This window comes from Brachypodium distachyon, chromosome 1, assembly GCF_000005505.3.
Source record: "Brachypodium distachyon strain Bd21 chromosome 1, Brachypodium_distachyon_v3.0, whole genome shotgun sequence".
Taxonomy (NCBI): domain Eukaryota; kingdom Viridiplantae; phylum Streptophyta; class Magnoliopsida; order Poales; family Poaceae; genus Brachypodium; species Brachypodium distachyon.
In genome coordinates, this window is record NC_016131.3 from 26,252,177 (window position 1) to 26,394,071 (window position 141,895).

Genomic DNA, 141,895 nt, shown 5'->3' on the forward strand with positions numbered 1-141,895 from the left:
CCTTTTGGCACTGTGAAATAACCCCGTTCCTAACACGTCGGGTCCGGTCCGGAAGCTGACGTGGAGAAACGGGTCTAGCCGTTCAACTTGCTATATGACATATGGGTCCCACCAGAAATACCATCAAACAACCTAATGTGTCCGATTTGGATTTTGTGAGACAACATGTACCAAAAACTATGGTTCTATGACACAATTAGTTATAACTTCGGCCGGTAAAACCCTAACCCTAAATAGCATGGTTTTGTGAAAATTACTCAAATTGTAACATGCTGAAGAAAAAAAGCCATGATTCTCTTCAAACCATTGATCAAAAGAAGATGATGTTATGGGTAGCATTGAGAGGAGGTGAATTTGGTTGCATTGGCGAAGAGCTCAATTTGATCCGGCAACAATGGCAGGTTCGGGAGGACGGGGATGTACAGGGCGTTCATGTTCAGCAGCCCGACAATCCTGGTGACCTTGCCGGAGGTGTGCAAGCGGGTGCTCATGGACGAGGTCACCTTCACCAACGGCTGGCCGAAAGCCACCGTGACGCTCATCGGCGCCAAGTCCTTCCTCAACATGCCCGACGACGATCACCGGCGGCTACGCAAGCTCACGGCGGCGCCCATCAACGGCTTCGACGCGCTCTCCGCCTACCTCACCTTCATCGACAGCACCGTCGTCTCCACTCTCCGCCGCTGGTCGTCGGAGACGACGGCTAGCAGGCCAATCGAGTTCCTGACGGAGCTGAGGAGGATGACGTTCCGGATCATCATACAAATCTTCATGAGCGGCGCCGGGGAGCGCACCATGGATGCCCTGGAGCAGAGCTACACGGACCTCAACCACGGGGTGCGCGCCATGGCCATCGACCTCCCCGGGTTCGCGTACCGGCGGGCGCTCAGGGCGAGGAGGAAGCTGGTGGCCCTGCTGCAGGGCGTGCTCGACGAGCGGCGGGCGGCCAAGAAGGGCGCCGGCGTCGGAGCCGGAGTGGACATGATGGACCGGCTGATCGAGGTTGAGGACGAACAGGGGAGGCGGCTGGAGGACGAGGACATCATTGACTTGCTCGTCACTTACCTCAACGCCGGCCACGAGTCCTCCGCCCACATCACCATGTGGGCCACCATGTTCCTGCAGGACAACCCTGACATCCTGGCCAGGGCCAAGGTCTGCCATAAATAAGAGCTCTTCACAAGTAGCAGCAGTAGATATCTAGGAATGTTTTAGTAAGTACTTCAGGTTCTAAACAAAATTGCGACACTTAACATGGGACGGAGAGAATAGTACATCTGTCTCTTATGTTTGTCTTCAATTCGATCTCTTACTTCTTCTTCGTTCAGGCGGAGCAGGAGGATATCACGAGGAACATACCGCCGACGCAGAAGGGGCTCACCCTCAAAGATTTCAGGAAGATGGACTACCTCTCACAGGTAACAGATTTTTTAAAATTAAACAAGAACATGTTTCATGATATCGTTGATCGAACAAGAGCAAAGAAATTGCTTGACTTGCTATACCTCAAGGAAACAGACATGTTTCTGCCACTGACTGACTGAACTAGTATCATTCATAGCTTAACTGTTTGATCATGTCCTGGCATGAATCATTATATCTGAAACAAAAACCAGGTGGTCGACGAGACGCTGCGGTTCGTCAACATCTCCTTCGTGTCGTTCCGTCAGGCGACTCGGGACGTCTTTGTCAACGGTGGGCTCTTTTTCTACTTCTCTTAGAGCAAGATCATCGTCACGTCCTGTTTCCGCTTGGACTTCGATCGATCAGATTGTGAACTGAATCTTAACAGTTCTGCAACTCAACAGGTTATCTGGTACCCAAGGGCTGGAAGCTTCAGCTGTGGTACAGGAGTGTGCACATGGACCCTCAAGTGTACCCTGACCCCAAGAAGTTCAACCCTTCAAGATGGGAGGTCAGAAGAATCACTTCTTCATAACAATGGGTTTTTCATTTCTGAATTTATGTAACTCTAGATCTTTGAATTCAAACTAAGAGAAGAAGTTCTGCATTGTCAAACAGGGCCCGCCACCGAGAGCAGGGACGTTTCTTCCATTTGGGCTTGGCTCAAGGATCTGTGCCGGGAACGATCTCGCCAAGCTGGAGATCTCTGTTTTCCTCCACCATTTCCTACTTGGCTACAGGTAAGTAGCTTTCCACCATTGCTGCTCCATGCAACTCCAAATGAACTATGTGCATTTTTTTCCCTAAAACATTTGTTCAAATTTGTGTATCAATGCAGGCTGGAAAGGGAAAATCCAAACTGCCGGGTGCGGTACCTGCCTCACCCTCGGCCGGTGGACAACTGCTTGGCCAAGATCATCAGTCTCCCTCCAGTGATGGATACTGAAATTAAGAACCCTAGAATTTTGTGTGCAAACCAAACAGAGAAATAAAAATAAATAAATAAATAAGGCATCCCGGATGTTGAGACGATCAAGCTGTGTTCATTATTTTTCTTGTTTTCTTATGTCTGTCCCAGCTAGGAGCAAATTTTGGCTGGTCTCCTGGTGTGCTGAAAATGATGTTTTAGAACAAAAGAAAAACAAGTTTTGTCGATGCGGCGAGACTAATTTTAAACCAAAACTTCACCTCATAGATTTTGGCTCTCGGACACGTTTATTAGTTTCAAAATGAAGAATGCAATTATTATTTAATTAAAACATATATTATACCCGAAAAGTTAGAACCAATCCATGGGAGAAAGAAATCCATGTCAGCAATACCGACACCTGGCCATCAGGGCGATAAGCAAGTGACACGCGCACACTCGTCAATTTATATATCCGTACGTACACCCTGCGATATCTCCAACTCGGTGTGTGAACATGATTCAGCAAATTAAGCTAACATGATTATTCATCATCATTTGATCCAGACACTAATACAACGTCTACCTCCGGTGACGGTTAGCCCTGGCCAACCATCGCCACGAAAGGTTGTCCGACGGGCCCAATGCCTCCAGCAGGCAGTAGCGGCTACCGATAAATCTCACTGATGGGTTCACCTCCAATGGCGGTTTCGGGCTTTCGAAAAGAACATCAACCACAAAGAGGGTGCCCGGTGACGGCCTGCGTTTACCGATCCGCCACTCCACGGTGCGGGCTCCGGTGGCCGGCTATAAGTGCCGGCCGCCAGTGATATATCAGCGGCGGCTTGCATGCCAGGAGCCGCCAAAACAGAAATATAAAAGAGTAGGGCGCAAATTTGAAAAGAACAAGTACGCGCTAAAACACATAACATAACTCGATTGATCGATGGAACTACTCTACCGCTGCCGCATGATGACCATACTGCAAAGTTAAAGCAAGCTGGATCGATCGATCAAGTTCAGATTAATCAGATCGATCAGACGGTGTACGTAGTTGTGGTTGATGGCTGGTTGTCGATGTCGAGCCCCTTCCAGCGTATGAAGCTGCGCGATCTCCTGGTCGTTGGTCCCGATGGGCCGGATACCGAAATGGGCCGAGTAGATGTCGGTGCTTTTCGCGGCCCAGAAGAGCCCGGTGGCAAGTGCCCAGGTACCTGGTGCGATTGATCAGATCGATCCCCCCGTGGCGAAGATCTCCTTGATATTAAAACTAATACATCAGATCAGATTATTCAAGGGCCGGATTACATCTGAAGTACACACGTAAAATTTGCCTCTTCTCATTGCCAATTTATTTTTTGCCTCTTTTCCGGACCAACAAATTACAGATGATTAACAAGATACAATCAAAACATCAGATAGAGTATAATCAGAATTAGCTAGGCCCCCACATAATTTGTTTTACATGTCTATAGTTCACAACTGCTGGTCCTTGTACAATGCTCATTGCACAAATGGTATAAGGAAATACTCTGCATAGAATAGCTGCATGCAAAAGTGTAATTCGTCAGAAATACTAGTCTAATTACTTAACTGGAGTGACTGAAGGCACATATGTACCAACAAAATTACCTTCCAAATGAACATGTAAAATGCTGTGACACGCGCCTGGTTTTCAACGTCGAATTGCCGTGCTCTCTGCCTGAGTGTCAAAGCAAGCAAGCCGTGACCGAACACCTGGGTTATCAACGCATTGCAAATTTGTAACATTAGATCAACGATTTATTAACATATAAATTGATGTTTTGTTTAGAGGAATTTTGAGAAATGAGAATGGATCGCTCACAATGATGATCTTTTGAAATAGGTTTGTGGATGATGCTCCTATCATAATGGCAGCCCCATAGGCTGTCAGGAGTGTGTTTATGCAGAGCTGGTACACCTAGAGCAGAACATTTTAAGATAAAATTGCCCACCATTTGAGAGTCATATATTTCTGTTTGAAACATTTTGCAGTAGAATGTAGAAAATTTGCCTTTCTTTAATGGATGAGGAGAAATGTTCTTACTCTCTGTGGGCCCAATCTCACACTCAAGGATTGGATGCCAAAATCTCTGTCTCCATCAACATCCGGAATATCCTGAAAGCTCAGAACATAAATAAAAAGAGCTTTGAGGATGCAAAACAAAATTTTATTGGATGCTTACTTACCTTGAATAGAGCTATGACTACAGCGAAGCAACACATGAACAATGTTGCAAAGACCAGTGACTTTGTTGGTGCCAAGGGCCTCTTCAGAACATGTTGCTATCAAATGAACCATCAAACACTAACCAAGGGGAGAGAAATCAGTAAGCATTTGCAGTGTCAGGATGTGAGCTGTGCTTAGTACCTGCATGTGTGCAAAGAAAGCCAACTGAACCAAGATAGCCCTCACAAACAAGATGCATGATGCAGCAAGGAGAGCACGCCGTTTCCACCGGAGTAGTGGAGCCTGAAAAGGATCAAATATTAAATGAAAATGTTCATAACTGACACTAGATTTTATCATCGAATTTACTTTCCAATGTACAGCATGGTAAGAGCTGCGGTTACTTCAATGGAGTATGCACTTCCAAGAAGGAAGCTGACAAGCAAAGCACACATCAATGGCGCTGATCCAGAGCGTGTCCCAATGCTAAAGCTCTGAAAACATTAAAAAAATGCAAGGAATTTAGTCATGAAAACTGTTTATGACGACTTGTTATTTTGTTTTTGTGTTTAACCCAATATACCATGATCAAGGATGAGAGTACTATTACAACTCCAGTTGCAACTGAAAACTCCCCGGATGCCAATGGAAGGCCTGGCTTATTGATCTCCAGGACAAGAGTATAAATTAGTCAACAGTCCCACATTATTACGGATTAAGAACTCGACAAACTGCGGAGAAAAAAAAACTACCTTATCAATCTGAATGTCAAATAGCTGATTCAGCCCTACTACATAAATGTTCATACATAAAGCAGCAGCCAAAGCCTGCACACAGAAGGATATTTTCCATATTTTTCTTTAGACTTAGTAGTGTAAAACTGCCACACTGAAAATTGACATTTATATTGTTATAGCACAGGTTTAATCGAATATTACAAATTTAGAGTACCTCGAGATATCCCCGTAATACCGTCATAGTAAAATCATCAAGGCTCCTCATTGGCAGGAGAGACACTGAACTTATGCCTATTATCTGACAATTCAAGGTCCACATAAAAAATATGCATCAGGCAGTGTGCATTCAGAATCTCATATGTCTATTTCAATCAAAGATATGCTAGAGCTCACAGTGCCGAAAATGGTGTGCGGCCTGCAGAACTCATAGAAAGCGCGCAATTTCTTCGTAACCTCTTCGCCAATTTCCTCAAACAGCCGGTTGGCGTTGGAACCATGCTGATCACGAGAAATCGCCCCGCATCCAACTTGGAGTCCCGGATGATCATCTCTGCGTTGCCCCCATGTGTTTCTTGTAGTGCTAGTAGCTTGTGAAGTGGCGCTGAATTTGTTCATCGTGGTAGTAGCACTGTTGTTTCATGAGCAAATACGTACCCCAGGTGGTATGTTTCATGAGCAAATTAACGGACAGGCAACAGATGAAACTATTAAGATGCTGAGATAAACAGGACATGAAAGATACACTTGCCTTTGGCATTGGCCTGCAAAAGCTTCCACTGAATATCGTCGACCTGTAAATTGCAGAATGGAAGAGACAATAGTTTATCATATTCAGTCATCTAACAATTTGGAGAAAAACTAATAAATCCGGTGACTTATGCAGAGTGCGAAATAATTAAGTGCACATAATCCATCATTTTTAATCAGCAGGGACTTCATTACACACTGTCAATATCTCTCTCTGGAGAAACGTCTATGTAAATAATTCAGATATATAATATACCCATGTATGTTCGTATACGGCCGTCTACGGAACACGAATTTACTACAGCGCGTATGTATATACGTACGTACCTGCCCAGCTGGACGATCTCCTGGTTCCCAGCCGAACCCTGCCGCCGCATCCGGGGGCGCCTCTCCCATCTGCAGCCCATACGCCAAATAAAAATCAAAACCCTCCCGAAATCAAATCGAAGCGAAAATCAAACGACGAGATCAAGATCGATCGCCGAGGCATGAGAAGACTTCATATGTATGGCGCCGCCGCGCATCGCGGGGGATTGTTGCGTGCCTGTGAAGAACTGCAAGCCCGCCGCCGCCGCCGCCACGGTGGCTCGCATCCTCGTCGCCGCCGCTGCCGATGGAGCGATTGGTCTCCGGAGAAGATATATCGGACGTCCAGTACTGCTGGGATCGATGGGAGAAGGGGAAGAACCTGCGGGGATTCGTGGGAGAGGGGATCGGAATTGGAGGAGTAGATCGAAGGAAATGGGAATTTACGGGAGCTACGGCGGCCAGCCAGGGGGGGTCGGGGTTTATGGGCTGTGCCAGCTGCTGCATGCAGTTTGCGGCCAAACCCAGTGTGACGACTGACCGGCTTCCCTTCCAAAAAAAACAAAATGTGGGCCCTCCGGGAGTGCTTGCGTGGCCCACGTGCTGACAAACATGGGTGACGTGTCTCCCGTCCCTAGTTTGCAGTTGCAAATCCTCTTTCAATTCCTGTGTGCAGGCGGGTGGTCATCTGCACCGCAGAAAAGTGTGGTTGTTGCTGTCGTGGAAGAGAGAAGAAGAAAACTTTTTTTTTTGAAGAGTCGTATAGTTTGCGTCTGTACAAAGATAGAGATAAGTCGACACAAAGATAAAGATGGAGAGGGGCATCAAGGCGTGCCTAACCCGGTGCATTGGACACCGGATATGAATATCGTTTCTTTTCTTGGATGTTTAGGGTTGTGAAACCTCCAAGTTTGAAAAAAAAAATGGTACAAAGCATGCCCGATGATTTTCGCTCCCCTTCTTAGTTGTATAAGAAATTGTTGTTTTTAAATCGACAAAACTGGACGCCCAGGTTGGGACTTCATGCTAACAACTTATTTTCCTCAAATGATTTAGTTTGGTGTGTCGAAAAGGCAGATTTCTCAAAAATGAAAACAAAACAAAAATGCAAACCTTAGTTTGGTGTTTGATAAAATAATCCTTCTTTTTTCTTTCTGAAATGTGCAACAATTAACATATGTTTCAGTAGATAAAGAACTAACATTCATCGCCATCACCTTAGAAATAAGATTTTTCGGTTGACCTGGTAGTAGTAATAGATAGTCTCAACATGAGTCTTTGTTCTTGCCCTTTTTCTAAGTTCCTGTCGTGTTACAAAACTGAAGTGCGACGAGAGTGAATTTAAAGTCAATCCAGGCATATATGCAGCTACAGGGGAGTCGTACACGATGACAGTTTTCGTCGATGTTTAGCGAGCACTCCGATACGCTAACCCCGTGGAGTGCGAGGTGCTTAAGCTGGGGGAAGTGAAGCCTTTGGATGGCGCTATCTAGGAGGCGGCATTTTCCGATGCTGGCAAGGCGAAGGGTGGAGGCGAACCGGAAGGTGGACGCCGGCCGCGGCCGCCACATGCGTTCTGGTGGCCGGAAGTACCAAAACTCAAACTCGAGCTCCTGAAGGTTGACGAGAGTGGGGGAACAGAGCAAAACCTCCAGCGTGGGGGAAGGGCACGCGTGGTCCGCGAGGACGCAGAGGCGGCGGCCGGGGCCCGGGTGGGCGGAGAGGACGCGCGAGACGAATCCGCCGAGGTCGGCGTTGTTAATGGGGACGCCGCCGCAGTCGAGGTTGAGAGGCGCGGATCGCCAGATGTGGCGCCACCGCCCACCGGGACGCCAGGCCCTGGGCGCGGGCGCCCTCCTTGGTGGGGAGCGGGGAGACGATCTCGCCCAGCAAGGCGTCGGGGAGGTCGCTGATGCGATCGCGGCCGCCGCCCCCTTTATCTTCCCCAGCTCCGGACGGCGCCCCTTGGTAATTTCTGCCGGTGGCTCCCTCTTCCGCCGCCGCCGCCGCCTTCGTCTTCCCCAGATTCGGACGGCGCCCCTTGGTAATTTCTGCCGGTGGCTCCCTCTTCCGCCGCCGCCGCCGCCTTCGTCTTCCCCAGATTCGGACGGCGCCCCTTGGTAATTTCCACCGGTGGCTCCCTCTTCCGCCGCCGCCGCCGCCTTCGTCTTCACCCGCTCACGGCGGCGCCCCTTGGTTTCCACCGGTGACTCCCTCTCCCTCTCTCTCTCCCTCTCCCTCTCCCTCTTCCTCTTCCTCTTCCTCTTCGAACAAGGCCTGCCCGTCACCACCTCCATTGCCGGCGGCCTGTGCAGGGTAGCCACCGCCCCCAATGTCGTCGTCGACGGTTCGTGGTCGTGGCGGCGGCGGCGGTAGCTCCGTGCGGATACTGCTGTGGGCCGGGCATTAGAAGGCTTGGAGCTTAGTGGGCTGGTCCTTTAGAAGGCTGGGACCTTAGTGGGCCGTAACCCCAGCCCAAATCAGCGCTATCCGTTCGTCGTGGCTAATCCATCTATTATCCCCTTCGCCTTCGCTCTCTCGGGCAGTGAGCAAAAGCAGCAAAGCCAGGAACAACCGAGAGGGGAAGAAGCCTCCAGCCATGGCCATGTCGCTCTCCCTCGCGCGGGGCCTCGCCCTCCCGCCCCGCCTCCAGTCCCTCCACGCCGCGAAGAACCCGCCGCGCGCGGCACTCGCCTTCCCCGCCAACTCATTCTTCGGCTCGCCGCTGTCCATGGCCGCCGCCGCCACCGCCACGGCGCTCTCCCCGGCGGCCCCGCTCCTCCCCCGCTCTCTCCCCGTCGTCGTTGCCGCCGGGAAGGGCTACAAGATGAAGACCCACAAGGTAGCTTGTTGTACAGACGGGAAAAAAAAACGGTTTATTACTTTGGGCTTTTCCTGATTTCTCCTCTTTCTGTGTCGCAAAGGCGTCGGCTAAGCGGTTCAGGGTGACCGGGACGGGGAAGATCGTGCGGCGGTGCGCCGGGAAGCAGCATCTGCTTAGCAAGAAGAACGCCAAGCGCAGGAAGAGGCTCTCCAAGATGGTACGTTATATGCTTCTTCAGTTCGTTCAGATTTTTGTTTGTTCAGCTGATGCCCTGATGGTAATGGTATAGTAGCCTGTCTAGCTGTGAGAAATTGGCGGGTATGTACGGGTGTTACGGTGAGTTAGATTGGATGATAATGTGGGCAGGTTGATGTGAATTCAGTACTGCTTCCTGATGATATGGTTGGTGTTGTGTTGTTTGAATGCTCTGAATGCTCGGTCAGAGTGACTGTGTCCTAGTCCATGTGCTTGGAAATGGAACTCAGGATTGAAATGGAACCACATTTTGTTCTTAGATGTGCTTGGGAAAAGAATCACGTTTTGTTGTGACTTTCAAGTACATCACAGTTTTGTGTATTTGATCTAGGTTGTATGCCAATTTAAAATGGGTGAAATTTAGAAGCTCACACTACTTCGGAATGTGGCTAGTTTTCCATAGCTGAGTTTAGTTGATACCACTACAGTTTATGAACTATTATTGTTTCCGGTATCAAGTTGTTCCAAGAAGACTTCATTTCTCTTGTACTAACTTACGGCTGCATGCTAACGTATCAAAATAGGGTAATATATGCATCCTCTGGTCCTCTAAAAGAAAGAAATTGTCTCCTGCAAAAATATGCCATGATCTCTGTTCTCATGTTGGAAGTACTGGGGCTTGCAAAATTAAGCCACTGGGGAGAGTTACCCTGTTTTAGTCTGCAAACTTCCATTTTAGTATAGCTTCATAAGACGGTTTCGCTGAAAGTCTGAAACTTGCCATTTTGTGCCGTGATGCCAGTTTACATACCCTCTGAGACTGAGGGCGAATCTCTATCTTTGTTCGCAGGTCCAAGTTAACAAGAGCGATTACAGCAACGTGATGGGCGCGCTGCCCTACCTCAAAGTGAACAAGAAAGCAGGCTGAGATCTACTGAGCATCGCAATGTGATTATGCCGCGGACTTTCAGTTCACCAACTTGTAATTTTGTGTATTTCCTCTGTAATTCTTCTTTTCATTTAATACACAAGGCCTTGAACAACTATTCATATGGACGGCTTACTGATGTTCCACAATGAGATGGCCTCTTAAAAAAAATCACTCACTTGGTTGAAATTTATGCAAGCAAAAAGGGTGCTCCATCTTGTTTAAGAAGTCGGGCTTGGAGGCTATATACGCATGAAGTTATGGGAATATGTTTTTGGGCGAAGTATCAGGTGAAAACCCTCAGTCGGTGCAAACCGTGCAAACTCCATAAAAACCACGTTTAGAAGTTTCAAAAAAATTATATAAAAATACCATATGTCGGAACTGTAATGTTCTACAAACCTGCAAAATTTCAAGTTCAACATCAAAAGCATTTGAGAGAAATTAAAAAAAGAAATTTACAATGAATAGTGTCAAACACTGAAAAACCGCTATTCATGCAGAATTTGTCTTTTTCACTGCCACCAAACGAAATTGAGTTTGGACTTGAAATTTTACACATATATAAAACATCACTTTTCTAAGATATGTGATTTTTTTGAAAAAAAATTGAACTTTTTTCGATGGAGTTTTCACAGTTTGCACCGTAGAGGTGGTTTTCACCGGATACTTCGCCATGTTTTTGAGGGGGAATGAAAGGAAATATGTAGAAAACGTTTGTTTCGTATAACATTTTTTATGGGTTAAAAATCCTCTATTGTTTGCCTAATCATAATCCTCCATATGTATGCGTATCCATTCTCTCCTCGAGCCATTGAAATTTTATGATAAAACATTTCAAGGTCTGAAGCTGCTATTAAATAGCGGTGGGGACTCTTACCCACCTGAATTTCAGTTCATCGCTGCTGATCCAACGATCTAAATCCTCCCACTAAAAATCAACCATGCATCCAAACATGCCCTTCTGTGATAAGCATTTTTACGTACTCGTGGAGTCGTATAACGTTATATGTATTCATAAAGGTTTGAATTTTGTACTTATAGTTATAATCATGTGAGGAAAGCCTAATTTAGTCACTGTAAATTACTGCATCTAAATCTATCTTAATTCCTCTTCCTCTAGGCATCGGTGTAGCATGCATGCATGAGGCCGGGTGGTGACAAGGGCCTGCTAACGGATCGAGATGGACGTTGGAGCTTGCTGTAATGGGCCATTTGCCATGTCAATGGCCATGAGTGGGTGCTGGTTGGGTCCATTGCCACGCTCAGCTAGCTACCATCTTCGCCTCAAAAAACAGTCAAGGTCAAGGATGGTGTCTCGCAATGCAACCCGCAGAAGTAATTAACCGAAAGCCTTCCGAGGCCCTAAAGCCAGAGACCACATCGCGCACAGTAAAAAAATAAGGTTGGTCAAAGAGAGCAGCCATATTTTTCAAAGATCCATTTCTTGATTTTTGAATGCTCCTTCTCTTAAGCATTTTTGTGTCAAAGAAAGCATTACCGTATTTCTTAAACCATAGTAGTGAAATTTGAGAAGATTTGGTATATCTCATAACATAATATTTCTCATGCATGATTTGAATCTTGGATTTGATGATGCAAGCATCAGTTCATGCAAGCAACGATGAGAGATCCATGGGAATTAACTCGGTGAATATCATTCCTCTTCAAGATTTGCAGAAAAGAACATGGCACCAAACATGAATTCTTGCAAATAATTGTGGTTGCAATAGAGTTCAATGATTTAAATTCAAAATCCACATACCGATCCATGCTCTTTCTCCTTTTGTTTTGACCCCATGTATATGCACTTATTTTCTAGAAATTTTTAAGCATTATCCCGTCTCCATTTTCACTTAAAAAGGATCCGAAAAATCTTCTAGTGGGGTCTCTATAGCACATAACAAATTTATTCTAAAGATATAGTTTTGAGACGGTGGACGAACTTTGAACACACTCGACTAATCTCCAAGATCTGTAGAAAAGAAGATGACACTAGACGTGAAATCTGCAAGTAACCGAAGGTGATCCGTTTAGACTTTGTTTACGAGAATGTGGTTTAAGCGGGTAGGGACCTACTCCAGCCTATATTGTAACCGCCGAAACTAATGCGACGCTTTAAATCCAAACTCCTTCATGTGACGCTTCGACTCCATTTATATATAATCATTTATTCCTATAAACCAGTAAGCAACAACACATTTATGTTTTCGCTTCAACAAGATTCGACAGATCATCTATTTTGTCTCGTTTCTCCGCCCTAAAGGAAAACCCTAGATCCGTCCACGTCGGCCATGCAGGACCCACCCCACCATGCATGACGCTACACCTAGACCATCGTCACTTTTGCACAGGGCCACGTCTGGTGCCTGCCACCCCTACATGCAACTCGCCGCCCGCATGGATCTCGGCACACCAGTCGAGAAACAGCTACATAGGGAGCCAAGCCTCACCCAGCAACAACTCTGCCACCCGCATTGATCTCAGCACGCCGGTGCAGAAACTGCTGCACAGGGAGTTGCACCTCACCAAACGACAGATCCGCCTCCCGCCTGATCTTGGCAAGTCGCAGATGAACCGCCGTAGAGGGGCCCACACCTCACCTGCCGCCTGCATGGCCAAAGCCTACCCCCACCATGACCCACCGCTGCTACTATCTTCAGGGCCGCTGCCCAACTCGCCGAGCAACCACACACAAGGGTGTCGGGACAAAACTCTTTTTGTGATTGGGAAGCAGAGAGCGGGCAGCCACCATAGTCCATAGGGAAGACCATTGGTGGCGGCAGGGGCGGGGGGGTCACCTGGAAATGACCCGTCCACGGTTAGGGCTCCTAGCTAGGTCACTCCAAGGGAGCAACTCAGTAGTCAAGAGGGGGGGTTTCTTAAAGGATAAGAAACTAGATGCTTGCATATAATTAACAACATCAGTGATAGGCTTACGAGTTTGTGTTTTAACTTCTAGGGAGCAATGCATACTAATTCAAAGCTTTAAATAAAAAAAACCATGTTATGCGCTTGTCCCCATGCATACTCTTTTAATCCCTGGAAAATATATTGAAAGCAGTGAGAATGTTTCCATTTTCACTAAAATATTCGAAGTACGGATCATATCTATTTTACATCACACAGTACAATCATTAGATGATTCAAAAATCCTCGTATGTTTCCTTTTTTGTTTCGAAAAGATTTGACAGATATTCTACATCACGTAACGCAATTATTCATATGATTCAAAAATCTTGCCATGTTTCTGCTTTTGTTTCAAAATGATTTGATGGATCATCTAACGCAATTATTCAGACGTTCCAAAGATACACATCTGAGATAGTTGACACACTTCCATACTTCCATGCAACCGAACAACCTCCTTAAGAATTTCAAGGATGGACTCCTTCTTTTCGGCTTATAGTTGATATATGGCCACAAGAAGCCACAATATATTTATGAAAGGAGAGGACGAATCTAAATGCACCCATAGCCCCAAGCAACAAAATCGTAGGGATTACCACAGGATGACTCATTCCTTTCTTTCTTTTGAACGTACGATGACTCATTTCTTCTCGGCCTTATATGTTGACACTTATTACGGGCACAAAAAATTAACCATAATATGAACGTGAAAGGACGAAGCACTCCCTAAATGCACCACGAGCAGCAATATATAATATATATAATTATAGACGATTTCGTCTATATCTCTCTAAGATATGCTGGGCCGGGAAAATAGAAAAAATAAAAACCATGGGAGCCAGTGGTGGTTTTCCTCCTCTCACAGAACGAAGAAACCAGTGGGCCATTGCCAGGTTAATTTGATCATCCCCAATAGACGACACTGGGACTTGAAACTGCCACGGCCGCAGGAATTAAGCAGTACTGGCCAGTCAGGCCACACGCGTAGCGCACGAGTGTACACCAGGCGCCTCATAAATTGGCTTCGTCTTGCACGAGCGACAAACATTGGCTTCCTTCTGTGGGCTCAGCGTGCGTCGATCCCCTCCGAGAGACGGACGCCATTGCCAGGAGAGAAGGTAAGAGACGAGGAAACCTTCCTGTGCTTCTTCTTCAGGCCGATCTTCTTCCTGTCGTAGTGTGTTCTTGGGGGATTAATTTCTTGGTGTTCGTTTGTTGTGTTCCATGAATCGTGTTTGGGAAGAAGATCCTGGACTGGGAAGCCATGGCCGCGAAGAAGAAGGAGTTGTGGGAGGGGATGCGCGTGCTGGCCGTCGACGAGGACCGCGTCTGCCTCAAGATCCTGGAAGCAAAGCTGCGCCGGTTCAACTACGACGGTGAGCAGCTAACTCTTGCAGATACCTCTAGTCTAGCACTTGTGTCGATCCCCATAAATCCATCAGGATCCAAGTCGTTGTATGTAAGTATGATTGTTAGATCTTTGACCCATATCCGTCTTGATTTCTGCTGAATATATGCAGTGACACCGGCCAAGGACGGGAAGACGGTGCTGCGGACGCTGGGGAAGGCGAGGGAACCGTTCGATCTGGTGATCACCGAGCTCCACATGCCGGACATGGACGCCTTGGACCTCATCCGGCGCATCGCCTTCGGGATGGGTATACCCGTCATCGGTATAAACTCAAATCCTCCCAACTTATAATTCCCCGTTTTGACTAGTTCTTTTACTACAGCTGTAGCTTGTTAATTCTGATTTTGCCTGACATGCATATATTATTAATTCTCCCTGCCTAGCTAAGGTTTCCAGTTGGTGTTCATAGAAGCAAATTATTAGTGCCGATCAAGGAGTTACTAGCATTAATTATATATAGAGAGAGCTTCTTTGGCTTGCCTGCACTAGCTAGTTTTAGATCGAGAGAGCAATTCTACTCTACTACTACCGCCCTTGGACTGGAACAGGCCGGCCAGGCCAGGGCAAGAAGATTAATTGGCCCTGACTTAATTAGCCCAATCATGTATGTATTCCCTAGATACTACGCGCGTGCACAGCCTAGATCTGCTTACACATATCCAGGGCAAGATTAAGCTGAGACCGATCGGGCAAGGTATATTGGCGATGGAGCCGCATGCATGTTATGTGCTGCATTGCCAGGCTAAGTAATTTATCAGATATGGTCTCGTTGCTATCCCCCGCCTGCCGTTTGTAGAAATTAATGGAATAGCGCCACGAAGGGATCCAGGGAGCCCGAACCCACTCCTTGCGAGCGCAGCGTTCGCCGGAATTTACTCTGTTGCCCTAATGAATTGGTTGGTTCTCACTTTTGCTCGCATGCATGCTCGAGGCATGCAGCAGCAGTACAAGCAGATATATATCTGGCTTGCATGCGTTTATGAGCCGTTAGATGGAGACATCATCCATCGGATGGCTGCGGAAATTTCCGAGCAGATTTTACGAATCACTAGGTCTGGTGGGCATTTGGTCATGACCGGAAGTGTTCGGTCTTGTAATTTCGGTCTTTTTTTGATTCGGTCTCTAAAATATGAAATCCGAACTTTACTGAAAAACTTTGCTACCCAAAATTTCGGTTACCAGAAGTTTCAGTCTTTAGTTCGGTCATGAGTTCATGACCAAAATTTACAAAGATGGGTGGTGGCTCCAAAACAAAACGTGATTCGGTACAAATTTTGGCAACGTTTCACTTATATTATTGAAAGAATTTTCATATCAATGTGAGCACCAAGGATTAGGAAAGTAAAACCGTCGATTGCCACTGTTGTGCCGTGATTTTTTGCATACGGAGTGGTTTGGCGCCTAGCTTGGGTCGGGAGAATGGGTTGGTCTGTACGAAGTTTGTGAACTGATACCCGAATTATTAGAAAAAAAATTGGTCTATAAATTTATCTAGCCAAATATTTAATCAATCTTTTCGGTTTTGGTCTTTTCGATTTTGGTCTCGGTCTATTCAGTTTCGGTTTTCGGTCATCGGTTTTTATGCCCACCCCTAGCCACACTTGTGGGTGACTGGCCAGCAGCACGTTACCGAGGCATGCATTCTCCCTTTAATTATCTCATCCCTTGTTTTTCCCGAACACAGCGGCATGATAAGTTTTCAAGATTTTTCTTTCTTTCTTTCAAAGAGAAACCCATGGGTATAACATATGCCAATTAATGTATACAAAGCTAAAATATGTGACTACCCATCGTTTAAAACATTGCTTTTGATGGTGGTTTTGTTACGTAAGTATGACATGTAGGGAAAATGGTCAAATGGCAATAATTAATAGTACATCATGGACCTTGAGGTTGATCAACTGGGATAAACTATGTCCTCAATCAAACTACCCTTCTATTTTAGCCTGTTATTAGTACGAACAAAGCCTTACACAAAGGACACTCCCCTCTGTGGTCTTTAAGCACATTTGTTCGTGAGTATCAGAAATATAATACCTTCAACCAGGAAAATCAATGATACCTTAGTACTAGTTGTATGAATCGCTAGGTGTATGTTTTTCCCTTGTCTAGCCACATGTTTTTCGGCTGTTAGTGGCGGTGCCTCCAGTTCATTGATTTTTAATTTCTGCAATCTAAAATTGACCCGGTGATCATATGTCATGCAGTTCTGTCTGCGTATGAGGACACGAAGACTGTGAGGAATGCGTTAATAAGTTCTGGGGCGTGTAGCTATTTGGCGAAGCCAGTCTGCGCCGATCAGCTCAAGAACATATGGCAGCATGTTATAAGGAGAAAGAATGAATTAGCAAGGAATCACAAGAGCTGCGATAATACTGTGGCTGATCAGAGGGTACAAAGAGGGATTGCCGAGGCTGAGCAGGGTGCAAAGAGCACCAGGATGAACTCCAGGACGAAGAGAAATGATGGACATGATTCTAACTCAGGTAAGAAGCCAAGGTTGAGATGGACGAAGGAGCTGCACGGCAAGTTTGTGGAAGCTATCGATCGGCTCGGCACCAACATAGATAGTAAGAGCTGAAATTTAATGGCTTATTCCACAACATAAAGCTTATGTATTTTTTGAGTTGTTTTCCGTAACAAAACTTTTGATTATGTACATGCAGAAGTTTCTCCGAGTGGGATATTTAGTATGATTAATGTGGATTACATGAGTACAAAGAATATTGGAAGCCATCTGCAGGTAATTAATTTGATGTCTACTTCGAGTTCCTATTCGTTTCATATATGTGTGTGTGTGTGTGTGTGTGTATATATATATATATATAACTCTACATTTTAGTAATGCATCGTTTCATATAGTAGTTATGTGCAGAAAAATTCTACTGATTTTTTTATCTATGAAAATATTTGATATAATGTGTGGCTCACTGATCTCTTGAGTTCTTTAAACCATGCATGCTTTTTTTTGTTTCACACATAAGTTCATTTTTTTCCCATGAATGTGCATCACATGTATGTTCTTGGCTGTCTTGTTTTTTCAGAAGTACCGGACACACCTTAAAAGGAGTTCCGATCCAAAAGCTCGTGCAGCTATCAAATGGACCTCTTGCTACAACATTAGTAACGACCCACCTGAAATTTTCAGACATCATCATGAGCATCAGATGTGGCCTGCATCCTCAATTTTTGCCTCTTCAAGTTCAAACAATCGTTTCGCAACCCCGTCAATTCAGCCAATGACAATCAATGGTGGTAGCACATTCAAGGGTGTTTTGCCAGTGCTGCCGAGTGAAAGTTGCAAATCCAAAGACCATGCAGAAGCCTTGCGTGGCCTTCTAGTGAAGACAAACCAACGCAAGGCTTCTTCCCATCTTGAGTACTCCTTTGGAAACTTAATAGATGAACGGATGGAGCCTGTAAATTCGTTCCGGCCGGTGCAGCTTCCACAATTGATCAACCAGTCTTCTGTTTTGACGAATGCACCTGCTACAAGTTTGGTCGGTGCATTTGGCAATGCTTCCAAGTTTCCAAACCTTGTTAGGAACTTTAACAACTTCTGGCAAACTGCGGCATCCTCAAAGTTTCATAAAGATGGAACATCTCTAGGCCCCTCGAAGGCGAATGGAAATATCCCCAAGATCAACCAACACGCAAGCTTTGCAAGTGCCTCATCTGGCCAGATACAGATGTCTCTAAATGGACTACAGAATCAGCAGGTGCCTAATGCAATGGCAGCATTCATCAGCAACACCACACCAGTGGCAGGCTTCAATCAGCAGATAGCGCCATTGGCCATAGCAAGCAGCACAAGCTCAGTTGAGATGTTCAATGGCAACTTTGTGTTGGAAATCAGCCCAAAATCTCTGTCACGCAGCACACAGGAGAATATTGATTTTGGTATGGCTACAGGCCCTTGTCGAGCCTGCTCTCTCTTTTTCTTATTTTCTGGGATTAGGATAACAAGGCACCGTATGCCCGTACTTATACACGGCCAGAGGCCAGTCCGACTCAACATCTAACAGCCTAACTGAATACGACTAGGAGACCAACTCGTTGATTCCCCTGTACAACTCCTAAACCGACTAGAACTAGGTATGAACCAGAAATAAACCTATTCGAATTTGACCTTATGCTTACATTCTCCCCCTAAGATCAAAACGAACTTCTACTTGATAACGTCGACGCCGATCTTCTTCCTCATCTCCTGAAACTTCAGTCTTCCAAGGGACTTCGTCAATATGTCGGCCAGTTGTTCATCTGTACTGATATAATCAACATCAAGCTTGCCTTCTTCCACGCATCCTCGTATGTAATGAAACCGGGTGTCGATATGTTTACTTCTATCATGAAACACCGGATTCTTACACAGAGATATAGTGGACTTGTTGTCGATCTTCAACTCAAACTTTTCTGGTTCTCGGTTTAGTAGATCAGCAAGCAATCGCTCTAGCCACACTCCCTGGCATGCTGCGGTAGCTGCTGCAATGTATTCAGCTTCACACGAGGATAGAGCCACAACCTTCTGCTTCTGTGACATCCAGCTCACAATATTTCCACCTAGGAAAAACGCCATGCCCGAAGTACTTTTACGGTCATCAACGTCGCCGGCCATATCACTGTCACTGTACCCGACTAGTTGTGTCTTCTCCTCTTTCTTCTTTGAGTAAACACACGCATAATTCAGGGTTCCTTTGATGTACCGCAAAATCATCTTCACCGCTGCAAAGTGTTCCGTTGTGGGGTTCTCCATGAATCGACTAACGATCCCAACCGAGTATGCCAAATCTGGCCTTGTATTCACCAAGTATCTCAGACTTCCCACAATACTTCTATATTCGGTACTTTCAACAGGATCTGCTTCGCTGTGTTTGCTCAATTTATGCCTTGCTTCCATCGGTGCTGAGGTAGCATTGCAGTCTTCCATGCCGCACTTCTCAAGGATTTTCCTCGCATAAGCTTCTTGACACAAAGTTATTGAGTCTCCTCGCTGACATACTTCTATCCCGAGGTAGTAGCTCAACAAACCAAGGTCACTCATCTTGAAAAGATCTAGCATCTGCTTCTTAAATCTTGCAATCTCCCTCTCATCTGCACCCGTGATCAACAGATCATCAACATATACTCCGACTAGGAGCCGTTCCTTCCCATCACCTCGTTTGTACATAGCATGCTCCAATGGACTCTTCTCAAATCCGAGGGACACCAGTGTAGCATCCAGCTTGGTGTTCCATGCCCTCGGTGCTTGCCGTAGCCCATACAATGCCTTGTGCAGTCGCAACACCTTATGTTCCGCTCCCCCTTCGACGAAACCTGGAGGTTGTTGTACATATACTTCTTCTTGTAGGTCACCGTTCAAGAACGCTGATTTCACATCCATATGATGCAGCTTCCAGGATTCTTGAGCGGCCAAAGCAATCAACAACCGTACCGATTCCATTCTTGCGACTGGAGCGAACACTTCCTCAAAATCAACGCCTTGTTGCTGCACATAGCCCTTTGCTACCAAGCGTGCTTTGTGCTTTACCACATTGCCATTGGAGTCTTTCTTCACTTTGAATACCCACTTGAGGCCTATGGGTTTATGCCCTGCAGGGAGATCAACCAAGGTCCATGTCTTGTTATCTTGGATTGATCCCATCTCCTCCTCCATTGCCTTGCGCCAACTTTCTTCCTCGCTAGCTTCTTCAAACGAGGTTGGTTCTTCGGTACTTAACAAGCACCTTTCCTTCGCTGTGCGCTTCATCTTGACCGTCTTCGTCTTGCGGATCATCTTCTTTGGAGAAGGGTACAACTCCGATAGAGGTCGAAGTCGTTCGGGCGTAGGTCGTCGAGTCCGTGACCGAGTCTGCACCGGCGATCGTACCATCGTCGATGCCCTTTGAGAGGTTGCTGCCGCGGTAGAAGTTTCAGCGTCTCCGCCGGCTGCTGCATCCTCCCCTTCACTCGCTCCTGCCGCGGCAGAGGGATTTTCTGCCGTTTCTCGCGTTGTGGCAGACGCAGATCTTCCTGCCGCGATTTCTGCCGTGGCAGAATTTTCTGCCGCGGATCCTGCCGCGGGAGGGATTCCTGCCGCTGTTCCTGCCGCGGATCCTGCCGTGGCAGAGGATGAGGCCGGTGCTCCACTGAAGCTGAACACCGGTGTAGCGCCGTGGCCCAGCGGCATTCCTGGTGGATCTTCGCCACCTGCGTCATGATCGTGGCCTTCTCCACGGTTATGACCTGCATGCTCAGGGACAGGGTAAGATACAACAAACATATCATCCGAATTTTGTTGATTCTCTTCTTTGTTTGAGGACCAATCCCATGCCCTCTCTTCTTCAAAGACGACGTCGCGTGCCACGTGAACTTTTCTTGTTCGTGGATCGTACACACGATAAGCCTTCGAGTGTCCCTTCAAGCCTGCTTCATAACCCATCAAGATCATCGGCTTACTCCGATCTTCCAGCTTTCCCACATGTCCAGAAACATTCTTCACATGTGCCATGCACCCAAAAGTACGAAGGTGATCGACCGAAGGTTTTCTTCCACACCAAGCTTCATAGGGTGTCATTCCAATGACACTTTTCGTCGGTGCACGGTTTAGCAAGTATACCGCTGTAGTCACCGCTTCTCCCCAAAACCTCCCCGGCAAGCCTTTGCTCTTCATCATGCTTCGAGCCATTGCTACCACGGTTTGGTTCCTTCTTTCAACAACACCGTTTTGCTGCGGTGTGTATGGGGTTGTCAGAAAACGCTTGATGCCATGTTCCTCACAATATGCAGTAAACTCATGTGAGATGAATTCTCCTCCTCAGTCAGTCCGGAAAGCCTTCAACTTTGCCTCTGCTTCTACTTCAGCAGCAATCTTGATCTTCTTGAATGCTTGAAACGCTTGAGCTTTCGTTTTAAGCAGCACAACCCACATGTACCGACTGTAGTCAACCACGAGTAGAAAATAGCGATTGCCGGCTTGGGTTGCCGGTGAAACTGGGCCACACAGATCACCGTGAAACAAATCTAGTACCTTCTCTGCCCGGTACTTTGCTTCTCTGGGAAACGGCGCTCGCCGTTGCTTCCCTACTAGGCATCCATCGCACACTTGTTCAACATGATCCACCGTCGGCATCCCAACCACCATGTCCTTCTGGCCGAGTTGTCGAAGCGAGTGAAAATTCAAGTGCCCATAGCGAGCGTGCCACCTCCATGCTGGATCATCAAGACCAACTAGCAAACAGATCGGCTCTGTTCTGTCTAGGTCAAGAATATACAAGCGATTCTTTGCCCTCTTGACCTTCATCAGTAGCTTGCGTTGTCGGTCGTAACCCCACAGGTACCCATCCTCTAACACGATTTTACATCCCCTTTCCTCGAGTTGACCAAGACTGATTATATTGCTTTTCAGCTTGGGGATATAATATACGTCAGTTAGTACCTTGTGATCGCCAAATCTTGTCTCGAAAAGAACTGTGCCTCGCCCTTGTATCGCCACCGTGGAACCATCTCCAAAACGCACCGAGCCACCCACCGCTAGGTTAAGCTCTGCGAATTGGGTTTTGTCGCCAGTCATGTGATTGCTAGCGCCCGTGTCAAGGTACCACACATTGCCCGCCTTCACTCTTGCTTTATCATGTAGGTAGACTTTCTTTTCAACAAGGGTTACGGACTCAGACTTCTCTTCGATGACTTCCTCTTGACCTTCTTCCATCAGCTCGCACATCTCTACCATCAGCAACGCCGGATCATCATCTTCTTCCCTGGCCATATATGCTTTCTCTTTCTGTGGCTTTCGGCACTCTGACTTGAAGTGCCCGTATATTCCACAGTTGTGGCACCTAACCTTCTTGCGATCAAATTTTTTCTTGGGGGCCGCAGCTTTCTCCTCGGTACCTTGAGGAGCTTTCTTTGCTTGTGCTCGACCTCCTCCTTTAGCTTGATCTCTTCTTCCACTGGACGATGACGAATCGCCAGTTTTCCTTGCGGCCATAGCAGACCACTGCGCACGGGTCATCATCAAATGCTCGTCATCTTTGCCGTCTCCAAACACCATCCGGAGTCGTTCATCGTGCGCCTTGTAGCGCCCCACCAAGTCCTCCACCGTGAGGGTCTTCAGATCGACACACTGCTCGATTGAGGTTACGATCTGGATATACTTTGGTGATGCCGCGCGTAGGAACCGCCTAACCACGGAGATCTCGGAGAGTGTCTCGCCTAGGTCGCGGATCCCGTTAACGAGCGTCCTTACACGCGCTGCGAATGCGTCGACCGCCTCGTCTTCTCCCATCTTCAAACTCTCATAATTCTTCAGCAAGGTTTGAAGGTTTGCCTCCCGGACACGCTCGTGTCCTTGATGTAGGGTCTTGATCGTATCCCATGCATCCTTCGCAGATTTCTTTCCCTTCAGGTGTTGTAGCACATCGTTCGGCACAGCCGCATGAATGGCCGCCAACGCGAGGCGATCAATGCGATAGTTCGCCGCTCCTTTGGCGTACGTGTTGCCGCCAGGGTCGACTGCGTCCCAGATCTCTTGAGATTCCATAGCCACCTCCATCTTCATTGCCCACATGCTGTAGTCGCTGCGATCGAGCCTTGGAAACGTCGCCGGTGCTGAGTTCCTTCCAGCCGTGGCTCCCGACGTCCCCGCATCCGTCGGCATAGCTCCCGTGTACTAGGGACCGTTTTGCCGGATTAACCTTGGCTCTGATACCAAATGTTGGAAATCAGCCCAAAATCTCTGTCACGCAGCACACAGGAGAATATTGATTTTGGTATGGCTACAGGCCCTTGTCGAGCCTGCTCTCTCTTTTTCTTATTTTCTGGGATTAGGATAACAAGGCACCGTATGCCCGTACTTATACACGGCCAGAGGCCAGTCCGACTCAACATCTAACAGCCTAACTGAATACGACTAGGAGACCAACTCGTTGATTCCCCTGTACAACTCCTAAACCGACTAGAACTAGGTATGAACCAGAAATAAACCTATTCGAATTTGACCTTATGCTTACACTTTGCACCCGGTAGCAGTACTTCAAGCACTAGCTTGCCTAGCCTTCAGACATGCAATTCTGTCCCGCTGACTCAGTTGGTAAATGGTATAAGCAACAAAGCTGCATTGCCTAACATTGAAGCAAGTAGTTCTGCCGTGCCGGCTCAGATGCTTAATGCAGGGGATATTGTTGGCACTCTCCATGTGCAAGAAGGCACGGCTGACCAGCAAGCTCTTGATGGTCAACTGAATGACAATGATGAATATTCCATGGATGATATTTTCAGCTTGCTTGATCAAGTTAGACTTTCTCGTTCTTTTACTGCACAATCTTGACATGGTTTCTAGCTAGAATTTTAAGGTTGTAGATATCAATTCTCTGAGCCGTTAAAATCTATCTAATTCAAACTTATTTTCTTACTGCAGAATGTCATTGAAGAGGATCCTCTCCTTAAGAATTCCATAGAAGATGATGTTCTCCTCAAGAATTTCATTGAAGATGCTGATCCCGTTAAGAATTCCATTGTAGATGATGATATCCTTAAGAATTCCATTGAAGATGATGGTCTCCTTCAGAGTTTCTTTGAAGATGATGGTTTACTTAAGAATTCTATTGGAGACCATGATCTCCTTAAGAAGTCCATTGAAGATGACACTCTCCTTAAGAATTTCAATGAAGATGATGATCTCTTTGATAATTTCATTGAAGATGACGCTCTCATTGAGAATTTCAATGAAGATGATCCTCTCCTTAATGGAGACTGGTTCTGAGCACTTCGTTAGCCTTTAACTCTGTGAGAGATTTTACTGTATGTGCCCAGGCCAGCTGCTGATGAATCTATGGTTCTTGCACACTGATGTGCAAAGTTTGTGCTAATTAATTGTAGCAAGCCGGTTAGAAGGAGTACCTTGGAGTTTTATTTTACAGCAGCTTTAGCTTTAAACTTAGTGGTTATCTTTTGAAACAAGGTTGTGTTATCTGAGATGGAACTAATTTCCATATGTATGGTTTACATTATCAAATAATTGTTTTTTATGAATCATCTCAAATGATGTGCTTATCTGTACAAATGCTAGCTTCTCGTTTTACTTTCCTGAGATGACCATGCAAGGTTTTTTTTAAAGAAAAAAACCGCCTAGCTAGGGTAAATCCATGCGCCATTTTTCTGTAAGGGAAAACAGGTGTGTCCCTAAATTCAATGTTCATTTGGCAATTCAGAAGTCGTAGCTAGGCGAAGAGAACTTCATGTTCGTGATTTGCGTATGACTAACAATTTCTGAGGTTGAGTGGCAGAATTTATTGAATTTGCAGTTGCACTAAATGTGTTATCTGAATCTTTTGTGTCTACCGCCCTGTAAAAAAAATCTCCTTGTACTTTGCATGGGGCCAAATATTTTTTTTCCTTATATATGTCCGCAATTGAGCCTTCTTACTGTGACATGTCCTTGTTATGCTTCTTGCCTCTTCCTCTAGGCATCGGTGTAGCATGCATGCATGAGGCCGGGTGGTGAGAAGGGCCTGCTAACGGATCGAGATGTACGCGGAGCTTGATGTCATGGCCTCATGGGCCCATGCCGTCTCGCAGTGCAAGTGTGCAACCCACAGAAGTAATTAACCGAGAGCATTCCGAAGCCCTAAAGCCAGAAGCCACATCGCCACAGTCAGGTTGATCATAGAAAGAAGCCATATTTCTCAGATATCCATTTCTCGATCTTTGACTCCCTTTCTTAAGCATTTTTGTGTCAAAGAAAGCATCACCATATTTCCTAAACCATACTAGTGAAATTGAAAAGGTTTGGTGTCTGATAACATGATATTTCTCATGCCTGATTTGAAATCTTGGATTTGATGATGGAAGCATCGGTTCATGCAAGCAAGGATGCAAGAGCTCCTCGGGAACTCGGTAATTATCATTCCTCTCCAGGCAGATTTGCAGAAAAGAACATGACACTAAATATGAATTCTTCCGAATAATTGTAGGCAATAGACTTTAATTTGTTTACGAGAATGTATCTTAAGTCACAGAGAAATCCAAATTCCGGTGTGACCATCACCTGCTAATTCAACGATTTAAATCCAAAAATCCTCATATCGATCCATGCATTTTTCCGCCTTGTGTTTTGACCCCATGTATATGCATTTAATTTCTAGAAAATAGTAAGCATTAGCGCGTCTCCATTTGCACTTAAAAAGGATCCGAAAAATCTTCTAGTGGGGTCTATTGCACATAACAAATTTATTCTAAAGATATAGTTTTGAGACGGTGTACGGACTTTCAACACACTCGGTTAATCTCCATGATCTGTAGAAAAGAGCATGACACTAGATGTCAAATCTGCAAATAACTGAAGGTGATTTAGACTTTGTTTATGATGATGTGGTTTAAGCGATAGGGAGACCTATGCCACCTATATTGTAACCGCCGCCATCTAATGTGATGCTTTAAATGCAAACTACTCATTGATTCTCCTTCATTTGATGCACCGACTCCACTTATAATCATTTATTCCAATAAAACAGTAAGCATCGCCATGTTTCCGTTTTCACTTCAACAAGATTTGACAGGTCATCTATTTTGTATAGGTTCTTTGCCCTAAAAGAAAACCCTAGATCCATCCACGTCGGCCATACAGGACCCAACCCACCATGCCACTACGCCTAGACCATCCTCACTTCTGCACATGGCCACAACTGGTGCCACCCCTACATGCAACTCGACACCCACAGATATGGGCACGCCGGTGCAGAAACTGCCATGTTAGCGGGTTAAGCCCGAACAGTAAATAACTTGTAGCACCCTGGTTTGGACATTTGGCTCAACGAGGTGTGCATACAGGGTAACGAGCTTCACTCCAATATTTTGGGCCCCATCGCGTCCATGGTTCCTTTGCTCCCTCACGGTCTTGGCGTTGCCTCTGTGGTGCTCCCGCCATCGCCTCCGCCTTGTGCGAGCTTCATGTAGCCTCCGCCTCGCGTGGTCTTGACGTTGCCACCGCCCAAAGCCTTCATGTCGCCTCCTGCACACCAAGAAGATGCAAGGGATGTAGAGCTCCCAAGAAGAGAGTTTCTCTGATCAAGATCCCAACCTTCCATTGAGTTCTTCTACTCTGATGACCTTTAGTCTGACGTGCGACTTCAAGAGTCGAAACAACTACGTGGGTCGGGAGGGTTCTTCACTCAACGACTTCAGGAGTCGGAGTCTTATGACCTGGGATGACAAGGGGGGAGGCAAAACCTCAAACAAATGCCACCCAACTCCAATATGAGGGAGTGCCCTTCTATTTATAGAGTTTGGAAGTTGAAAGATTACAAGATTGCCCCTAGGCAATTTACGGTCATGCCCTCAATCCTTATGCTTGGCTGAGAGCAATTGTGTCTTTTCCTTTCTATTTCTAGGGAATATTCCAAGGAATCCTAGGGATGGGAAGAAGTACGTCTTTGCCTCTTATCTAATTACAACTATGTCACTCTGAGAACTAACTACTATGGTTTGGTATGCAGCGGTGCAATGAGACAATGCGAGACGTGGTGTCGTACGAAGCTGGGCGCCGGGGCATGACGAGGCCAGACATGTGCACCGAGGTGTAGCACTGGTCATTAGGGATTATTAATTAGAGTCATAATAATTTGCGTCGATCCAGAGTGGGCGTGAACCCCCCCCCCCTTCCACAACACGCCACATATATAGGGATCCAAGCCTCACCTAACAACAGCTCCGCCAGCCGGAAACCACCTCACAAGGAGTCTCACCTCACCAAACGATAGCTCGGTCGCTCGCCTGATCTCGGCATGTTGGCACATTAACCGCCACACAGGGGGGCACACCTTACCCAACAATAGCTTGTTGCATGTGTGGCCAAAGCATGCCCCCACCATGACCCATCACCGCTGCTATCTTCAGGGCCACCGCCCCAACTCGCGCGCCAAACAACCACACACAAGGGTGTTGGGCCAAAACCCTCATTGTGGTTGGAAGCACAAAGCCCGCAGCCGGCGGCGGGGGGCGCTGGGGAGCACCTGGAAATGACCCCATTGATGGTTAAGGCTCCTAGCTAGGTCACCCGAGGGGGAGCAACTCGGGAGTCAAGATCGGGGGGGGCGGGAAGCATAAGAAACTAGACGCTTGCATATAACTACATGTTTGATAGGCTTTGTTTTTCGAGATCGTGTTTTAAGTTGTAGCTAGGGAGCAATGCCTACTAATTCAACGCTTTAAGTCCAACAAAACACGTTATGCGCTGACCCCATGCATAATCTTTTATTTCCCGGAAAATATATTGAAAGTAGTGACAATGTTTCCTTTTTAACTAAAAGATTTGACGGATCATATCTTATCATACATCACATGGTATGATTATTTAGATGATTTGAAAATCCTGGTATGTTTCCATTTTCGTTTCAGAAAGATTTGACAGATCATCTCCTATTCTACATCATGTAACACAATTATTCAGATGATTCGAAAGTCTTGGTATGATTCTGCTTTCATTTCCAAAAGATTTGACCTACATTATAGGACGTATTCTTTCTTTCAAAGAGATCCATTTCGCGTCTTCTTGGCAGTCCTTCCACTACAATACTCCACGTCTTTAGATACGTGTCCTATGCAGGGAGGAAAACTAGTAGGTCCACATCTCCCAACACGTATGTGCCAGTCAAATGTAGCGTAGCAACACTCTTCTGGTAACCGACAAGACTAGCAGTGTGCCTTTTTATATTTTTAAACCTTGGATGCATGGAGTAGATATGATATATAAAAATCTAAAATATGTGACAACCATTTTTTTTTATAGTGTGACAACCATTTAGCCTCATTTACACAACACACTGCTTTTGTTTTTTTTTACCGAAAACTGTAGGAGATGCTCCGACAGTATAACACACTGATTTTGTTGATAGTTTTGTTACCTAACATGATACATAGGGAAACAGTTCAAATGAAAATAATACTAGTACATGACCGACCTTGAGGTTGATCAACTAGGGTTAAACTATTTGCTCAATCAAACTAACCTTTGTTTTAGCCGTTTAGTACGTACTTTTTGTTTGCCTCACACGTAACACTGCCCTGTGGTCTATAAGGACGTTTATTCCTGAGTATCAGAAATATATATAGTACCTTCAACTAGGAAAATCAATGATATCTTAGCACTAGTTCTATGAATATCTAGGTGTAGGTTAATTCTTTTCAATATTTGGTCACATGTTCTTCCAACCGTCGTTCGTGGTGATGCCATAGATATTGTGTGCCCTTTTTCTGAAAGACCTGCTTCTAATACAATATGATCACAAGTGTTTAGATGTTTGTTTGAGGAAAAGAAAACAAGTAGATCTACATCTCCCAACACCTCTCAGCCCCGTAGCAACTCTCTCCTATTAACCAACAAAATTAGAAGTGGATCTTTCAGTTTTTGTGCCTTCGATACATCGAGTGGATGCACCTCGGGAAACACATGCCACTTACAGTATAAAAGCTTAAATATGTGATGACCATTTAACACCATTTTAAACTTTTGTTTTGTTCATAGCCGTTACTAAAATGTATGTCACACAAGAAAATACTGGTCCTGACCTGGATCAACGGGGGAAGTGTTAATGGTGTCCAGTAACTCCAGCTTATTGATTTTTATTTTCTGCATTCTCCAAAACTGATTCAGTGATCATTTGTCATATGCAGTGGTATCTGCGTACGAGGACACGATGACTGTGAGGAAGGGGCTAAGTTCTGGGGCGTGTTGCTATTTGGCAAAACCAGCATGCGCCGATCAGCTCAAGATGATATGGCAGCATGTTCTAAGGAGAAAGAACGAATTGACAAGGAATCACAAGAGCAGTGGTAATATTGTTGCTGACCAGAGGGTGCAAACAGGGATTGCCGAGGCTGAACAGGGTGCAAAGTGCACCAGGAAGAACTTAACTTTTGCCTCTTCAAATTCAAAGAATCTTTTTGCAACCCCGTCGATTCAGCCAGGGAGACAGTGAAGCATGGTGGCAGTACACGCAAGGGTGAAAGTCACAGATCAAAAGATTTTGCAAAAAGCCTTGGGTGGCCTTATACTGAACACAAACCAAGGCAAGGCTTTTTCGATTCAAAATTGGTTCCAAGTATAATGAACTCACACTGTTGCTCCCATCCGAATCCCAGAGCTAGGACATCATCGATGCACCCCCGTCGTCCGTAAATCCACTTCGCGGCATCCTTATACACGCCGAATCGAGCTCAGTTTGGCTTCTCAGGTTGAACTAGTGTTCATGTGCAATGTCGATTTGGGGGAAATTCGAAACATAAATCCCATATTGAGGAGAACAGGGGGAGGGGAAGGGAAGAGGGATAGGCGTGAAGGCTAACCTGGTGAAATCCGGAGTTGGATTCGCGGTGGTCAGTTGCGTAGACCTGGGGAGATCCTCGTCGCCGCACAGAATGGGGCGTGCGGGTGCAGCTACGACGGCAACGGCTGCTGGGAAGGGACGCGGCTAGGTCGTTGGTGAGCGGCGGCGGGAAGCTAGGGCAAGGCCGGTTGGGGGGATTGCCACGGCGGCGGCGAGCTTGCTGAGCCGGGGCGGTGAGCAGCGGTGGGGCGTGCGGTGCCTGTCGAAGATTCGGGCACGAGTATATGCGGGCGCCTAAGTATAAGACCTAGCCGACGTGGCAAGTTAGTGGGTCCCCACGCAGTGTCGTTAGGTCTAAGGTGGGACCTACGTGGTGTGATTTAGTCTTATGCTAAGACAGCAGCATTTAGAGGCGGCCCCACATGTCAGGTTTTGCACTTTGTCTTCACTCGTGAGCTTGGCATGAGCCATTAGCCCCTAGGCATCAGTGTAGCATGCATGCATGAGGCCGGGTGGTGAGAAGGGCCTGCTGGATGGACATTGGAGCTTGCTGTAATGGGCCCATGCCGTCTCGCGGTGCAGGTGTGCAACCCATAGAAGTAATTAACCGAAAGCATTTCGAAGCCCTAAAGCCAGAAACCACATCGCCACAGTCAGGTTGGTCAAAGAAAGCAGCCATATTTCTCAAATATCCATTTCTTGATCTTTGACTCCTTTCTTAACCATTGTTGTGTCAAGAAAAGCATTGCCATATTTCTTAAAAACACTGGACGCGTGCATATAACTACATGTGTGATACGCTTTATTTACGGGATTGTGTTTTATGTTGTAGGGAGCAATGCCTACTAATTCAACGCTTTAAATCCAGGAAAAACGCGTGATGCGCTGACCCATGCATAATCTTTTATTCCTCGGAAAATATATTGGAAGCAGTGACAATGTTTCCATTTTCACTAATGAAACGGATCATATCTTATCGTACATCACACAATACAGTTATTTAGATGATTCGAAAATCCTAGTATGTTTCCATTTTCGTTTCAGAAAGATTTGACAAATCATCTCTTATTCTACATCATGTAATGCAATGCAATTATTCAGATGATTCGAAAATGTTGGCATGTTTCTTCTTTCGTTTCAAAAAGATTTGATGAACCATCTCTTAGTCTACACATAGAATGCAATTATTCAGACGATTCAAAAGATACAAATCTGAGATAGCTGACACACTTCCATAGTCTCATGCACTCAAACAACCTCCTTAAGAATTTCAAGGATGGCCTTCTTCTTTTCGGCTTATAGTGGACATATGGCCACAAGAAACCACAGTATATTTATGGAAGGAGAGGACGAAAACTCTCTAAATGCACCCATAACCCCAACCAACAACATCCACAGGTATTACCACAGGATGACTCATTTCTTTTCGGCCTTATATGCTTGACTTACTATGCCACAAGAAACTAACCATAATACGAACATGAAAGGACGGACCACTCCTAAATGCAAAGCGGGCAGCAATAATATATAATTATATAGACGATTTCATCTACATATCTCAAAGATATGCTGGGAAAAATAGAAAAAGAGAAAACCATGGGAGCCAAGCTGGTTTTCCCCCCCTCTCACAGAACAAAAACCATGGGAGCCAGTGGGCCATTGACAGGTTAATTTGACCATCCCGTGTTGACAGTGGAATTGAAACTGCCACGGCCAGAGCCACACCCGTAGCGCACGAGTCCACCACGCGCCTCCATAAATTGGCTTCGTCTTGTGGCGCTGCAGAGAATCCCACCGAGCGACAAACATTGGCTAGCTTCCTTCTCTGAGCCCAGCGCGCGTCGATCCCCTCCGAGAGGGACGCCATTGTCAGGAGAGAAGGTAAGAAACGAGGAACCTTCCGGTAACTGCTTCTCCAGGGTCTTCCTGCTGGTGTGTGTTCTTGGATGATTAATTAAAATTTCTTGGTGTTAATTTGTTTGTTGATTGTTTGATGGATCGTTTCTGGTTTTGTTTGAAGATCTTGGAAGCGATGGCCGCGAAGAAGGACTTGTGTAGGGGGATGCGCGTGCTGGCCATCGACGAGGACCGCGTCTGCCTCAAGACCCTGGAAGCAAAACTGCGCCGGTGCAACCACCACGGTGAGCAGCCCTTCTTGCAGATATATGCCTCGAATCCATTTGGATCCAAGTCTTATCTAACTATGATTGATCGATCTTTGATCTATAACCGTGTTAATTGTCTGTTGTAAGCAGTGATACCAGCCAAGGACGGGAAGACTGCGCTGCGGGCGCTGGGGAAGACCAGGGAACCGTTCGATGTGGTGATCACGGAGCTGTACGTGCCTGACATGGACGCCTGCGAACTCATCAGGAAAATCGACGGCGAGATGGGCATACCCGTCATCGGTATAAACTCAAATCCAATTTTTACACTCCCCCGTTTTACTAGTTTCTGTACTTGTTCTTATTTTGCCTGACATATGTGCTGTGCATGACACATATATTCCCCACGCCCATGGACATGGTCCCGATTATTATTCCTCGGTGGTTTATAGAAGAAGCACATATTACTAGTGGCTTCAAGGAGTTACTAGCATTATTGTTATCTTAGCAGTATTCGCTTCTTAGCACTAGTTTTAGAGCAATTCTATACTACACCCTTCCTTCGATTGGAATCGGAACTAGTCAACTAGGGGCAAGAAGATCAATCGGGCCCTAACTCAATTAGCCCAATCATCTGTTCCTGGATCCCTAGGCACACACAGGACACAGCCTCTACTTACACACAAACGACTAGCACAAAACCACGTAGATCTACTGAGATCTAGCACACGATCTATATCGACGGGCTGCTGCCAAATTAAGCTGAGACCGCCAGCAAGATTGGCAGCCGCTAGCGTGCGCATGCATACATGTATGTGTCATGTGTGTGAAGCATTGCTAGGGCAAGTAATTAATCTACTGCCGTTTAATGGAGAAATTAATGGACAGGTAGCGGCTGCCGTGCGTGCGAATGGGAGCGTTCGCCGGAACCAGAGACGACGCAGGCGAGCCCAGCTGGCAGTAGTAGTATGTAGCTAGGGCCTTTGCGGGGCGAGAATTTACTCTGTCGACCGCTTGCACGGGCTCGTGCAGTGGGGACGAGGCAGTAGGGACAAGCAGGTATATATCCTGCATGCGTTTCTGGGCCGTTAGATGGACGCCGTCCACATGGACGGCTGTGGTAGTTTCTGAGCAAGTTTTAGGAATATCTGGTTCTAGTTTCCTATGTTTGTCGCATCCCTTGTTTTGTCCAACGCAAGGGCAACTCCCGTGGGCCGACCCAAACGGACCGCTTTTTGCGTCCGGTTTGGTCCGTTTGGGTCGCGGCTAGACGCAAATCTCTTCCGTGCCCGCCCTCAGTCCGCTTTGGGTCGCCCATCTCCCCAGCGCTGCGACCCATTTCGTGCGACCCATTTTTGGTGTCCGAATTCAAATGCGTCCCGAGTTGCGGCCGATCCCCTGTTCTTTGGCCGCCGGCAACAATTGCGGCTAACCGCTAGCCAAATTAGCAAGCAAATGAACATTTCAATGTTTAGGCCTCACCGGAGACAACCATAGTACATTTGAACAACAAAAATCCAGGATTTGGCACGAAATGAGGGCGATCAACTAGATGGCGAGGACGCATCTCGATATTGTATCATCTTCCTCCGGGCCTCGAACCAAGATCGCCTCTCTGGGTCAAGGAGGCTCAAGTCGGCCGTCATGATCCTTGTCTCCTTGCGAGCATAGCGGCCTCGGCTTCCTTGATCCTTGCCGCCGCATTGGCCTCCTCGATGGCAAGCTTGTTGCATTCTTGTTGGATGAGCCCGGCCCCATCTCTTTTGAAGGGACAATTCTCCTCGGTCGCTAGCGAAGCTGTGGGGCGGGAATTGCCGTTGCTTGTGGAAGAAATCGAAGATCCGCTTCCAATAAGCTTGACCTTTTTGTTCGGCACCGCAAATTGGATCCTGTCCAATTTCAAGCCAGGCCTCGCAAAACAGCTTGGCCTCACACTCGACGTAGGCTGCCGCCCTCTTGCTTTTGCCCTTCTTCTGTTGCCGGGCCGCGTGCTTGAGGGCATCGGCATACAAGGGCTCGGAGTCTATGTTCACGTCGTCCTGCGTGTCCTTACCCCACTGCTCGCACAGGTCCTCCTTTCCCTGGCCTTCGTTGTTGCCGATGATGTCCTCCATGATCTGGTCCGGATCCATGAAGTACTCCGGGTTTCTTGGATCAACTGTGGCCGTGGCTAGCATTTCATCAAATAGGTTGCGGCCTGGCGGAATTGAGGAGGCAGGGATAGGGCGCGGCACCCTACTCGGCAGAACTGGCATCATCGTCGCCGGGGACGCATTGAGGTCGATGCCGGGCGCAGACGGTGCCCAATTTGCGGTATCCGGTGAGTTGGACTGCAAAGAGGAACCCACCGGTGGCGCGCCCTGAACAGCAGGCATCGTCAGGCGGGTACGCGGGGGACGGTTCACAACGCTGGACTCCATGCTTGCAGCCACCGCCACCGCCGCCACTGGCCCGCCCTGAGCCGCCAAGTTGCCTAGGAGGAGGACGTTCCGCAAGGCATCCTCCCTTTCTTTTGCAAGGGCAGCTGTTTCCTCGAGCTGCCGCTCCATGACCTCCTTTTCTTTCGCAAGGGTGGCAACGGCCTCTGCCTCATGGGCTCAGCTATGCACCCGCCCGCTGCCCCCTCTTCTTGGACTCCATGGCCCTTGCCTTCGGGGTCATCTCCCTCTTCGGCTTCTTGAGCTTCTCCTGGGTGGGGGAGGAGCCGGGAATTGGAGCTGGACTGGTGGTTGCAGGGGAGGGTAGGGGGCCGGTGGTGGGAAGAGTGGCGGCGCGGCGGGAGGAGGAGTGGCGCCACTCACAGACGGGCGTGCCAGGGTATAGCGCGCCCGAACGCCCTGCTCTTGTTTCGCAATCTGCGCGCAATGCAAAGCCAGACCAGATTTGGGTTGGCAATGCGTCTCGGGACCGAAACTGACCGTCCGCCCATCAATGCGCTGAAAATGGGTCGCCCTGCTGGGCCGCAGTTTGGTCCATCCAAACCGAAATGGACCGACCTTTCGGAATTGGGTCGCCCCACTAGAGTTTCCCTAATGGCGTGAGGCGCCGTGCATTTTTTTGGCCTTTTTTCCCACTCGAGTCTCGATTCTCAAGAAGAAAACATGCAAAGTCTGTGTCTCGATGCATTGATAGCAAGAATAGAATTACAAGTTTAGGACTAGGCAACCGAACACTCAAGACAAGAACATGACCAACAACCATCGTTGGACAGAAATTACAACTGGTTGACACAGCCGGACAAACCTGGCCGAGAATCTAATTGTACTAGCACACAAGAGGCCAATCATACTCAAACCCTCGCGACAGGTAGAGAAGAAACCAATTAACTCTGCAAAGAAGGACAGAATTTGGCCGCTCCTGCTTTGGAGAAGACGGCTAATTGACACCACAATGGATCACTAGCCTCGCACAACATCCACCGATGGGAAGAGGCAATGATGAGACCGCCAAACGCCACTCGGCCGTCCTCGAACGTTGCACATCCACACATTGCTGCACCCCTTGCCTATCGGGACATACATACGTGCATTTGAAGTCGTCGGTCGATACTTGTCGAGCGTGGCCAAGACCGCCGCAGCACAGGATCCTCCATGGACCACTTCCCATGCGGCCTAAGGTAGCTATACCAACCCGCTGCCAGTGGACCTAGGACCTGACCATCAAATTCAAGGAGTGTGTTGCCGCCTGCACGCCACGCAATCGAGCGATAGACCTCCAACAACAACGTCTCCAGGAAGGGAACGACGATGCCATTTTTCCAATCATTCTTTCTTTCAAACAGAGATCCATTTCACGTCTTCTTGGCGGTCCTTCCACTACAATACTCCACGTGTTTAGGTACGTGTCTATGCAAGGAGGAAAACTAGTAGGTCCACATCTCCCAACACGCACGTGCCAGTCATATGTAGCATAGCAACACTCTTCTAGTAACCGACAGGACTAGCAGTGTGCCTTTTTATGTTTTTGAACCTTGGATACATGGAGTAGATATGAATATGATATAGAAAAATCTAAAATATGTGACAACCATTTTTTTTTGATAGTGTGACAACCATTTAGCATCATTTACACAACAAACTGATTTTGTTGATAGTTTTGTTACCTAACATGATACATAGGGAAACAGTTCAAATGACAATAATACTAGTACATGATCGACCTTGAGGTTGATCAACTAGGGGTAAACTATTTGCTCAATAAAACTAACGTTTGTTTTAGCCGTTTAGTACGTACTTTTTGTTTGCCTCACACGTGACACTGCCCTGTGGTCTTTAAGAACGTTTATTCCTGAGTCTCAGAAATATATATAGTACGTACCTTCAACCAGGAAAATCAATGATACCTTAGCACTAGTTCTATGAATATCTAGGTGTAGGTTAATTCTTTTCCATGTTTGGTCACATGTTCTTCCAACCGTCGTTGGTGGTGATGCCATTGATTTTTTGTGCCCTTTTCTGAAAGACCTGCTTCTAATACAATATGATCACAAGTGTTTAGATGTTTGTTCGAGGAAAAGAAAACAAGTAGATCTACATCTCCCAACACCTCTCAGCCCCGTAGCAACTCTCTCCTATTAACCAACAAAATTAGAAGTGGATCTTTCAGTTTTTGTGCCTTCGATACATCGAGTGGATGCACCTCGGGAAACACATGCCACTTACAGTATAAAAGCTTAAATATGTGATGACCATTTAACACCATTTTAAACTTTTGTTTTGTTCATAGCCGTTACTAAAATGTATGTCACACAAGAAAATACTGGTCCTGATCTGGATCAACGGGGGAAGTGTTAATGGTGTCCAGTAACTCCAGCTTATTGATTTTTATTTTCTGCATTCTCCAAAACTGATTCAGTGATCATTTGTCATATGCAGTGGTATCTGCGTACGAGGACACGATGACTGTGAGGAAGGGGCTAAGTTCTGGGGCGTGTTGCTATTTGGCAAAACCAGCATGCGCCGATCAGCTCAAGATGATATGGCAGCATGTTCTAAGGAGAAAGAACGAATTGGCAAGGAATCACAAGAGCAGTGGTAATATTGTTGCTGACCAGAGGGTGCAAACAGGGATTGCCGAGGCTGAGCAGGGTGCAAAGTGCACCATGAAGAACTTAACTTTTGCCTCTTCAAGTTCAAAGAATCTTTTTGTAACCCCGTCGATTCAGCCAGGGACAGTGAAGCATGGTAGCAGTACACTCAAGGATGTTTTGTCACCGCTGCCTGGTGAAAGTCACAGATCAAAAGATTTTGCAAAAGCCTTGAGTGGCCTTATAGTGAACACAAACCAAGGCAAGGCTTTTTCCTATCTAGATGGAGAGATGGTTCGTGGTTTGAACAACCAATTCACAAGCTTTGCAAGTGCCTCATCTGGACATATACAGACGGTTCTAAACGGATTGCAGAATCAGCAGGTGCCTAATCCAATGGCAGCACTCATCAGCAACACCACACCATTGGCAGGCTTCAATCAGCAGATGGCGCCAGCAAGCAATACAAGCTCAGTTGAGATGTTTTTTAATGGCAAGGTTGCACCTAGTGGCACTTCAAGAATGAGTTTTCCTAGCCTTCAGACAAGCAATTGTGTTACCCCGACTCCGATGGTAAATGATCTAAGCAACAGTTCTGCATTCCCTAACATTGAAGCCAGCAGTTTTGTCCTGCCAACTGAGATGCTTAATGGCGGAGATGCAGTGCCTAACATTCAACCAGGCAACTATATCACGCTAGATCAGATTGTAAATGGTCTAAGGAGTAGTTCTGCACTGCCTAACAATGAAGCCAACAGTTTTGTCCTGCCAACTGAGATGCTTAATGACGCAGATGCAGGGTCTAACATTCAAACAGGCAATTATATCACGCTAGATCAGATTGTAAATGGTCTAAGGAACAGTTCTGCACTGCCTAACATTGAAGCAGAGAGTTCTGTCGTGTTGGCTCAGATGCTTAATGGAGGAGATGCGGTTGGTATGCTCCCTGCACAAGAAGGCACAGCTGATCAGCAAGTTCTTGATGGTCAGCTGAATAACAACGATGATTTTAGCTGGGATTATATTGACGTCGACATGTTTGATCAAGTAATTAAGAACTTATCTCATCTTTTTACTGCACAATGCATGAATATGCCCGCTTATTTTGCTCTGCCTGTTAATGGTGTTTTTTTTTGCATCGTGTCATGCATCACACAATTTTTGCACAGCTAACAGGTAGTATGTCATAAAGGAATTTACATAACATTCTGGTACTGCTAGTTGTTAGTACTTCTACACTATCGCTTTATTGTGTGGTCCGTGCATATATCCTGAACTTAAGGTGTCTTCATAGTCGACTTAGTCTTGGCATTGTCTCTAGAATTTTCAGGCTCTAGATAGATATCAATTTTTTTAGCAGTTCAGATCTAATTCAAACTTCTTTTCTCACTGCAGAATTTCATTGAAGATGATGCTCTCCTTAATCATTCCATTGAAGATGGTGGTCTCCTTATGAATTCTGAAGGTGATGCTCTCCTTAAGAGTTTCTTCGAAGATGATGATTTCCTTAAGAATTCCATTGGAGATGATGATTTCCTTCAGAATTCCATTGGAGATGATGATCTCCTTAAGAATTCCACTGAAGATGACGCTCTCCTTAACAATTTCAGTGAAGTTGATGATCTCCTTAATGGAGACTGGTTCTGAGCAGTTCATTAGCTTCTAGATGTTTCTGTGTGTGCTGCAGGCCAGCTGCTGATCAATCCATGGTTCTTGCACACTATATGTGCAAAGTTTGTGCTAATTGTAGCAGACCAGATAGGAGTAGTGTCTTGCAGTTTTATTTTACATCAGATTTAGCTTTAAACTTGGTAGTTGTCTTTTGAAACAAGGTTGTGTTATCTGAGGTAGAACTAATTTCCATGTATGGTTTAAATTATCAAATAAATTGTCTTTTTATGGACCATCTGAAATGTTGTGCTTCATTTACTTCTTATCTGTGCAATGCTTCTTGTGTTGTTCTGAGATGTCCCTGGAAAGATTAAAGAAACAGACTAGGGAAAATCCATACACTATTTTTCTGTAAATTCAATGTTCATTTAGCAGTTCAGAAGTCGAACTGCACAAAGAGAACTTCACATTTGTGATTTGCATATGACAGAAGTTATTGAATTTGCAGTTGCACTAAATGTGGTATCTTAATCTTCTGTGCTATAACCCTGTAAAACAAAGAAAATATCCTTGCAGTTTGCATTGGGCCAGATAATATTCTTTTCCTTTCTCTATGACAGCAATTGTGCCTTCTTACTGCGACATATGTGCTATGTCCTTGTTATACTGATCTATCCATCCTTGTATGATCTCAACTTCTTGTCTCCTTTGTTCTATGACCCAGTCTGGATCATCTTTGGTTGCAGTTCTGAAGTCCAAATGATGTGCCCCTGAACATCACAATCACAAGAAGTAGCCATGCATAAATAAGTTTCTGAATACCTTTCTGACTTTTTTCTACAACTTCATGTTTACCTTTCTCTGTGACCAGAGCAATGATGCTGGATGATATGTTCTTGAGCACCCTGATAGGAATTGGAAATGAAACTCATTATGGAGTATTATACTAGAGTGAAAAGTTGGTATTTGAATGACTGAAACTGCCAAAACGAATAATCAGATTGAAAAATCTTCTAGTCCTACCCTCCTCGGCTCCACGGGTCTCGCATTCCATTGGAGAAGATGATGTTGCTCCCAAACCTCTTGAGAACTTTATCAATTTTCTGCGGTGAATTACAGTACCAGGTGAGAACTTGCAACTGAAGCATTGTTGCTATAGACATTTCGTATGTATAACATTTAAAGTCTGAATTAACACTGACATGACCACCATATTCAGTAGTGATCCAATGCATCCTCGGCCGAACTCCATAGCTCGCGAGGCAGCCCTCAGACTTTTCCTCGTAACTGAAGCTGGATGGTGGGAACATGCTCTTGTTCGACACCGTCATCGGCATGACCATCTCTGTGCAAGCCTACACAAAGTTGTGTCAAAAAACACACATATGATTTATTTATTTTCTCGGTCTTCCAGTGTTTCTGTCGGTCAGGTACCTGCCAGCCCCAGCCACTGAGGCCATGAGGGTCATCCCCACCCTCTACATCGAAGCACTTCTGGTCACCTGTGTAATTGTAGTACAGGCTCGCCGCTGAGAAAGCTTTGTCGACAATGTCTGCTCCAGGGGGGAAAGCGTCGATGATCTTGCACATCTGCAGAAATTACATGATAATTACATGTTCAGTAGAGAGAAAGAACAGCAGGTCCTGTTTGATAGCTGCGAAACTTTTGTTGTTCTGGTCATTTGTTTGGTGTAATCAGAGTTTTCAATAGCGAGCTGAGCAATTTAGCGGCACTCCAAAAATTGATGTTGTAATTTTTTGACACCTTTAATGCCACTCTGCTTAAAACGCTAGCGCAGCTAAAGCGTGCTATTTAAAACTCTAGGTGTAATAATGCAGACAAGAGAACAGGTTACAAGTGACAAAACCTCTTTGACTGGGTAAGCAGGCAGATTCATAAGGAAATTGGCAGGGGTTGGATAGTCCACCATGGCGGTGTACACGAATGCTGTCCATAGCCAGTTGCTCAGCGAGTCAACATACTTCACGGTCCTGAAAATTGGAGGGATCAAACAATTTTATGAACTCAGGTCATCGTTGATTGCGTTCAAGCCACGGCATTGTTAATTAGTTGTTCATCACTCTGGCAAAATTATCCTTTGAAAAAATAGTTTAGAATCTCTGTGTCTGCAAGTCATTTTCTCATGTGCTTCTTGCCTGGAAGATTTGGCTATTTGTTTGATTTACTTACACTTTGAACAACAGAAAATTGGCATTATTTGTTTTTTCTCCCTGTATGATAAGATTGAGGCTAGTGTATTTTGTTGGACAAGCTTACTTGCAGGCCCTGAATGTTTTGCTGAGCTGCAAGAGCCCTTTGTCATTGGATCCCCTTTCATCCAGCACATCCCAAACCGCCTTGATGACACTGAAGCAGTTCTTGCTCTCAGACTGCAAAATCAGTTGCAAGCAACACTCAAGTCAACATTCTACATTTTTCTGTAGAAATTTCAGCTTGAGGGAAGGACCAACAGAGCATCAATCAGAGAGAGAGATGTCACTAGCATGAGAGCCATTAGCCTTAATTTCTTTTTTAGTATCTTACTTGTAAGGTAATCAATTAACATATGAGTCACTAACAGTGAACTCAAGATATCATGTACGTAGTAGTACGTTATTGGGGAAAAAAGCACTTTCAGTGTTACCATTAAAACAAGCAAGCCACATATCTTTTCAAGCAAATTGAGGGCCTGATCCGCAACCGCCTATATCGATAGTCCATGGGCGCGGTTAAGCGTCACAATCTAATCTAGCTAATCAACAGCCGAAATCACCATCAGCCATCATGAACTCCTCATCAAGGCCTCCCCAAGACATCTACATCATTGGCCAGGGCGCCAGGCAATGCCAATTTCTCTTTCCTTTTCTTTTCGGGGAACTTTGGCCGGTCAATTTCCTTTTCTTTTCCAGAAAGTAGAAATTTTAGCCAGCCCTCTGATCACGAATCAAACCTTACTAAATTCAACTGAGATCAAAGCATAACCGTGTGACCATCAAACACCATCCAAGTTTCATGGAAAGATCCACTGTCCTACAGCTACTGAAAAAAACGGAGCAAACAAGTGGGTGACAAGTACTGAAAGCCATTAAAAATGGCAATCAATCAGTGCTCATTGGTCCTTATATATACGTGTCCAAACCCCCAAACTAATGCCAGCACAGACACTCCAACCAATTGCCTGTGTAACGACAGGTGTTCACATCTCTGCAGGCAAGATTGATTAGCAGTACAGTAGTACCGGCCGACACACCGTCAGTTAAGAGACGTACAAACCGTCCCCCCCTTGACAAGGCCAAAGCCCAAAAGGTTCTGTGATTCTGTCCATCGATGGGCCGGATGACAGTGGGCCATGGCAAAAAAATTGACTAGATTTTTTGTTATTACACACGTGAGTATTGAGTACGGATATATTACCTTGAAATCTTGGGAGGCTGCATCGTAGAAGCTGGACCAAGGCGTGATGTCGTCGAACTGCAGGATGGGCGCAGAGGACGCCAGAGCTCCCATGGCAACATGAGGATACTTGAGCCTGAACCAAGACGCCAACACTAGAAAACAAACAAGCTATTAACTAATTATAAGCATTATAATTAATTACTGAGCCGGACTCGCAAAAATTAAACTACTAAATAAGTTCCAGACCCATGTCGCACGGAACGATAGGACAAAACAAGACGACGACGGAGGGGACGATGGATTAGACGGCCGACTTACTGCCGCCGTAGGATCCGCCGAAGACGACGACGGGGGCGACGGGGGCGGAGAGGTTGTGCTTGAGGCTGGTGATGAGCACGGCGAAGTCGGCGAGCGCCTGCGTCGACGTCAGGTACCCCAGCGTCGCCGCCGACCCGTACGACTCGTTCCCGAACGGCTTCGACTCCCCGTAGAACCGATGCTGCCATTCATCCACATCCATTCATTCATTCAACTTAAAAGCTTACTACTTTAAGCACTGTGATTAGCTAGTTCATCAAGCTTGATTTAGCCAAGTGGTTAATCGGTTGGTTTAAAGCTTGGAGAGGCCATTCATGGCGGACGGAGTACCTCGATGAAGACGAGGAGGGCGGAGAATTTTGGGGCGATGTCGAAGAGGAAGCCGGAGTTGGTGGCGAACCACTCGATGTCGCCCTCGTTGCCCGTGTACACGAACACCGGCCCTGGAGCGGCGGCGGCGCCTCTGCCTTTGCCGGTGGGCTTCCGCCAGAAGGTGTCGTTGACGAGGTACTTCTGGTAGAAGATTCTGGAGGCGTTAGGGGTGAAGGTGAAGTGGTCCAGCTCCTGGGGGAAGTAGTGCGCCCTGAACGGGTTCTTCGTCTTCTTCTCCGGCTCCGGCGCCGCCTTGCCGCCGCTCGCCACGGCGGAGGCGGCGTACCTGCCGCCGGAACTCGAGCTCGCCGCCCGCAGCAGAGGAGGGGTGCCCGCGGGGAAAGGAGGCGGGCGGCGCGCTGGTGCTGCCGACGCGGAGGAAGACGCGAGCGCGCCGAGGAAGAGGAGGAGGAGGAGGAGGAGGAAGGCGAGTGCCGCCATTGTTGGCGGGCCGTACGAGTCCGCGAGAGCTCTACTAAGCTTTGCTCTCGCGTCGAGTGGTGGAGTTTAAGAAGGCTCTCGTGTCCTTTGTTTGCTTATATGGATTTTTGTTAATTAACTCCCGCGATTAGTGCCGGCAACGGCAATTGTCCGTGGGCGCCTATATCCATTCGGGACCTTTGGTCTTGCAGTCTTGCCTGCACCTACTCGTTCAAGCTGAGTCCTGACTGAAACTTTTGCTTATATGGATTTTTGTTAACTCCGGCAACGGCAATTGTATCCATTCGGGGCCTTTGGTCTTGCCTGCACCTACTCATTCGTCCTGACTGAAACTGAAACTCTTGTGCAGGAGAAGAAAGGTTAATTGTGTGTCGTCTCGATTGATCTCAGAATTGGAAATCTGTTGCAGGCGAAAAAGTTTAAGGTTGTGTGCGTTAACGTATTCCCATATACAGTACTCCGTATATCCGTATCAGAAAGTTTCCATCGTAACAGATTAAAGGCGTCTGGAGGGATCGTCCGGCCGTGCGGATTATCTGTCCATCCACACGAGGTCCGCTCACAGACAGAGGGCGGCCTTTATTTGTCAGCATTGTCCAAACCGCACGTCAGGGCCGGGTGTCAAAACGCTAGATTGGAATGTTACTGCTTGCTTATTCACGTTTACATCGGAATACGATACGTGTCAAGATCGAGAGGGTACTTGTTAGTTTAGTAATTTAGTACTGTATGTATATATGTATGTATGTATATCGCTCAGTTTTGAATGGACGAGCTGCTTTTATGTTCGATCTGTTGACTGCTTCTTTGGCTCTTTGCTAGCTACCAGGAGGAGTGAACGCGACGGGTTGATGGGATGTTGTAATGTTACGTACGTATTCCACCAAAGCGTGTGATCTTTTGGATCAAGAATTGCTTTGTTTGGAACACAGGTGGATCCTTTATTGTATTGCTTGCTATTGCTTGATTGAATGTCATACATATACAGGGCATGCATGCTCCACAAGATTGGTGTTTAGTAGCATGCGATGCTAAATGCGGAGATTACTTCTTCACCTGTTTGGGTTATTATGTTACTACCAAAAGAAGAGAATAAAGACACCAACACAAGTAGAAACGATTCAATCCAACCAAACATCGTGTGTCATATTCCACCGTCACACCAAAAGCATCAGGTACGGCTGTTTGTTTGTTTTAAAACCATGGATTAATCACTCCACAGGTATTACATAACTTGTTCAAATGAAGCACGAAAGTATTCCTTCACTTTAAAATTAATCATGCGCTCTGAAAGTAGTATTGCTTCACTTTAAGCATTTTCGACTTGTCTCACTCACTCACTCACTCAGTCACTCATTCACGAGTTCAGCCAATCATTTCAACTCAAGACTCGAGCTGTTTATCCTCCATGCCATCAGCTACTGGCGCTACTTGCATCACCTCAGCCAGCCTAGCTTGACAAGATTACACAAGCGAGCGCTGAATCAGCCTCGATACGAGATAAGAAAGAAAGAAACACTTTTCGAACAGAAACGAACAGGACCTCTAGCACAGTAGCACTGGTGGAATCTGCCCACGAGGCAGGCTAGTGGGGCTATTATTCGAGCCCATCATGTGATCTGTTCTGTTACACCCAACCCATTTTTCAACGCGAAACCCACCGCCAAACCCAACCGGACGGGAGGCAAGACAGAAGTAGTAGAATTCAGTACTGAATTCAATTTATAGTGGATACCCTTGCAGACAGAGAGCTCGGCATAAAAGCCACACACGCACAGGTGCACAGCAACACAGCCCAGCTAACAGCCCACGTTAGGCCCAGCTAACAGCCCACTCCTAATTAACAACTTGTCGACAAGTACAGACTATTACCAAGTTACACCGTAGATGTATCTGCAGGTGTAACATTGCCCTCTCCTTGAGAACCGGCTGGTCTCCAGGCCGGTGCATTTGGAAAATTCAGCTTCAGCACCTCATAACCTTCCCATGTCGCAGATGTGGCAGGCAAAGAACTCCACTTGATACGCACTTGTTGATAAGCGTGGTTGCCCTTCTTGATGAGTCACCGCTCAAGTATCTCTTCCGGTTGCAAATCAGCAGCATCCAGAGTAACAGGAGTTGGAGAAGTAGCAGATTCTGCCGTGTACTTGGAAACAAAAGGCTTGAGCTGTGAAATGTGAAACACTGGGTGCACCATACTAGACTCTGAAAGTTTCAGTTTGTAGGCAACGGTGCCTATTTTCTCCTCAATTTCGAAAGGCCCATAGTACTTATATGCAAGCTTGGGGTGGAGTCTGTTGACCACAGATGATTGGGAGTAGGGCTGGAGCTTCAGCAAGACTCGCTCACCCACTGGAAACTCGCGATCTGTGCGTTTACGGTCTGCCATTGTTTTCATCCTAAGTCGAGCTTTCTCTAGATGGGCACGCAAGAATGTTGAATGTTGCTGCCTTTCCTGTAGCATATCTTGCACTTGGTGATCTTGTACAGAGACTAGATCAGGCATAATCTCATATGAAGCATCGTAGCCATAAAGCGCCTTGAAAGGGGAACAGCCTAGTGCACTATGGTGAGTGGTATTATACCAAAATTCGGCAAGTGCGAGCCAGCTGAACCATTTCTTTGGGTGATCATGGGTGGCACAACGCAAGTACATCTCGATGCATTGGTTGACGCGTTCAGTTTGGCCATCACTCTGCGGGTGATTTGCAGTGCTGAGATTCAATTTTGTTTTAAAGGACTGAAACGGTTCTTGCCAGAAGCGACTTGTGAACATTGGATCCCAGTCAGATGCAATCGTCAGAGGCATACCATGCAGCCAAACAACGTTCTGCAAGAAAGCTTTGGCCACGAGTTGAGCAGTAAATGGGTGCTCGAGGGGCACAAAATGTGCAAACTTGGTGTACCAATCCACAACAACCATAATCACTTCATAACCCTCGCTCTTGGGCAGGCCGGTAATGAAATCCATTGTTAGATCTTGCCATGGGCCTTTCGGAAGTGGAAGAGGTTGGAGAAGCTCCGGAGGTTTGCACGATTCATGTTTGGCCTTTTGACAGATTTCACACTGACGAACGTACTCCTCAACAGCTTGCTTAAGTCCTGTCCAACTGAACAGTTTGTGCAATCGTTGATAAGTTGGCAACTGACCGGAATGACCCTCAACAGCTGAGTCATGCATGGCTTCAATAAGCTTTGTTTGCAAGCCAACGTTAGCGCCAATCCATATGCGTCCCTTGTGCTTAATTGAGCCATTTTCCAAAGTGAAATCTGGACAGTCAGCATTGGATACCGCTAACTGCTGCAGTAAATGTTGAGCATGGGGATCTACTGCATATGAGTTTAGTACTTCCTGCAGCCACACCGGCTTCCCTTGAGAAATAGCACAAACTGAAGTTACTGACATTGGGTGAGGCATTCTGGACAAGGCATCTGCCACCACATTCTCTGGGCCCTTCTTGTACTTGATGTTAAATTGAAGACCCACTAACTTGGTCATGGCCTTGCGTTGCAAATCTGAAGTCAGGTGTTGATCTGTGAGATTACAGAGGCTTTGATGGTCTGTCTTGATAGTGAATGGCCCCCTGGACAAGTATGACCGCCATTTGTCGACTGCAAGCATGAGAGCCATAAATTCCTTCTCGTAGGCCGAAAGCTTTTGGTTGCGCACTCCGAGTGCTTTACTGAGGTAGGCAATGGGATGATTATCCTGCAAAAGCACTGCACCAATACCCATGTCCGATGCATCAGTTTCAATGAAGAAAGGACGATTAAAGTCAGGAATACCCAAAACCGGAGTGGAGCTCATGGCTTGTTTCAGATTGTCGAATGCCACTTGTGCTGCTGGTGTCCACTGAAATGTTTTCTGCTGTAATATGACTGTCAGAGGTTTCGCCATCACACCATAACGTTGAACAAAGCGACGACAGTACCCAGTAAGGCCCAGGAATCCTCTCAATTCGGTAAATGATGTAGGAATTGGCCACTGCAACATCGCTTCGGTCTTGCTAGGATCTGTCGCCACACCATGATCCGAGATAATGTGCCCGAGGTAGTCCAACTGAGACTTGGCGAATGAACACTTGGATAGCTTGGCATAAAACTGATTGGCTCGGAGGATGTCCAACACCGTGCGCAAATGAACTGTGTGCTCCTGCAAGGACGAACTGTAGACGACAATATCATCCATGAAGACCAGGACTGACTTACGAACTAAGTGTGCGAAGATCGAGTTCATCACACACTGGAATGTGGCTGGCGCATTCGTCAATCCGAAGGGCATGACCCGAAATTGGAATAGCCCGTGATGAGTTTTGAACGCGGTCTTGTGCTCATCGTCTTCGACCATGCGAATTTGGTGATACCTGGCACGGAGATCCAATTTAGAGAAGAATTTTGCGCCCGCGAGTTCGTCGAGCAGCTCTTCAATAACTGGCATTGGAAATTTGCTTTTGACTTTCAATTCATTGAGGCGTCGATAGTCAACACAAAAGCGCCAACTGCCGTCTTTCTTCTTTACCAAAAGAACAGGGCTAGCAAACGGGCTCATGCTAGGGATCACGGTGCCGGCCTTGAGCAGTGCAGCAAGTTGATTTTCAATTTCGTCCTTTTGTTGTGGACTGTACCGATATGGCCGACAGTTAACAGGGGCTGCGCTCGGAAGAATGGTAATGCCATGATCAAATTTCCGGTGCGCTGGCAGAGTTGAAGGCTCACTGAAAACATCCTTATACTCATGTAGGAGATCTTGTATGGAAGATGGAATGTCCGCCACAACTGAACTGTCAGAGGGCACCTGTTGGAGCAACACAGTGGCCCATACATCATTTGCAGCATAGCTCTTGCACAATTGCAGAGCAGAGATCGACTGAACCATCGAGGCTGGGCTGGTGACACCATGGAGTGTTATCCACTTGCCATTGCGCTGCAATTTTACATACTTTTTATCCCAATTACTTGGCATTTCACCCCACTGCCTAAGCCCGTCGATTCCCAAAATAGCATCATACCCTCCTAGGCGCGGAATTTTCATCGTGTGAGAGAAAGTTTCACCTTGAATCCACCACTGAAATCCCTGTACTTCGGCATTACACTCTTCAGTACCTCCGTTTGCAACTTTCACAAGCTTTGGAGAAATAGGTGTTGGTGAGCAATTTATGTAGGGCACCAGATCCTTGTTCAGATAGCTGTGAGAGCAGCCCGAATCAAGCAACATGAGCGGCGTCTTATTGCCAACAAGCACACGCAACTGAATTACCTCAGGATTATCAGTGCCAGAGATGGCATTCAAGGACAAATGCATGTCAGTGTCATCCGATGGTTCAGCAGCACATAGGGCATCCAATATGTCATCAGAAATGATCTCTTGACTTTGCAGCGCATGAGCCTGAGCTTCAATTGCCGTAGGAGTAGCACATAAATGGCCTGGAGAATATTTTTCACCACATCGATAACAAAGGCCATTGGCGTGCCGAAACTCTTTTAATTGCTTTGCCTTCCACAAATCTCCAGACTCCAATTTGTTACTTGCATTTGCTCTGGAGGTGGATTCAGATTTGTTGCCACCGATAATTGGAGCCTTGAACGTGTCCCGTTTGGAAGGATAAGAGCGTTGGCGCTCTAGAACACCTTCCTGGACAGTGGCGAATTGAGCAGCTTGTGCGACAGATGCTGGCAGCTGCACTTTGACGGCGGCATGCAACTCATTTTTCAGACCCAAAATAAATCGAGTAACCACCATGAGGCCACCTATCGTCGGGTCATACAACTTGACTTGATATAAGAGCATGTTGAACTGGCACAAGTACTCTGCCACTGACCCTGTTTGTTTCAATGTACAGAGCTCGCGCAAGCGATCGCGACACACATTGCCTTCAAATTCAGCTAAGATAGCCTCTTTAAATGGGGGACAGCCCAAGCACTGATTGGATAGCTTGAAGGCTTGGTACCAATGCGCGGCATTGTGGGTGAGATTCATTGTTTCCGCTGAAACTTTGAAATTCTCTGTGATTTGGTACATCTTGAAGAAGGTTCACACTGATCAACCCAAATACGTACATCTGACCCATCAAACTTCAGGAAATCCATCTTGGGCATGTAAGGACGACGATGTCCCTGTTGCCCGTGCTCTGGCATACAATCGAACATGTTGTGTGCGTGATGCGGCTGGCCGAACTGCTGCTGTGTAGTTGTCTCGGCCGTCATTTCTCCATGACCAGTGGGCTGCTGGCCCTCAGGCGTAGGACCTGGCCCTTGGCCACCATGAAGGACGCGGGCAAGGTCCCTCTTTTCTTGCTGGACGGTGGCTATGGCGTCCATGGACATGTCCACTTTCGTCTGGAAGAGATCCAACCGGTCGGAGTGGTGCTGCACCTTCTCGTTGACCCGCGTAGGTTGGAGCGGATGTCGCCGATTGATGTGTCTACCGCCTGGATCTAGTTGCCCACCTGATCCAGCCCCTTCTTAATCCCGTCATCTAGGAGTCGCTGGAACATGGTCTTGAGGGATTCCTCCAGCTTTTCCATAGCATCCAAGACAAAGCGGGTCTGGGCCGATGGCTTGGAGACCGGAGCCGTCGCTGCCTCCTCTACGTCGGTCAAATGTCATCGGGATTTAGGGGGATCGACCCGAAGGTGTTCCCCGACCAGACGGTCGATGTTACTGACCGGCGGCGAGATTGTGAAGCGCGCCGAGGACCGTACGTCTTTGATACCAAGTTGTTACACCCAACCCAGTTTTCGACGGGGCGAGGCTGTAACCCACCGCGAAACCCAACCAGACGGCACGCCGCCGGAGGCAAGAGAGAAGTAGCAAAGTTCAGTACCGAATTCAATTTCTAATGGATACCCTTACAGACAGAGAGCTCGGCATAAAAGCCACACACGCACAGGTGCACCACACGGCAACACACCCCAGCTAACTGCCCACTCCTAATTAACAGCTTGTCGACAAGTACAAACTATTACCAAGTTACACCGTAGATGTGTCTGCAGGTGTAACATGTTCAGGCCACTGTGTTGGCCCACCGGTTTGTCAATGATTCCAACCATTGACCTACAAGAGAGGACAAAAGGTTCTTTGTAAAAGAATCATAGACTGTACCACGGGAGATAATTGCTCATCTGGTGTCCGCTTGAGCTGGACGCTTATCTCCGTGCAAGACCAAATGGTCTAGCTAGAAACCAAATGGATACCTACAGATACGAGAAGTATAAAAATAACCAGACTTTGGCAAGAAAACTGCAGAGACCTTGAGACGGTCAACGCACCACTGATCACAGGGCAGCTACATGAAAGTGCGTGCCTTCTGGCACCGCCGGAAACAACAAAATTTCAGCAGGATCAGGCATCCGACAGACGAACCAACAATGGGGCCTGACATTAGCACGCTACAGAAAACTGGGATTCAGTGGAGTACGCCGGACGCGCCCACATGGACACTGTCCAGAGACAGCGATATCACCACGAGGTAGTGGCGCCAGTGCAACCAGCATGCAAAGGGCAGTATCAGCAGGATTGCCACAGATCAGGAAGCAAAACGACTGCCCCGGAGGCCTCAAGGTTATAGTGGATCAAATGAATTTTATCGCACCATCTTATCCAACAAGAGTCATCAACATGGCAAAGATATGTTGTGTCCCCATGCAATAGTCAACTCTCTTCTATTAGGTTTCCACGGTTAACTTACAGTTATGGGTTGCAACGTCCATATGAGCCAGTCAATCAGCAACTGTGAAATGCTAGATAGGAAAGCAGTTTATTCTCCCTGTAATCCAACAGGTGAACTTCTATTTTATTCTTCCTTACTTAGATACCCAATAGTCCACCGACAAGAACCAAATGCACAGTAAAATTGCATCCAATGTGTGTCGAAGGAATGATCATCAAAGATCATAGTCTCAATTCAAGGCCTACAATACAAACTTTCCAACACCAAAAGTACAGTTTGTCCAAATATACAGAAGATCGATACTGTTTTATACTGTTCAACGGTGTAATTAAAACATGCTCAAGGGAGTAGTAGGCAGAAGAACTAGCAGTCATACAATACATGTACTTCCAAATGTTCCTAAATAGCAGGTGATAAGTTTCAGTGTTGATGTTTTACAGAATCAGAATATAACAAAAAATGCACTGCACCAACAATAAGATAATCAAAATGCTAAAACAAGGAAAATTTGTATCTGACCAAATTTAAGGAAAGCCAAACACGATAATGATTGAGTGCAAAGTTTCATTACCACGTGGCACCTCTGCCAGGCTAGGAACTCGCATTGGCTAGTTGTTCTACACAAGCAACTTTCACACATGACCGATTTAGGAAGCAAACACTATCTCAAGAAGACGCGGTTTTCAAATACTGACATGTTCCGTAACTGATACTGTACAAGGTTGCCAGGAAGCGGGCAATAAAAAATGACATGTACCGATGTATCTAACAAGTGACCAATACATTAGCGCAAACAAAAGGTAAGCACAAAAAGAGAGCAACAACTACCCTGTCCTCTGGTGCATGATCCAAAATTGAAATGGTAACAGCCTTGTTGTTATACAGAAAAGAGATCTATACAAATGCAAGCATAAAAACTGAGGAGAGTTTCAGAACAAATTAAACAAACAAGAATTGGTATTTCAGTGGTTCAGATTAGCACAACCCTTCAACTGCAACAGTTAAAATATGGATATGGTTCCTGGCAACAACATGCAATATAGTCTGTCACTCTACAGGAATAATCGAGCTGAATCATCCATTGTAGCATCTAAAACAGATAGCTGAAAACTGTGACTTGCTCCAAGCAAGGCCTTCAAGCACGATAACTAACTAAACATAATGCCAAGGGGCCAAATCAGGAGAGGCTAAATCATCTTAAGCAGAAAAATCATAGCAGTTAATAACAAAAGTAACCTAATAACATAAACTGATAACTGAAGATAGTATGCCATCCTAATGGACACTAAAGAACTGAATACCTGCCGATTTTCTCGGACACTAAAGGATACATTTCTAAAATCTAGATGAAATTACATTATATAATGACAGAAATGAACAATTACTAACAGACATATACATTATAAACACCTCATCTTGCTCCAGCAAGACAAGCCCATCCATGATAAGGCACAAAGTAGAATGGTAGAGACTTATTCCTTATGTCCCTTCATATAATCTGACAAAAATGAAAGCCTTTCGTGCAAAAAAAGTTATTCAAATGCTGAAAGTTTACTGAACATGGCATTATCTTTTAAGCAACACTCAACGTATGTAATGCAAGCAAATACTCCAGAATCACCATTGAAAACAATACTGTAGCAATAATAAAACAAGTGCCGAGACAGAGGTACAGTACAGCTCTACTGGTGTAACTAAACACACAGAAATCAACAGGCCTTAACATCTGAGTGTAGCATGTAGCTGTACAGAGAACACAAGAAATAGCTTCAAAGCTCAAACAAACGGGGGATAATATTATTCATAGCTTGTATGGTAGTACTGTATCAGTTGACTTGAGTTCAGCTTTACATTCGATGGGTAGATACATAAGCCCAATCTGTGCATCAATTCATACTACCTGGTCAAACATTGAAGTGCTAGTTTAACAAAATGACATTCCAGGCTGTGTCATTTTATGTTCTCACCATCTGCCTCTAATGCGCATATAAACTCCTTCTCTTGGTAGCAACCAAACAGGTGTATTACATGCATGGTGCAATCATTATCGGATAGACCACAGACTACAGCACCACCAGCACAAACATATGTTTTTATTCTTCTTTACTCAGATACCCAATAGTCCACCGACAAGAACCAAATGCACAGTAAAATTTCATCCAATGTGTGTCAAAGGATTGATCATCAAAGATCATGGTCTCAATCAAGGCTACAAGACAAACTTTCCAACACCAGAAGTACAGTTTGTCCAAATATTCGGAAGATTGGTACTGTTCAATGGTGTAATGAAAACATGCTAGGCAGAAGAACTAGCAACCGTGTATACATGTTTCCTAAATAGCACGAGATAAGTTTCAGTGTTTATGTTTTACGGAATCAGAATAACAAAAAATGCACTGCACCAACAATAAGATAATTAAAATGCTAAAACAAGGAAAATTGTATTTGACCAAATTTAAGAAAAACAACCACGATAATGATTGCGCACAAAATTTCATTACCACGTGGCACCTCTGCCAGGTTAGGAACTCGCATTGGCTAGTTGTTCTACACAAGTAACTTTCACATATGACCGATTTAGGAAACAAACACTATCTCAAGAAGATGCGGTTTTCAAATACTGACATGTTACGTAACTGATACAAGGTTGCCAGGAAGCGAGCAATAAAAAAATGACGTGTACCAATGTATCTAACAAGTGACCAATACATTAGCGCAAACAAAAGGTAAGCACAAAAAAAGAGCAACAACTACCCTGTCCTCTGGTGCATGATCCAAAATTGAAATGGTAACAGCCTTATTATTATACAGAAAAGAGATCTATACAAATGCAAGCATAAAATCTGAGGAGAGTTTCAGAACAAATTAAACAAACAAGAAATGGTATTTCAGTGGTTCAGATTAGCACAACCCTTCAACTGCAACAGTTAAAATATGGATATGGTCCTGGCAGCAACATGCAATATATAGTCTGTCACTCTGCAGGAGTAATTGAGATGAATCATCCATTGTAGCATCTAAAACAGATAGCTGAAAACAGTGACTTGCTGCAAGCAAAGCCTTCAAGCATGATAACTAACTAAACAGAATGCCAAGGAGCCAAATCAGGAGAGGCTAAATCATCTTAAGCAGAAACCATAGTAACAAAATAACATAAACTGATAACAAAAGATAGTATGGTATCCTAATGAACACTTAAGAACTGAATACCTGTCGATTCTCTCGGATACTAAAGGCATACATTTCTAGAATCTAGATGAAATTACATTATATAATGACAGAAATGAAAAATTATTAACATACACACATTATTACAAACACCTCCCAGTCTTGCTCCAGCAAGATAAGCCCATCCATGATAAGGCACAAAGTAAAATGGTAGCGAAATATTCCTTATGTCCCTTCGTATAATCTGACAAAAATGGAAGCCTTTCGGGCAAAAAGTTTTTCAAGTGCTGAAAATTTACTGGACAGTGCATTATCTTTTAATGCAACACTCAACGTATGTACTGCAAGCAAATACTCCAGAATCACCATTGAAAACAATATTGTAGGAGTAATAAAATAAGTGCTGATACAGAGGTACAGCTCTACTTGTATAATTAAACACATAGAAATCAACAGGCCTTAACATCTGAGTGTAGCAAGAAGCTGTACAGAGAACACAATACACAGAGGAAAATAGCTTCAAAGCTCAAACAAACGGGGGATGATGTTATTCATAGCTTGTATGGTAGTACTGTATCAGTTGCATTGAGTTCAGCTTTACATTCGATGTATAGATACACAATCCCAATCTGTGCATGAATTAGTACTACCTGGTCAAACATTAAAAAAAAAAATGGCGCTGTGCTAGTTTATGTTCTCACCATCTGCCTCTAATGCTCATATGCACTCCTCTTGGTAGCAACCAAACAGGTGTATTACAAGCATGGCGCAATCATTATCAGATTGACCACGGACTACAGCACCACCAGCAAAAATATATGCCCTAAACAGGCTTCTAGAGAGAACGAGTTCATATTACAATCTCCATACCCTGTTCACGGGCATGTTTATATGACTTAATAGAACATCAGACCTCAGCAGGGTTATACAATCTTTTTGGTTTTTGCACGCAGTGCATCTGTGCCACTAGGAAACTTTGACAAAGTAGTTTGATTCCTGTGGGATTCATGAGAATTGCAAGTCATCAAAAGAATATTTAATAGTGGGTCCCTGGCTCACAGTAACCAGCAGAAAGAACAAAGAAAGATAGTGGTGTTGAAATAACATATTACTGGTAATACAAACAGGAGAGATAAGTAGAAAGGCAACATCTTGCACTAGAGGAAAGTGGACCATATCAACATAGACGAATTAACTGAAAGGGAAAATGCTACATGCACATGATTTACACCACATATGAAAGGTGATAACAAACTGACTGAATATATAATTAAGAGTAATTCAGCAAAAACCAATTAGAAAAAATGTGAAGATTCGATGTACTGCACAAGATGCAACAAGATATGAAAAGGAACAAGGAACAATTTATGAAACAAAGGGATGAAAACATTGTCGACACAGACAAAATACAAACAGTAAATTGCATTGGAATGGACTCAGATTCACCTTTGCTCTATCATATAACTCAATCCCTATCATCTCTTATCACCAGATCAACACGTTCTTACATGAGTGGAGTTGTCCTTGTTATCATTCAACAAGAATAACCGTCCAAGGACAGATCCACCAGTATCATGGAATCAAAAAGGCTCTTGAGAAGGGAAGATCACTTGATTACCACCAGTGCCTTGATTGCTCAAAGGCATGATTATTTCAGTCATGGTCAATCATCATCGCCCTTATCAAGAATACATGACATTATAATCCTGCATAATTCCTTCAATGTGTTTTGAAAATCCTGTTAATAAAAGAGGCCCTAAAATACAAATATTAATAGCAAACATTGCACAATTTGCTTGGGACCAGTATAATTGCATTCGAGTGGGCTCAGATTCGCCTTTGTTCAATCATATAACCCTACCCCCAACATCTTGTCACCAGATCAACCTGCTCTTACTTTTAGTGAATCTGCCCTGGTTATCACCCATCAAGAATGACCATCCAAGGACAGATACACCAAAATTAGCACATGATCGAGAAGGCTCAAGAGAGGACGATGGATCCAACTTGATACCCAAAGGTGCCTTGATTGCTCAAGGGCGTGCCTATATCAGCCATGATCGAACATCATTGCCCATCATAGGATTATGTTCCTTTTTTTTTAGAACAATGACCTGGCTTTATTGATTCATAAAAGAAAGTACTCCCTCTGATCCATGATGAATAGCTGATTTAGTATAACTTTGTACTTAAGTTATACTAAACCGCTATAGAACTAAAAGCTCCATCATGGTCTTTCGAAATCAAATATCTCTGTTCCTTAATCAAAGAGATAGATCAGCAGCAGCAACAGAGAGAGAGAGAGAGATTTTCGGTATACGAATAAAAATTCCGCAGCCAAAATAGCCATCAATCTGCACATGCATTTTAGTGGGCTCAGATTCGCCTTTGCTCGTTCATATAACAGTATCCCCATCATCTTATCACCAAATCAACCAGTTCTTACTTTAGTGAATCTGCCCTGGTTATCACTCATCAGGAATGACCATCCAAAGGACAGATCCATCAAAATTAGCACATGACCGAAAAGGTTCAAAGAGAGAAGGTAGAAACCAACTTGATACCCACAGATGCCTCGAGGGCATGCCTATATCAGCCATGGTTGATCATCATTGCCCCTGAAAGTTGTACTATGGTTGTACTAAGGCTGCGTTTGGCATTTACGTGTTTGGCTAACCAACTTTTTTCTGCTTTTATGTGTATTTCTGAACAGCAGATTATAAAATAAGTTCAGCGCAGCTAGGCCTGGTAATGGTGCGGATCAAGATGGTTGTAACGGTGCAGGTATTCAAACAGGTTTCGTTGGTGCGGATCCGAATGGATAGAAAAAAAATTTGGATTGGATCGGTTTGGTCTAGGTGAATATGCGGTTTGGATTGGTCTGGTCAGGTCTCTCCCCGTCCACCCTGAATGGTTTGGACGTGTATCACTTCAACTGTATGTGACTGTATCAGTGTATCTGAATATAGCAGCACAGGCAGGCAGTGGAAACATCTGCTGGCAGCGCCTCTCCTAGCGTTGGCCCCCATGGTCTGAGACGTGGATTCCAACCCGCAAACTTCGTGCAGTCTGGTGAGGTTCGGGGGCTACCTGCATGCGGTTTGGTATGGTTTGGATTAAACAAACAGATTAGTGGGGCGGATTGGTATGGGGAGCGAGCTGGCTGCCGCATGGATCGATCTGGGTCTGGTGCGGGTTTGTCCCCGTTACCAGGCCTAAGCACAGCACAGTTCAGCAATGCAAAAACTAAGCCTAAATCAGCGACACTTATTATGGATCGGAGGGAGTACAATAGACCGATTCAATCGAAATGAATATAAGCAACAAAGATCCACAATATAACTAAAAGCTCCATCATGATCTTTTGAAATCAACATCTCTGTTCCTTAATCAAAGAGATTCATCAGCAGCAGCAGCAAACAGAGAGAGCTTGATGATGATGGTAACAGTGGATCAATTTTTCAGTTCAAGCTCCGCCACTGATGTTGACAGCAATGATTTCCGGTATACGAATAAAAATTTTGCAGCTAAAATAGCCATCAATCTGCACATTGTAGTGGGGCTCAGATTCGCCTTTGCTCGTTCATAGAACAGTATCCCCATCATCTTATCACCAAATAACCAGTTCTTACTTTAGTGAATCTGCCCTGGTTATCACTCGTCAGGAATGATCATCCAAAGGACAGAGCCACCAAAATTAGCACATGTCCGAAAAGGTTCAAAGAGAGAAGGTAGGAACCAACTTGATGCCCACAGGTGCCTCGAGGGCATGCCTATATCAGCCATGGTTGATCATCATTGCCCCTCATAAGATTCCATTTCTCAATCAAAGAGATCGAGCAGCAGTAACAGCAGCAGCAGCAACAACAACAACAACAACTTGACCATGAAGGGGACGATGGGTCATATTCTTTTAAGCTCCTCCACTGATAGTGACAGCAGTGATTCGCGGGAAAGCAACAATGAACAGCCAAAATAGCCATCCATCACCCTCAAGTCTCCAGAATTTGCAAAGGGGTGTGGTTTACTTAGAGCATCTCTAGCAGGTTGTACTCCCTCCCGTCCGAATTAACTTGTCAAAATATTACTGTGTATCTAGACGCTTTTTAAACAGAGATACATCCATATTTGGGCAAATTTGAGACAATTAATATGGGTCGGATGGAGTACTAAATCAGCGACACTTAATATGGATCGGAGGGAGTAGAGTTTTTTGGAAAAATTTAGACGATGGAAGAACCGACCTCTGCACACAGCGAATGCAAAGGTGGTGGTAACGGAACCACTCGATTCCTCGCATCTCTGGTCCGTCCCCACTTCCTAGGGTTCCCAGCGCCCAACTGCTCGCTTGAGGCGGCCCCCTTGGAGGTGGAATCTGGAACTAAACACACATGCACACACAGACACACACTCGTTTGCCAAAAGAGGCCACGAGGATAATTAAGCTTAAGAAGGGAAGCGAAAGATAGAGACAAGAGGCAGAGACAGAGAGAGGCACACCAAATGGAAGCAAGATGTTAAATCCATGGCGAGGCGGCTCAGATCTACGGCTTGGCCTCGCCGGAACCAAACGAACGGAAGCCGCGCCAGCCTCCCGCAACACGGTCCCTAGAGCCCCAAGCACAGCCGAATCCGCCGCCGCCGACGGCTGCCTCGAGCCGGGCCTCCAATGCCGGCGGCGTACGCGTGGCGAGGTGCGGGCTGGCTGGCCCCGCGAGGCGGAGTTCTGACGCGGCCGCAGCTCGGAGGGCACGGGTCTGCGCCAAGGGCCGGGCCTCCTCATCGCCGCCGATTCAGAGTGGCCGCGGTCCGGGCGGTGCGATCATCGGCCACGGCGAGGGGGACGGACGGAGGTGGGAGCCTCCGCCGCCCACACACGCGGCGGCCTCACACCTAAACTAATGATGAGTGCGTGAAGGAGTGCGGCCGCGACGAGGTTTTGTGTGAAGTCAGGAGAGGACAAGAGCCATGTTCGGCCCAAATGCTGGTCAGCCCACATTCTCTTATCAGCTGCTGGTCAGCCCACATGCTCTTATCAGCTGCTGGTCAGCCCACAAGTAAAAAGACAGAACCATGCAAGGCAGTGCGGCCCTTGTAAATTACTCAATTCAGATCCTATTGCCTCCAATCAATAAAATTGTCTCAAAAAAAAAAACAATAACATATAAGAATGAGTACCAGATTCTGAGTAAAAAAGCGAGTACCTGTTTCTGCAAAAATATTCCCACCAGACAGCTTCCACGCAGATCTACAGAAATGAAATGGAAACATGTGCAGGGTTTTTTATTGAGGGAACATGTGCAGGTTATCAAGCGACCGAAAATCAATTGTTCTTTTGGTGAGCGATCTAATGCATGTCAGACTAGATAATACTCCGTACTCTACTGTTCATGAACACAAGAGGAACATTGGCAGTAAAGGTCCATAACATGACAGCTCGTTTGGCACTTCTCATTTCATTTCATTTGGTCCAAATGAAATGAAATCTATTTTTTGGTAGGATTTCATCTGGTTAAATTTGAATTCCGGATTTAAAAATCATGTTTGTCTACCATATGGATTTGTAGAGTTAGAGACAAATTCCAGAGAAATGATGGCTTGTAGAGAGAAATTGAGATTAGTTGTATTGTGATTCCATGAAATTGCAAATTGAATTCATATAGTCAATTCCGTGCCAACCAAACAAGTTAGTCTCTAAAATTCAAAATGAATTCCACAATTCTAGTCCCAAATGATGGGTGCCAAACGAGCTAAGAGTTATGCTACGAATGAAGAAACAAACTGAAAAGGTGAATGCTGGAAGCCAGGACAAGGAAGTGTAAAGGATGTGCAGTTGCAAACAATTCATCAAAAGATGCAAAAGCCTACCCTGTTCCACGCTACTCACAGCACATAAAGTTTTGGACTAAAGATAGTAATACTCCATCCCGCACATAACAAGTGTCGGATCGGAGGGAGTTGCATATCTCTACTCTCTACTATTCCTTAATTCTCAGTTGCGTGCGTACGTCTGTCCGTCCGCAGGCCCGGTCGATGGAAAAAAAAGTCCCACGGCATACGCTCGATCCCCACCACCCGATGGAAAAATCACACGAAACAGACCCTCGCCCCGATCTGTCTGCCCTCGTCCTCAATCCCTCAAATCAATCCCCTCCCCCGGCGGGGCCGTCCTCCCCTCCCCTGACGCGGCCGAAGGCCCTCAGCAGCAGCAGGACGATGAAGCCCCTCCCCCCCCCCCCCCTCCCCCTCCCGGAGAAGCAGGATCTAGCCGCCGCCGCCCGTCACCGTGCACGTGCTCGACGCGACCCGGCTCTCCCTCGCCCACGCGCCGCCGGGACCTTGGCCCCTGCAGCTGTCGTCATGAAAGGAGGACTACGACGCCAAGTCCCCGCGCTGCTTCCAACGTCGCCAGGTAAGCGGCTGTCAGCATCGATTCCATCCTTAGCGACATCCAGTTCCGTCAAGTTCATCCATGGTGGCTGGAACAAGCGGCGGCTGCAGGTTGCGGCCGGAGAGGTTCCCTTTCGCTCAAGCCCCCTCCTGGGATTCATGGATGCTAATCTGTAGCAAGAGGGAGAGGCAAAAACTCATGTTACTATTTGTATTTTGTGTCATGATATTGTTGATTTTATCGTTGTACAATATAATGGTGCTTAATGCTACTTTGGATAAGGCTGCCATCCGACCGCCACCGACGACGGACTTGAAAGGCCACACAGCCAGTCATCAGATGAGAGCTTTTCCACAGCAGCAACAAGCAGTCCATCCGCCTACATGAGCTCATTCTTCCTGTGAAGTTGGCTGGTGAGATTTTTCATCTCTGCCTTCTCACTAAATCTCACTACTATTGTCTTGAATGCAGGTTCCTTAAAATTAAGTCTACTCCAATTGGCATGAGCAACTGTGCACCTAGCTTCACATGGATTTCTCAACTCTTTTTTCCTAGAGAATGATTGTGACTTGGTGTATATTTTAGCTGGAGCATTCACTCAAGTTCAGAAATTCAGGTTTGTGTAAACAATCTTGCACTTATGCTTCTCCAAAGAGAAAATAAAGCAAACCAATATCAAATGAGAGATAAATTTGTCAATCTCTTGATACATTTATATGGCTTGTCGCTTTACAATTTTCTTTTTGTACAAATTACACAGCTAAAGAAACCTGCAGATGATCTTGTCTTTCTTTCTCTCTGAAGCCTAAAGATGATCTTGTCTTTACAGTTTTCTTTCTCTCTGAATGTGTTTTTTTCAATATGAACTCGCCAATCAGTTATTCTTACTGTACTGTTTTATCGCAGATGATTATGACGTAAAAAAATGCCGTTGTTCTTGCAGGTTACATGCCTTAATGAGCTTATTGTAATTACCAATTAGTATTTAACATTTTAGTTTATTGGATGAAAATCTAAAAAATTAAACAGAGAATCACTAATCTGCCTTTCAGAATCTTAAATAAACAGTTCTAGGAGCTAGGAAGAAATCTTCAGTCAGTTATTATCTTTTGTTATCTTTTCTTCTAGGATCTGGATTTGAACTATACATCCAATTCATCTTTTGTTCTTTTCTTGGATGCTGGCGTGCAAATCTCATGGTAATAATACATAAACCCCCGGCCCTCCTGATTAATCATGTTAATTAGTGTGTTGCTAATAATTTCTGCTGTATTCAGACATCCCTCAGGTCCAATCACCTTTTGCAAACAAATTGGTTCAGCTCAAAATCAGCATAGAAGGTACTAGACTTATGTGCGAGCTTTTCATTTTCAGCAATTTTGTCATTAGCAAGCATATAGTTTTGCTCTTTTGGGTATGAAGCTGAACTCCTGTACCTTTGCTTTGTGCTTTGCAGATGCAAACCCATCTGACTTCTGTCACTTCTGCAGTTGATTGCTTAAAAAGACTATATGTGTAGAAACTGAAGCCTTTAGAGGTGCATACCCGTTTACCGATTTTGCTTCCCCATTACTGGTAAATTCACACCGCACTTTCCTTTTAACTTCGGTACGACAATGTTCTCAATTACATATTCTTTCATCCTGCTCGTGTTCTTGTGTCATTACTTACATGGCATTCTGTTCATTCTGCCATTTTCCAGACAAACAGCAACTTCGGTGCAAAACCAATGGTTATGCTCTTTGGTCAATATTATACAGGGAAACAACTTTGATTAAGCACCTGTTGAAAACGAGCTACCCAGGTTTTTGGCTTTGTCTAATACAGAATACCTGAGTTTCAATGTTAGGCACACCATCCATTTCAATGGTAAGATATGCAAGATGGCTTATTGTACTCACTAATGGGGTAGGCCGCAGCCTTCATATACGGACCAATAACACTAGAGTGCTATGTCCAGCTTTATCAGTTTTATAACATGAATTATTTTGTGAAGCTATCCTATTATGTGAGATTTTGATAATTGTTGTTACATTTTAGTAATAGTGTTCCATGTACCAAATGAAAAACTTTGAATTAGAAAGACTGATTTGTGATGTTCAGAAAATGCACTCAAAATCCAGATGTTTCAAAGGTTAGCTAGATATTATCACAAATATTTAGTATTCAGTTCATTTCTTCTGCTATCAAATTGTCTCAAAAGTCTGTAAGCATTTCATTAATGAGACCATCAGGCACTCAAAATCCAGTGTTTTTTCGAAAAAGGAGGAATCCCTCGGCCTCCGCGTCATCATATTACTTAAGAATCCAACCATCGTAACATACACAAAAGATTGTAGTCCAAAATGAAAAAAAAATGTGTTGTGATGACAATTTGTATTCTGTGGCGAGGGAGTGTCGTGGATTCGGACGTGTGGAGAAGCCGATGTGTGAGGAAAAAGAAAGGAGAAATGAAGTGGCAGGGCATATCAGGCGGAGATGATCATGAAATGTTTAGTTCTCCATCAACCATCGAGTGTATCATTTTATTTTCTTGTACCGTTGCTTGGGAAGAGGCAGCAGGGAACAAGTGGCTATACATAATGTGTTGGTTGCATAAAAGGAAGGCGAGGATCAGTTGTGGATAAATGTTTATTGCGCATTCAGAATAGCTTATGCTCCTTAACAACATGAAGTACAAAGTTGTTTTGTTGCGTGTTGAATTAAGTTGGGAATGCACAGGTATTTGGTACAAGTTGAAGCGAGGTGAAGCCTTTTTTTTCTCCACTGAAAAGTAGGACCAATTTTTTCGCATTTAGAGCTGAGATCTGATCGAACATACAATATATCTTAGGTGCCTGTTATAATTAGTTATAAGATAAAAATGAAATGTATTGTGAGTGTTGGAAGATAAACATGACATGTCAAACCGAATAGGATTGAAAGGGAGAAGAGAAAGAAAAAGACTAGGTCTTAGCTTTTATGAGATTGATTTTATTTTTTTTATTCATATTTTATTTTCCGTAGCAACGCACGGGCTCCTAACTAGTATCACCAGTTACTCAAAGGATCCTGTTGCGACAATGACAAAACCTTTTATTGAAGTATTGAAAACAAGCAAAAGGAAGCCCGAAAAATTGTTCATCAGACAGTTCGGAGCATATCTCAAAAGTGTCATAAACAACAGCATACATCAGACAGCGAGATCCATATAGGCACATCTTTAATAAATAAACTTAGAAAGAGGAGAGGCGCGCTTCGCGGCGCCGTTGACAGTTCCATGTAAATGAGTTTGTATTTCTTTCTGAGGTTTTGCTTGGTGTTGTCAGAGCTCTGTCATTCCGTTCCGATGGCATGCACCTCCGTCCCATATTAAGTGACTTTTTATTAAATGTATTAGACATTTTTTTAGGCATAGATATATCCATATTTGGATAAATTTGAGTCACTTAATATGGGACGGAGAGAGTACATACCCATCCTATTAAAATGCAGGTGATAAATATAAGAGCACAACATGGCACGACCGAAAGCGTTTTGTGTGCCTTCATATTTTAGCAATTACACTCTGTATTACGAACACAGTAGAAACATGTTTTAAGCATCATATGTACAGCTTGACAAATATACATAATGAAATCCAGCTTCTATAGAGTTCTCACCTCTTGCACCTAAAAAGATGCCACCCTATAGAAGCATAAAATAAAATCAACTTAGGCATAAAGAAGCTTTAAGTACACTTGCAGTTGTAGTATGCTTCTGTGATGAATCATGCTCCTTCTCAAGAGGCTTGAGGCCCTTTATGACTAACAAAGGATCAAGGTATTCACCAGAGTAAATTCTTTTGAATGTCCACACAATATGCAACTTTCAAATGATTGTAGAGATGAAGTGAGCATTTCTATTGGAAAATAGACTACACTGTGAACATTTCCTTCTGCATTGCCATGTCATAGCTTTCCCTGGCAAGAAATCCAAGAATAGTATGGAAGATGAGTTACATGTGAACTAACTCATGGATGGAGATCTTACATTGAATTATGGCATAAAATTGGCAAGCACCAACAATGTCTTGCATAAGAACCAACTACTTAGCCATTCTAAGAGGTAGAACTGTTTTAGAACGCCAACCTTGTGAATTGCCATTTTTTATAATATTTCCTCTGACAATGTTTGATCCCAACTGCATCACGTACTGAAGTCTTCTCATTGAATGTGATAGAACTAAGATTTTAGTTTGCACATAATGGAGCTGGATATGTGCAACCGTCATATAAATTTGAAAATACATCAAACACCATATTAGTTATTACAAATGCTGTACCTGTAGCAGTTCTCGTCCCGATCAAATATTATCCTGCATTTTGCATGATGGTTTGCACATCAGCAAGATCAACATTTACCAACTTGGGAACCTGCAAAAAAGAAGAACTGAACTTCTGTAAAATATATCTTCTCTTACTGTTCAAGTTAATTCTTCTTCCTTTCGTGATAGAAGGGTTGTATTCATAGCACCACTTTTGTCATGGCATCTTTAATTAGATACCATCAGAAAACATCTTGTGTTTGAGTTTTTTTTTTCTTTTCTTCTATTTGCATGAGAACCCAACAGGTTATGGCATGGACCGGGACTATTCCTTATTAAAAAGTGGTCATCTGCATGTATCCTAAATTCCTAATTAAAATAACCAAATAACAATATCCTAGAAGCAGATCCCAATCCTATGCAAAAGCACATACGCATTAGCTGAACAAATGTCTCAGGTGCAAGGACAAAGTACCTTGTAGCAACACCGATCAATGTAACTTTGCATCTAGCCATGTGCTAAACATGATCCTGAAATTGCAAATATATTAACACATGTGGATATAACGATGGACAAAGTGGCTAGCCGATTAAATCCCAAGAAGATGAGATTGGTTAAAATGAATGCACAAAATGCTAGGTGGGTTATACATAGTATAACAGCTCCAGGACATAAAGAGCAACATCTTGAACCTTGCTCTACCCATAAATTTAAAACAGAGACTACACTGCAGTTTGTAGTGAACAGGTAGGGAGGAAACTAGGTTTTAATCACATTTCCCAGTCTAGAATCGAGTAATCTGCAATCGAAAAATATGTATGCTAGCCCATTCTGGTTAACTTTACGTAGCTTGTGCTTGTTATATTATGCAATGAAGAAAACTGTTAGGACGTGTTGTTACTCCAATATGCTGCCATATATGCATATGATAAAATGCATGACTGAAAATATTTCCTTGGACTAAAATGTACATACACGATGTTTTCCAACGATTGATGACCGAGCAAAAGTACGTGTCCACATAATTTCCTAGAAGTTGAAAGCAGTATTTTATACTCCCTCCGTACCGAAATTCTTGTCGCAAGGCCTTCAGAAAGACCATTTTACAAAAACATCCTCAGATTTACAATAATTACAGGTCCACTAATATTAACAATTTGAAATTCAAATCTCCACCATCTCCTCTCCAGGTCGCTTCCGCCAGCATCTCTCCAGGTCGCTTCCGCCTCCTCCTTCCTCTCTCCTCTCTCCAGGCGCAGGTCCCCTCCCCCTCCCCCTCTCCTCTCTCCAAGCGCAGATCCCCTCCCCTCCCCATCTCCAGTTCGCCTCCTTCCTCTCTCCAGCCCTGCGCCTTCCTTTCTCCAGACTCCAGCTTTGAACTCCAGAAGGCAACAAGATGCACACACCAGATTTTAACTTCAGCCCTCCTGAAGATGATGCTGGAGCAGCAGGTAACTGATCAGTGCCTTTGCAACTCCTGCAACAGAACAGAGCCAAAATTAGATTGAGTATCCCTACAGATTTTTGTGCTCTTGTTCAGCAAAATACTCCGAATACAGAACAAAGAATGTGCAGAATAGGTGTTCTTGTTCAGAATATATAGTTGTAACCATCACATGCTTAAATTGTTGAGAACATTGCATTTTCATTAAATAAAGAACACATCATGTTGAGATCACGGCATGCTCAGTACTCCATGCATTTGGTTCAGAATTGTCTATGTGCAGAATAGAGCATGCACACACAGTTTCAGAATAGATCAAGCATTATGGATTTAGTTCATAATAGAGCATGCACACACAGTTTCAGAATTGATAACACATCATGTTCAGTACCCCATGCATTTGGTTCAGATTTGTCTATGTGCAGAGTCTATGGTTCAGTAGCCATTACTCACATAAATCAGACTAGAGCAGTTGTATGTGTGGATTTAAATATCTAATCTCATAAATCGCTCAAATCACAGGAGCAACAACCACAAGTTAAACTTACAGTGGTCAGCCGACAGGAGCAAGATGCCGTCGCCCGTCGCGCGATGCTGTCGTACGCCGCCATTGCCTCTTGCCTGCCGTCGCCCGCAGACGAGCTACGCCGCCCGGCATCTCCATCGCCCCCCTGTAGGCATCTCGGCCCCTGCCTTCACGGGCTCATCCGCCATACCCCATCTCCGGCAGAGCTCTGCCTCTGCCTTCGCTTGGCGTGCCGCAATCTCCCATCTGCGGCAGAGCTCCGCCTCTGCCTTCGCTTGGCCTACCGCCATCCCCCATCTGCAATAGAGACAAATAGAAAAAGAAAGAAGTGGAGGAACAAGAAATGAAGCAATGGAGGAAGAAACTGTACATGAAGCAGATTTTCAAGCAGATGCTCAGCAAGAACAACAAGTAGATGTGCAAGTCAATGAAGATATACCTCAGCAAGAACAACAAGTGGATGAGCAAGTCAATGAAGATATACCTCAGCAAGAACAACAAGTGGATGAGCAAGTCAATGAAGATATAACTCAGCAAGAACATCAAGTAGATGAAGATATGCCCATAGAAGATGAAGATGTTGAAGCAGCAGGTAACTCAAATAAACTGTTGTTTCTTAACCATCACATGTTTGTGCATGGAGTACTATAGATTTGTTTCTTAAAGCTGAAAATGTAGGAGTAAATCACAACATGTACATGTTCAGAACAACACGTACCATGAGTAACCACTACGGCAAGTTCTCCATGTATAGACATCAAATTAACACATGCATGCTTTCTTAAATGAAGTACAGTACTGAAAATAGAGTTGTTATATGGAGAATAACTTATCTTTCGGTCTTTTGCAGGTGCTCAACAACAACGACGAAGGGACCTGCCAAATGAACACAGATTTGGTGCTTATATTGCATTGAAGGCACTAAGCATAAATGGACAGATACTATTGAAGGACAAGGTGCATGTTGCCAATCTTTTGGATACAACTGTTAGAACGGTGGAGAGAATATGGAAACTAGCACACGAGCAGATTGCACAAGGCCTACCTCTTGACCTTTCTAACAAAAAAAAGGGTAGAGTAGGCCGCAAGCGAGCTGATCTAGATCTCTCTAGGATTGCTACAATACCGCTAAATAGAAGGAGAACAGTGAGAGCACTAGCTAGAGCTATGAGTGTTAGTTGTACAACACTGCACAGAAGGTTCCAATGGGGAGATATAAAGCGATGCACTAGCACCTTAAAGCCCACACTTAAGCCATCAAACAGAATATCAAGATTGAAATTCTGCGTTTCCATGTTGGATGAAGAAACACTAGGAAATGCAAGGCCAACCTTTAAAGATATGACCAACATAGTGCATATTGATGAAAAGTGGTTTGATATGACTAAGAAGAAAGCCACCTATTACCTCTATCCTTTAGAAACATGCCCCTTACGCACTGTTCATAATAAGAACAGCATTGGGAAAGTGATGTTTCTAACGGCAGTGGCAAGACCTAGGTATGACGAAAATGGTGCTATAATCTTTGATGACAAAATAGGGGTGTGGCCATTTGTGAAGGAAACTCCAGCAGCTAGGAGTACTCAGAATAGAGAGAGGGGGACATTAGAAATTAAGTCAATTAATGTGAACCGGGAAGTCATGAGGCAGTTTATGTGTGGTAAAGTTGTTGCAACTATACAGGACATGTGGCCTGATGAAGATATTGGGAGGATAGTTTTTATACAGCAGGACAACGCATGAACTCATGTGCTACCTAATGATGAAGCTTCCCTACAAGTTGTAGCAGAAACTGACCTAGACATTCAACTGATGCAGCAGCCGGCAAACTCGCCGAATATGAATGTGCTAGACTTAGGATTCTTCAGATCTATTCAATCCTTAACAGATTGCAGAGTACCTACAACTATTAAGGAACTCATAGAAAATGTGGAGGAAGAATTTGATAATTATGACGCGAACAAGTTGGCTAGAGTTTTCATAACACTACAATCATGCATGCTAGAGGTTATGAAAGAAGGTGGTGGCAATGGATAAAAGATCCAGCACCTCAACAAGGATAGAATGCAGAGGGAAGGAAACTTATCTGGTTCTCTAGATTGTGACGTTGAACTGTACCAGAACACTTTAGCACTGTTGAACCAGTGATGAGAAGAGAGATGAGATGAGAAGCTGCTGGACTTAATGATGAGAAGAGTAGATATGGTTCAGTTAATGATGAGATGAGACACCACTTGTATTGTTATTTCCATATGATCTTGTCATATGTACTGCTATTTCCATATGATCCATGTGCATGGCAGATTCAGAAGAGAATGAGAGAAGAGATTAAGAGAGAAGAGGAGAGAGAAGAGAGATTGAGAGGAGAGAAGAGGAGAGAGAATTATGATAAAGTACAATATAGGTCTTGAATGCAAAGGAGCTCTAACAGACAAGAAAAGATCATGGAGTACTGCTCATGCTAATCTAGACAAGGACATCATGGTATACAGAGACAAGAACAGTGTATATATCTTGTATGCAAAAAAATGTCATTCACATCATTGCCCTCAATCAGACAAGTTCAGGTTTAATTAAGCATGTATAGAAACAAAACATGTGTAGAGACAAAACTAAACATCATGGTATACAGAGTAAAAATCAGAAAAACATCATGCTTATCTACTCCACTCACATCAAACAAGATCAGAGAGCATAGCAAAACCAGAAACAAGACAGAGTATCTGAAAAAAATAATACTCCATGATCTAGGAGTACTTAATCTAGAGTAACAGGAGTAGCTTCTGAAAATCTGTAGTCATGCAAAATCAACACATGACCTAGGAGTACTTAATCTAAGTGTACAGTACTCCTACTTGAACAAGAACAAGAACATAGTACAGCTAAACAAGAACAGAGCCATCTCAAAAAAAAAAGAACAAGAATAGAGCACAATACCTTGAGCCTTGAGTCACTCATCCTCGTCGTGCCGGGGCCTTGAGGAGCTGCTCCTCGTCGTCGTGGCCGCCTTGAGGAGCTGCTCGTCGTCTCCGCCGCCTTGAGGAGCAGCTCCTACTCGTCGCCAAGAATAAAACATCAATCTACCGCCGTCGCCGCAATATGACTACAGCTAGCCAACCGAACAGAGAAACGGAGTAAAAAACCTAACCTGAGTACTCCTCGTCGCGCCGCCGTGAGTAGCGGCTGCTGCTCCAAGTCGCGCCGCCGTGAGGAGCAGCTGCTCCTCCCCTTCTACCGCTACTGCTGCTTCTCCTCGGGCTGCGGCGGCGGGCCACCGGATCCATCCTCGGAAACACCGGATCCGGCCTCGAAGCCACCGGATCTGACCAAAGGTGCCTCCTTTTTGGTCGGAGAAACCATCTTGGCCAGCACCGACGGAGAAGAGAGGGGAAGGTGGAGGGAGCAGCACGAAGATAGGAGGGGAAGGTGGAGGGGAGGGGGCTGGAGGCGACCGGAGCGCTGCGAGGGCAAGAGGGAGAGCGGCGGTGAGGCTAGAGGGAGAGGGAGAGCAGCATCAGAGGTGAGAGGGAGAGCAAAGGGGGACGGGGGCGAGGCTGAGAGGGAGAGGGGGGTGGAGTAAGTGATTGGACCGCAGAGCAAGGCCATAGAAAGAGGAAGGGTTTTTTTGTAAAAGAGCCGTCACGACAAGAATTTCAGGACAAGGGAGTACAATACAACATTATATCATATATCTTTTGTGATAAGTTAGAAACCACAGCACATAATGTCAACATCTCTCATCCAGGAGATTAGTTTAGACGGCTATCAGTTTTCAGTACCGATTTACAACTGAATGTAAAAGAGTGCACCAGTTTCTTGCATACACCAATGAAGAACCTCTCTATGACTCTACCCGTAGAAATAAAAACTGAAATCCTTGTGGTTTTGTATTAACAAAAGTGCTCAAGAGCTTTGCATCAAAAAGAGTACAACACCATTCTACGGAGATGGAAATTACCAGGGGTAGATCCGCCTGGTCGGAGGCGGGAGGCGGCCGGAGATCCGCCCTTGCTAAAACAAATGTACTAATTTCTTTGGACAACCCTTCTTAATTACTGCCAGTTGCTACTTGGATATCAGAAAAGAAACCGGCAAAGGATTTCGGCGCTGATCATTCTGAACTCTCTGAAACCTCTATAGGAGTTTGGCTATTTATTTAAAGCACTGGGTTTTTAGAATAATTGGGGTCATGCAAATTTACTACTTGTACCTCTTTTTATTAAAGACTCAGATCCTGAACGTTCAGAAAAATAAACAATGAGATGTTTCATGTATACCCTACTTACAAATCCCATTTAAAAGCAGTACACACATCTTCCTTCGATGCGAGTAGTGCTCATGGTGGTGATAATGGTGGACATACAAAATTGCGTAACCAAAACAACCATCCATCACCAACAAGAGCTCAAATCTCGCCTCAAGTGACAAATTTGACTTTGGATAAAGCTAGAACATCGTATAGAAACAGAGGCAGTATTTAACAACCAAAAGAGGAATAACTTGCTAGAACACTGGATTCTTTTGGGAATACTACTTGAATAGCTCAGATTGACCCCACTATTAATCACAAAAGTTGGACAATGGTGGTAATAACAAGGTGCAATACAAATATCTCTCTTTCTCTCTCCCCATACAAACAGCACCAGCAAGAAATAGCCGCAACTGGTAACTTGCTACAGGGCAAGGCCTCCTAGTTTAACGACCAGCTGTCTAACTGGGCAAATTTGCATGGAAGGAACCAACTTAGGAGATGTGAAAAGATCTCCAGCTCATGTGTGAAAAGATCTCCAACACCAAGGGGTAAATAATCATCATAGCCATTCGATAACAGAACAGAACAGAACACATCAAAGAAAGGAAACGAACATAATGTGTTCTGAGGACCAAAACACTGTACTCATGGCCGCACTACTGGCAACCAAAGAAACAGTTGAAATTTTATGCAGATATGGCAGGTAATAACTTCGCCTCTGGAGAAGCATGTGGCAAAGTTAACATACCAACAAGACCACAGTGTCTTGTTAACCCAGAAATAGAACCAGCAATAGCATCAAATATACGAGAAAAAAAGTTATGGTGCCCAAACAAAATGTGAGAGAACTAATGTTGTTTTTCCCATGATATCCATTCCGTATCCAACCCGCTGACACCTCTATGTAACAATGCATTCAAATGGTTGCTCACAATATGCAAACCATCCAATTTGAATGTGTCCATTTTGCTAGTATAATAGAGATAAACACACCAAAAACCTAAACCCAAAACCTTATACCAAACTTTGGAATCTTATCAAGGTTTTTCCATGTACTTCTGAATAAGCCATATTCATCATCGCCATCCATAAAAATGGTGCAAAACATCTGCCAAACACACTCGCAGAAATAAAGTAACACATCAAACATCAAACGTGTGATGTTATTGTTACTTGATGCAGAATTATGGATTGTATGCAGATAAAGAATAATGAAATGACAATGTTTTGAACAGGTGGAGCACTTAGAAAAACAGATGTAAAGGATCTTGAGGTTCAACCAACCGAAAGTAAAAGAAAGTTTGACTCATTAGCTTCAAGTTCAAGAGTGGAGTCTGGCTATTATCAACACTGAAGAAGCAGTTAATATGAAGTTGATTATAGCTTCAAAGACGAACAAAAAGAAAATCATAAAATATACCAGCACTGGAGCACTCTTTATAGCAAAATAGCACAGATTTTGAGAGAGCTCATCTCCGCATTTTCTTTATTATACAAACCCAGCCCAACTCTCTTGCTGCACAATCTACTCACACAAATATAAGTGGAGCTGCACCGGTTATCACTCGACAGAGGGACGTCCTAGACACAGAACCACCAGTATTAGTAACTGAATATGCTCCAAGAGAAAACAGGATCAAGTATAATTTCATACCCACAGGTGCCACGATTGCTCAATATCATATTTTTCAGAAAAGTTCATCATTGCCCACCATGAGTATTCCACTCTTTAAATAAAAGCATCTGACTGGATCCCACAGGCGCTCACTCATAATGGGGTATGAAATATACCAAACAGAAGCATCATATAGTGAAATAAAGATGATCCGGCACCAAAATTGGCAGCAATCTGGATGGAATAGAGCATCCTTTTCAGAAATAATAATATTTGGACTAGACTGCTAGCAGCAAAAAAAATGCTCAGAACAAAAGAACAATCCAAGCAAGCTAGGATTGGGTTTGTCAACAACAAAGGACATCAATCCAGGTTTGACCCTCACAACAAGCGAACAAAAGAATAGTAAAACTGCATTGAGTGGGCTCAGTTTTGTTTTTGCTTCATCATCAAGCCCGACCCTCACATCTCTTGCTGCATAATCTACACAACATAACATAAGTGGAGCTGCGCTGGTTATCACTCATTGAATGACCGTCCGAGGCAGAACATCCAACATTACCGAGTGATTGAACAGGCTGCAAGAGATATGAGGGTGGGCTCCAAATCGATACCCAAAGGCCACACCTGTCTCAATTGCTCGAAGGCAAGCTTATTTCAGCCACAGTTCAACATCATCGCCCCTCGTAAGGATTCCATTTCTTATCACAGCAGAGCATGGCAGGGCAACACACAAGGACGAACATGAGAAGGAGATTGCGGCGGCTGCTGCATCATGGCATTGACATGCACACATAGCAACTTGACCATGATATCCATACATGCATGCATGCATACATCCATCAGGACTGATCAGGAGCTGCTCAAATCTCGCCTCGACCGACCACACCCCCGACTGGGAGCACCCATCAGACAACACCGTACGGTTCCCAGCCCTTACCACAACCGAATCCAATGCAATGGGCGGCACCGTAGCGGTGGGGCTGACGCAGCCGATGGTTCGGCTGGTCGGCAACTGATTTGGTTTAGGGTTTGGGTTTTGGGGTGAGAACTGCGCGGGCGCAGATAGAGAGAGAGAGATCGGAAACACACCGAATCCAAACTCAAATGCAACCAGATCCATCAATGGCGGCTCAGATTCCGCGGTGGCCGACCAAACCCTCGACCGGAATCCGCCACGGACCCCCGCCGCTCGGTCTCCAACCCGCACCGCCGCAGACTCCATCGACACCGGCGGCAACCCCGAGGGGCTTCCCAGCCGATGCGCGGGCGGAGCGGCGGGAGGACTGGCTCCGAGAAGCGACGATCCGGTGCGTCCGGCGCCATCGGGTGTCCCTCCATCATCGCCGCCGTTTAAAACAGGGAAGAGGATGCGATATTCGCGATCATCGGCCACCGGCGAGTGAAGACCAACGGGGTGGCGGATAGAGCGCTCGCCTCGCATGCTCCGAGGAGCCAACGGACGCCATTCGCGGTGGCCTCACAGTCGAAGTAATCGAAGCAAAGCTAGCTAGCTAGCTAGTGTTCACATGGACGGAGCCGGAGGACCCAGCAGGGCAAGGTAGGGCGGCCGCGGCCCCACGAACGGATTCCGCCCTTTAGCTCCCTGTTTCATAATCTTCCTCAATTCGTAACTGAGGCAAAAATCAAGGTAGGGCGGGGTGATGGGAGGAGAAACGGTCGGGAGCGAGAGAATCGAAGGGAAGATCAAACCGGCGGTGGCGGCGCTTGCCCTACCGGAGTCCGGTAGTGCGCGAGGAGGAAGACGAGCGACGGAGCGAGGGGGCTGGGGCGCTCGGCAGCGAGATGGGCCAGAAGGGGGAAGGGTGCGGCTTAGGAAGAGAAAGGAGGAGGAGAATGAAGGGAGGAGATATATGGGCTCCGGCCCAGGGGAAGAAAAGAGGGGACAAGACACGGGCTACCGCGGTGGTCTGGAAATTAAAAAGAAAAAACGTCTTCCACCTGTGTGATGTGTCTAAGATTTTTCTGTTTCCTCGTCTTCTTCCAAAAAAATAATCCTCATCTAAAAGTACAGTTACTAAAGTGTTTCTTTCTTGAATATTTTTATGACAATTTCTACGCGGGTCCAATCAACTTAGCAAAAGGGAGCTGCATAGCAGACTCTTGTGAAGATGCTTAAAAGTTTTATTGATTGTTTTAATACCAACATTTACAAGTTCAAATTAGTTTTACTAAAACTAAATCTTCCATGATGGACATATTCATATTGTACCAATTTGATAATGCAAATATAAGTACAGTATCTTTTTTCTTTAAATGTAAACTCTAAGAAGTTTGGCTTTGCACAAATATATAACATCTTATATTTTGAAACGGAGATAATTTGGTAAAATTGGTAAGGAGTCACCACAAAGAGTAAAATATGGCAAGATTTAAAATTGGCTAAAAGTTGCCATAGAAATATAATTGAGTGGTGTACTAGGCGTCGATCGGGTGATAATTTCGCTCAATCGACTGTCAGATCTGACTAAGCCATGAGCCTAGCTATGGCGTATGATGTTTGCATCAAAAAAATCTTGCATGCAACATTACCTTTTGCGAGCCACGGAAAATCACACAAAGTTGTTGTAGCATTTTAAACAACCCATGACATAAATAATCTACGTGTGCAACAAATTTTCACTTCCTTGCTACAAAAAGCTAAAAACAGGTTGCAACATACTCAACATGAGAAACGAACACATGCAACGTCAAAGAATTATGTTCGGAGGAATACACAATATACTCAAGAGTGGTTGCAATATATCGCTCGTGTGTTCTCTTACAGCATGTCCAAAACAACTTTTACAACATGGAAAAGCTTGAATCGACTAACCTTCCGCCGTCAACAATGGAGGCACCAGCCTTCGCCGATTCGGTCACACACCTCAGCCTCGATGCCTTCTATAACTTGGTGGTGTGAATTTGAGCTCCACCGCAAGGTATAGCTAGTGTTTGGGAGGAGGAGACGTTGGGGAGAAGACTCTACGGTAAGATAGTAGCCGGGATCGCTGGTCGGCGCCGACAGCGTTGGTCGACCCAAATCGGGATCGGGGTCGAGGCGTCGAGCAGGTTGATTTCCCAAGCTAGATCATCTTCAATTTGTCCCAGAGGTACTGACACACGTCCTGCGATCCCGTTCCCCGACCAGATCAAACCGGGTTCTTGGCAACTATGTGGTGCTAAGGTGGAGGACGAGGTTGGGATAGAGAGGTGCTTGCATGGAGCGAGGGAGCTTAGAAGTGAGATGAGCTATGGAGAAAAAGTTTTTGGAGAAATACAAGAGGAGATCAGGTCACGATGCGTTTCTCTTCAGTTAAAGAAACGAACCAACCCCAACGATGGGTAAGGTGAAAAAATCGCACTCTAACAGACAGACAGAACCGTCATCAGTCTTGCGAAATCGCCGCACGAATGATCCATGACATGCTCGTTAATTCGAAGATATCCATGAGCCCCTCCAGTACCCAAACTCACTTCACATGGATCCATACAGTACCAGGCAGACAAACCGATTTCATCCTAACCCAAAACATGCTCATGTCACCCTACTATGCTACACTATGGTATGAACAGCTTCACTATAACTGCCACTAATTATACAGGAGGTCCGTTCTACAGTCGACCATGTCAAGTTACCATCATTCTGCTTGTGCTTGTCCCCTTCTTGCAAATGACCCAAAATTACCAAATGTATGATAATGTACATCTGACCGATGGACTGTTCACGAGGAAGTGTACAAAATCCCCAATCTTCTCATCTGCACAAGGAAATTGACATGGCAGAAACAGTTAGAAATTCAGAGCAATACAGAAAAAAGAAGAAACAGTCAGAAATTCAGAGTAACACACAGAAAGATGTCACACTTGGTTGCAAGAGGAGCTTTGCCTACTGTAATTCGTCGTCGTCGTCGTGTCGCCGTAGCGCCATCCTGGCGGTGTCCTTCCACATGGCCGCCTCCATCTCCTTCTCGGCGATCTTCCTCTCGGCGCGCCCCAGCGCGGCCTCCAGCTCCTCGATCCGCTCCTGGTGCCTCTGGTGGAGAAGCTCGTGCAGCCTCCTCTCCAGCGCCACCGCCGACACCCCGTTGCGTTCTTCTTCTTCCACGCCGCCGCCGTCGTCTTCGTCTTCATACTCGTCGCCTTCGTGTTCGTCTTCCATGTCATCTTCCTCGAATTCGCCGCCGTCGGACCCTTGCCTGCAGTCGCCATCGTCGTCCGACCACTCCACCGCCGTGCCCGTGCCGCGTTCTCCCGGCGGCGTGTCCGGGGCGCCGTAGTTGGCGTGCAGCCGCTCGAGCTCGGCGTGGAGCTCCTCCTCCAGCAATTCCATCTTCCCGGAGCCGGAGCAGCAGCCACCGTCGGACGACTTCTCGAAGCTCATGGCCGCGTCCGCCCCGGCGTGATCCTCGAGGCGAGCGCTCGCGATGCGCGGCTCGGTCCAGTCCGTGGTTAGGCAGCTCGACGCGGCGGAGTACTCGGGATCGCGGCGGGCCCCCGACACCTCGCCGTCGCCGTCGTCGACGCTGCTAAGGCAAGCCTGGCCTGATTTGAACTCCTCCATGAGCGTCTCCATCTCCGCGCGCACCTCGGCCATCTTGCGGAACTCGGCCGACGTCTTGGCCAGCAGGAACACCAGGCTCAGCCCCACGCCGATGTCGGGGTTAGGCGGCCTCGCCTCGCCGTCGCCGCCGTCGGCCGCGGCCGTGGGTTCTGGAATCAATTGGTTGACACAGAGGAGGAGCGTGTCAGCCATTGAAGAATCAAGCATGGAGCTGGAAATGTCACTGATGATTTCGAAACGAGAAACAATTGCTCGCCCATTGGCTCAGCTCAGCACCAAATCGAACTGCTCGATTGCTAGCTAGAAACTACTAATTCGACGCAGTCCAGGCGCGATCCTAAATGATTCGAACAATTAAGAACACCACTCCTGATTACGGCTACCGAACAGAGTACTATGAACGAACATCACGCACCTGAGGCGCCCATGGACGGCTTGAGCTCGCCCTTCTCCCCCGCGATCTCCTCCTCCTCCTCCTCCATCTCCACCACCGGCGGCCGCCCCTTCCCGCCGCCGCAGTTCCTCCCGAGCCGCGAGAGCCGCGCCCACCTGAACCTCGGCAGCAGCGACCTCGCCGCCGCCACCGCCGCCGACGCCCGCGGGGTGGACGCCGGCTCCGCGAGCCCGAGCTCCTCGCCGTCGTTGAGGTAATCCAGGATCCTCCTCCCCGTGCTCTCCCCAGCCGCCGCCGCCGCCATCGCGACTCTCGCCGGCCGGCCGACCGAGGAACAGAGAAGATGCGAATCGAACAAACCGCAAAAGAAAAGAAAAGCTTCAAAGCCTCGGAACGGAAACGAGACCCGAGGAGGAGCGGAAGGCAACAAAGCGGTTTTCAAACCGGGTCGTGGGGGGAGGAGCGTAGCGGTGGGGCCCGCAAGGGATGTCATGGCCCGGCCCCACTGACAGCGACTAGTCTGTATAATTACTCCGGATATATCTTTTTCTCAGCGGTCGTGTTAGAGAAACATTATTATTGTTGTTGTTCTCTGACGGATGGAGTGTAGAGACGACGACGAAGAAGAAGAGGAAGGGGATGAGATGGCATTATTGTCTGTTTGTGGGTTTTGGTTTGTTTAAAGATCACGTAAATGATATCATGATTTGCGTTTGCAGGCAGGTAGGTCAGGTGTTAGTGTTAGCGCTCTGATTTGAATCCTTGTCTCCTTGTCTTCGTCTCCGTCTGTTCCGTTCCCCATCCTTTCCTGCCTGCAGTTAGCAGCACTTCTTGGTGGGGGGGTGCTAATTGCGAAAGCAAAGCAAAGTCTGCAAGTCTCGTGCTCGTCTTGGACGGGTCTCAGGAACACTACTACGGAGTAGATCAAAGTCAGGACTGAGAAATCATCGGGGAATCAGAGACACGGACCGGCTTGGACGCAAAGCAAGAGCGCGGCCGACAGAGAATGCATCCCGAGTTTATAAAACAGATTAAATCGATAATTTCCACGGAGGCCAAAAATGAGTTTTTTTTATAAAAAAAAGCGGCCAAAAATGAGTTGACCGGGCTCCGTCGGTCCGTCCGTCGCCGGCCGTTTCACAGGCTGCCGAACAGTCTCTTCGACCGGTTCTCATTTTTCTTTTCCCTTGGAACAGACGGCAGCAGGGAGAGAATTAATGCCGGGGGGGTCGAAGAATCTAGCAACGCTGCCACGGGGTACGACGAGACAGCATATCTCGCGCCCCCCTGTTCCTGATGGCTGCCTGCCGCCCGCCCATCGGTCATCGACCCCCTCTTCCTGATGGACTGACCTGACGAGTTTATAGTTGCCTCACGGACGACCGGACGACGGTCGGTAGTACGACGCCAATTAATACAAAGGGGGTCTGGCCGCGTCGGCGCTAATCGCAGCAGCTAGCTTGAATGTTAGCTTGATCCGACCTTAATTAATTTAAGGATAATTGCTTCGGTTAAGCTGTAGCGTCGCGTCGTCAAGGCGGCAGGTCAGGTCAGGTAAGATACTAGTGCACTGCTTCGGTTGTCTCTGCCTGCCACAGGGAGAACAAGAAGAGGCCGTACGTGCGGAGCAGATCTCAGCTCTGGCCGCCGGCGGTGCAATGGGTTTTACCGTGTTTTTCGTGGCGGGAACACGTCGTGCAGGGTTGTCCGAGCGAACGCTTCTGGAGCGACGTTGACAAGCAAAAAGCAGGGGACGGACAACGAATTAGCAATACTGTGTAATGAAATCCAGCGCGACAGGGGAGAAGAGAATGGGTGTTCATTATATCCCGGAGCGGATAAGAACGCGGAATTTGTCCTTGCTCAACCACTTGCGTTATCTGTTTGTTTGTTTTTGATGTTGAGTCGCGGTTACATATGTTTTTGCTGAGAAGATTAGCAATCAGGTGGTCGTGCCGGAGTGGTTATCGGGCATGACTAGAAATCATGTGGGCTTTGCCCGCGCAGGTTCGAATCCTGCCGACCACGGTTCTTTTTGTTAATTCCATTTCATCTTTTTTTTCCCAACCCCATGTAGGCTTTTCGATGTGTTTCATTTTTCCCCTTTCCATTCATTCAAACGGAAATACACCGTCCACACCACATATTACATGAAAATGTAGAGGATAGTCGAATGGGGGAGAAGAACACACAGGCAACTACGCAGAGTAGGAAACTCGCTGACCAGTCCTCGCAATCGAGAGACTGACTACGAAACAAAAACCTACTCCCTATCGTCTAACGCTAACAGCAACCGACAGTTCAACAGAGTTTAGCAACATTAAGTCTTACAGACCAGTAAAATTCACCAACAACTAGCCCAAAAAACCAACACCGAGCGCCTCAAAAGCATCCACCAACGTGCAAGACCAAGCTTCAGTGATTCGCAGTGCCGAGAGCACATCAGTTGGTCCAGCAACAGCCCTTGCACCTTCCCCCAGCTGGCGCATCATGTCTTGAGCATTGTGGATGAGTTGCTTGGCGCCAGCACGCAGTTGCTCTAGATCGTGCGCCTTCTGCAGACCTGACCAAGATAGCAAAGAGGAACATGCGGCAAAAACAATCTTGAAAGGAGAACGCAGCACATACTTATCAAAAGTAACTTTGTTACGACAATTCCAGATAGCCCACAGAATGGCAGCTAGCCCAACCACATAGAATTTTTTCCCCTGAGGCAGAAAGGAGTGCATCCAAACAAAATATTGCCATATGGAAGTAGGAACAGACTGGGTGAGAAATAAGGACCCCACCACTCTCCAGACAACCCTAGTAACCCTACATCCAAAAAACATATGTTGGGCATTTTCCAGATTATCACAAAAAGAACACAAGGAAGACCCTGCAAGTTCTTCCTTCCTATGTATCTCTAGTCAACACAGCATCATGAAAAAGTAACCAGAGAAAGATTTTAATTTTAAGAGGAATCTTAGCTTGCCAGATTCATTTATGATGACTACCATGCAGGTCTTTCTCCAGCCACTTATACATTGATTTCACAGAATATTTCCCTTTCTTCTCAAAGGCCCAAGTGACCTGATCATCCTCATTAGACAGAACCAAAGCAGTAGTCATATGACACAAGGTAGCCCATTGCTGGGCCAGTACAGGACCCAACCTCCTAAAAGTTATGTCAGAAATATCAGACTGAAAATCCTTCACACAAACACCAGAATGAGAGCAAATAGTGTAAAGTTCAGGGGATTTCAAGCACAAAGGCTCATCATGATCCCCCAGCAATCTTCCCAAAATCTAACAAGAGTACCATTATTAAGCTTTACTTTCCTCCCCTCCATAAAATTGGACTTAACTTTTAACAAAGCTTTCCAGCAAGACGAGTCAATTACTCTGGCTTTGACATCAGCAACACTACAATTATGGAGATATTTTGTTCTGACAACATCTTGCCATAACCCTTGACCAGTGTCAAGTTTCCACCACCATTTGCAGAGAAGGCCTATATTTTGTTTTCTTAAGTCTTTCACACCCAGCCCCCTTTTATGTTTAGATCTACAAACTCTTTGCCATTTAATCAGATGATATTTTCTCTTATCACTGTTACCCTGCCATAAAAATTTCCTCCTATGTTTATCAATTTTCTCAACAAAAGTCTTATTGAAAAGGAACATGGACATATGATAGGAAGGCAGATTAGATAAGGAAGCATTGAGCAAAATAGTTTTCCCTCCCATAGATAAACTACAACTTTTCCATGCTTCAAGTCTTTTTAAGAACTTAGCATCTAGGAAATCCCAATCTTTTCGATGTGTTTCATTGAGTTCAAACCAACCCTTTCGGAATTTGTGTAGCTAATATTTTGGCTAAATTATTATTAGTTGCTCATGTTTTGGCTGATATTGTAAAGAAAAACGTAGCATCTTTTAGGGAGTATGGGCTTGTCAAAATATAGGCTACTATCCCAACAAGAGCAAAAAAAAAAATGGCATGGTTGGTTTTGGCAAACCTGATGCTACCGTGGCATTCGACGTGGAAAAGTATGAGAAAACCGGTGCCACATGGAGACAAAACCGATCAAATCGGGGAGGGTGTCCGGTTTTGCCAATGAGAAACCAAATGTATTCTTCTTAACGAAAAAGACACACCGCTCGGCATGTTCGAGAAAAAAAAGATACCAAATGTATACGATTTCGAGTTCAGTGACCATTTCTCGACTTTGCTTCCAGTTAAGAAACCGAAAATATTCTTTTCTTTTAATAGAATATCAGTCATTAAAAAAATCTATTTTGCTCTTTTCATTGCATGCTAGTATGCAGTGGCGGAGCTAGCAGATCAATAGAGCCTGGGCAAAATAGATGTCCATCTTCTAAGTTAGAGTTTGCCTTAAAAATCTGTTGATTTTATAACCATGCTTACTTTGCTCTCAAGAGAATTTAACAAGGGAGCCCGGGCATCTGCCCGGGGTGGCCGGGCGGTGCCGACGCCCCTACTAGTATCCCATTCTTCGGAATTCTTCTTGGAAATTTGGACATAGCCACTCTCGCTGGAAGTGAAAACATCTTTTTTCAGAGCAGGAGGGTTCCATTGCCATTTAGTCCCTGGAGGATGTGCCATTCTGCAATATGCAGATGACACTATCTTCCTTCTGGAGGGTGATGAGGAGTGTGCTAGGAACTTAAAATTCATTCTTTGTTTGTTTGAACAGCTCCTAGGTTTAAAAATTAACTTTCACAAGAGTGATTTATATTGTCTAGGAGAGGCTGCTTCACTAGGAGGTAAGCTGGAAGAAATCTTTACGTGCAAACAGGGGAAGTTCCCTTTTAGATATTTGGGGATTCCTTTACATTTCGAAAGATTAGCTAATAGTGATTGGAAGCACGAAGAGGAAAGGGTGGAAGGTAGGCTTGCAAGTTGGAAAGGTAAGATGTTAACTAGAGATGGGAGATTGGCACTTATCAATGCTTGCATGAGTTCTATTCCCAATTATATGACATCCTTTTTGGAAATTCCAAAAAGAGTAGTTAAGAGAATTGATTTTTTTCGGAAATGCTTGTTGTGGCAGGAAGGGGAAGGTGTTAGGAAAATGCATTCGGTGAACTGGCATGCAGTATGTACACCAAAGGAACAGGGGGGTTTGGGGGTCTCAGATCTTGTTATTATGGAATGTTTGCTTGATCTGCAAATGGATTTGGAAGCTTGAGTCTATATCAGGCACTTGGCAGAAACTCATTAGGAAAAAGTACTGCAGGGGTAAACCCCTTTCTCTAGTTAAGCGGCGTAGTGGTGATTCTCATTTTTGGATTGGGATATTACAAATTAAGGAAGTCTTCTACAGTTGTTGTAGACACATGATTGGCAATGGCAAAAGAACTAGGTTTTGGGAGGATGATTGGCTAGGTGGGAAACCTCTAGCACTTCAATTCTCACGGCTGTATCATATTACTTTTAGTGTCAATGTTAGGGCCTCTTTGATTCACAGGATTTCGAAAACGCAGGAATAGGAAAAATACAGGGTCAAAGTGGCATGTCATCTTCAATACTACAGGAATTAGATGATGTTTGATTGTGCACAGGAAAAACATAGAATTCTTACAATGAGGTTGGATTGGATGGAATTTTTCCTACAAAACCTAGTAGAAATGAATCCTAAGGAAAATTTCCTATGGTTTGTAATCCTTTGAATCAAAGGAACCACGTATGAAAAATTCCTGAGGATTCGAAATCCTCCAAAAATCCTTTGGAATTCCTTTGAATCAAAGGGGGCCTCACTGCGTACGAAGTGTTCACCGAAGGCTGGGGCTTCCTTAGATTTAGAAGAGTTCTGGTTGGGGAAACCTTGCTTCAATGGAATAATCTTAACCAAATCTGTAGTCTGTTTTCTCTCACTGATCGAAAGGATACTGTTTTGGAAGTTAGATGCTCGAGGGAGGTTTTCTGTAAACTCACTTTATAGGTTTCTGAAAAGAACTCAGGTTCCTTTCCCCTATAATTTTTTGTGGAAAATCAAGTTGCCCTTGGAAATTAAAATCTTCCTTTGGCTATCAAGTAAAGGTTGTATTCTGACTAGAGATGTTCTTAAGGCTAGAGGCTGGGAGGGAACAGAGTTGTGTCATTTCTGTTCTAGGTTAGAAACGATGGACCACCTATTTTTCCATTGCTCGCTGGTGAAATACATTTGGCGTGTCATCTGTTGCAGCTTTGATTTGGTTGACATCCCATGTTCAGTCCAGGATCTGTTGCATAGATGGTTGTTTGAGTTTCCTAGATCTCATAGAAATGTAGCTCTGGTTGGTTTAGCAGCAGTGTTGTGGATTATTTGGAAGACTAGGAACGATGCTTGCTTTTGTTTCTTGCTTCCACATGACCCAACTTCTGTAGTTTTTAAGATTTGTACTTTGATTGACCAATGGGCTGGTTTGTAGAAAGTCATCGTGCGGGATCTGCTACTCAGATGCACTCGAAGGCTGTGGCAAGTCACGGCTGAATCCTTCAGGCGATCTAACGGCTGGGCGCCAGTGACTCTCAGGCTGACGGCATGATCCACTGGCATTTGCAATTGCTGGCCATCTTTGTTCAGTACTGGGATGCATCGTTGGTGTTGCCTCCATGGAAATTTTGACTGAGTAGTATTTGTAACTGGCTGAGAGTTTGTATGATTGTGAATTGTAGTTGATGTGGCTTGAGCTGCATTGTCTGAATTTCGTCTCATGTTTTAAATACTATTTATGTAATACTCTATGATTTCTTTTAATGAAATCGGAGGGAGGCCTCTGTTCGTAAAAAAAAGCATACAAAAGCTAAGGAGCATACAGTTTCTTACCGGCAAAAAAAAAAGAGCATACAGTTACAGGCCTCGGCCACAAATTACTTACAGCAGAAGGAAAATTATAGTATACAACAGATAGATTGATAGAATGAGCTGAGTTTGACAGGCTCCTCCTTCGGCCAAGCCTGGTGATGTCCCTCCCCAGAATCTCTTGTGAACCAGGAGTGTTGGTGCAGGTGTTTTTTCTTCTGGAGTTCTGAGAGCACCTTTTCCTCCAAAATACATGTACTACTAATGTTCACATGCTGGCCCTTACCGTGGCAACCCAGTAGACGATCCCAACTCCTGTTCCAAGCTATAGCATTTTTGGCTGTATTGGGACCCAAAATTTGCACTATTGTCGCCAAAGTTCAGCGACTCGCATCTAGCTTCAGATCCAGTACATAGGAGTAGTTGCATTTCTTCATCGTTTTCTGGAACGACATGGCATGAGTTTGACCTCTTAGTTCGCAAGAACTGCAAAGTCATCTCGACTTCTTTCATAGTAGGCCTCTCTTCACCCCGGAGCCTCAAGCACATCTCCGCAAGCGAGGCAACACTTTTGATCTCTTCCTCGGTTGCTTCTTCGGAAACTTGAGCAGCTGCTATCTCTTTGATTGGCCTCCCTTTCAGCTCCCAGAGAAAATAATTGGATAAGTTCTGTTTTGAGCCCGACTCATTTGTAAAAATAGGTTTCTTTCTTAGGAGCAGCTCCACAAGTACTACACCAAAACTGTATACATCACTCTTCTCGTTCAGCTCCCCAGTATGGTAATACTCCGGATCTAAGTACCCAAATGTGCCTTGTACATTTGTGACAACATGAGTTTGATTAATAGGAACCAACCTCGATGAGCCAAAGTCTGCAACTTTGGCAGTGTAGTTTGCATCTAGCAGTATATTAGAAGACTTCACATCACGATGGAAGACTGATACAGAGGCTGCTGAATGAAGATAATACAGAGCTCCTGCAGCTTCCACAGCAATCTGCAGACAGTTGTCCCATGACAAAGAGAAACCACCACTAGCATCACAATGTAGAGTTTCAAATAACGAACCATTGGAGACGAAGTCATACACTAAGAGTGGGACCTCGGTTTCAAGACAACATCCAAAGAGCTTGACAACATTTCGATGATTGATTTGAGAGAGAATTGCAACCTCATTAACGAATTGACTGATCTCACTTTCCTCAATGTCCTTGGACCTTTTTATCGCCACAACACGTTGGTCTGATAAGATGCCTTTGTACACCATGCCATGTCCTCCGTGACCAAGGATCCGTGTAGGATCAAAGTTATTTGTTGCCTTTTCTAGCTCTTCTAAGGAGAAAATCTTTGTTCTGTTACTCGCATTTTCATCAGATGATATCAACTGCTCCAAGATAAGTCCTTGATTTTTCTGGAAGTACTTCTTTCGTAGTTGCTTCTGGATGTCGCTTTTCCATCGGTGTATGAGAATGATTCCAATTAAGCTTACAAGTAGAATGCCAAAACCACTGCATAGCCCAATGATGATACCTGCAATGCTTATGTTCTTTACTTTCTCTTTAGCTTGTTACTATTACAATTGATAAGAACAAAATATTACCTAACAGAAGATTCTGTTCTTTGATTGCAGTACAGTGCATTCTTACTGGGTCGTACAGTGTCTTCTGAGGACATTTGGTACACTTGAAGCTTCCTATTGTATTGTCACAGGTCCCATTACATATGTTAGGTTGAAGGCACTCGTCAACATCTGCAAATAAATCACACGTTGGTAAATCTAGAAAAATATTCAGAAGCAAAATACAATTGCCACCCTGCAGTACAAGCAGTTGTCTGCACAAATTTGCTGGAAATTCTTAAAGATATTCAGAATGTGAAAATAAATTTCAGTTAAAATCTTGTCAACAAACTTTCTTTAATATGTTGGCCAAAAAGGAAAGTCCACTGTTAATAAAAGATAAACTTTATGATAGAAAGTACCTAAGCAGTTAAAGTACAATGCACAATAAGTATTTTGCAGTTAAAGTATTATTCTAAAACTTTATGATAGAAAGTACCTAAGCAGCCGTTTTGGGTATATGGATTTCCTGTAAAACCAGGAGAGCATTTGCAACGGTAACCAATATAAACACGTGTTGAGTTGACCATCACACACATGCTGTTGTTGCTAACACACCCATATCCACTTTTGTTCTGCTGTGCTTCAAGACATGTCAAATTTGCAATGGCCCAATGCAAAGAGACTGATTCCTCAGAAGGAAGAAAAAGACCGGATATAGTGGAAATTGGTCCTTCCCGTTCAAAAGGTAAGCTGTATTTGATAAGCCCATCATCGACATCAATGGATACCACTTCATCATATTTTCCAATTAAGACGATAGAGGAAGTCGTGTTTGTGCAGTTGAGGCGAAATTGTTCTCTCCCAAAGCAACCTTCTTCGAGACCAAATGGAAATGGAACAGTGATATTTCCACACGTACTGGGACAATTCATCCTCTGAATTGGATTGTATCCTGTGTTCGAACAGAATAAATGTTCATCAGTTTCACAGAAAAAAATAAATACAAACATGCAACAAGATCCATCGAAAGGACAATTTGCTATACTTTTCTATAGATTTGGTGCATGTGTTTTCTTTCCTATGTGGATGGAAACACAAATTCTCTTGTTTCGTACTTCTTTTTATCTAATCTTACTGATGAGCTCGAACTCTCTAGCCACAACAGTTCAAGTAGTAAATAGTCACAGAATGTAATATCTTGATGAAGTCTGGCATGGCACTCCTTCTTTAACCAAAGCAAAGCTAAACCCAAGTAGTTCGAGACCTAGTCTTGGTACCCACACGACCAAAAAAGGCAAGATTGTAGGTTTTTATTTCATTCTAAGATTTATAAATTCGATCATTGATTAGCATACAAGAAAATTAGACCGTTTTATTTCTAAATCATGTAAAATTTATTTGTATCCCTTGTTAAGTGAGCGCAGACCTTTTATGCTGTAGAAGATATATAACTTCGACCTCTGGTTGTTTTCATAAGTTATACAAGCTAATCCTCTCAATAAAAAGTTATACTTATGTTATTTTAATTTGGTCCATGTATGTAGTATTTATGGTCCAAGTGGAAGAAAGGAGTTGAATACATGTCTGTTGTAGAATTTTGAAGCAGATGTGTAACTTACTACCTTTGTCCCGTGAGCAACCATCAAGAATGTATGGGTTACCACCGTAGCCAGCATTGCACCGGCAGAGGTACCCAACATTCATTGGCACATTGGAGTCATCGCACCATCCGAGCCTGCTGATACAAGCATAGCTCGACTTGTTCTCCACAGCGCCAGCACAGCTCAGCTGATCCATGATGCTCCATGTGAAATAGGCATAATCGGTGGTGATGTTTATACTATCCCACAGTGAGCTTCCTTTGGAGTGCGGCTCGAGCCCCCCTGTTGTGTGGCGGACAAATCGGATCTGAAAGCTGTTGTCGAAGTTGACGGAGCAACAACCAGTACCATTGCAGTTCTGCCTAGCCACACTGTCTGTGATTTCTTTGTTAGGGCAAGTCATGGTGCAGTACGGCCTGGTGGTATCCATGTCTTGATTGATCAAGTACATGTCAAAGCCACAACCAGTGATGTTTAAATGGGCATAGCCTAGGGAAAAAGATCTCCCAGGAGCTCTCCAGGACATACTGTGATGGTCGATCCCAGGTCTCATGGTTATGATCTGGGAGAAGGCAACATCGAAATAATAATCATAATAGTAAGAATCATGATCAATATCATTGATGTTACCAACAACCTCCGTGGTGCCATCATTGAGGAAGAGCCTGGGCGGTTGTGCAGTGTCATTGCAATTGAGGCTGAAGTCGGGGTCGCGGAAGCAGCCAGAGCCGATGCCGAAGGGATAGTTGAAGGTCAGATTGCCACAGCTCATCCGACAACCGGAGAGCGTGGCAGTGGAGGGATTAGTCATGTTTCCCTCTTGGCTTCTTAGGATGGCAGAAGCGTGCACCTTTGGAATCCCAGTAAACACTAGAAGGAGAAGAGGAAATAGTGAACTAAGAAGGCTCATCTCAACCAGACCACGTATGTTCAGCTTCAATAACTTGAGAGAATTTTGAAGCTTCAACTCTGGAGGTACTTGGAACCAACAAACTATAGCATAGTTGTGTACAAGGGTTTCCTTGAGATAACTGTGACAATGGTTCTGCTTTATAGTGTATTGGTCTTGAAAGGACCAGACTGATTTTGTCCTGACTACTTCAAGAAGTCTGCAACTGGAAGTATGTATGCACGGAAAAATTAAGATGCATAACGGTCCCTGAGGTTCAGGGCATGATATTTTTGTTGGAATCCAATATTTGAGATCTATTTCAATGAGATTGCTCAGTGAAAAAAATAAGTTTACAAAACTAGGTTGCGATTAACTTTGTTATTACTGTTGACTACGTTTTGAACACAAATAGAAGAACACGTAAATGGATATTATTTATTTCATCTAGCATATCCCCTCTTATCCCATTCTTCTCCCAACAAGAAGCACCGATTTGTAAATTAGGTTAAGCAGTGACATTTGTGACGATCTGGATCAACTTTATACTATTGAGGTTTACGGGACAAGGAAGACCGCAAACCTTAATTACCTCTTTTCTCTGATAGACAAATCTGAGTCAATGCATCATCAGGAATTTTTGCAGTAGTAGACAATGAAAGCATCTGAAGTTCCTGAGTGGGGGAGAAGAAAACAAGCGGTCAATCACCGTCAGTTAGACTTTTCGCTTTAACATGACAGCGTTTGGAACACCCACAACTTGGTATAGCATCCGAGCTGTGTGCCTATTAGGTATAGGATTCTTCAAGTTTATATATGGCCACACCCTCTTTGGGGCCTTGAAGTCATAAAATTGGATTTTAATCCAAAGATGAGGGTATTCCCTTGGTCGCCTGGTGTGATGAGTTCTTCATGGAGCTGGTTTTGTAATGAGGATTATTCATTAGATTTTTTTCCTTCATTAATCTGTGATGTTTCTTTTGTCGCACGTTGGACTGGAAAACAGAGTGCTTTGAATTGTAATGGGCTTGAATCAAATAATAAATTCTACTGTTGATTCTACGAATCAAATTTGTATCTTCAGAACCAAACAGGGTATTATGAGAATTGTTTTCTGGATCTGATGATCTCCTCTGGGGTTAAGATACAGACGTACAGCAACCTACTTCATTTGGAACCAGAGATTCCCCAGGTCAGTCACCACTGGACTTATTCCTGAACTTCAGTTGGAACCAGAGACTCCCCAGGTCAGTCAACACGAGAGTGAAGTTTTGGATAGTTATTGCGTACCAAAATATCCAAGGTAATCTATTGGTAGGGAAGGCACAGACTGTCAGACTCCTGTCATGAACTCATGATGTAACATCAGATGTACCACACATGAAAGCGGGTGTAGTGCCAGAGACTGTCAGATACGTGTATCCTGTCACGATAAACAGTTGATGCATGTATGTAGCAAATCTCCTTGGAAGACAGGTGTGGCGAAGACTGACTGCCCACATGTCCACATAGATCGAAAGAGAATTCCTAAATTGTTATCGCATCCTTGTTATCACACACACTGCTCAGCTATGCTTGATATATACTCCCTCCGATTCTAAATTGTTGTCGTTGTTTTAGTTCAAATTTGAACTAATATTTTGCCTAACAGAGATATATATGTTGTATTATTTCGAAAGCATCAAATAAATGATAGGTGTGTGTCTCATTTGTATGTGTTTTAGACCAGTATGAAAATAAGTGTCCAGATCATGAGCAAGTCTTTTTTTTTCAGGAAAGATCATGAGCAAGATTGGTTGTTAGGAACGCAGAATTTGTAAACCGCACACTGCACATATACACTCAAATTAAGTTCAAACAATGTGTCTCTATATAGTTAAAGCTAGAAAACGTACATCTAGAAAAGTAGAATCAACTAGTCATACAGTGCACGCACAGAAGTATGAAAGTACATTGTGTTTTGGATGTGACACGATATTTTATTAATTTTTATGTGGTGTTAGATCGTATCCATAATTTTAAGTTCAAACCACGTTGGTTGATCAACGTTTGCATCAAACTAATTCATAGTTTGATGTGATATTAGTTGTGTATCTGGAATAAAAGTCTGTTGTGTATCTGGAATAAAAGTCCAGATCACGTGTGAGAAGATGATCCTTTCTAAGACAATTGGTCATGTGTGGTATATAAATCACATATGTTCACAAACATAAAGTTCGCTAAATTGGCCAACCACTTGATTGTGTTGATAGGTCATGTGTATACCAAACTATATTAGTTAGTAATTTTTTTGTTGAAAATCATCATGTGAGACTAAAGTTTTACATGATTATGCTATCGATACTTGTATTAATTAAACTTTAGGTTGTGAGCTAGTCGTTTGGTTTTTCACTTTGTAGCGATATTGATTTTTCATTTCCTGTCTAGCCAGTCACTCGTATCTGATGTTAATTAGCAGCCATAGATAACTTTAGGCTCATGTGTTGTTATGTGGAATTATAATTCTTTTAGTACTCGTCAATAAAACTTATTTACAAAATATAGATTTTGGTGAATTGAGTGAGCTTACTACTTAATATTCTCGTGATCCATAAAAAAACAATGAAAAAAGTTGTCATGTTTTAGCATATTTGTCGTCTAACGCGGTATGTTGCGTTCAATTCCATACAGAAAAATATTTGGCTTAGTTAGCATATTGGGCTACATGAGCCTCAGACCATTTTGATGTTTTGTCCCTATCCCATCAGATATACCCACCTCATTAAATCGTACCCGATCATATTGATTTAGTACATAATTGGTTTCACCCACCACTAGAAAATTCATATATCGTTCTTTTGGGAAAAGCCCTGAGTGTATGTGCTGCAATGTTAAATTATCAATGATAACTGTACTGGAAACTGAATAGCCATGATTGGATGTGGACTTTCTTTCTTTTCAATCCATGCATACATATATGGGGGCACAAAAGTTCTCTTTCCTCACGATTTTGTTTTCAAATAAATCTTCCTAACTGCATATGTTTAAGAGCCTAAATCACTGCTCACAGGACATTTGGTTGGAAATCAACCTCGTAAAAAGAATTAGAGGCGGGGCATCCAGTTTTGTTTATCTTTTCTTTTAATTGAGACGGTTAGAACTTTTCACCTGCTGTCTCAATATGGGTCTTCCAAGGTGCAAACGATTCGTAATTTGATGGACGACAGGAGATCACTATCAAGACAACCTGATTACTTTTTTCCTCTCAAATTAATGACCTAAACAAGAAATTTGTTACGCTAATAGAGAATATATATTGACTCTTGCATTTACAAAGCTTCTGATTTTGTATTACCTAACTTTTTTTGATCCATTTCTTTATGTCTACTTATCTTGATTTGTCTGGTTGTGTATTCCCACTTGTACATTGATTGCACTGTAAGGTTATAGACTCTTTGGAGCAAGTATTTGCAGTTGCATATTACACATTAAGTTGAGATCAATGTCATCAATAGTACAAATGGTATGTATTGTGCATCTGCTTGTGATATTGTATCTAGCTATCGCGATATATAGACCGGCCTATAGCTTTTTCCCTTGTTGCTCGTGAGAACAAATCGAGCAGGAAATTCTTATCTTTTTTGACATAATAGGAAATTCTTATCTATTTGCTGAACTTTTGTTTCGTATGCTTAGACTCCATGGAGTTGCAGTCAGATATTCATGCAGTCTTTAGAACATAATTGCATTGGTTCAAAAAACGAGAAAAATGCTTGGTTACTTCGGAACTTGTTGTTACCCTTCTGTACACTTGTGAAATGAAGCTTGTTTTCAGAACAAGCGGGCATCTGACCCGTTTCTGAACATACATGGTCAAAAAATGACTTAATATTATTCGGTTGATGATGCAGACGAAGCTGGAGCAAAAAGAGGCGCTGAGCTGAAGTTCTGGGTTAAAAGCTCTTCGAAGAGGTAGCAAGTGATATTTATTTTCAGAGTTTGGAATTGTTGGAGGCAACGAGTAGCAACATCTGATGAGATGAAGCTAATGACAAGGCGGAAAATGAAGACTTGAGTGCATTGCATGTATGCCCATTGGTCTACTCGAAGAAAACTTACACAGCCTGCAGGGAATGGTTGGCTATATTGTTTTCCTATTATATGCTGAACCTTCATATTGGGTGGATTGATGAATAATGAGCTCGTCATTGGTCTTAATAATGTTACTCAAGAACAAAGTTGGAATGTTTGATTTTACGACACTGGCCTGGTTAATTGTGGTTATTCATTATTGGATGTTTTCGTACTGTTCTCTCCTAATTAAGAATCCAGTACTTCTCCAGTTTTATAATATAAATTTTTATAACGTTGGGTTTATCAACTTATGTTACCTGTGGTGTGGTAGTATATACTGATAAAATAGACTGATTGAACGCACATACGTTTATTGTTCATTCACGCGAGAAATTTTGAATACACATATGAATATATGATGCATGGGAAAAGAAATATGTCCCAAAGTATAGTACTCGTAGAAGTTCCTTCGCAAAAAAGAGAATACAGTGGAAAGTTGATGTAGCTACGGATGAAAGGCTAAAGTGCAAGATCAGTGTAAATTATCATACTCCCTCCGTCCAACAAAAGATGTCTCAGATTTGTCAAAATTTAGATGTATCTAGACATGACTTAGTGTATCGATGCATTTCAATTTAGTCAAAGTTGAGACATCTTTCGTTGGACGGAGTAAATATTTGAATCTTGCAAAGAGTTAATCATGTCCTTTGCCCCAGCCAGCTATTGGGCCAATTCTTGATCATATTTTTGTCACTTGTCAGGCAGACCCAACTCGATCGATCAACCACGTTTCAAGGGAGTTATATACGTATAATTTCTCATGGCACTACACCATGTATATGATTCGGAGGCATTTTGAAAAGCCTCAAAAAGGGGGGCAAAATGACTTCAAAAGTGTTTGGAGGCTTTATAAAAATGACAAGAAAGTTGGAGAAGGCATTTCTAAAAATTGCCTTCGAAAGTAGTTTTTGAGGCTTTTTGTAAAATGCCTTCAACAGTCATTCAACGCAAACGAAAATTGCGTTCAATAGTCATTCAAGGCAAACTGAAAATTGCCTCCAATAATCTTTCAAGTCAAACTGAAAAATTGCCTTCAATAGTCAATGGGGGCATCGACATAAAAACCTTCAATATATGATTATTTCAGGCATTGTTAAAAATACTACTACAAAAAATTCCAAGATTTATGATACAATTTCTGAAATGCATCACAATACATGGCCAAGAATTCATAGTACATAAGACAACATGCCAAGGATCTATGAACAACATAGACCGTGAAAATGGCATGAGCACCATGTTTACATTGCTTGATCTTTACAATCCACGTTCATGATCCATTTGCATCTGTAACAGTAAATGAATAGTAAGAAAACTATAAAATAGACAAATTTAAAAGTGTGGACAATGGAAAGGTAATTACTTAAAAAGAAACGATCTTACCAGCATGGTACATTTCATCTTAATTAGCACTAGTACCTCCTTCAAAACTAGACATATCAGGTCACTAATCTAAACAAGCTTTGTAACTTAGAAGAGAGTAGAAGCAGTGGCCGGCAGCAACTAGAAGTAGAGCAGCAGCACACAGTAATCTTGAAATTCCAATAGGAAAGCACAAAACAGATGCAGCTCCTCACAGGAAAGAACCAATCACACATATTGATGCATCTTGACAGTGGACACATATTGCGAAAATCAGTGACTTACTTGAACGTCGAAGCCGTGAAGTTGTTTTAAGCACGATGTTGCCGTATACCTTTGCATATGGTGATTGTGAGCTACCAGTCCTAAGATTCCTGCCCAGCCTAGGAGGCAACTTTTGCCAGGAGGAGCACTTTCAATTTGAGAGAGTATCCCCCACACACACAGCAGTCCCTGTAGTTGTTGCGGTAGTACTCTGCTTGCGCTTCTTCATTTCTTTTTTCCTTCATACTTCCTGAATTACCTTGCAGGGCAACCTCTGTGTGTGATGTTTTGGTTCTAGGATCCACATTCTCTTTATTGTTCACAGTCACCTACAATTGGGGGAAAACAAGATTATTTTTCAATTATTTTCTATATTGTGTTTAAGAGCAAGTGTTTCTTGTCCATTCTGATTAATCATGGCAGGGTACCGGTACCTTAGGCCGCAACAGGGTACGAACCAAGTGTTTCATATAACCTACAATTAAAGACATAAAGAAGATTTTAAGACTAACTTAATGTACACAAACTAGCCCAATATGTATTGACACAATTCTTGCAAGGGCACATGATTTTATTCTGGTTTGCAGCATTGGTTGAAGTCTCGTTTAATGATACAACACAGGAGGACTCCACATTCTTAGTACATCATATTGCTAATATTACTGAAAACACAAGACAATGGACGTAACTGGAAACTAACAATTCCTAAATCTCTTAATTTATAACCATATTGCTCTATAAGAAGCCATCCATTAGTACATCATACTACACAATGCATCCAATAATTTATAGGAATGTGCTAATGCGCGACCGTGCCCACAAATTTCATCTCGCGCGTACACTTGAGAAAACATGCTGACTATTTGCATGCATGCATTAATGGACAACTTGATGACTTCATCTAGATATTTTGAGACTTGAAATTTCAAAATGTCTTATCTCTCAAATCGTGTACTTGTTTTATGATCCGTTTTCACGGTTAGGTTTGTCTCGACTAGATCTTCGAAAGTAGATCCCATATTGGTATGTTTAGACAACATTTTTCCCAACCTATAAGTTACCAGCCAATAATGCATGAAGTTACCATCGTGTTAGTAACAAATAATCATGCGGTAAGTTCAAGCAAAATAGGCTGGTAGTTTCTCCATTAAAATTACCATCGAATAATATATAGAAGTACCACCAAGTTACTAACAAGTTACCATGTGATAACTTCACGCAGATTGGTATGTTTCGACGAAAAAAATCCATGTCAAAAGTTACCACACGATAATATATGAAGTTGACACTCTGTTAATACCAAGTTACCACGTGGCAACTTCGTACAAATAGAATGGTAACTTATGAATGAAATTTACCCATCAATAGTTAATGAAGTTGCCATCCTATTACCACATGGCAAGTTTTCCAAAGTAGGATGGTAATTTTCGTATTATCATTTAGTAACTTAAGTGCCCAAATTTATTTTTTTGGCAAAACATACCAAAATTGGATCTAGATCTAAAGCTCTCGTCAATACAAAGCAACCAGTGAAAACGGATTATGAATCGGACCGACGGTTTGATATACAAAATATTTTAAACCTTGCAAACGGACTAGTATAAAGAAATTATTTGCTAACGTTCTGATGAGGATACGCATAGTGGACGCTGCTAACACGCTGCATGCAGACGGCAACTGCAGCTCAACTGTCGCACCAGTGGCACCCGGGGTACCACCGTTGTGCGACGCGTGGGTCGCATCGCTGAGTTCCCGGGAGGATCTCACCCGGGCGGCAATGTACAGGCTGCCCGGCAAGCTACCAGTGTAGAGGAGCTAGCGGGGCTTCGGGGAATATTCCCGCCTGGGCACCTCCCGGGAAGTCACTTGCCGGGAGGAGGAGTTCCCGGGCGAAGTTTCCCGCCTGGGCACCCCCCGGGAAGTCACTTGCCGGGGGAGGGGTTCCCGGGCACAGGTCCCCGCCGTGAGGGCGGGGCTGAGCGAGCAGAGAAACGACGCCACGCGGGTGCGCGCTGGGCGTCCAATGTGTAGTCTTGCCAGGGCAACGAGTGAGCCGCACGACGCATTTAATGAGCCGACAGGAGGGGCGTTATCCGTCTAGTCGGACGAACAGTGGCTGTCCGGTCCTATTCTCGGCGGCAGAGCCATCCACCATGCCACCCAAGTGGGCTGGTGATTCAAGGATCGACCTGCGTGCGACCTCAGCGGCGCACACACGGTCACACGACAGGCCCCGCACGTCGCAGGAATAGGGTGACCTTGAACCTGCCCGAGTGTAGCCATCACAGCTGCCACCGCCGCCTCCTCGACCGTCGGCTGACAACCGGTCGAGAGGGCCGGCGGCTCCCAGCATCGGAGCCCGCCGCGCGAGCGGTTGCAACGCCGCCCGCGCCCTGCAGCGGGGTGGCCCACGGGCCGACGAACCGCAGCAGCGGTAGCAGCCGCACGAGGAGCACGGGGCGTCGCGGGCGACACCGACCGGCTCGCGTTCGGCTCAGCCGAGGATGTCCGAGGATAGGGCGGAGGGCAGCCGTTCGGGAAACCGGCAGCCTCTCGCGCAAACCCCGGCGGAGGCCATCATCGCCGTGCGTGTCATGGTGCGCTACGAGCCACCCAGGGCACGCCGGCGCACGAGGTGTGGAGCGCTGAGTTAGACGCGCTCCTCGCGCTCGCCGCCCAACAGCCACAGGGCGAATGCGGCCCGGCAGGCTCGGGCCGCGGGCAGAATCCGGGGCGCGGAGATGTGCCTCGTGCCTCGCTGTAGGGGGAAAATCCTCCCCCGCAGGGGGGCCAGGGAGGCGGGGACCCGGAGGGATCCTCGGACTCGTCACCCACCGTCACGCGAGGTGACGCGCGGCATCCTAAATGCCGGCCAGCAAGAGGATCTGCGTCAGCGCCTTGCGCGCCGGCGCCGGCGCGAGGTAGAGCGCCAGCGCCCACAGGAGCAGGAGGATGCTCCTATGGGCCCCGAGGACGGCTGCACCGCGTTCACGTGCGAGTTGCGGCGGGTGACATGGCCCCGCAAGTTCCAAGCACCCGCACTCGGTACGTACGACGGGACCGTGAATCCCAAGGATTTCCTCCTGACCTACATGTTGGGGATGCATGCCATCGGCGCTGACGACAAGGTCAGAGCCAATTGGTTCCCGATGGTCCTAAAAGGATCAGCGAGAACCTGGCTGCTCAACCTGCCCGCTGGGTCCATCGCCACTTGGGCCGACCTGCGCGAGCAGTTTGTGAGCGCGTTCCAGGGAGGCTACAAGCGTCCGGGAACCATGGCGGAGCTGCATACTGTAGTGCAGAAGCCGGGAGAGACGCTGCGGAGCTTCGTCAACCGCTTCTCCAGTCTCTCCTACTCCATCCCGGAGGCGGAGGCTGCCGCCATCATCAACATCTTCGCCATCAACGTCCGTGACCCCAAGATGGGTGAGAAGTTGAGCACGCATCGGATCCGGATGACGCAGGACCTATACGCCTTGGTGCACAAGTGTGCCATGGCCGAGGAAGGGCGCCCAGCGCCCGAACTCGCAGCGCCACGAGCCCAGGAGAGGGTTCGCAGAAGAAGGGTTCCCGCAAGCGCAGCGGGAAGCAAATCCTCGCTGCGGAGTCGGGGGCTGCCGCGAGGCCCGCGAAGAAGGCCTCGCCGGGTGGCGGGTCTGGCGGCAGGCAGGGTGACGCGCCCCGCTGCCCCATCCACGCCAACTCCACCCACGACGTGCAAGACTGCCACATCTTGCAAGGCATCAAGCAGCAGCGCGAGCAGCGGCGAGCGGCCGGCACCTGCTTCAACTGCGGCGACATCGGGCACCTCTCTCGAGATTGCCCGAACAACCCCAGAGCGGGGCCGAGGCCCGCCGGCGGCAATGCTGGTAGAGAGGAAGTCCAGGGGGGACACGGCCAAGCCCGTGCCGGCAGGGAGCACCCCCCCCTCCCCGGGGACGAGACAGGGCTCGTGCTGAGGAGCAGCGCGAGTCCGACTGCACCGGCGGTGATGAGCCGGGCTTCCAGGAGCCTCGCGGCGTCGCCTGCATCCTTGGGGGAGCTTACGCTCTCCCATCCCACACCGCGGTGAAGCGCCTCACCCGCGATGTGCGCGCGCTGTTGCCGGACGCGGAGCCGCAGCAGCCGCTGAGGTGGTCGCATGTGCCGATCACCTTCAGCGCTGAGGACCACCCAGCACGGCAGCTGGGTTCAGGGGTCATACCCTTCGTGGTCTCACCGATCATCAGCAACATGATGGTGACCAAGGTTCTGGTGGACAACGGAGCGGGGCTGAACCTGCTGTCCGCCAGGTTGGTGGAGAAACTGCAGCTGCCGGTGGAACAACTGAGGGCCACCGAGCCGTTCCGGGGAGTAAACCCCGGGATCGTGTGCCCCCCGGGGCGCATCACGTTGTCGGTGACCTTCGGGTCCCGGGAAGCGTTTCGGACCGAGCACATAGTGTTCGACGTGGCGCACGCCCCGTTGCCCTACAACGGGATCCTTGGTCGGCCGGCGCTGATCAAGTTTATGGCAGCGACCCATTGCGCCTACGGCGTGGTGAAGATGCCTTCCGTGTACGGCGTCCTCTCCATCAGGTGCGATCTCAAGGACGCAGCCTGGTGTGTCGGCGAGGTCGTCAGGGCCGCCACCGCAGCTGACGCCGGTGACGAGGATGTTGCCGGAGACGAAGGCTCGCCGGGCGATAGCCCGGCAATGAACAAGGCCCACGCTGCCCCGCAAGAGCTTGCTGGGGGAAGCGCAGGCTCGATCTCATGCCCTGGCAAGGGCCAGAAGCTCCGGGTGGAGGCCGCCAAGGTGAAGAAGCTGCCCCTCCAAGCCGGTAACAAGGAACGCACCGTCACTGTCGGTGCGAACCTTACCGCTGAATAGGAAAGCACCCTCATCACTTTCCTCTAGGAGAATGCCAACGTGTTCGCTTGGGAGCCGTCGGATCTTCCTAGAGTCCCCAGGGAGGTGATTGAGCATCGACTCGCGGTGCGCCCGGACGCCTGCCCCGTCAAGCAGAAGATCCGCCGGCAAGCGCAGGAGCAGAAGGATTTCATCAAGCAAGAAGTGGACAAGCTCAAGGCTGCTGGGGCTATCAGGGAAGTTCTGTACCCCACTTGGTTAGCTAACCTTGTAGTAGTACCCAAGGTGGGAAATAAGCTTCGCATGTGCGTAGATTTTACTGATCTAAACCGTGCATGTCCCAAGGATCCTTTCCCTGTACCCCGCATTGATCAAATAGTTGATTCCACTACTGGTTGCGATCTGCTGAGCTTTTTGGATGCTTTTTCCGGCTACCATCAAATCAAGATGGCAGTCGAAGATGAGGAGAAAACAGCGTTCATCACCCCGGTTGGCTGCTATTGCTATACGTGCATGCCTTTTGGGTTGAAGAACGCGGGTTCAACATTCCAGCGCGTGTTGCGCGAGTGTCTGGGACCCCAGCTAGGCCGGAACGTGGAGGCCTACATGGACGACATCGTCATCAAATCGAAGCGCGGGGACTTGCTGATTGATGACCTGCGGGAGACGTTTGACAACCTCCGCAGGATCAAACTCAAGCTGAACCCTGAGAAGTGCACCTTTGGTGTAGACTCGGGCCAGCTTCTGGGTTTCTTGGTTTCACACAGGGGGATACAGGCCAACCCACGCAAGATAGAAGCTATCGAGAAGATGGAGGCTCCCCTTAAGGTGAAGGCTGTCCAGCGCCTCAACGGCTGCGTTGCCGCGCTGGGCGGCTTCATCTCAAGGCTGGGCGAATGCGCCCTGCCTTTCTTCAAGGTGATGAAGAAGAAGGGCCCGATTGAGTGGACCCCCGAGGCCAAGGTGGCATTCCAGGATCTCAAGCACTACCTGAAATCGCCACCCGTCCTCGTCGCCCCCAAGCCGGGCGAGCCGCTGCTACTCTACCTAGCAGCGACTGACCAGGTGGTCAGCTTGGTGTTGGTTGCCGAGAGGGAGGAAGATGTTCCGGGGACTGAGGCTGCGGGGCAGGGGGCAGCGCGGCCCCCAACAATCGCCTCGGGCCCGGGGACCACCCCTGAGCCCGCAACTTCAGCACCGCACAAGCAGCTCGTGCAGCACCCAGTGTACTTCGTCAGCACGGTGCTGCGCGACGCCCGAACGAGGTACCCGCAGGTGCAGCAACTCCTCCTAGGGATTCTGCTTGCGTCCCGCAAGCTGCGCCACTACTTCCAGGCGCATCGCGTCACGGTGGTGTCGGGGTTCTGCCTTGAGCGAGCCCTCACCAACCGTGAAGCCACCGGAAGGGTGGTCGAGTGGAGGATGGAGCTGTCAGAGTTCGATCTGCACTTCACCAACTCCAAGAGCATCAAGAGTGCGGCCCTGGCAGACTTCGTCGCCGAGTGGACGTCGACGAGCGTAGAAGAGGAGGAGCCAGAGATCAGCCTGCTCGGCAGGCTGGACGAAGGCCACTAGATCCTCTACTTCGACGGCGCGGTCAGTCTCCAGGGAGCTAGCGCCGGGGTCGTCATCGAGTCACCGACGGGGGACCAGCTGAGGTTCGCCGTCCAACTCGATTTCCCGAACTCCACCAACAACACGGCGGAGTACGAGGGTTTGCTCGCCGGGTTGCGGGCGGCAATCGCCCTCGACATCAAGCGCCTGGTCGTTTGCGGGGACTCTCAGCTCGTGATCATCCAGGTGATCACGAGCAAAGGGTCGACGATCTGCACTTCATCGAAGAGCTTCGATGTCGGGCTGTTGTTATCACGACAGACGAGTCCGTCCCCGGGGGCTCGAGAACGGAGACCTTGTCCTGCGCCGGATACAAGGAACGAAGGCCGGGAGCAAGTTGACTCCGAAATGGGAGGGGCCCTTCCGGGTAGTACAGGTAACCAGACCGGGGGCTGTCTAGCTGGAAACCGAAGATGGCTTGCCGGTGCAAAATAGCTGGAATATTGAGCACTTGCGCAAGTTCTACCCGTGAAGCGGCGGAGCCCGACCCTCAGGTGATGCCGCCGATGCATACCTCTCGAACTAGTGTAGCCGGGAAACCCCCGTGTGTAACCCACTGGTTATTGTGAATAAAGATAAGTGCTTTTTCCCTGAGTTTTAAGATTGCGTCGTTTATTTGCATGTTCCTCCTTCTTCTGTCTCCTGCTTTGGGTGCACAGAAGTGTCTTTCCCTACTTGGTTGTGAGCAGGGGGCTGCTGGAGCCTCGAAAACACAAACCCGTTGCCGGGCTTCCCGCAACGTGCATCACGGGACATGCAGTTGCCGGACTCCCCGCAACGTTCATCAGGGACGTGCGGTTGCCGGCGTCCCCGCAATGTGCACCACACAATCGCTGCGTCTGGGAATGAAGTCCTCACATCCAAGTTTGGCATCGACCCTTCCTTGTCCGGGGGCTAGGAGGCAGGAGATTATCCATGTTGTTTTGAGTTTTTCGTGAATTTCGAATTTTTTTTGCAGCATCTCGGACTTGGTAAGAATCTAACATGCATGGTAAAAGTGGAATCTTACGCACTGTAATGCCCGTGGACCACCCACGGGGCGCGGCTTGTAGCAGCGCCTTGTGGTGCGGAGCGACTGCACCACGAGGGATTCGCCGCACTTCGAGGCCCCTGATTTCGGAGGGAGCCACCACGGGTGCCACAGCAACTTGGCGTGCGGAGTGGCGAAGACTGTACCGCACTTCAAGGGTCGGGGCGCCACGTATCCTGTGTTGACCCGGCGTGTGTGGTGGCGAGTCCCCTCCCCCCTCCGCGCCTATAAAAGGAGCGTCCTGGCTATGGAACGGCTTAGAGCAAAGCCGAGGAAGAGGCTGCAAAGGTAGGTGGTGCCGCAGAGGCGCGATGGTAGTGCATGCCACCATCGTCCAGCGCCGACGGGTGCACTGCCGTCGCGCCCTTGCCGCATTACCCAACCGAGCCCACTCCGAGGGGCGTCGCAGAGACACGGTGGTGGTGCATCCCACCAGCGCTCGGCACCGACGGGTGCACTGCCGCCGTGTCCTTGTCACGTCTCCTCTAGCGAGCGGCTCCGGGGCGAGGGCTGCTGTAGTGTCCCTGCCGCACCCTCCAGAGGGCGCCTCCAGAGGCGAGGGTCGTCGCGAGGACGCTGTGATGGCGCCGGTGCCAGCGTTCGCCGTTCGCTCCGGCCCCCCACGGCGTCCCTCAGGCAGATTTTCCCCAAGCAGCGAGGGCTGGTGCCATCCCGGTGGCGGTGGTGACCACCGCTGTTGCCGTGGCCGGCGCGGCAGGACTTGGTGCGGGAGCCGCTTCCGGCTCCTCCGCCATCCCTGTGACCTCGACGTCCGGGTCGAGGTCAACCACAGTAGCACCCGCTCCCGGTGCGGGTGCGCTCAGGCCTGTAGCAGCGGGAAGTGTGAGAAGCGGGAAGTTAAAAAGTTGCCCGGAGGCGGCCAAGGGGACTCAGGATGGTTACCTTACAGCGCCATTGGGCTTGCGGGGGGAACCTCCACCTCCTCCTCCTCTGTTTCGGCAGGGGCCTCCAAGAGGCTTGCCGCTGGCGAAGTACCACCTACGAAAAGAGAAGGTACGGTTGTGTGATTAACTGACGATCGAAAATGCAACAAAGGAGACAGGAATGAGCCGTACCTGTTGTCGGCGCCACCTCCGTTGGAGTTGGGCCACCGGCAGATGTGATTGCGGTGACGGCGGGGTCGGCAGCGCTGCCGGCGTCTGCGTGCGCCTTCTTGGTCGGCGCGGCAGGCGGGGAGTCGTCCCTCCTCCTCTTGCTAGCGCTCGCTGGCGAATCGGCCCTTGAGGGGTTGCGCCGGAGCGCGAAGCCCCGGTAGACCCCTCGAGTGGGCAGGGCCGTGGGTGCCCGTGGGGTTGCCGCGGGCATCGACGACGAGGTCGCCGCAGCGTCTGGGACCATCCCCGGTGTGGCTGCCGCTGCGGCCCTGGCGGCCGTTGCTGAGGTGGCCGCCGCTGGGTCGCTGGCGGTCGCTGCCGGGGTGGTCACCGCTGTGGCTCCGGTGACCGCCATGGGTGCGGTCGCCACCGAAGTACCGGCGGACGCCCCTGGGGCGGCCGCCGCCGCGGGACTGGGAGCCATGGTCGCTGCGAGCGCCCTTGATCTTCGCACGATCAGGGGCGCGTCGTTGCTGTCCTCCTCATCGTCGTCCACAAGGATGACTGCCTGGGACGTGGCAGGCTGGCCCCCCTTGTCATCCGAAGACCGAAGGGAGGGCCAGCTTATCTCTGACTCACCCCCGCTCTCCTCAAGCACCTGCTTCCCGCGAGGTGCCGGTGGGGGAGCGCGAGGGGTTCGAGTGGGGGTGTCATCCATTAATCCCCACTCGTTGCAGGGCGGGAAGGAGGCGACGATGTCGTTGAGCCCCGCGACACCGGCGTGGAGGGGGATGACCCCTGGCAGGAACCCCGTAGCGGGAAGGTCCTCGCCGGAGATCCCCTTCACCCACACCTGGAGGGATTCCTGGTCCACGCCTTCGTGGTAGAGGCGTGTCCTGTCCTCGGGACCCGTGTACATCCACGCGGGCCGGGAGCGTAGATGGAGCGGCGCGACGCGCCGGGTGATGAAGGTGTGGGCCACGTCAACATCGGTGAGCCCCGCCAGCCGCAAAGCCTTAATTTTCTCCACAATGGGGAGGAGATCGGCATCTCGGTGGTACTTGTCCTGCCAGCCGCTGTGGGGTTACAGCAGCTCGGTGGGCGAGAGTATGAACTCCTGGGGGTCTTCCACCCGGACCCAGCACTAGTTGCCCCGTCACTCCTTCTCGATCTTCTTCCCCGACCGGACGATGAACTCGGACTCCATTTGGTCGCGAGCGCGGAACACCACCCCCGACGACATCGCTTTCGCATTATCGATCCGGGGGTAGAAGTAGTGCCGGAACAATGCCACCGACAGCATCACCCCGACGAATGCTTCGCAGAGGAATTGGAAGGTGGCGAGGAGGAAGAGCAACGTGGGGTGAAGCTGCGCCACTCGTAGCTGGTACGACTCCATCAGCGCGTGGAGGAACAGGGAGAACGGCGCCACCAGCCCGATGAGGAGGAAGCACCCGAACACTCGGAAGTCTTTCTCCTGGTGCTCGGCGCCCGCGGGGAGGATCAGGGTCTCCCCGTGCTCGTTGAACCTGGAGGCAACGGTGTGCTGGATCTTGGCCAGTGCCTCGCCGTTGTAGCCGGGCCGGTAAAAGGCGAGCGTGGCCCTCATTGCCCGCTTCTGCTGATCCTTGTCGGCGGCGGCCTTGGCGGCCGCCTCGCTTTTGCTAGCCTCTGCTCTCTTCGGGGCCTTCCCTTCCTTTCCCTTCCTGGTGGTGGGGGGCGCCATGGGGAGCGGAGGCAGAAGCTAGCAAAGCACTTGGGCGCAAGATGCGAAAGAGTTGGAAGACGAAGGCTGGGAAGCAAAGTGTTTTCCCCTTGGAACAGCAGTAAAAACTTTATAGCACTCAGCCGTTTGGTAACGGCCGGTTCCGCACCCTACGGGCGCGCTGAGATAATTGCTAATCAAAGGGATAATGCGAAGAGTGGCCTTAACTTCCCTGTTTAAGGGGGAGGGTACTTGGGACGACGAAGGGACGCGGGCCCGAGGCGAGTCGGGACCCACGCGTCGGTTGGGGCGTAGCCCGGCAACCGACCTGGGAAAAGTTCGTCCGGGAACAGGTGTTGCTGGCCCACGCCCGGGGGCTACTGTCGCACCAGTGGCACCCGGGGTACCACCGTTGCGCGACGCGTGGGTCGCATCGCTGAGTTCCCGGGAGGATCTCACCCGGGCGGCAATGTACAGGCTGCCCGGCAAGCTACCAGCCCAGAGGGGCTAGCGGGGCTTCGGGGAATATTCCCGCCTGGGCACCTCCTGAGAAGTCACTTGCCGGGAGGAGGAGTTCCCGGGCGAAGGAGCCTGGGCACCCCCCGGGAAGTCACTTGCCGGGGGAGGGGTTCCCGGGCGCAGGTCCCCGCCGTGAGGGCGGGGCCGAGCGAGCAGAGCAAAATGCCACGCGGGCGCACGCTGGGCGCCCAGTGTGCAGTCTCGCCAAGGCAAGGAGTGAGCCGCACGGCGCATTTAATGAGCCGACAGGAGGGGCGTTATCCGTCTAGTCGGACGAACAGTGGCTGTCCAGTCGTATTCGTTAGGCTCTAGACCTCTAGCAGCGGGGTTGGCGCTCATGCAAGCATGCCAGCGCACCGAGGAGGAGTTGCCCAAGCTCCTTGCTCACCACTTGTAAACCATGCACCGTGGCACCTGTGGTATCCCTTTGGCTATAAAAGGAGGACCCCCATCAACGGTCAAAGGGTTCGGTTCAGCGAGTTGTAGGGTTCTTTCTGGTTAGCTCGTTGGTTCGTTTACAGGGCCAACTCGTAGTGCAACACTGGCAGTGGCCAGAAGTAGAAAGAAACACTTAGCCAAAAGGAGATCATCCCTGGGGGCTTCCCCCGGCAACTTGTAATCAGCTGTTTTCTCAGTAATACAAGCTCAGACAAGCAGGACGTAGAGTTTTACACCTCCGGGTGGCCCGAACATGGGTAAAACGTGCGTGCATGTGCTTGTATTGTACTCCGCAGGTCACGTACGCCATCGGCCACGCCGGTGATCACCGGAGCGATCCCCGTCGCCCCTGCCGAACCTAAAAGGGCCCCCCCGCAGGCCCCCGGTGTCAAAGCCCTGTGCTACGACACTCAACCGATCAAAATCGGTCGTGCAGAACTGCAACATATCGAACGTCAGCTCGTTATGATTTAGGTAATTTATATGCGAGATGAGACTTGGTTGACATTTAGCTACAGCTTGATGCAACAAACAAGCAAAAGGGATGTGTTGATATATATGCAAGGCTTCCTGACTACAGGCAACAGGAAGATTCAGCTTGATCAACTCATGTATTTGTAACATACTACTCCTACATAGTACAGAACCCCTGTACATCATATTATACTATGCAGTACAGGAAAACAAGCTTGTTCTAAATTAATAAAACTAATTAATTTCGATCCGAACATTGCATTCGTTTGCCAGATGATGTACTTGCCCAATTCCATGACCCATCAGCCTGTATAGAAAATACTACTACACAATGTAACTATTGGATGACAAGGTGTATAACCATTGGTGGCCACACAAGCAATATCACAAATACCTTGTGTGCAGCCAATGTCATGAACAAAACAAAAAGAAATCAATCAGCACAGATCGACTAGGGACAAAGAGGAGGAAGAATTTGCACCTCGCGGACTGGGGACGAAGCCAATCAAGAAGAAATTGGGACGGTAAGATTCCTTTTGGTCTAAGCTTGAGAGGGACTTGCCGAAGTCGCAGGGGTCGAAGAGGCTGCGATGCACCAGAGGGGAGGGAGCGTGAGAAGCTGGGCATGGAGGCGAGCAGAGGCGAGACCGCAAGAGGAGGGAGGATCTAGTGGTGTTGAGACGGGCGGAGCGACACAGGGAGCACGGCGGTGGCTCGGCGATGGGCAGGAGCTTATCGATGGCGGCGACGAACCAGAGCTCATACACGGGGGCGAGGTACGGGAGCTCAGAGACAGGGGCAAGCAGGCAAGGGGCGGGAGCTCAGAGATGGCGGCTATGTCTCGACGACAATGGCTCAGGGACGGGCGGGAACACGGCGGCGAGTGGGAGCACATCGGGGCTGTGTGCGAGGAAGTACGTAATTTTGGAGCTCAGAAATGACCGTACAGAGTATATGCTACGGGCATTAATCCACTCGATGGAAGGGTAATTTTGGAGAAACATCAAAATTAGAGGGTATTTGTGCAAAACTTAGACTTTAGAAGGCTTTTTTTTTATCGAAATTGGCTCCATATGTTACTATGGGAATTTTACGAATTACCTCCCGAAAGATTGGATCCGTGGCTTTCTTCCCAAATGTCTTTGATAACTAAATCATTTGAGGCTTATCTTTATTATGCCTTTGATGTCCAAAGTTTTTGTGGCTTTTTCTCTAAAATGCCTTTATTATTAAAAACAGTCGAGGCATTCTCTTAAAATTGCCTCCATTTTCTTGTTTTTTTGGAGGCATCTCATAAAATAGCCTTCCATAGTGAGTAATTGAGGCTATTTAAGAAAATGCCTCCACCAAAATGCCACCAAAACTCGTCCGTGGTATAGTGTCGGCTAGCTAGCTCACAGGGCTAAGAATCACTCTTGAATGCATGCCAAGTCCTACAGTCTCTTCTATCGATAATCTTCACAGGAGCATAGCCTATCTGCCCCCCCTTTTGAATCTCCTTGTTCGCTGCTAGCTCTCGTCTCACGTGGTATGGTAGTGCTAGCTCCCTCCGACAGCTCGTCTCACGTGTTACAATTGCCGTGGCGCGTGGAAAGGAGAGACGATGCATGTAGTCGAGCCGGGCCGTGACATGACGACGACGTAATATAAGTATGTCGGGCTCTTTTGTTCCTGAGGATCGAGCGACCTCAGTTCTAGCGAAGACATTGAGATCCAAGATGTACTCCGTACTTAGCCAACGTTCAAAATCTGTACTACATGCCTGAAACTGCGCTCGACGGACAGTGTGGCCCGTTACAGATTTCTTACAGCCAAGGCTTATCAGTATCGGTCGAAAAACAGCATCAGTAACGGACGGGGCCGCCGTTACTAACTTCCTGTTACTGATGATGGTACATCAGTAACGGTCGCTACTGATGTACCATCATCAGTGGCGGGCGCTCTGACCGTTACTGATGATGACCATCATCAGTGGCGGGCGTCTAACACGACCGACAGTGATGCTATTTTCACGATTTAAAAAAAAAAGTAGGCTAGAGGCCTGCCATTTCCACCGTACCATATCAGATCACCCAAATCATAGAATTTTTTTTCCCAAATCACAGATCAAGCATCGAGGATTACACAGCAATGAGGAACAAATCGCAAAACAAAAATCATGAAAAAATCGCCCAGCTCCTAGATCTGCTTCTACATGGCGAGGGGGAAGTGGTTGGCGCCAGAGTTGGCAGTGCGTCGATGCGGCAAGCGGTTGGTGGCCACCATCTGTGACTGTGAGAGGGAGAGAGAGAGAGAGAGAGAGAGAGAGAGAGAGAGAGAGAGAGAGAGAGAGAGAGGGAGAGAACAGAGGGGCAACGGAGGGCAGAGAGAGAGGGGAGAACGTACCGGCGGTGTGCAGAGGCATCTTGGTCGCCGGATCCGGTGACGAGCTGGCCGGGGTCGGCCGGATCCGGCGATGGCGCGGCTGAAGATGGCCGGATCCAGCGACGGCCTCTTAGGATCCGGCAACGCGGCGGAAGATGGCCGGATCCAGCAGCGTCCTCTTCGGATCCGGCGGCGTGGCGGGCAGAGGGGTCGGTGATAGGGTGCGCGTCCGAGGCCGGAGGCGGGGCTCGCGTGGCAGGGGCTGGCGGCGGCAGGGTGACCTGCAGGCGGTGGGGCAGGAGAGATTGAGAGGAGTAGAGGGAGAGAGATGGCGTTGTGGACTTGGAGAGGAGAGAGCAGAGGGGAGATAGAGAGATGAGAGCGCGGGGAGATAGAGATGAGAGCAGAGGGATGAGAGTAGGAGAAGAAGGCATCGGGAGAGGAGATGCACAATATTGTTTGTCATGACAAGATGCACATTTGGGCAAAAAAATGGATACATTATCATGAACTATGACGTGGAATTGGACAAACTTTGGTCATTTGGTTTAAAAATAAACTTTAACTATGGGAAATAACAAGTTTATACTACATAGGTCAATTTTTAAATTTTAACATCTGATATTATTGTTCCACTACGTTAAGAAAGAAAAAATTAGACTTTAGCAGAAAGAATCACATTTTTCTGATTTTTTATGAATTAGTTATGATTTTTTTCAATCTACAAATGTCTCTGGGGGTCATCAGTGGCGGGGCTACATTTAAAGCCCGCCACTGATGTGTATTTTTTGTGAATTTTGTTATTTTTCACAAAAACCATTAGTGACGGGCTTCCCGCGCCCGTTACTGATGAGTGGTCATCAGTGACGGGCCATGCATGCTCGTGAGTGATGAGGCGTCATCAGTGACGGACGTGGTACGCCCGTCACTGATGAGGGGTCATCAGTGACGCGCGAGCACGGCACTGTCACTGATGACTCGTCACATATACACTGTTTTGTAGTAGTGCGGCTCACGACGCTCCCGGACCAGCTGGTGGAGGAGATCGTCCTGCGCCTCCCGGCCCCGGAGGACCTCGCCCGCGCAACCACCGCCTGCAGGGCCTTCAGCCGGTACCTCAAGGATGGAGGCTTCCTCGCCCGCTTCCGCCGCCGCCACGGCCCGGCGTTCCTGGGCTTCCTTGACTGCGGCAGCTCCTTCAACCCGGCCCTCCCGCCGCACCCCTCCGCCCCTGCCGCCCGCTCCCTCACCTCCCCCGTCGCCGACTTCGGCTTCGCCTTCCTCCCCACCCACACCCGCAATGGCGAGAGGCTGTCTCCGTGGAACGGGAGGAGCTCGGGCTCGACGTGGTCACCCCGGAGCTGATCGAACAGGGGCCGATCCTCACGCGGCATTACGCGTACGGGGTCTTCTACTGGCACTTTTTCTCGGCTTAGACTCACAGGATGGTGCTCATCGTCCTCGACACCGAGAGCATGGATCTATCCGTCCGGGACGTCGTGCTGGTGGAGGGATTGGACATGGAGGACATGCAGGATATCGCTATCGTCGAGGGGGGGGGGGGAAGGAAGGCTTGGCTTGTTCGCTGTGCACCGTGACTATGAAGATGGTGTGTTGGAACTACGTTACTTCATCAGGCAGAACATAGATGAGACGGGGTCTGGCGAGTGGCATGTGGAGAAGACTATCCCGCTAGGCTCTGAACGTTACCAGTCTATCAAAGCTGCAACGGAGAGGTTTTTGATCCTAGAGAGGGGCTTAGGATGGCCGCATGAGGTGCCGGCTGCTAGGGGATACTTCTCAATCGATGTCAATACACTGAAGCCGGAGAGGTTTTGTGGTTTAAGTCGCAACAACGGCGGCAGAGCGCTCGTCTACACAAACTTCCCGCCGACATTCTTGTCTCCATCGGCATTATGAAGTGGTAAAATCTGCTCAGCTATGTTTGATATTTAATTATTACAAGTAGCAATTGTTGTTTATATATAGCGGTTATTTGTATTGTCACTTGTGTCTTGTTGATCCAACTAGCATGGTGTCTAGCGCAGATCACGCGGGAAATATCTTTATGCATGTTTAAATGATAGGTGTGTGTCATTTGTTGTGCTATTAGACCAGTATGAAAATAAAACTTGTGTCCCAGATCATGAGCATGATTGGTTGTTGAAAACACAAAATTAGGAAATCGCACTCCTACACATATACACTCGAATAAATTTCGGATAATTTGTCGCTATATAGTCAGAGCTAAAAAAACATATATCTTGGAGATTAGAATTAACTGATCACACTACACCTAGAAGTAGGAAAGTATATCGTGTCTCGCATATGACACTATGTTATTTTCTTATGGGGTTTTACACCGTAGTCCATAATTTTAGTTCACAACATGAAGGTTGATCAATATTTGCATTGAATTAATCAATTGTTTGAGGTGATACTAGTTGTGCATCCGGAATTAAAGTTTAGATCACGTACGAGACGGTGGTCCTTACCTAAGGTGACTGTTCATGTGTGGTATATAAATCACATATGTAACAAAAAAAAAGTTTGCAGGCTTGATTGGCCAATCACTTGATTGCACCGATAAGTCATGTGTATGCCCAAGCTATATCAGTAGGTAATTTTTGTTCAAAATCATCATGCGAGATTAAAGTTTTATGACTATGCTATCGGTACTTGTATTCAAGTTTAAATCATGAGGTAGTCGTTTAGTTTTTGACTTTGTCGCGATATTTGATTTGTACTGAGTACTTTTCATTTGCTCTCTAGCCAGTTGCTCATATACGATGTTAATTAGTAGCCAAAGATAAATTTAGGATCATGTGTTGCTATGTAGAATTATAATTCCTTTAATGCCCGTCAATAAATCTTGTTTGCAAAATAAAGGTTTTAGCGAATTGAGTGAGCTTAGTACTAATATTCTCGTGATCCATGATATGTTTGTTTGAAAAAGGTTGTCATGTCGTAGCTCATATTTATCGTATAACGGCGGTGTATTGCGTTTGACACCATAGAAATAAAATATTTGGCTTAGTTAGCATATTGGTCTGATGTGGGCCTCAAACCACTTTGAAGTTTTCTCCCTAGCCCATCAGATAAACTCGCCACATTAAACTTGACCATCAGATATAAGATCTAAGTGTCTAAATAATTTATTTGTGTGGATCAGCATGGAGCATCCCCTCGGTACCCCTCATATTGCTTTTAGTATATAGATTGTTGTTTTAACAGAATCATACATGAGAAATATATTGTCATCTGTTGTCTTGTTGTTCCAATTGCCATCCGGCCACTTTTAATATAGGCCTAGTTAAATCACAAAAGTACTTGATCTGATCAATTATTTCCGAGGAATAGTTTTTTATATGTTACATGAGAATCATACATGAGATTGTTGTTTTAAGAGAATCATACATTTAATATAGGCCCAGTATATAGTATATAATATATAGATTGTTGTTTTAAGAGAATCATACATGAGAAACATAATTATCATTTGCTGTCTTGTTGTTCCAATTGCCATCCACTATTAATTTATGCCTCGTTAAATCACAAAAGTACTCGATCTCATCAATTATTTATGAGGAAACGTTTTTTATATGTTACAGATCCAGTTTATATATACATTTGGAGAGTTTCGCTCACCTCTGAAAATGCTTACCTTTCTTTTGGGAAAAACCATGAGTGTATGTGCTGCAATGTTAAATTAGAATGATAGTTGCACTCGAAACTGAATAGCCATGAGTGGATGTGGACTTCTTTTTTATCCATAGATATGTGAGGGCACAAAAGTTCTCTTTTGCTCATCTTCACACTATGATCTCATCTCACGATTTTGTTTTGAAACAAATCTTCCTAACTGGTACAATCCCATATCTATAAGCCTGCTACTCACAAGCTGTTTGGTTTGAAGTAAACCTCGTAAAAATAATTAGAGGCGGGGCACCCAGATTTGTTTATCTTTTGTTTTTGAGATGGTTAGAACTTTTCACCTGTCTGGATCCGAGTCTTCCAAAGTGCACCTCAAGTACGTACAACGATTCATTATTTGATTGATGACATGAGGTCACTATACCAAGACAACCTGATTTTTATCCCACCCAATTAGTTGACCTAACGAGAAATATGTTACGCGCTGCTGGAAAATATACGACTTCTGCAATTTAAACCTTCCTATTTTGTATGACATAATGTTTTCAGAATTCATTTATATTTATCTTTACAGGCCTCTGTGCCTGGATTTATATATATTCCAACTTGTATTGATTGCATTATAATGCTAGGCTCATAGAAGCAAGTATTTTGCAGGTCAATATTTGAAATTAAGTTCAGACCAATGCCACCAATACTACACATTATGTATTGTGCATCTGCCTGTGATGTTATATCTAGCGCGATATATAAGACCGGCCTATAGTTTTTTATCCTTGTTGTGCGTGAACTAGCTCATGTACATTTACAGATTGAGCTGGAAATTCTTATCTATTTGCTGAACTTTTATTTTGTATGCTTAGACTCCGGAGTTGGAATCAGATCAAGATTTGTATAAATATACCTGACGATGTTCATGCACTCATTAGAACATAATTGCATTAGTTCAAAAAACGAGAAAAATGCTTGGTTTCTGCAGAACTTGTTGGTATCTTCTGGATACTTGTGCAATGAAGCTTGTTTTGAGAACAAGCTGGCATCTGACCCGTTTCTGAACATACATGGTCAATGACTTAATATTATTCGGTTGATGGTGCAGACAGAAGCTGGAGAAAAAAGAGGCGCGCTTAGCTGAAGTTCTGGGGTAAAGCTCTTCGAAGGTAGCGAGTGATATTTATTTTCAGAGTTTGGAGTTGTTGGAGGCAACGAGTAGCAACAACTGATGGGATGAAGCTAATGACAAGGAAGAAAATGAAGACATAAGTGTATTGCATGTATGTCCATTCGTTTACTCGAAGAAGACACACCCTGCAGGAATTGTTAGAGATACTGTTTTTCTATTATATGCTGAACCTTCATATTACAGCTGGAAGAACAAGTTTGAATGTTTGCTTTGACGACACTGGTTGTGTTTATTCATTATTGGATGTTTTTGTACTGTTCTCTCCTAATTAAGAATCCAGTACTCCAGTTCTATAAAATTAGTGCAATATTATAACGTTGGGTTTGTCAACTTATTTTACCTGTGGTAGTATATATAATAGACTGATTGAACGCCCATACATTTACGGTTCATTCAGGCGAGAAATTTGGAATACGCATATGATTGGATTTTAGTACAGAGGGCCGGGGATTTCATCCTCTTTCTGGAGAAAAGGAAAAAAAAAACTATACGATGGGAAAAGAAATACTGAAACGTACGGACGACTACCCAGAAGGGCTAAGCTGTTAATCATGTCCTTGCCCAAAGCAAGCCAAGCATTCGATCTTGAAGCAATTGGTCTATCAGGCCACTTGATCAGATTTTTGCCACTTACTCAGACAGACCCGACTCGATCAACCACGTTTAATTCAAGGGAGTTAAGGTGAATATCACATGCAAATGCTTGCTTTAATTCCCAGGATTATGCATGTAGTGAGCGAATTAAGGTGCATGGAAAAAGAGATCGAGCGACCAAGTAGCTAAGTCGTACTGCAGCTGCTAGTAGTAGTGCCACGAACGTGCGGATTCGAGCCGGGCCGTGACACAGATGATGATGACGACGTACGTCGGGCTCCTTCACCAAGATTAATTAGCACGAGGATTTCCACAGTTTAATTAAGCCGGGGAAGTAGCTAGTGGTTGCAGTATATACCGAAAAGAAGATGTCTTCAGTTTCACACTAAAACATAAAAGTTTCAGACTACTACTATACCGAAACATGCAGTGCTGTGTAAAGATCACTACTACTAGAGGCCGCAAATTAAACCCGCGCTTAGCCAGCGTTTCCCCAGCATCAGTACCACGTACAAACCAGAAACTGGTCTCGACGGATGGCCCAGCCTGTTACTGATTACTTCCGGCCAAGGCCCATTTCGGCAGCTAAAACCTGAAAGGAATACCCTGGAGAACCACTTCCCAAATTCCCATTCCAACCCCCTGCTTACATGGGCTAACACTTGCTTGCGGCCCTGATCCCTCGATTCCTTCGCATCGATGGAAGCCGCCTAACCACAACTTTTTCTTTTTCTTTTTTAAGAATGACCCGTAATTTATATTCAAACTCTAGAATCATTACAAGTACAACATATTGAATCGTAGACTCTAAAGATTACAAGATAATTTCTATAACTAAGAATTACAATGAAATTTCTTAAAGACATATTTTCCGTGATATCATTTTTTACAAAATGAAATACTGCCAAGGCTTCCACATGGAAACTGCAATCAGACTAGAACGGCAACAATCACTCGTACCCTGCACGAATTTGACTACTTTCAAAGATTTTAGAAAGCCTCTTGAGTCGCTCATCCAAAAAGATAAGAAGTCGTGACTGTTGAACATAATTGGGCCGGGGATGATCCTCTAAAAGTACAGGTCGTCGAACCGCAAGATCCTCACCAGAATGCCAGAGAAGGATTCCAAAACTACAAAAGATAAAACCAGCAAAATCACCACGACACACTGACAAAACCTCAACGGATACGTATAAACGGACATGCAAGTACACAAACCCAAAATATGTAATATCGGGTAAACTGAATCTATGGACACTAAAACTCTCTGGCTCCGCGGCAACGCCCGCTAAGGCACCCCCGCAGCAGAGAAAAACCAGAGTACCTTTATTCGAGACGACATCGCAACCTTCGCCATCGCGTTGGTGATCAAAACCATGATATAAGCAAACACTTGTGGATAATCTTAGCAGAAATCGAGATTTCCCTCACCTCGCATCGCCAAGACGGCAGCCGGAGTCGAGGGTAACAGACAATCTTCAATGACAACGGCTGCTAGGGTTTTCTTCGTTGTCTCTCTCTCATTTTAGGCCTGACCACAACTTGTAACCAAGCGTATTCGGGCCCGCGCAAAGACCCATGACCCGTTTGCCGCACGTGCGCCCTGTCGAAAAAAAAAAGAACAAGTAATCCACAGAAGATCACCGGACCATGAGACGATGACATATTGACACACCAAGGAATTAACGACCAGCGAAGAACTAGAGCAACTGCTACATCTGAAATCTGCATGGTAGATGGTGGAAGAAGCGCCGAGCCCATCAGAAACGAATTGAATCCCGGCCGTGAGTTTGATTTACGGAGGCAATGCATTGTAAACCATGATGCGTGTGGCCGGGAATTACCATCGCATGGCCAAGTCAATTCACTGTCGCCCTCAACTATTCCGTACTCCCTTTCAGAATAAAAGAAGAAGAAGAAAAGAAGATGTCTTCAGTTTCACGCTAAAAACAAAATGAGTCTCAGACATTCAGTTTCACCTGAGGGGAGCATGCATATACCGAAACATGCAGCCCTGTCTAAAGATCATTATTGTTTATTACAGGCCGCAAATGAAACTTACTCACTCCGTCCCATAATACGAGGCATTCACGCATCCCTAGATTTTTAATTTAGCTAACTAAATATAAATAAAATAATTAAGTAATTATACCATTTGAAAGTTTTTTCGATAACGGATCTAATGGTGTACTTTTTGTCAAGAAACATACATATTTAATTAATCAAATTGAAAATTTAGGAATGCCTGCGTGTCTCATTTATGGTACGGAGGGAGTATTAGCCAGCGTTCAAAATCAGCATCAGAAGGCCTGAAACTGGGTTTTTTGACGGGAAGCTCGGCCCGTTAAAGATTTCTTACAGCCAAGTCCCATTCCGGCAGGTAAAAGCGGAGACGAATACGAAGTAAAAACTCGCGCTGCAGAAGTAACCTCTTTCCCCGCAAACACACACGCAACCGGCGGCTCGATCCTTTGCCCGGCTGCCAGCGAGAGCTCTCCCGTACATTTCCCCCAAACCCTAGCCCTAGCGCCCACCCACCAACACACCCCTCCCCCTTCCTCCCCCGCCGCCGCCTCTCCCGTCGCCCCCCATGGCGTCGGAAGAATCGCGGCTCACGGCGCTCCCGGACCAGCTGGTGGAGGAGATCCTCCTGCACCTCCCGGCCCCGGAGGACCTCGCCCGCGCAACCGCCGCCTGCAGGGCCTTCAGCCGGTACCTCAAGGACGGCGGCTTCCTCGCCCGCTTCCGCCGCCGCCACGGCCCGGCGCTCCTGGACTTCCTCGACCGCGGCGGCTCCTTCAACCCGGCCCTCCCGCCGCCCGCTCCCTCGCCTCCGCCGACTTCGGCTTCGCCTTCCTCTCCACCCACTCCCGCTGGTCCGCCATGGACGCCGCCCGCGACGGCCGCTTCCTGCTCGCCCCGATCCCCGACCTCCGCTCCTTCATCGACCTCCTCGACCATCAGCAGCAGCAGCCGTTTGTAATTGATCTGTACGACGACGATGAGGCCCCGATTCTCACCGAGCTCGTCGTCTGCGACCCTTTACGCCAAAGCTACGTCATGATCCCCCCGGTCCCTGACAGCATCTCTCACGGGGTGTTGTCCGAATGGAGCACACCCTTCTTCCTGCCCCAGACCCAGGAGGAGGAGGAGTCGACGGAATTCAGCGTGATCTGGATGGTGGACAAGGACGAAACTCTTTGTGGCTTGGTGTACACCTCGAGCACCGGGCAATGGTGAGAGGCGGTCTCCGTGGAATGGGAGGAGCTCGGGCTCGACGTGGCCACCCCGGAGCTGATTGAACAGGGGCCGATCCTCACGCGGCATTACGCGTACGGGGTCTTCTACTGGCACTTTTTCTCGGCTCAGACTCACAGGATGGTGCTCATCGTCCTCGACACCGAGAGCATGGATCTGTCCGTCCGGGACGTCGTGCTGGTGGAGGGATTGGACATGGAGGACATGCAGGATATCGCCATCGTCGAGGCCGGGGAAGGAAGGCTCAGGTTGTTCGCTGTGCACCGTGACTATGAATATGGTGTGTTGGAACTACGTTACTTCATCAGGCAGAACATAGATGAGACGGGGTCTGGCGAGTGGCATGTGGAGAAGACTATCCCGCTAGGCTCTCAACGCTACCAGTCCATCAAAGCTGCGACGGAGAGGTTTTTGATCCTCGAGAGGGGCTTAGGATGGCCGCATGAGAGGCCGGCTGATACGGGATACTTCTCAATCGGCGGCAAGACACTGAAGCTGGAGAGGTTTTGTGGTTTAAATCGCAACAACGGCGGAAGATCCCTCATCTACACAAACTTCCCGCTGACATTCTTGTCTTCACCGACATTATGAAGTGGTAATATTTCAATCGCATCCTAGTTAATTATCACACTGCTCTCCTATGCTTGATAGTTCATTATTGCAAGTGGAAATACTTGTTTACCTGCTCACAACAATTATTTCTGATGAATAGTTTTTTATGGAATAGATGTAGTTTTACCTTTTGGAGAACTAGCATGGTGTCCTACGCAATCGCGCAGGAAATATATCTATACATCTTTAATATTTTGCCTAGCTAACAGAGATATATATGCCGTGTTATTTCAAAAGCATCAAATAAATGATAGGTGTGTGTGTGTCACATTTGTATGTGTTTTAGACCCGTATTAAAGTCGCACTGACATATACACTCAAAGTTAAAAAAATGCATCCCCATGTAGTCAGAGCTAAAAAAATGTATATCTGGAGAGTAGAATCAACTAATCACACTACGCATAGAAGTATAGAAGTATATCGTGTTTTGAATATGGCACAATATTTTATTTTTATGTGGTCTTAGCTCGTATTCCATAATTTTAAGTGCACACCATGTTGGTCGATCCTTTCTAAGCCGATTGATCATGTGTGGTACATAAATCACATATGTTCTCAAAAATAAAGTTTGCAAGCTAAATTAGGCAACCACTTGATTGCAACGATAGTTCATGTGTATGCCAAACTATATTAGTAGGTAAATTTTTTTGTTTAAAATCATCTTGTGAGACTAAATTAAGTTTTAGGTGATTATGCTGTCGACACTTGTATTAAAGTTTAGGTCGTGAGCTAGTCGTTTGGTTTTTGACTTTGTAGCGATATTGACTTTTCATTTCTGTCTAGCCAATCATCATGTGAGATTAAAGTCTCATGACTATGCTATCGATGCTTGTATTCAAGTTTAGATCATGAGGTAGTCGTTTAGTTTTTGACTTTGTGGCGATATTTGATTAGTACTAAGTGCTTTTCATTTGCTTTCTAGCCATTTTTTTGGAACTGCTCTCTAGCCAGTTGCTCATATGCTATGTTAATTAGTAGCCAAAGATAAATTTAAGATCATGTTTTGGTATGTAAAAATTATAATTCTTTTAATGCCCATTAATAAATCTTGTTTACAAAATAAAGGTTTTAGCGAATTGAGTGAGCTTAGTACTTAATATTCTATCGTGATACATCATTTTTTTTTTCTCGAAAAAGGTAGTATATTGCATTTGACACCATAGAACTAAATATTTGGCTTAGTTAGCATGTTGGCGTGATGTGGACTTCAAACCACTTTGATGTTGCCTAGACCATCAGATATACTCACCTGATTAAATCTTGAACATCAGATCTAAGATCTAAGGGTCTAAATAATTCATTTGTGTGGATCAGCGTGGAGCCTCCCCTCGGTACCCCTCATATTGCCTTTTGTATATAGTAGATTGTTGTTTTAAGAGAATCATACATGAGAAACATAATTGTCATTTGTTGTCTTGTCGTTCCAATTGCCGTCCGCGCCCCGCCCCCGTGCCGCCCTGCCTGCGCCGCCTGCCCGCGCCTCCCCGCGCCGCCGCCGGGAGCCACCCGCACGCCAGCCGGAAACCCTAGATTCGGGCCAACCACGTCGTGCCACATGGCGGAGTTTTATTTTATTCTTTTTCGGCCAAATTAGATAATGCAATTTTGCAGAAAGACCCCTATAACTTCAAAGCATCATATCTTTCAAACCGTTTGTCCAAAAATTGTGATCCGCACTTTTCTGGAATCGTCACAACTTGTAGAATATTTTGGCATTGTCTAGTTTCAGTTTTGAACAACTTAGACAGAAGCTATTTACAGAATGGTTGAATATGGTTTAAATTTCAAATGAATTGTTTCAAAATAGTTTTGAGCATGTTATCTTGCTGTAAAATTATTTAAACTTGTTTTCTATCCATTAGGACCAGAAAAGAAATTATTTTGTGAATAATAATGGCATACAAGTTTAAATCTTGTTCTATGTTGCAAAAACCACGCAATCTTTTAATTTAAACGCTATCCATGTTTCATGCATATTATTCACCTCTTTGGTGTTATATAATCCGTCCAAATCATTTGAAAAACTTTTCAAAACAGAAACAAAACTTTTTACCTTGGAGGTAACCTTTGTGTGTATCATCATAGCATATGCATCATGGCATGATTTTGTATTGAATGTTGTGTTTATTGTGTGTATTCCTTTTATTTTAGATTGTGTGGAGTGTAATCCTTGTTATTGCGAAGAGTGCGAGAACTACCACAACCTTGGACAAGGCAAGTTCACTTTGATCATTCTCCTAAATATTTTTACTATGCACTAGATGTTTTATTAGATGCATCAGGAATATTACTCGTACTTCTATGCTAGCTATAAATCCCAGGTAGTCTAGTTTACCCTCGCCATTACCTTGCTACCAAAATTGCCATCGATTGTAGTTGAATGCTAGGCTATGGTAGTATCGTGAGGAAATAACTACATTATGATATTGTTATGCCTTTGGCGATATGAAATGTTTTGTTAAAAGTAAGGCAAAACAAATAATTCAACGAACCATCCTGGGTGGGCTGCTTTGAAGATTTTGAGGATCAGCGGCGTCAGGTCCATTTCTATGGGTCCCTCTAAGTCGAGTTCCTGTGGATTCAGGAATGGATCGTCCATGGACGTCTCTCCCGTCGATTTGGGGAGCGCCTACGTTGCAAATGTGGAATGCCACCTGAGGTAACCGATACTGGACTAGTTTCCTATTTAGAAGCTTCCAATACAACCACAATGCTATATGGGCTCTGGCAAGACAAGAGTAAGTTGTATGAACCTAGACCCGAGGAATTGTACTGAGGTAGCCGTGTAGGGAGAGCGTGATTCTCTCGTGGTTTAGGGAATTACCTTTGAAAATCTCGTAATCGATGCCGTTGCTACTCTACCCTGAGGACAACAAGAGATTAACACGTCGGTTTCTTGTGGGGAATGTGTACAAACTCTCGAGAGCGTCAAAACTAAGTACTTAGCCGTGTCCCCGGCAACGGACAATTTGAGCAACTAGATGTGGAGCTGTAAGGAAAGTCTCACTCATTCCAATTTCTTAAATAAAATGAATGGTTGAACAGGGTAGGAGCACTTGATGAATCCACTTCAATGTGCTCTAGGATAATAGGAGCATGGGTGTGTCTACCCCGTGTCCAATAGTTAAAATTCTATTTGACTAAAAGATAGTATTCAATAACTAAGCTTTTATGCAAATAGCCATTATGTATATACTTGGTAGGTTCTGATATAACTCCTAGTGAATCTTGCCAATACATTCAATGTATTGACCCTAGTGGCTGCATCGTTTAATGATGCAGGAAGCTCCGACGACGAGTATGATGTACGTTCTGCATGTTTGGGTTACAGGCCTACATTCCAACACGCTCTCACCGTGGTGTTGATGTGCCCTTGTATCTTTTGCTTTCCGCTGCTAAACAGTTGTTTTATTTCCAGCTAACCCGTGAGGTTATGCAAGTTGTAAGTACCTTTTAAATTCTGGATGATTTGTTGTAATAGTGAGACCTTCGTTCTATGATATTACATCTTGAAATTGTGTGTGCTAGTGAGTCGATCCAGGGACTAGCACTAAAGCACAGAGATCGAACCCGTGTACGGGGGCGGTCGCTTCACCCTTCCGCCCCCGCCGCCCGCTCCCTCGCCTCCCCCTCCGCCGACTTCGGCTTCTCGTTCCTCCCCACCCACAGCCGCTGGTCCGCCATGGACGCCGCCCGCGACGGCCGCTTCCTGCTCGCCCCGATCCCCGACCTCCGCTCCCTCATCGACCTCCTCCACCATCAGCAGCAACAGCCGTTTGTAATTGGGTTTTTTACTTCTGTGCCCTCGGTTCCTTAGTTGTAGTCAGTTTTGCCCAGGCCTTAATACACTGCTCGCTTCTACCCTTCTCCTTTGCGCAAATGCTCGCTTTTCCCATCACGGAGCACCTCCTCACGGTCAACTTGGTCAAGCCGTTAGCTGCTGATTGGTGGGACCGGGTATAAGCCTGATGGGTGGGACCAATGCGCGCTACTGACTGTGCGCCGGGCCGGGCTTCGGCGAGCTTGACTCTGGGCACCGCGACGACGGCTGCTGCGGCGTGGGGATTGGCACGAGCACGAGGACAAGGACCGGGATGGGAACATGGACGCAAGGATGCGCCGCTATGACGCGCCGCTAGGATGCTCTCGGTCAGGGCGACGGATGCTAGGATGTGCCACAGTCGCGCGCTCACGCCGCAGACACAGCACAACAAAGCCATGGAAGAAAGAACCTAATACGCTCATATATTCCAATAAGGGCTTACATTAACGACATTAATTTTGAAAAAAAAACGCCGATCGATCGCTCACTCCTCGGCTTCGTCTTCAGATTCCTCCACAGGCGGCGCAGGCCCCTCGACAGCCACCTCCACAGGCGCCTCCGCCTCCTCCATGTACGGGAGGCCGTGCATCTCGCCGGCGTGGGGGAACGTGGTCGTAGTGTTGGTGTACACATTGTACAGCGTGAATGCGATGAACTCGCATCCACACCAGTAAACGCGGCCAAGGAGGTAATCGGCGTCATGGCTGTTGGTGAGGTGCACCAAGAGGGCGGTTTTGACGCCGTGCTCGCGGAGCCTCTCCAAGCGGTACATTGGAGGGCCACCAGCCTCCAGGTGACTGAAGCCGGTGTTGAGGAAGTTCCTGGCCAGCGCCATCGAGCTCCGGCTGCGCGACATTGCCCACACCTGGAGCGTCCGCTCCACACGCACGCCAGGTGGGAACAATGCCTCGTCAGTGAGGGGTGGCGGGTTGAAGGTGAGGCCTTCGAATCCCATTGCTTGTCGTTAGTGGGGGCGTTGGGCGGCGGATTGAAGAAGTGGAGTGGAGAGCTGTGTAGAAGAAGGAGAAGAATGGAGAGCTGTGTAGAAGAAGCAGAGCCATGGCGCCGGGTTAAATAGCAATGGTGACAGGGGAAGGGGAGAGGTTTTCCGGTGATCGGTGGGCTTTTATGTCGCAACGGTGGTACCCGGGGTACCACCGCTGCGCGACGCGTGGCCCCCTCCCCCGGGTTCCCGGGAAGGTCTCATCCCGGGGAGCGCCGACGAGCTTCCCGGCAAGCTACCAGCCCGAAAGGGGCTAGCGGGGCTTCCAGGAATATTCCCGCTTAGGCACCACCCGGGAAGCTGCTTCCCGGGAGGAGGTTCCCGGGTGCGCTGGGCCCGGGTGCTTCCCGGGCCGACTTGCCGAGAATGGGGGTTCTCGGACGCGTGCCCCCGCCTCGGGTCGTGGGGCCCACTGGACAGCGCCGCGCGGGCGCGTGACGGGCGCGGAACGCGCTGTCCCACCGAGGCAAGGAGTAAGGCGCGCGGCTTAGTAAACGAGCCGACCGACGGGTAGTTACCCGTCCGATCCAAGGAACAGTGGTTGTCCAATCCTACCCTAGGGTCCTAGGCCCCTAGCAGCGGAGGTGGCACCCATGCATGCCACCAGCTCACCAGGGAGAGTTGCGTGCCTCCCCGTTGGACACTTGTAGTACATGCACCATGGCACATGTGGCTTCCCCTTGTGTATAAAAAGAGGACCCATGCCAACGGTCTAGGGTTAGAGGGTTTGATGGGTCAGACAGTTGGGAGGTTAGTCAGTTGGTCAGTTAGTTGGTTTGGACGAAGCTCGCTCGATAGATGCTTACTGGCTCCAGTAGGCAGCCAACGGTGAGCGGTGAGGAGCGCCTAGCCACTGAGAGAAAGCCCGGGAGCTTGCCCGGCAACCTGTAAACCTTTTATCCGTAATCAATATCAGTTCAGACAGGTAGGACGTAGGGTTTTACGCCTCCGGGTGGCCCGAACCTGGGTAAAAAACGTGCGTGCATCTGTTCTTAGGCTAGCGTGTACCCCTAGCTCTTCGTCTCGCCGGCCCTGTAGGGCCTCATCGCCCATGCCGGCGATCACCGGGTCTCCGCCCCAGACGCCCCTGCCGAACCTAAAAGGGGGACGTGGCCGCACGCCCCCGGTGTCGGAGCACCGAGCGACGACATCTTAATGCGGTCGCCAGCGCAGTTTGAAATGCATGGGAAACTAGCGTACGTGGGAAGTTGGAGCGAACTAGCGTCAATAGCAGGCTTGCGCGACGGCGCGGCCCAGTGAGAGCGATCCCAGCACGTTTCCCACTCACTCTCAATAACTGTGAGATCGTCCCGTCGGTTTCCTCTCCCCACTACTCTCTCAGTCCCGTCGGTTTCCTCTCCCCACTACTACTTATGTGCGTGCCCATTAAACCGATTCTCTCGTCTCCTCTGATCTCATCTACATTCTTCCTCTCGCTCTATCTCGAGCTCTACCGCTTCTCTCCACCATGGCCAAGGACAAGGAGCTAGTAGACAGTACCGAGAGCTTGGCCGGCGGTGGCCATGGGCGTGAGCTGGCCACAACTCCGCCGTCTGGCACCCGCCGACATGCGCCGGCGGCATTATCCCATGTATTGAGCATGGACGCCGCCGCTCGTCGCAGCCGCTCGCCGCCGCCAAAGCGTGCCCGCATCGAAGTGGACTTCTCGTGCTCGGCCTGCGGCTGACTCCCCCTCAACGACGACGATGACGAGGAGGCCGAGTGCGAGATCAATTGGTGCCACGCCGAGCTCCTGCACACCCTCCCGCAGTGTGTGCGGGAAGCCAACCGGCGGCACATGGCTGCCGCGAAGGTGGCATCCGTGGTAGAAGATTTCGCCAACGAGTGCGGCCGGGAGGTCACAAATTGATTTTGATCTAAGTTTTTTTTCCAATTGGGAGAATAGGCAAAACAAGTAGTTTCGGTGCAAAAAGGATTCAAATGCGTTTGGACCCGGTCACTACACCAGAATGGGTTACTGGTGCACGAGCTCCAGTGGCGGTACAACTGGTCCAAAGAATGTGCCACTAGACGTCGTTGGAGGAATCCGAAACGAATACCAGTGGCGGTGAGCAACCACCGCCACTGCTAGTAGAGCACCGGTGGCAGTGAAAGCACTCGCACGACCAGCACCGCCACCGGTGCTCTAGCACCCGTGGCGGTTGTCCTTCACCACCACTGGAGCTCTTTAGTGATCACCGGCGCATGATCTACAGTGGCGATTAAAGTGGTTGAAAAAACAAACCGCCACTGGTAAGTAATTGGAAGAATCTGAAACGAGTACCAGTGGTGGTTAGCTTCCACTGCCACTGTTAGTGGAGCACTAGTGGCGGTGCCATCGTGCCGTGTTTGTAAATATTTTTGTTTGTACATGTATACGGGCCATCGTGCCGTGTGTGTTCACATGTGGGTGTGGGTGGGTGTTTATTTGGCAATTTTTTGTAAAATTTGTAAATTTTATAGCAAAGGTCATGCTGAAATTTTGTGTGATACTATATGTAATTTGATTTATGTTTGTTTATCGTGTTTTAGCTCGATGAGCCATGCTTGGAAGTACGAGGAGACAAGAAATTGCAAAGATTGGATAAGAAAACTAAAGGACATCACTGATGTCGCCACGGAACATGTGGTAAGAAAAGGGGACGACATGACATGTTGTCCATGTAGCAATTGTTGTAACACAATGATGCTTCTGCCAAGCGATGTGGAGTTGCACTTGCTCCTACACGGTTTTGTGTTGGGTTATTCACGTTGGACTTGTCACGGTGAGGATGCCATTGAAGTTGAAAGTGACCCAGAAATGGAGAACATGGAGCATGATGATCCACCCGATGAACCATGCCGTGGCAAAGATCAAGAAGTTCCGCAAGGCAGGGTGGCCGAAATGCTAGATGATGTGCACCTGCGGAAACAGTTAGATGACACTGACGATGAGATAGTGTCCCGTAAATTCCAGAAGCTGAGGGAGGACGCAGAGACGCCGTTGTATGAAAATGCAGGGCTGGACAAAAGTGTGTTGGATGTAACGCTCGAACTTCTCTGAATGAAGGCAAAATATAACATCGTGGACTCGGGATTCACGGATATTTTGATTTACCTTTCTACAGTTCTTCCTGTGGGCAACATGTTGCCTAAGAGCACGTACGAAGCAAAGATGGTTGCATGTCCCCTCGGGTTAGAGGTTGTCAAATACCATGCTTGTCCGTTGGACTGCATCATATACAAGGGTGACTACAAAGACATGCACAGCTGTCCACTATGCAAAACAACCCGATACAGGAAAAAAGACCCCAATCCCGAGGGCCTCCTGGAGGAAGAAGCTACTCGTGGTCCAGCGGCGAAGACGGTATGGTACCTCCCGTGTGGTAGCCGGCTGGAGCGTTGGTTTCAAACGAGAAGGAGGCCAGGTGGTTCATCTTACACGACCCGACTCAGAAGGATATCGATCCTGATGGGGTGTACCGTAATGACGATGGTGTACTTAGACACCCCGCCGATGCGGCTCAATGGAGGACCCTGGACGAGGAGTTTCCAGACTTCAGCGCAGAGCCCAAGAACATCAGGTTCGGGATGAGTACGGACAGAATCAATCCGTTTAGAAACATGAGCAGCAAACACAGCACATGGCCGGTGATCCTGTTCATATACAACCTTCCTCCGAGGCTTATCATGAAGAGGAAGTACATCCACCTATCCATGCTCATACAAGGCCCTAAGCAACCGGGAGCTGATCTGAATGTGTATCTGGAGCTACTGAAAGATGAACTTGCGGAACTTTGGAGTACAGGCCGAAAGGTTTGGGACGTTCACAGGAAGGAGGAGTTCACCCTTCGGGCAGCTCTGCTGACATGTGTGCATGACTACCCTGTGAACGGGAACTCATCTTGCCAACACACACATGCATACAAAGCATGTACAAAGTGCGGGGATGAAACGAACTCACAGAGGCTGCCAGTTTCACAGAAGATTGTGTACATGGGACACCGAAAGTGGTTGCAACCTAATGACCCATGGAGGAAGGACAAGAAAAACATCAATGGGAGGTCAGAGCCTCGCCCGAAGCCCGGGGTAAAGACTGGGCACGAAATCTATGAAATTGTTAGGAACTTGGAAGTTGTTGCCGGGAAACAAGTCTGCAAGTGAAAGAGAAGGATGGAGATGGACCTGTGTGGAAAAGGAGGTCGGTGTTTTGAGACCTGCCTTACTGGAAATTCTTACAAAGCCGTCACACCATAGATGTCATGCACGTCGAGAAGAACGTGTGCGACAGCTTGTTGGGCTTGCTAATGAACAATGCAGATAAGACAAAAGATGGGCCAAAGGCACGGAAGGACCTGGAGTTCTTGGGCATAAGGAAGAAGCTGTGGGCGGTAGAGGAAGAGTCACCGGAAGACCACAATGGTGAAGTCACGATAACGACACGATGTAAACCTGCATGTTACACCTTGAGTAAAGCCGAGTTACACAGAATGTGCCAGTGTCTCCACAGCATAAAAGTTCCATCCAACTACTGGTCCAGCATCAAGAGACTCGTTGACATGAAGAGTCACAAGCTTGTTGGTATGAAGTCTCATGACTGCCACGTACGTGATTATAACGCAATTACTTCCAGTTGCAATAAGAGGTGCCATGGAGCCATGGGTCAGAGAGACGGTGAAAAAGCTTTGTGACTTCTTTGACACAATCGGGCAAAAATCTATCACGAGCAGAAAGTCTCATGAAGCTTTGTGACTTCCTTGGCACAAGCAACGCTGTTATGTTCTTACACTCTACCATTTAGAGTAAGTTGTTCTCACGACCATTGCTTTCTTTCTCGTTCCACTAAGTTGTTCTCTTTTCGGTTATAAATGTGTGTTCTTTTTGTAAACAACGAACATTGGGTGGTGGTGGCCTTCTCTTTCGAAGAAGCGTCAGTGACGTATCTTGAGCCACTCCGACGGAAGAAAGGCTATGAGCCGCGCGACTTCAAACCCGTCGGAACAGTCTTCGAAGAGGCTTGGAAAAAGGCAGTGACTGACTATGAGTTGCCAAGCTACGGCAGGAAGAAAATAACCTATCACAGAAACTTCGCATGCATACAACAGCCGCAAGGTACGATCTTCTGTGGATACTACTGCGCGTACATCATCCGCATTTGAGTCACAAATTTCAAGCCCAAGACGAAGACGACCTACCAGCAGATGGTGGATTACTTCAAGACGGAATCAGAATATGGACACAACTCAGCTGTTCTTGTGTTCGATATTCAAAGGGAAATAGCCACCATTCTCAACAAAGATGTCCTGAAGGAAAACGGTGATTTTTATGAAGGCGGGGTTGTGCCGAAGTATTGAAACTTTGATGTATGTTAAATATTGAATATATGTGTTTTTGTAATAAGTTTTGTGAACAGATGCTGTTATCTATCATGGATGTGTGATTTTCTCATATATATTGTTGTTATCTATCATGCTGTTATCTATTGTTGTGATGTGATATATTGCTGTTACAGGAATGTTCTAATATAAAAAAAAAATTAAAAACCGGAAAAGAGCAGTGGCGGTTCCTGTTCACCGCCACTAGTAGAGTAGAGTGGCGGTTGCGTCCCACCGCCACTGGTGCAGTACCAGTGGCGGTGACAGAGAACCGCCACTGGTGCTACGAAAGCATACTAGTGGCGGTGAGGCATCACGGCCACTGGTATACCACCAGTGGCGGTGGGTAAGCACCGCCACTGTAATGTACCAGTGGCGGCACGTACTCACCGCCACTGGTACACTACCAGTGGCCACCGGTATGTAACAGTGGCTATCCTTCTCACGGCCACCGGTGCATTTTCTGAAGCTCCCTACGGATTACCAGCGGCGGTTGTGCAAACCACCACTGGTGTTGGCTAGCACCGGTGGCGGGTATCATCACCGCCACTAGTGCTCGTTAGCACCCGTGGCGCGGGCTTACTGGCGATTCGGGTTACCGCCACCGGTGTGTAATTCGGACCGCCGCTGCTAACCTTTTCCGGAGCAGTGAGTGCATTCCAAGTTTTTTGGAATGCCAAGGCAAAACCATGACTTTGTTATATCGGTTCCACATCGATTTGTGTATGCACGAAATATCGTTCCTGAACTCCAGAAAATCTGAAATTTGGAGAGAACATCAAGGATGAAACAAATCTTCCTAACCGGTACAATTATTTCTGAGAAAACGTTTTTTATATGTTACATATCCAGTTTATATATACCTCTGGAGAGTTTCGGTCACCTCTGAAAATGCTTACCTTTCTTTTGGGAAAAACCATGAGTGTATGTGCTGCAATGTTAAATTGGAATGATAGTTGCACTCGAAACTGAATAGCCATGAGTGGATGTGGACTTTTTTTTATCCATAGATATGTGAGGGCACAAAAGTTCTCTTTTGCTAATCTTCGCACTATGATCTCATCTCGCGATTTTGTTTTGAAACAAATCTTCCTAACTGGTACAATCCCATATCTATAAGCCTGCTACTCACAAGTTGTTTGGTTTGAAGTAAACATCGTAAAAATAATTAGAGGCGGGGCACACCCAGATTTGTTTATCTTTTTTTTTTGAGATGGTTATAACTTTTCACCTGTCTCCATCTGAGTCTTCCAGAGTGCACCTCAAATACGTACAACGATTCATTATCTGATGGAAGACATGAGGTCACTATACCAAGATAACCTGATTTTTATCCCACTCAATTAGTTGACCTAACGAGAAATATGTTACGCGCTACTGGAAAATATATGACTTCTGCAATTTAAACCTTCCTATTTTGTGTGATATAATTTTTTCAGAATTCATTTATTTATCCTCTGTCTGGCTTTGTATATATTCCAATTAACTTGTATTGATTGCATTATAATGCTAGACTCATAGAACCAAGTATTTTGCTGTTGCATATTTGAAAGTAAGTTCAGACCAATGCCACCAATACTACACATTATGTATTGTGCATATGCCTGTGATGTTATATCTAGCGCGATATATAAGACCGGCCTATAGTTTTTTATCCTTGTTGTGCGTGAACTAGCTCATGTACATTTACAGATTGAGCTGGAAATTCTTATCTATTTGCTGAACTTTTATTTTGTATGCTTAGGTACTCCATATATGGAGTTGGAATCAGATCAACATTTGTACAAATATACCTGACGATGTTCATGCACTCATTAGAACATAACTTCATTCGTTCAAAAAAATGCTTGTGCAATATTTTTATGGCTTTGTAAATAACTTTGTTCTCCTTTCTTAAGAAATGAAAAGCAGCCGTGCTGCATTTTCGTAAAAAAAAAAACGCTAGTGCAATGACGCTTGTGAAAAATGCTTGGTTACTGCAGAACTTGTTGGTATCTTCTGGACAATTGTGCAATGAAGCTTGTTTTCAGAACAAGCTGGCATCTGACCCGTTTCTGAACATACATGGTCAATGACTTAATATTATTGATGCAGACGGAAGCTGGAGAAAAAAGAGGCGCTTGGCTGAAGTTCTGGGGTAAAGCTCTTCGAAGGTAGCGCGTGATACTTATTTTCATGAGTTTGGAGTTGTTGGAGGCAACGAGTAGCAACAACTGATGGGATGAAGCTAATGACAATGAAGATAATGAAGACTTAAGTGCGTTGCATGTATGTCCATTCGTTTACTCGAAGAAGACACACCCTGCTGGGAATTGTTTGATATATTGTTTTTCTATTTTATGCTGAACCTTCATATTACAGCTGGAAGAACAAGTTTGAATGTTTGTTTTGACGACACTGGTTGTGGTTATTCATCATTGGATGTTTTGGTACTGTTTTCTCCTAATTAAGGATCCAGTACTCCGGTTCTATAAAATTAATGCAATATTGTAACGTTGGGTTTGTCAACTTATTTTACGTGTGGTGATATATATAATAGACTGATTGAACACCCATACATTTTCGGTTCATTCACGCGAGAAATTTTGAGTACAGATATGATTGGACTTTAGTATAGAGGCCGGGGATTTCATCCTCTTTCTGGAGAAAAAGAAAAAAACTATACGATGGGAAAAGAAATACTCCGTATGTCCCATGTATATATAGTAGAAGTTGATCTAGCTAGCTAGGATGAATTGCTAAAGTACAAGACAATGCAAATTATCATATTTGAATCTTGCATGAAGCGTACCGACGACTACCCAGAAGGGCTAAGCTGTTAATCATGTCCTTGCTCAAAGCAAGCCAAGCATGCGATCTTGAACGAATTGGTCTATCAGGCCACTTGATCAGATTTTTGCCACTTACTCAGACAGACCCAACTCGATCAACCACGTTTAATTCAAGGGAGTTAAATACTGTTGCTCATCGGGTAGCTCATATATAGGGCTAAGTATCACTCTTGCATGCCAAGCTCCTACTATTTCTTGTATCAATAAATTTCACAGGACAGGCAGCACAAGCTGCCCACTTTTAATCTCCTCGTGCGATGCTAGCGTGGTAGAGTACTACTCGATCGCCATCGTCCCGTGAATATCACATGCAAATGCTTGCTTTAATTCCCAGGATTATGCATGTAGTGAGCGAATTAAGGTGCATGGAAAGGAGAGATCGAGCGACCAAGTAGCTAAGTCGTACTCTAGCTGCTAGTACGTAGTAGTGCCACGAACGTGCGGATTCGAGCCGGGCCGTGACATGACGACCACGTACGTCGGGCTCCTTCACCAAGATTTAGCACGAGGATTTCCACAGTTTAATTAAGCCGGGGAAGTAGCTAGTGGTTGCAGTATATACCGAAAAGAAAACAGAAAAGTTTCAGACTTGCTACGGAATAAGTTTTCTCGTGCGGGAGATCCATTTCGTGTGGGGACTTCGTGTCGTGCGGGAGATCGAGAGAAGGGGGCTTGCGCTGAGGATGGACGAAGACGGACGGCTTCAGAACCTAGGGTATTAGGTGGCATATTGCGTGTAATTTTGGTGAGGTGACGTACCGTAACGTCCGTAATTTCGGTAAAGTGACGTACCGACGTCCGTACCATCATCACCAATTCTAATTTAATATATTGGTATAGATTCAGGAACATGCAGTGCTGTCTAAAGATCACTGCTACTGGAGGCCGCAAATTAAACCCGCGCTTAGCCAGCGTTCAGCATCAGAACTACGTACAGGCCAGAAACCGCGCTCGACGGACGGCGCGGCCCGTTACAAATTACTTCCAGCCAAGGCCCATTTTGGCAGCTAAAACCGGAAAGGAATACGAAGTACAGACTCGTGCTGGAGAACCACTTCCACCAATTCCAACACCCTGCTTACATGGGCTAAAATTTGCGGCCTCGATCCCTCGATTCCTTTTGCATCGATGGAACCCTCAAGGCCTGACCAGAAGTTTTTTTTCCCTTCTTCTTTAAGAATGATCTGTGATTTTATTTAAACTCGAGAACCATTAGAGTTACAACGTATTGAATCATAAACCCTAAAGATTACAAGATAATTCCTATAACTAAGAATTACAATGAAATCTCTTAAAGTCATTTTTTCCATGGTATCATTCTTCGCAAAATGAAATAATGTCAAGGCTTCAACATGGAGACTGCAATCAGGCTGGAGCGGCAACACAGTCACTCGTATCCCTGCACGAACTTGACTACTTTAACGGTTTCAGGAAGCCCCTTGAGTCGCTCATCCAAAAAGATGAGAAGTCGTGAGCGTTGAAAGTACTTGGCCGGGAATGATCCACTAAAAGTACAGGTCGTCGAACCACAAGATTTTCAGCAGAACGTCAGACAAGAATTCCAAAACTACAAAAGATAAAACCAGCAAAATCAGTACAACACACTGACAAAAACTCAACAGATACATATAAACGGATCTGCGAGTACACGAACCCAAAATTTGTAATATCGGGTACACTGAAGCTATGGTGACTAAAACTCTCTGGCTCCGTGGCAGCACCCGCTAAGGCACCCCCACAGCAGAGGAAAAATCAGAGTACCTTCATTCGTGAAGACATCGCAACCTCCGCCATCGCGTTGCTGATCAAAACCATGATATAAGCAAACACTTGTCGAACGCCGCCTTAATTCGCTTCTCCTCGACTCCGGCGTCAACCCAGACCATCCCCGACCTGAATCCCACTGAAATCGAGGCCGGCTACGGGCCGCACGGGCAGGGCAGGGCAGTAGGCAGGCCGTGCGCGCAGGCGAGCGGAGGCGCTAGCAGTCGGCCACGTACTGCGGCGCGGCGTCGGGTTGGCTGGCAGCGGCTTGGGGTCTGGTTTGCGGAGGAAGAGGAATGGGAAGAAGAACAGTAAAAACAAGATTGACCCACTGACAGGTGGGACTTATACCATGCCATTCATTCCCCATTCATCTAAGCCAAACAGAAGTCGGTCTCATCCAACTTAAGCAATCAAACACGAGGCAGGGATATCCCCATCCATGTCATCCATGGCTATCCCTATCCAGTTTTGTTCGCCGAGGAACCAAACACACCCTTAGTAGGAATCGAGATTCCCTCACCTCGCAGCGCCAAGACGGCGGCAGGTGGTGAGGGAACGGGCATCTTCAACAACAATGGCTGCTAGGGCATCTTCAACAACAATGGCTGCTAGGGTTTTCTTCGTCGTCTCTCTCTCGTTTTAGGCCTGACCACAACTTGTCACCACGCGTATTTGGGCCCGCGAAAAGGCCCAAGACCCGTTCGATCGCCGCATCCTCGGAAAAAAAGAACAAGTAATCCACAGAAGATCACCGGACCATGAGAGGATGACATATTGACACGCCAAGGAACGACCAGCGAAGAACTAGAGCAACTGCTACATCTGAAATCTGCATGGTAGATGGTGGAAGAAGCACCCAGCGCATCAGAAATGAATCCCGGCCGTGAGTTTGATTTACGGAGGCATGATGCATGTGGACGGGAATTACCATCGCACGGCCTCAACTATTCCGTACTCCCTTTCAGAATAAAAGAAGTACTCCGTAGTCATTCCGTGCCCTGATCTGACTCTGAACTGGACGTACGGATAGCTAACCTCTTGGAGGCTGAAAAGAAGATGACTTCCGTTTCACGCTAAAAACAAAATGAGTTTCAGACATTCAGTTTCACCTGACGGAAACATGCAGCCCTGTCTAAAAGATCATTATTGTTTATTACAGGCCGCAAATGAAACTTATTAGCCAGCGTTCAAAATCAGCATTAGAAGGCCTGAAACTGGGCTTTTTGACGGGAAGCTCGGCCCGTCAAAGATTTCGTACAGCCAAGCTAGCCCCATTCCGGCAGGTAAAAGCGGAAAGGAATACGAAGTAAAGACTCGCGCTGCAGAAGTAACCGGCGGCTCGATCATTCCTTTCCCCGGCGGCCAGCGAGAGCTCTCCCGTTTACGATTCCCCCAAACCAAAACCCTAGCACCCACCCCCTCCCTTCCTCCCCCGCCGCCGCCGCCGGCTTCTCTCCCCTATGGTGTCCGACTCGGAATCCCGTCTGACGGCGCTCCCGGACCAGCTGGTGGAGGAGATCCTCCAGCGCCTCCCGGCCCCGGAGGACCTCGCCCGCGCAACCGCCGCCAGCAGGGCCTTCAGCCGGTACCTCAAGGACCGCGGCTTCCTCGCCCGCTACCGCTGCCGCCACGGCCCGGCGCTCCTGGGCTTCCTCGACCGTGACGGCTCCTTCAACCCGGCCCTCCCGTCCCACCCTTCCGCCCCCGCCGCCCGCTCCCTCGCCTCCCCCGCCGCCGACTTCGGCTTCTCGTTCCTCCCCACCCACAGCCGCTGGTCCGCCATGGACGCAGCCCGCGACGGCCGCTTCCTCCTCGCTCCGACCCCGGACATCCGCTACCTCATCGACATCCTCCACTACTATCATCACCACCATCAGCCTTTACGCCAAAGCTACGTCATGATCCCCCGGTCCCTGACAGCATGTCCCACGGGGTGTTGTTCGAATGGAGCACCCCCTTCTTCCTCCACCCAACCCAGCAGGAGGAGGATTCCGCCGCGGAATTCAGCGTGATGTGGATGGTGCAGAAGCAAGAAACTCTCTGTGGCTTGGTCTTCTCCTCGAGGACAGGGCAATGGCAAGAGGTAGTTTCCGTGGAATGGGACGATCTCGGGCTCGGCTTGGCCACACGGGAGCTGATCCAACAGGGTCCGATCCTCACGCGCCATTATGCGTACGGGGTCTTCTACTGGCACTTTTTCTCGGATCAGATTCAGAGGATGGTGCAGATCGTGCTCAACACCGAGAGCATGGATCTGTCCGTCCGTGACATCGTGCTGGAGGAGGGATTGTTCATGGACGAGAGGCGGGATCTCGCCATCGTGGAGGCCGGGGAAGGCAGGCTTGGGCTTTTTGCTGTGCACATTAACCATGATCGGAACGTAGGTGAAATGTCGGAACTCCGTTATTTCGTCAGGCGGAACGTAGATGAGAGTAGGTCTGGCGAGTGGCATCTGGTGAAGACTATCCCGCTAGGCTTTGAATGCCACCAGTCTATCAAAGCTGCAACGGAGAGGTTTTTGATCCTCGAGAGGGGCTTAGGATGGCCGCATGAGAAGCCGGCTGATACGGGATACTTTTCAGTTGACGTCAAGACACTGAAGCTGGAGAGGTTTTGTGGTTTAAATCGCAACATCGGCGGAAGAGCCCTCATCTACACAAACTTCCCACCAACATTCCTGTCTCCACCGACATTATGAAGTGGTAAAATTTCTCTCGCATCCTAGTTAATTATCACACTGCTCGGCTATGCTTGATAGTTCATTATTGCAAGTGGAAATACTTGTTTACTTTATTACATCAATTATTTCTGATAAATAGTTTTTGACGCTATAGATGTAGTTTTACATTTTGGAGAACTAGCATGGTGTCCTGCGCAATCGCGCAGGAAATATATTCATACATCTTTATAATATTTTGCCTAACATAGATATATATGTATAAATTCAAAAGCAACAAATAAATGACAGGTGCGTGTGTGTGCCATTTGTATGTGTTTTAGACCAATATGAAAATAGAATTTGTTTCCCAGATCATGAGCAAGATTGGTTGTTAGAAACGCAGAGTTTGTAAACCGCACTGCACATATACACTCAAATTAAATTCAAACAATTCGTCGCTATATAGCCAGAGCTAAAAAATTGTATATCTAGAAAAGTAGAATCAACTAATCACACTACACATAGAAGTACAGAAGTATATCATGTTTTGAACATGGCACAATATTTTATTTTTTTGGTGTCTTAGCTCGTATTCCATAATTTTAAGTTCACACCATGTTAGTTGATCAATGTTTGCATCAAACTAATTGATAGTTTGAGGTTATATTAGTTGTGTATCTGGATTAAAAGTCCAGATCACGTGCGAGAAAATGATCTTTTCTAAGCCGATTGATCATGTCTGGTATATAAATCACATATGTTCTAAAAAATAAAGTTTGCAAGCTAAATTGGGCAACCACTTGATTGCATCGATAGGTCATGTGTATGCCAAACTATATTAGTAGGTAAAGCTTTTTGTTGAAAATCATCATGTGAGACTAAAGTTTTACATGATTATGCTACCGACACTTGTATTAAAGTTTAGGTCGTGAGCTAGTCGTTTGGTTTTTGACTTTGTAGCGATATTGACTTTTTATATCCTGTCTAGCAAATCGATTGTATACGATGTTAATTAGCAACCATAGATAAATTTAGGCTCATGTGTTGTTATGTAGAATTGTAATTCTTTTAATGCTCGTTAATAAACATTGCTGTTTATGTAAATTTAGGCTCGTTCTCACACTGCTTAGCTATGTTTGATAGTTTCATTATTACAAGTAGCAATTGTTGTTTATATATAGTGATTATTTGTCTTGTCCTTATGGAAAGCTAATAAAGATGAGGAACATTATTGTCATTTGTGTCTTGTCGATCCAACTAGCATCGTGTCTAGCACAGATCACGCGGGAAATATCTTTATTCATCTTTAATATTTTCACTCGCGTAGATATATGTATTGCTGTATTATTTTAAATGATAGGTGTGTGTCATTTTGTTGTGCTATTAGAACAGTATGGAAATAAAACTTGTGTCCCAGATCATGAGCATGATTGGTGTTAAAAACACAAAATTAGGAAACAACACTCCTACACATATACACTCGGATAAAGTTCGGATAATTTGTCGCTATATAGTCAGAGCTAAAAAACGAAATATATCTTGGAAATTAGAATTAACTGATCACACTACACCTAGAATTAGGAATGTACACAATGATATTATTTTTATTTGGTTTTACATCATAGTCCATAATTTTTAGTTCACAACATGAAGGTGGATCAATATTTGCATTGAATTAACCAATTCTTTGAGGTGATAGTGGTTGTGCATCCGGAATTAAAGTTTAGATCACGTGCACGATGATGGTCCTTACCTAAGGTGACTGTTCATGTGTGGTACATAAATCACACATCCCACAAAAATATATAGTTTGCAAGCTGAATTGGCCAATCACTTGATTGCACTGATAAGTCATGTGTATGCCAAGCTAAATAAGTAGGTAATTTTTGTTGAAAATCATCATGTGAGATTAAATTTTTATGACTATATATGCTATTGATACTTGTATTCAAGTTAAGATTATGATGCAGTCGTTTAGTTTTTAACTTTGTGGCGATATTTGATTAGTACTAAGTGATTTTCATTTGCTCTTTAGCCAGTTGCTCATATACGATGTTAATTAGTAGCCGTAGAAAAATTTAGGATCATATGTTGGTATGTCAAATTATAATTCTTTTAATGCCCGTTAATAAATCTTGTTTGCAAATAAAGGTTTAGTGAATTGAGTGATCCATGATTCTTTTTTTGAAAAGGCTGTCATGTCATAGCATATTTATCGTATAACGTAGTATATTGCGTTTGACACCAGAGAAATATATATTTGGCTTAGTTAGCATATTGGCTGATGTGGGCCTCAAACCGCTTTGATGCTTTGTCCCTAGCCCATCAGATATACTCGGCTCACTAAGTCTTGACCATCAGATATAAGATCTAACAGTCTAAGTAATTCATTTGTGTGGATCAGCGTGGAGCATCCCCTCGGTACCCCTCATATTGCTTTAGTATATAATAGATTGTTGTCTTAAGAGAATTATACATGAGAAACATAATTTTCATTTGTTGTCTTGTTGTTCCAATTGCCATCCACTATTAATTTAGGCCTCTCTAAATCACAAATGCACTTGATATCAACAATTATTTGTGAGGAATAGTTTTTATATGTTAGAGATCCAGTTTATACCTTTGGAGAGTTTCACTCACCTCTGAAAAATGCATACCTTTCTTTTGGGAAAAACCATGAGTGTATGTGCATGCTGCAGAGTTAAATTAGAATGGTAGTTGCACTCGAAACTGAATAGCCATGAGTGGATGTGGACATTTTTTTTTTTGTTTTTGATCCATAGATATACGGGGGCACACAAGTTCTCTTTTGCTCATCTTCACATGATGATTTCACCTCGCGATTTTGTTTTGCAACGAATCTTCCTAACTGGTACAAGCCCATATCTATAAGCCTGCTACTCACAAGCTGTTTGGTTTTAAGTCAACCTCGTAAAAATAATAAGAGGTGGGGCACCCAGATTTGTTTATCTTTTCTTTTTGAGATGGTTAGAACTTTTCACCTGCCTCGATCTGAGTCTTCCAAGGTGCACCTCAAATACTCTCTCTGTTTCACAATACAACGTGTGTAGATTTTTCTCATTTGTTTCACAATACACCTCATTTTTTCTTGGTATCCGCACCCAGTCAATAACTACTCACATCCATTTATTATTAACCAATATGAGTGGTCAGACACTAGAAACGAGAGCTGGCTTGATCCAATTGCACAAAACTATATGAGGTGTATTTTGGAATAGAGTGAGTACAACGATTCATTATTTGATGGACGACATGAGGTCACTATACCAAGACAACCTGATTAATTTTTATCCCACTCAATTGGTTGACCTAATGAGAAATATGTTAAGCGCTACTGGAAAATATATGACTTCTGCGTTTTACACCTTCCTATTTTGTAGAGCTCTTCTACTGTACCCCAAAATTAATTAGAACCGTCCATTTGTTTAGATCTAAGGGCTCTGATCATTTGCTACTCCTTGATACTCTAATTTGGAGGTAAGGAGTATTACGATGGAGTATTCGCGCACAGGGGTAAACTTGTAAACAAAGATCGTCAGGTTCGATCCTCTTTCCCGTCACTCCTCTTCCCTGTTCCCCATTCTCTGCCCGTCGATCACTTCTCTGCCGACGCCGTACACCTCCTCCGTGCTCCATCCGCCGCCCGCCGCCCCCACAGCAGACTGCCTCCCAAGCGCCCTCCGTCGCCGCTAACCGCCTCCCTCCACCGCCGCGTCTGGTGCTGCGGCCTTCCCTCGTGCGCCCGTTCGAGGCCGCGTCTCCTTGACTTCTCCGCCCAGCCTTCCGCCAGAGTTCGTCCACCAGGTAATATCTGCTTTGACTACCATCGACGTCAGCCGCTCGTGCTGCGACTGGCAGAACGCACAACAGTCGACCTGCTAGGCGGCTGCGCTACTCGTGCCCCGTCAAGGTATTTTCCCTCGGCTACTCCCGACAAATCGCACAGCAGGCGCGTTGTTGTGAATAGTGTATCAGGAGTAGTAAGTAAGATCTTAAATACGGACCCATATTGCTTGATTTGGTTTGCATTTGGATAGACCAATATTGCTTGATGAGTGGATTATGCTCTGTCTTCTTCGTGTTTACAACCTGTCCTTGTAGTGCAAGCAGACAACTGAGGTGGTTGGTGGGCGATGCATCAGTGTTCTATGCCTGCAGAGAGGATGGCGGGCTTGCTGTTAAGAGGGAGGAAGATGGCAGCGACGTTGGCTCGCAGTGAGGGGGGAGAAGGACGACGGCGCGCTGTGAAGAGGGAGGAGGGCGCCGCCGTGCCGGCTCTGCGCTCTGTCTGACGGAAAAGCTAATGAAGATGATCTATTACTTAATTATTTTATTAATGTGAAAATGTGAAATGTCATAAATACCCTTCCTCAATACTCCGTTGAGGCTGGTGGGAGTAATGGGTACGGTAGAAGTTCTCATTTTGTATGACCTAATTTTTTCAGGATTCATTTATTTATGTTTACTTTACACATGCCTCCGTCTGGCTTTGTATATGTTCCAGCTTGTATTGATTGCATTATAATGCTAGATTCATAGAAAAGTATTTTGCAGTTGCATATTTGAAACTAAGTTCAGACCAATGGCACCAATACTACACATTATGTATTGTGCATCTGCCTGTGATGTTATATCTAGCTAGCGCGATATATAAGACCGGACTATAGTTTTTTATCCTTGTTGTGCGTGAACTAGCTCCTGTACATTTACAGATTGAGCTGGAAATTCTTATCTATTTGCTGAACTTTTACTTTGTATGATTAGACTCCATGTATGGAGTTGGAATCAGATCAACATTTGTATAAAGAGGTAAATGCACCATCAGTCTATTAACTTGGCGCGAATGTGCAGATTAGTCACCGTACTTGCAAAATGCTAAATTCGAGTGTTATAACTTGGCACGTATGAGCACGCGAGGTCAAAAATACGAATCTGTAGGTTTCGACGCTGACGTGGACAACCACGTGGACATGCCGCCATGTAATGTTTGCAAATAGCCCCTCCTCTTCTAGTCCCAACATGTACACAAAGGAGGAGATACCGGAGGCAAAATGTTGGGAATCATGATGCTGAGTCGAATTGTCTTGAGCCAAAATGTTCGTTGAGTTTGCATTACTTGCGTCGGGAGATGTAGGCTTACATGATGCTGCGGAGTTAGTTGAACTCGAGGTCGACCTAGTCAAGTGCCGCAAAGTTGGGAATCGCAGGTGAGATCAGGCCGGAGAGGTAGTTCGACCAAAGGAGGAGATACCGGAGACTAAGGAGGTGGCAGTTGTCGGCGTAGGGGATGTCGCTGACGAAGGAGTTGTTGGCGAGGTCCATGTACTGCAAGGTAGAGCAGTTGCAGAAGAGCATCCCCGGGACAGGTCGAGGTAGTAGAGCTCCGGTAGGAGCCCGGTGCGGGCAAGTATCGCGCCGGAGAGGAGCTTGTTCGTCAGGCTCAGCTGCCTCTCCCCGGCACGCACAGCTCCATGGGATCTGCCCATCCTTGCAGTACTTGCGATGGGAGATGCAGGTCGACGTGATGCGGCGGAGGAGCTTCAGGAGGCGCGGGAGGAACAGAGGCGCCGCCGGGGGTGGTGAAGACGATGGTCGCGCGCTGCAGCCTGCAGGTGGTCAGCCGCCTCGGGCCTGGGACGGCCTCTGGCTAGGGATTTGGAGGAGGGAGAAAATGAAATCTCTTTTTTTCATTCGTCGTGATTTTGCAATTAACCCCTCGCATATTAATTCAAGGTGTTTTTTGTAAATACGTCCAATTGTTTAAATAAGTCGAATTGTTTTAGTCCACGTCAGCGTAGAAACATACGAATTCGTATTTTTGACCTCACGTGCTCATACGTGCCAAGTTATAACACTTGAATTTAGCATTTTGCAAGTACGGTGACTAATTTGCACATACGCGCCAAATTAATAGACCGACGGTGCATTCACCTCTTGTATAAATATAACTGACGATGTTCATGCACTCATTAGAACACAGAACATAATTGCATTAGTTCAAAAAACGAGAAAAATGCTTGGCTACTGCAGAACTTGTTGGTATCTTCTGGAGAATTGTGCAATGAACCTTGTTTTCAGAACAACCTGGCATCTGACCCGTTTCAGAGCATACATGGTCAATGACTTAATATTATTTGGTTGACGATGCAGACGGAAGCTGTTGAAAAAAGAGTCGCTTAGCTGAAGTTCTGTAGTAAAGCTCTTCGAAGAGGTATTTGTTTTCAGAGTTTGGAGTTTTTGGAGGCAACGAGTAGCAACAACTGATGGGATGAAGCTAATGGCAAGGCAGAAAATGAAGACTAGCTTGAGTGCATTGCATGTATGCCCTATTAGTCTACTCGAATAAGACACACCTTGCTGGGAATTGTTTGATATATTGTTTTCCTATTATATGCTGAACCTTCATATTGGGTGGATGGATGAATGATTCATGTTACTCGAACAGCAAGTTTGAATGTTTGAATTTATGACACCGGTTGTGGTTATTTATTATTGGATGTTTTCGTAATGTTCTCTCCTAATTAAGAATCCAGATTCTCAAGTTCTATAATATAAATGCTATAACGTTGGGTTTATCAAGTTATGTTACATGTGGTGTGGTAGTATATAACAGGCTGATTGAACGCCCATACATTTATGGTTCATTATTCACGCGAGAAATTTTGAATACACATATATATGATGCATGGGAAAAGAGATATGTCCCAAAGCATAGTACTCCCTCCGACCAGAATTACTTGTCGAAATATTACATGTATCTAGACGCTTTTTACACATAGATACATCCGTATTTGGACAAAATTTGAGACAAGTACCGGTCGGAGGGAGTACTGTAGTTTCTTCGGAAAAAAAAAGTACAGTAGAAGTTGATCTAGCTACGGATGAAAGGCTAAAGTGCAAGATCGGTGCAGATTATTATCATACTTGAATCTTGCATGCATGAAGCGTACTGACTCCCCGGAAGGCTAAACTGCTAAATTAGCATGCATGTCCTTGCCCAAAGCAAGCCAAGCAGGCGATCTTCAAGGACTTCCCAGCGCATTGGTCTATCAGGCCAATTCTTGATCAG

The 141,895-nt window shown here is 46.2% G+C and overlaps 9 protein-coding genes, 3 long non-coding RNA genes and 1 other non-coding gene across 18 annotated transcripts in view; 5 read left to right on the forward strand and 8 right to left on the reverse strand.

Moving 5' to 3' along the window:
• LOC100840895 (ent-kaurenoic acid oxidase 1) overlaps positions 1-2,425 on the forward strand; it is a 2,890-nt gene extending 465 nt beyond the window's left edge. Inside the window, exons 2-7 of the mRNA XM_014896574.2 lie at positions 402-1,155; positions 1,329-1,418; positions 1,617-1,695; positions 1,809-1,915; positions 2,023-2,144; positions 2,243-2,425. Coding sequence (XP_014752060.1) covers positions 402-1,155; positions 1,329-1,418; positions 1,617-1,695; positions 1,809-1,915; positions 2,023-2,144; positions 2,243-2,396 — 1,306 coding nt within the window. The 3' untranslated portion in view covers positions 2,397-2,425. The remainder of the gene's footprint in view (positions 1-401; positions 1,156-1,328; positions 1,419-1,616; positions 1,696-1,808; positions 1,916-2,022; positions 2,145-2,242) is intronic.
• Positions 2,426-3,712: 1,287 nt separating this feature from the next.
• Positions 3,713-6,722, reverse strand: LOC100840598 (homogentisate geranylgeranyltransferase). Its single transcript, XM_010229054.3, has 14 exons — positions 6,531-6,722; positions 6,314-6,382; positions 5,988-6,030; positions 5,633-5,867; positions 5,454-5,537; positions 5,255-5,329; positions 5,086-5,169; positions 4,907-4,996; positions 4,704-4,805; positions 4,523-4,618; positions 4,380-4,451; positions 4,158-4,253; positions 3,944-4,048; positions 3,713-3,856 (listed from the first exon to the last, which is right to left on the reverse strand). The coding sequence occupies exons 1-14, from the start codon at positions 6,577-6,579 to the stop codon at positions 3,815-3,817; spliced, it is 1,242 nt and encodes a 413-aa protein (XP_010227356.2). The 5' UTR covers positions 6,580-6,722; the 3' UTR covers positions 3,713-3,814.
• A 2,095-nt stretch (positions 6,723-8,817) lies between these two features.
• LOC100839673 (50S ribosomal protein L35, chloroplastic) lies at positions 8,818-10,464 on the forward strand. Its single transcript, XM_003581633.4, has 3 exons — positions 8,818-9,134; positions 9,217-9,333; positions 10,162-10,464. The coding sequence occupies exons 1-3, from the start codon at positions 8,892-8,894 to the stop codon at positions 10,237-10,239; spliced, it is 438 nt and encodes a 145-aa protein (XP_003581681.1). The 5' UTR covers positions 8,818-8,891; the 3' UTR covers positions 10,240-10,464.
• A 3,949-nt stretch (positions 10,465-14,413) lies between these two features.
• On the forward strand, positions 14,414-17,141 carry LOC112269910 (two-component response regulator ORR24-like). The gene is made up of 3 exons (XM_024457416.1): positions 14,414-14,525; positions 14,670-14,822; positions 16,768-17,141. The coding sequence occupies exons 1-3, from the start codon at positions 14,414-14,416 to the stop codon at positions 17,139-17,141; spliced, it is 639 nt and encodes a 212-aa protein (XP_024313184.1).
• A 4,212-nt stretch (positions 17,142-21,353) lies between these two features.
• LOC104582087 lies at positions 21,354-23,195 on the reverse strand. Its single transcript, XM_010231414.1, has 2 exons — positions 22,138-23,195; positions 21,354-21,474 (listed from the first exon to the last, which is right to left on the reverse strand). Exons 1-2 carry the CDS (start codon positions 23,193-23,195, stop codon positions 21,354-21,356), a joined length of 1,179 nt encoding a protein of 392 aa, XP_010229716.1.
• A 15,790-nt stretch (positions 23,196-38,985) lies between these two features.
• LOC100836531 (lysosomal Pro-X carboxypeptidase) lies at positions 38,986-43,247 on the reverse strand. Its single transcript, XM_003563270.4, has 10 exons — positions 42,647-43,247; positions 42,317-42,497; positions 42,017-42,150; positions 40,880-40,992; positions 40,470-40,593; positions 40,036-40,191; positions 39,804-39,956; positions 39,625-39,704; positions 39,457-39,506; positions 38,986-39,371 (listed from the first exon to the last, which is right to left on the reverse strand). Exons 1-10 carry the CDS (start codon positions 43,127-43,129, stop codon positions 39,235-39,237), a joined length of 1,611 nt encoding a protein of 536 aa, XP_003563318.1. The 5' UTR covers positions 43,130-43,247; the 3' UTR covers positions 38,986-39,234.
• Positions 43,248-51,613: 8,366 nt separating this feature from the next.
• Positions 51,614-58,895, reverse strand: LOC106865863. Its single transcript, XR_001405336.2, has 2 exons — positions 55,413-58,895; positions 51,614-54,962 (listed from the first exon to the last, which is right to left on the reverse strand). It is a non-coding gene; the product is annotated as an uncharacterized LOC106865863 (long non-coding RNA).
• A 1,186-nt stretch (positions 58,896-60,081) lies between these two features.
• Positions 60,082-62,601, forward strand: LOC100836844. The gene is made up of 5 exons (XR_001405332.2): positions 60,082-60,973; positions 61,486-61,556; positions 61,635-61,697; positions 61,814-61,932; positions 62,060-62,601. It is a non-coding gene; the product is annotated as an uncharacterized LOC100836844 (long non-coding RNA).
• A 2,978-nt stretch (positions 62,602-65,579) lies between these two features.
• LOC104585345 lies at positions 65,580-74,344 on the reverse strand. 3 transcript variants are annotated; one of them, XR_002962215.1, is made up of 6 exons: positions 72,520-74,344; positions 69,762-72,446; positions 69,551-69,664; positions 67,098-67,489; positions 66,636-66,910; positions 65,580-66,120 (listed from the first exon to the last, which is right to left on the reverse strand). It is a non-coding gene; the product is annotated as an uncharacterized LOC104585345 (long non-coding RNA). The 3 variants fall into 3 exon arrangements; XR_002962214.1 differs by having other exon boundaries at positions 67,053-67,489; XR_733059.3 differs by having other exon boundaries at positions 66,636-67,489.
• Positions 74,345-75,872: 1,528 nt separating this feature from the next.
• On the reverse strand, positions 75,873-77,866 carry LOC100840372 (protein POLAR LOCALIZATION DURING ASYMMETRIC DIVISION AND REDISTRIBUTION). Of its 4 annotated transcripts, none has more exons than XM_003560313.4 (3): positions 77,460-77,866; positions 76,370-77,193; positions 75,873-76,241 (listed from the first exon to the last, which is right to left on the reverse strand). In XM_003560313.4, exons 1-2 carry the CDS (start codon positions 77,740-77,742, stop codon positions 76,370-76,372), a joined length of 1,107 nt encoding a protein of 368 aa, XP_003560361.1. In that variant the 5' UTR covers positions 77,743-77,866; the 3' UTR covers positions 75,873-76,241. The 4 variants fall into 4 exon arrangements, with proteins under 4 accessions (XP_003560361.1, XP_010239963.1, XP_010239956.1 ...); XM_010241661.3 differs by having other exon boundaries at positions 76,333-77,193; XM_010241654.3 differs by having other exon boundaries at positions 76,374-77,193; positions 77,460-77,865.
• Positions 77,867-79,384: 1,518 nt separating this feature from the next.
• Positions 79,385-79,466, forward strand: TRNAS-AGA. Its single transcript has one exon. It is a non-coding gene; the product is annotated as a tRNA-Ser (tRNA).
• Positions 79,467-84,168: 4,702 nt separating this feature from the next.
• Positions 84,169-88,432, reverse strand: LOC100840683 (wall-associated receptor kinase 3). Its single transcript, XM_003560314.2, has 4 exons — positions 87,411-88,432; positions 86,285-86,740; positions 85,828-85,977; positions 84,169-85,757 (listed from the first exon to the last, which is right to left on the reverse strand). The coding sequence occupies exons 1-4, from the start codon at positions 88,297-88,299 to the stop codon at positions 84,511-84,513; spliced, it is 2,742 nt and encodes a 913-aa protein (XP_003560362.2). The 5' UTR covers positions 88,300-88,432; the 3' UTR covers positions 84,169-84,510.
• A 13,984-nt stretch (positions 88,433-102,416) lies between these two features.
• On the reverse strand, positions 102,417-103,051 carry LOC112269914 (testis-specific gene A8 protein-like). The gene is made up of 2 exons (XM_024457424.1): positions 102,589-103,051; positions 102,417-102,511 (listed from the first exon to the last, which is right to left on the reverse strand). The coding sequence occupies exons 1-2, from the start codon at positions 103,049-103,051 to the stop codon at positions 102,417-102,419; spliced, it is 558 nt and encodes a 185-aa protein (XP_024313192.1).
• Between the last annotated feature and the right edge of the window lie 38,844 nt (positions 103,052-141,895).

Bases quoted from the DNA above. Each gene is read 5' to 3' on its own strand.
- LOC100840598 (XM_010229054.3), bottom strand. From the start codon at position 6,579: ATGCGAGCCACCGTGGCGGCGGCGGCGGCGGGCTTGCAGTTCTTCACA. The intron at 5,868-5,987 runs GCAAGTGTATCT...ATGAAACAACAG, and splicing joins TTTGCAGGCCAATGCCAAAG to TGCTACTACCACGATGAACA. The intron at 4,806-4,906 runs GTAACCGCAGCT...GATCCTTTTCAG, and splicing joins GAAGTGCATACTCCATTGAA to GCTCCACTACTCCGGTGGAA.
- LOC100839673 (XM_003581633.4), top strand. From the start codon at position 8,892: ATGGCCATGTCGCTCTCCCTCGCGCGGGGCCTCGCCCTCCCGCCCCGC. The intron at 9,135-9,216 runs GTAGCTTGTTGT...TGTGTCGCAAAG, and splicing joins ACAAGATGAAGACCCACAAG to GCGTCGGCTAAGCGGTTCAG. The intron at 9,334-10,161 runs GTACGTTATATG...CTTTGTTCGCAG, and splicing joins GGAAGAGGCTCTCCAAGATG to GTCCAAGTTAACAAGAGCGA.
- LOC112269910 (XM_024457416.1), top strand. From the start codon at position 14,414: ATGGCCGCGAAGAAGAAGGAGTTGTGGGAGGGGATGCGCGTGCTGGCC. The intron at 14,526-14,669 runs GTGAGCAGCTAA...GAATATATGCAG, and splicing joins GCGCCGGTTCAACTACGACG to TGACACCGGCCAAGGACGGG. The intron at 14,823-16,767 runs GTATAAACTCAA...TATGTCATGCAG, and splicing joins GATGGGTATACCCGTCATCG to TTCTGTCTGCGTATGAGGAC.
- LOC104582087 (XM_010231414.1), bottom strand. From the start codon at position 23,195: ATGCCGACGGATGCGGGGACGTCGGGAGCCACGGCTGGAAGGAACTCA. The intron at 21,475-22,137 runs GTACCTTGACAC...GGTTGACTACAG, and splicing joins GTGAAGGCGGGCAATGTGTG to TCGGTACATGTGGGTTGTGC.
- LOC100836531 (XM_003563270.4), bottom strand. From the start codon at position 43,129: ATGGCGGCACTCGCCTTCCTCCTCCTCCTCCTCCTCCTCTTCCTCGGC. The intron at 40,594-40,879 runs GTAAGCTTGTCC...TCCAATTTTCAG, and splicing joins AAAACATTCAGGGCCTGCAA to GACCGTGAAGTATGTTGACT. The intron at 39,957-40,035 runs GTACCTGACCGA...AACTTTGTGTAG, and splicing joins TCAGTGGCTGGGGCTGGCAG to GCTTGCACAGAGATGGTCAT.
- LOC100840372 (XM_003560313.4), bottom strand. From the start codon at position 77,742: ATGGCGGCGGCGGCGGCTGGGGAGAGCACGGGGAGGAGGATCCTGGAT. The intron at 77,194-77,459 runs GTGCGTGATGTT...AATTGATTCCAG, and splicing joins GCCGTCCATGGGCGCCTCAG to AACCCACGGCCGCGGCCGAC.
- LOC100840683 (XM_003560314.2), bottom strand. From the start codon at position 88,299: ATGAGCCTTCTTAGTTCACTATTTCCTCTTCTCCTTCTAGTGTTTACT. The intron at 85,978-86,284 runs GTACTTTCTATC...ATTTATTTGCAG, and splicing joins TACCCAAAACGGCTGCTTAG to ATGTTGACGAGTGCCTTCAA. The intron at 85,758-85,827 runs GTAATATTTTGT...TAAGCATTGCAG, and splicing joins AGAACAGAATCTTCTGTTAG to GTATCATCATTGGGCTATGC.
- LOC112269914 (XM_024457424.1), bottom strand. From the start codon at position 103,051: ATGGCTCCCAGTCCCGCGGCGGCGGCCGCCCCAGGGGCGTCCGCCGGT. The intron at 102,512-102,588 runs GTACGGCTCATT...CTCTTTTCGTAG, and splicing joins GGAGGTGGCGCCGACAACAG to GTGGTACTTCGCCAGCGGCA.